At 43.4% G+C, this 144,179-nt stretch overlaps 1 protein-coding gene across 3 annotated transcripts; it reads right to left on the bottom strand.

Moving 5' to 3' along the window:
* Nucleotides 1-33,557: 33,557 nt before the first annotated feature.
* On the bottom strand, nt 33,558-110,349 carry FGFR3 (fibroblast growth factor receptor 3). 3 transcript variants are annotated; one of them, XM_048849108.2, is made up of 18 exons: nt 110,231-110,349; nt 108,843-109,094; nt 80,159-80,422; nt 72,489-72,542; nt 63,292-63,461; nt 58,182-58,305; nt 57,545-57,735; nt 51,142-51,286; nt 48,031-48,212; nt 46,882-47,027; nt 46,654-46,775; nt 44,913-45,023; nt 43,562-43,752; nt 41,923-42,045; nt 40,683-40,753; nt 39,087-39,224; nt 36,951-37,056; nt 33,558-36,654 (listed from the first exon to the last, which is right to left on the bottom strand). In XM_048849108.2, the coding sequence occupies exons 2-18, from the start codon at nt 109,021-109,023 to the stop codon at nt 36,490-36,492; spliced, it is 2,484 nt and encodes an 827-aa protein (XP_048705065.1). In that variant the 5' UTR covers nt 109,024-109,094; nt 110,231-110,349; the 3' UTR covers nt 33,558-36,489. The 3 variants fall into 3 exon arrangements, with proteins under 3 accessions (XP_048705065.1, XP_048705064.1, XP_074984209.1); XM_048849107.2 differs by having other exon boundaries at nt 46,882-47,030; XM_075128108.1 differs by having other exon boundaries at nt 46,882-47,026; nt 48,024-48,212.
* Between the last annotated feature and the right edge of the window lie 33,830 nt (nt 110,350-144,179).

Consider the following 144,179-nt stretch of genomic DNA (forward strand, 5'->3'; position numbering starts at 1 on the left):
ATCTATAGAATCCTAATCAGCGTGATGAATTTCACCCCGAAGTGAACTGGCAGCCAGAGCAGCACGTGGTGCATAGGTGCAGTATGCTTTCGGGAGCTTTCCTGGTTCAGAAAGTGGGCACATGCACTTTACAGAGGCTGAAGTTTTGGAGTAGTTCTCACGGGGCTGCTTGCAGGAGGATGGGAACCAGGGTTGGGCCCCAATAAAGAGCCCAGTCCTGTTTTCAAGGTCCTAGGACTGGGTGGCAGTTGTGCCCAGCGGCCTCAATAACATTTCCTTTTCCATTCATTTCAACTGAGTCCTGCCTCCTGTCTCCCAGGAGAGACTACTCCAGAGTCACCCGTGGCGATGACAGCAGACACACAAGAACACAGTTTAACAGACCCCTGGAGGAGTTTACAGGGCTGACAGTTAGAAAAATCAAATCGTTCATGTAAACAGAGCCAATTGGATCATGAAAACGGAGCCCTGCATTAGTCTCTGTGTATGAGATCATCTGTTACTTTGAGCTTCAGAACCTTTGTGTGTAGCAGCTTGTGCCAGTCAGGGTAATGGAGTGAACAGTGGTCTGTCAGAGGATCCTACATCACTAGCAGATGCTTGCCTGGATTTTTCACTGCCTTCCACAATCAGTTATAGCTGGGCAGGGTGAGTGTAAAAACGCTGGCCAATCAGAATCTTCTGCTCACACCAATGATGGTGGTCTACGCTCACTCTGCATTGGTGCACAAGGACAAGGCCACGGGGAATCAGGGTTAGGGAAGCTGTCAGAAATGAGATGTGTCTGATGTAGAAAAAAAGCTAATGACTTGCACTCTGCTTATTTGATTTCTATTGTTGTGTGGGTTTTCCTGCAAGACATATTTCCTGCTATAAACATACTGCAGCTTGTTTTATTTCTAATCATCTTTTGGTTGCAGTCTGTTTTATGTAAACAATTTGCCAAGCCTCTTTGGGATATTGAGTTATTATGCTAACTTCCTAATTACTTCGCTTTTTTTGGCTCTCTTCTTGCATGGCAAGAAAGATTTAGTGGCCAGGAGATACTAACTCACTTGCTACACTCTCCAAGTTTCTGGGCTTTGGTTAATCATTCCCACAATGTATATTTTATTGCTAAAGGCTGTTGACATTGGATGCTTTCTCCAGCTTTATGTGATTGTAAATAGTACATTTAATGATGCGATAATGAACAAGAAAAGTGGAAGACCCGTTTCTGTGATGGAAATTACTTTTCAGCTTTGGAACCAGATCTAAAGCCTGTTGAAATCAATGGGTGTCTTTCGACTGACTCAGGGTTTTGGATCAGGCCTTGAAGCTTATGTCATGTCAGAAGGACGGGGACTCAGGGCTGCATGTTTGGTTCCCATCACGGTCACTGACTTGTTTTATGACCTTGACCTCTCTGTGCTTCAGGTTTTACCAGTCTGTGAAATCAATAAAACAATACCTGACAGGCAATGGGGAAATTCCGTAGTTGTACAAAAAAGGATGCAGAATGTTATTGCTGATCACACTAGATTTAACACTGTAACTTTCCCCTTGTGCCAGTATCATAATTCTTCTGCCTGGTTCTGTTCTGCAGTTCTGCGGACCTTCACTTTTAATATCCGCTCTGGGTGTATTCATCAGAGTACACAAAGTGTCTGTGAAATGCTGGTTCAGAAAGCCTGTCTCACCCTGAGTAATGTTACTGCAGTTCATTATTTGTGTTCTTTCCACTAGCAAAAAGTGGGGCTCCATTGTTCTAGTCACTGTGCAGACAGCATCTTTTCCTGGACAGTTTGCAGTCTAAATAGACAGACAATGTGTGCAAAGAGAAACAGAGAGGTGATGTGACTTGCCCAAGGTGTCTGAGCAGGTCAGTGGCAGAGGCAGGAACAGAACCCAGGTATCCTGAGTCTCAATCCAGCGCCCAATCTACTGGGCCGTGGTGTGTAATTACAACAACACAGAGTAATACTTGTTAACCCCTTGGACTATTCTGCTAATGGTTTGGTAGGACATCAGAATCCTCCTTTGTCCATGATACAGTGGCTCCTAGACATCCCTCCCCTCCTTTCCCATCATCTTCACAGGCTATCTTGTTACTGTACAAGAGACATTGTACTGTAGTTTGCAGTAAATGGAGCATTTTGGGAAGAGACTGGGATGGCTGTCCTATTCTGGGACGGGTCTGTTGTGACGTGGAGTACTTGGGGTCCTGTGTTATGAAGCCTAGTGGGAGAGAAGAAAGCGGTCTCTCTCCTCCTGCTCCCTCAGATTAATCTAACCCAGCACACCTGTTCTGTGGGGTGAACAGCAGGGGAACCGGGCTTCTCTCTGTGCTCAGACAGAGCTGGATGTTTCTCACTGTGCAGACAAAACCATTCACTTGGCTGAGACAGAGGGGGGCAGGGTTGTATCAGGAGAGGCCAGAGGCACCATCCTCTATGGCTGAGTTTCAGCTGGGATTGCTTATGAAGATGCTGGAGGCAGTAGGTGCTGCAGCCTGTGAACAGTGAGAGACCCATGCTGGCTGTTGTTTAATGCCATTAGGGGACGGAAAGGTTTGGGTCCGTTATTGGAAGAGGGCAGTCTGCTCAAAGTTGCTTTTGGGGCTGGACCCCCATCAGGACCCCAAATCAGTGAGCTATGGAAGTGGCCTCAATCCATTGGTTTTATGCTGAGAGCAGCTCAGTTGGACCAAGTGAGCTGTAGCTCACGAAAGCTTATGCTCAAATAAATTGGTTAGTCTCTAAGGTGGCACAAGTCCTCCTTTTCTTTTTGCAAATACAGACTAACTCAGCTGTTACTCTGAAAATCAGTTGGACCAGAGAGTCTGGGTCCTTGCCTCTAGTGTGTGTAACATTTCACACTGACTGAGATCTTTGTGTTAACAGGGTACTAAATAAGTGCTGAAAATCTGTCCTGTTGTCATCACAAAGTACTGTGTTCAAAGTACTGTGGCTGTTCGAACGGGGATGCATTATTAAAACACCAAAACTTGATGGACTTTGCAGTAAAAAATGTTTAATTTTTTTTGGCTGGGGTCTATTTTTAATAATCACTATTATATATCTCTCCACTGGCGGGCTTGGTGTTTTAGACGTGTAAGAAGTCAAAGCCTCCTTGGCCTTAGGAGTTTATCATCTAAGGCCTTGATCCTAAAAAATCCTACAAAGGTGCTTAATGTTGTGCAGGTGAGTGTCCCATCAGCCTCAGAGTAAAGCACAGGCATAAACAGCTTGCAGGACTGGGGGCTAAGGTAACACAGGGTGAAATTCAATATGCAGAGAGCAGCATAACACTCTAGTCTGGGCTTACATAGGACCTGGTTCTGGCCTTCTGCACAGGGTGGGATTTCTCAAAGGGGCTGTTCCTGTACCATTCAGGTGAATGGGAGTTTGTTCTATTGATGTGAATGGGATCAGGATTGAACTCACAGAGAATAACTGTCACCAGGCTACAGTAGCATGTGTGTGTAGGGAGAACGGGGAGGAAAGACTGTTCTTTGGACAGCATGCTCTTTACTTGAGGACAGATCAGATCAGTTGTTTGTTTTTTTCATAAGTTTCTTGTTAATCTTTTCCTAGCTGCTCAGGTACCGCCATGGGAGCAGGTAGAAGCAGTGCTAGGAAGCTGTGGGGCAGAGCGTCAAAATGGAATGTTTTGCATACACTGAAATTCCTCCAGAAAACTCACTTTTCAACAGCATTGTCTACAAAACAGGAGTGTCTACACTTTAAATAACCCTCCCTACCAATAACTAAGCCACAAGGATGCACATGTGTCTGGACTGTGTAGCGGTGGGACTGTATGTCCGTAATCCATAGTGTAGCCTCTCTACTTCCTGGTGCGTGTGATATCCTTGCTTACCATTTCCATGGCAAGCTCTTTAGGGCAGAGACCAGTCTTCTATGCATTTTCTCTGCAGGCCGTAGCACAAATTGTGGGTCTGATCCTGAAAGGTACTGAGCCCACTGAAGTTGATCCGACTAAACTCGGTTTTTGCTTTGTATTTTATACGAAGGTGCTTACATTGCTTGTGAATATTCGTTATTTCCTAGGCCTGAAGTGAGGCATAGGCCCTGTCAGCCCTCTGCATTGGGGTGAATTTCACTCATTATGCATCGTCTGGGAGGACGGGTTGGATGCATAAACAAAAGCTGAGATATGAATTGCCAAGGGCAAAGGATCATTATGTTGTGCAACAAAAGCAGATGCTATGACAAAAATAACACAAAGGGGCCCACAAAAGGCAGAAAATCCCATCTTCCTGCCATCTCTTTGGTCTTTTCCTCCAGTGGAGGGAGTACAAGGGCAATAGATAGCCTCTGGGAAGGAGATACAACAAAGAGCAAATCAGCATAATCTCGGCCCTTGGCTACCTTTAGAACCCTGACTTGCCCTTCCTTGAATGCCATCCTGTTGTGCTGAGACACAATGGAGGAGAACCCCACAGTGACACTGAATGAGTTACAACGCCAACATCTGTGTGACCGTTCCTTTAAAGGGCAATGGAGGAAAGGCAATACCTTACTGATAGACTAACTTGGAAGATCAATCAGCCATGGTAGGGCCAGGACAATCAGGGAGCAGTTGCTTCTTTAATACTGGCACTCCCTCCCTACACGTAGGATCATAGGGTCAAGCCCTGCAGTCCTTACTCTGGCAACACTCCCATGGAAGTTAATAGATGTTTTCCACCCCCAATTTCCTGTGCAGTCCTGTTGTATATCCACCTGCTAGTGAAGGATTCTTCTAGGCACTACCTGCTTTGTTGAGTTCAGTTTTTAAATGGCCCATACAACGGGTGATATGATGCTATTTGAGCTGGGATCTCAATGCTCTTGGCTTTGATTAATTCTTTTCCCCAGCTGTTGTTGACTCCCCATCTCCCTGAAAGGGCACTGCAGCCCAGTCTGATTTACGGGAAAGGCATTCATCAGTAATGGATTTCTAAGACAGAGAATGCCCCATATTTAAATGGATATTCTTTAAGATCAAGTTGAATACAACTGGCTGAAGACCAGTAGAATGTATTTCTGTTTCCTTCAGGTTATTCACTCTAGGATTGGCTGTGACGGAATGGCATTGAATGGATGTTTCTCTTTAAGTGTGTGCAAAAGTAATTTCATTGTCCCAGACGTATAGATGAATAGATTTTAAGGCCAGAAGGGACCATTATGATCATCTAGTCTGACCTCCTGTATAACACAGGCCAGAGAATTTCACCCAGTAATTCCTCCTTCAAGGCCATGCTTCTAGGTTGAGCTAGAACATTTATTTCTATATTTATTCGTTTACAAAGACATCAGATCTGGAACTAGGACTGATACGTTTTTCTTTCATAGACAAATGTTGATGCATTATCAAAGATACCAAAAAGAATAATTTTTGCAATGTTATTTGCATTTCTGTAGCACCATCTTTCCAATGATCTTTAAGCACTTTGAGATGCTGATTATCAAAGATTGAAGAAGCCCAGGTCATGTGCACAGTCGCATAATCAGCTGTATGTTTAGAAATTCTCTGTTGTATTATGTATCATACTCATGGGACAACTTCCCATCTGACTGGGAATGCTGCTACTTGCAACTTTCAATCTTTTGTTTCCGCTAAGGCTAACATTCCTTTTACTATTATAACCTGCATGAACTTGTTGGTTGGTTGATTGAAGTGAGTTTCCTTTATGAATTTAAACATCAGTATTTACTGATGTACAAAGTTATTCCTGGCAAAGCTTCTCTCCGGCCAACATGCTATCACAAGCTAATTATTATAATTTGACCTAAAAATGTTACATGTTCTGGAGGCTCTCTCTGAGATCGGAGGGAAATGCTTTGAGTTTTTAATCCCTCAGAATACCATCCCAAACCAGTGAAAAGCTGATGCACTGATCTGCCTTTGCTTTCTGGGACTAGAATAAAACTGCTGATCCATGACACCCTCAATTTGTCTGGAAAAACACTGCATTTTTTATTTACTTGTTATACAGCTCTTTTCACCAATTTGATCTCTCTCTAAACCTTTGTATCCTCTTGTGAGAGAGCTACACAGGATCTAAAATTAAAAGTCTGAAAAGTCATTCATGTATAGAATCATAGACAGTAGTCCAGAACGGACCATTAGATCATTTGGTCTGACCTCCTGTGTATCACAGGCCATCAGACTTCACCAAGTTACCCCCTGTATTCAGCACAACAACTTGTTTGACTAAAGCACATCTGCCAGAAAGGCAGTCTTCATGTGAACACATCAAGAGATGGAGAATTCACCACTTCCCTTGGTAAAAAAGTTGTCCCCTTGTTTGGAGAATCATAGAAGTTAGAGATGGGAAAACATCTAGCTTGTCCTGTCAAAGCAGGATTGCTCCTGATTATGTATTTTTGAATACTTCATCTGTTTTGTATTAAATATTCTGAGAGAGATGGCATCCATTGTTTCCTTTGAGAAATTATTCCAGTATAATGAAACTGACTGACTGGAGATTTGAATTTATTCAGTCTAAATTTACCTTTCCTTTATTTCATCCCATTAGTCCTAGAATAGTTATAACTCTTATGGTTTATTTATTTGTATTGTGTTAATGCCTAGGGGCTCCAGCCAGGGATCAGGGCCTCATTGTGCCCTGATCAGACACAGAACAAAAGAGACAACTGCTTCCCCAAACAGCTTACAATCTAAATAACCCCCATCCCAGTCCGGACCTTGTTCAGCCCGAAAAGATCCCTTTGCCTCATTGTGGGCTACACCCTCCATATCCCTGCATATGATGCAATTGGAGGGGACTCAATAATACACAGCACTGTTCCCGAGAACAGCTGATTCATTCAGTGCTGCCAGTCCTGCAGGCACAGGGGGCTCCCTCTGCACCAGGGACAGGTTGCCTGGCAGTAGACTGTTAATATCTCATCTTCCAATATGGCGTACAAGCTGCTTCCTGCTGATACAGATGACTTGAGTCTGTGAACACAGTCCCACCTGGCCCCCTTCTAAACCTTTCCCCTCGTGTGGCATGATAGAACTGTAGCTTTACGTTAGGAAAATGTTACAGGAGTGATCTGTAATATAGAGATGTCTATATATACATATATATGTAAAAAGTTACGAGAAAAGTACGCGTAGATGGTACCATTATTTCCTGCGGGTTTTGTAGGCTATGCCTCTTGGGCATGGTAAATGGCTTTTTGTGTGCAGCTCATAACAGGGAAGATGGCCACTCTTTGAATCTTGGAGCTTGTCGACCCATTGGAATGGTTTGCACCTGCAAGCCTGATCACTGATTGTTATAAATCCCATTGCGATAAAGTTCTTCTGGACTCCAGCTTACAAAGCATGTTGCATACTATTCTGGTATTCATAGTGTGTTGCACCATAGCCTTGATCACCTCATTTGGAATAAAGAGAGATCTACATGTAAAAATACAACTGTAAGTGACTGAATTAGACAGCGGATTGAGCTTTAGATTTATTTATTTTTGTAAATGTGCATGTCAGGATTTACGTCTTCAGAATAGGAGTTGTCAGGGGGCTGTCTCACTCTTACCAAGGCGTGTAAAGCTCAGCAGGCGAAATGTACATCATCTGCCTGAGTGAGCAGGCTTTCTAGAGAAGCAGTGTGGTCTAGTGGCTAGAGCACAGTACTGGGACCCAGGAGACCTGGCTTCTATTCCTGCCTTTTTGCTGATCTATTTGGTGACCTTGAGCAAAACAGTTCTCTTTCTCTGCCTTTTCTATTCAGATTGTAAACTCATTGGGGCAGGCACTGTCTCTTACTTTGGCTGTGTACAGCACCTAGCACAATGGGGTCCTGGTCTTGGTTCAGGCTATTAGGTACTGCGGCAATATACACATTAGTAATTTATGTATGTCAAATGTATGGCTGTAAAGGAGTGAGATTCACCTGTGGCCATTGTGTAGAGTTGTTGCACAGCTCCCCAGGATTGCGGGCACCCTGCCCTCCCCTGTTTTTAGAAACACCGACTCTGTGTAATCACATAGTGAGCAGCCCTCTCCCCACCCATGGTGCCCTGTGCAATGGCCTGCCTGGAGCCCATTCTCCTGGCTTGCAAGAGGGGTGTGATGCCACTCCAGTGTGGACACTCAGCCTGAAAATGATGCCCCCAACCTCTGTGCCCAAGCTTCCCCATCTGTCAGATGGCACTAACAATACTTCACAGCTGCACATATGATAGCAGAGTGGCGACATGGAGGATGCAAAGCCCAAGGAGGCTTATTTCAGTAGGGTTTATAAAGTGCTTTTAGTTTAGGTGTTCTAGAATGGCTGCAAAGAGCTATTGTTCTGTCTCTCTGCATGTGTGTGTGTTTAATATAAATCATAAATAAAATACATTAAACACACATTGACTATTACTCCTAAAATATTCTTCAAATGTGGTATTTATTCAATATTTCAGTGTGTTTTAGCTATAGGGGAAATTTGAAGAGTCTGTGTTGTTTCACAATTAAGATCATTGAGGGGGGAGGGGTAAAAGGTGTGACAGAGTTACATTTCTAAAAGGACCCATTTAACAATTAATTTTAGCTCATAAACGAATTGACAGAATTATCAGGAAATTACCAGGTAAAGTCATTCTAGACTCATGGTGTAAACGCTGTAATTTTGGAGAGGCGATGCTGTGTCTTTCGTACATTACAAAGAGGTTGAATCTCTGCTTTTAAATGGAGCATTCAGCTCAGCCTCAAGTGTGGAGCCATGGCTGGTGCCTCTGTAATATACTAACACTAAAATAATAATGACACAATAATTATATCACCATTATTCTGTGTTGTTGAATTTTGTGCCCTGGAATATCTGGGGAGAATAGAACAAGTCTCAACTGGAATAGAGCGACTGGGAAATGATTTCTTCTTTCAACAGACAGGAAAAATACCAGTGTACATTCAGAGTTGATAATAAGTCATATTAATAGTCTAATTTTGGGGCAGAACAATTACATCTGTCTTGGAGTATATTTAATAGAACAGCATCCCAAACGTATAGCTACGCTCGGGTACAAAGTGTGGTTAGGAGAACTGAGATATCCAGGGAATTATATTGCAATGCTTGAGAGTCCTTCAATGCTGATGCTCAGTAACCTATGTAGCACGTGTGTAGTCTCTAGTGCAACTGGCTAGGGTGAAAACTACAGCCTGGGTAACTGAGTAATTTTCTGCCTCTCAGTCTTTCCAGCAGATGGTAGCATCCTTGCAACTGTTACTCTCTCTCTAGGGAGTATCAACAAATTGAGGTGTAGGAGTGGCATTCACTTTATCTGTTAAATCAGTACGTGGTGCAGGGAGACGGCTGGCCTGAATATAGAGGCTTCATCCTTGGCCATTACAGCTTGTATTTGTGACCCCCATTCCAGACCTGAGTTTAACTGTGGTGTCACGTGGACTCATTGGGGTATAAAGGGAGACCTGTGGCTGTGAAATGGGATAGGCATGTGCTCCAGTACTCCTCATTTAAATTCTCTCTGCTTCTATTAGATATCACCATATTTCAAGTTCCTCCATGACTGTTTATGGTACCAAATTGTGGATGGGGATCCAGTTTCAAATGCTGCCACTGGCGATATCTCTGTAATGTGGGGGTTTGGATTTGGATCTGGCCTCATATCCTGCAGCTCAGACCAATATGTAACACTGAACAGAGGCACCCAGAATGTCAGGCAAATGCCCCCATGTAGAGACCAGAGTCACTGGTCCATAACTCCACATTTAAATCCGAACTTGTGAACACAAATGTTCATTTTTTTTCACCCTTTCCTGATTTTTATAGTGTCTCTCCAGGGCAGTATCAGCTGCTGCTTGGGCAAGTGCCAAGCGAATGGGGCTATGCAACCACCTTGCATGGAGGAGCACAAGCCATGCAAACAGAGCTTGACGCTATAATCGTGATGTTGATAAAGCAGCATGTGGGCTTTGTCTCTTGGTGTGACTGCTGGATAAGAAATGCCGGCTAAGACCTCTCATGCTGGAGGTAGGCAGGTATGGGATTTACTCAGCCTGTTAGTTCCTTTGGAACAATTCAAGGGCTGACCCCTTTTCATTCTACACAAGGCTTCTCTCTTGAAAAGGTCCCACTGTTGCTGAACCTGGTTTCATTCTTGCAGGGGCAGCAATGCTAGGGTAAAAAGGGCTCCCATTGGGCCGCCACCGCTGTCTTAAACACGACTTCATCAGACTTAGCTCAGAGCAAGGGAAAAGTGCTGGCAGCCGCCAGCTCTTGTCTAAATTCGATAGATTCAGAATGCTCCCACTGGTGCTCCTGCTAATGGAGCGTCTTCCTTCTGTCTCCTGTGGTACAGCAATGTGCTGCTGGCCTATCCCAGCAGCAAGTTACTGTCTTCCTCCCGCACTGGTTCAGGTACTCTGCTCTTCCAGGACCTGACTAAAACACACTTGAACTGATACATTTGAAAACCAGAGGCGTCACCTCTGCCAGAGAACACCTGTTGAAACACAACTCGCCCTGTCTACACGGGGGTTTAAAACATGCCAACTACATGTTTTAGCTGACACCCTTTATCCTAGTCTAGGCAGGCCCCAAGAGAGTGGAGGGGTGGAGCCAATGTCCTGTCCACAACCTCACCTGCCCAATTCATCAGCTTAGACATTTCTGCACCGGTCCCCTGAGCTCCTTCCCTGAACTGACTGGTACGGCCATTACCATCTCTGCCCAATCGCTTCTCAAGACCAATTGCTTCCTAGGATCTGATTCTGCCAGCATTACGCTGAGTAGTATCATACTCTGCAAGTAGCCCCATTGAAATCTGGGCCCCCACACAGTCAGTGGGTATGTTGCTATTGATTTACATGGGATTGGAATGCCACTCACTGCGGCTGCTCAGGGAGTGAGGTGGATAAAGGTGGCATAATCAAGCCTTTCATGATGGCTTGGGTCTGTGGGGGCAGGTAGAGTTATATCCATTTATAATCGTAAGCTGAGGTTCTGGCCCTTTGTTTCTAATGAGGCACTGTGAGTGGGTCACACATAAGAACATAAGAATGGCTCTACTGAGTTAGACCAAAGGTCCATCTAGCCCAGTATCCTGTCTTCCAACAGTGGCCAGTGCCAGGTGCCCCAGAGGGAATGAACAGAATAGGTAATGATAAAGTGATCCATCCACTGTCGCTCATTCCCAGTTTCTGGCAAACAGGCTAAGGACACCATTCCTGCCCACCCTGGCTAATAGCCATTGATGGACCTATCCTCCATGAATTTATCTAGTTCTTTTTTGAACCCCGTTATGGTCTTGGCACTCACAACATCCTCTGGCAAGGAGTTCCACAGGTTGACTGTGTGTTGTGTGAAGAAATACTTCCTTTCATGTGTTTTAACCTTTAAACACAAATTGTAATTGCCTTATAATTTTCATAGCACTGAGCTGGCTTGATGGTTTAATGTGATTGTGATCAAAGCCTGGAATGAAAGAGAATGGATGTCTTTTCCCAAGTAAACTTGGGTTCCAGTTCTTTGTTTTTTTGCTTTTAAACAAATGCATCTGCCATTATTTACACCTCCTCTCTAGGCAGCTATTATTTAACGTGAAAAATAGAAGTAACCGTGGAGCTTGGAAGCAAAAGACGCTATGTTTGTTTTCCGATGTACACAGGGATTCCTGTTTTGCAGCTACAACGAGCATATTTCATAGCGTTGCAGACAGTTTCTGCCAATTAACATGAATTATGGCTCCAAAAGTATTCACTTACCATAAACCTGCAGTACATTAACTCCTGAGTCCCAGCCTTTGCCAGTGGCAAATTCATTACAATGCAAATAGAAACAATTTTAAAACTTGTTACTGGGAATGTGCTACTCCTGCTGGATTGGCATTTATTTAACAGAAGATATGTTCTCTCTCTGGGTAGGCCGCCAAAACAAAACGTGTGACTAGGGATTAACTCTCTCCTTGCCCTTTGGCCTGGTGAAAAGTATGGGTGGGGAGTTCTGGAGAAAGAAAAATTCTGTAAGGTTCTGTTCATGGAGTTTCAGAGTCAGGACAGGGTTGAGTCCCCTTCCAATGGAACAAACAAAGGGCTCAACAACCTTCCTAGGTGCATGGGGGCCTGGCCCATCTGTGCTGAAGCCCTGTGCACCAAATCTGTTCTAGGATGCTGGTACCTGCTCCCACATAAAGATTGAAGCTAGATCCCCATTATTAGCCTGACTTTCAACAGTACCTCCCCACAACTTCTTCAAAATACCACTGATTTTGCTGGAATTTTGCAGGCCACCTCTGATCCCAGGGTAGAGCGTTTTTGTGGAATTTGGTAAAGAACCAGAGCTGGATTGTCTGTCACATCTGCTTTGTGCCAATGTGGAAATACAAAGCACATGGGCAAATCTGCTTTAACTGCGCAGCGAAGGATTCTGCTTTTTTAGGGGAATTGTCCAGCAGTCCTCGGCTGCTTAGTATGCAATCCCCACTCTGGGTACTTGGAATAAGGGGCATGGCTGGGAGAGGTGGCTTGCAATGAGTGCCCCTTCCCTGGCTGTTCCCCAGCTGTCAGAATGGGTCCTGTTCGGTTGTTGGCAGCCGATGTAAGATAGAGCAGCCTTTGGGGGACTGGGATGGTGACTGCTGGCCCCTTGAGCTGGGAACTGCAGAGTTGGTTTTGTTCCCCTGGACTTGTGCTGTGTGCAGCTTAGCAGGTCCATCGTATCTGGGCCAAAAAGTTTTAAAATTTATGTTTTATTGGTGCTACACAACCCAGGAACTTTGCTACATATTTTTGACCACAGCTAGTGGCACCTTATCTGTTAGCCAATTATTGACATACATACAGCTATAGAGCACTCCTGTCACAGTTGGAGGGTTACAGGAGTTTGGGAGGGCATGGAGAGGAGCCAACGTCCCAGAAGGGTCATGTTTACGAGGCTGTCAGCTACTGCTGTGATGGGGCAAGATCAGTGCCTAGACAGACCGATGGATCGCATGGCTCAAAACCCTTGCATAGTGGGCCTCAAAGGGCAGCTGTTGCTATTCCAGCCTATGGGCTGGAACCAACACATGCATCCCCAGCAATATGCCAAAATTGCCTACAATAGCTAATTAGATATGCTGGGTCAAGTTCAGCCCTGGTGTGCACAGAGCTCTCACTGACATGACTGGCAGTTGTGCGTGGTGTTAGGAGGATTGTCTCCCCTGGAGTCCATTCATAATGCCCTCCGTGAACAGGACTCCCATTGACTTCAGTTGGGGTGAATGCTGACCTTCCTTTAGCACAGCTGTTCTGGTAACATACCAGGAGCCTCAGACAGGTTAGACTTACTCCGTATCCACTGAAGCCACTAGGGCTTGGCAGTACTGGGAACATGCATCATGTTGGAAAACACATTACCTAACACAGCTTAGCTGGCATGTTGTTGTTAAACCCTGTGCTGAGTGCAGATGGGGTTGGTAGTGTTCTAACACCATGTTAAACACTGCTTTGTGTCCTTAGTGTAGACAAAGATGGTCATGTTTTAAAAGGTGTTAGCTGGTTTGTGGCTAACTCTATTCTTGCCACACTAAGGGCAAAGCGGTGTTTAATATTTTCTAACAAGATGCACTTTCCCCATGTAGACAAAAAGAGCTCTTCTCCCACCCAGTCCCCCTACTCAGTATCTGGAGGGGTGGTTGTAGCTAGTCCTCATGTGGTCCTTTGGGTTAGACATTTTCTGCTTATCTCTGTCTATGGAGAGTTCCATCCCAAGTATTTATATCAATAACCCATAGCATGTATTCATTAGCACCTTTGCCATAACCTTGTTGTTAAGTTGTGTTACAGTGAGGACACTCAGAAAAGCCAGGAAATTCAGAGAGAAAACTGACAATCCAGCCACATCTCATGTTGCTGGATTCAGGGGTGTTATGTAACACCTATGCTGTAATACATGCCTGTGCACAAGGTGATGGCTGAATGAGTGTCAGATGAATGTGTGAATTCCCGGCTTTCACTGGCCTGAGTTACCACAATATTAACTTATACAGCACTTGAGGTGAACCATATCTAGGTCCTCTACCACAATGTGCAAAGTAGAGCATCGTGAGTCAGATGAGATAAAGACCCTGCTATGGGCCTGGTTCTGAGGCTTATCTTGCCAAACTCTTTGCCCTGCTGTAGCAAATATGACTAGGTACCAGACTTGTAGGCTGGCCGCCTGCCTACATTTCCTGTATAGTTAACAGTAACAATTAGGAGTTTGTGGTCCAAATTTGCTGCTGAAATTAAAGGGGTACCATTCGGTTGATCTGAGTGGAGATACAACTGTGCACTCGAGAGGTCAATTTAACCATGAGCCTTCAAAGTACTGTAAACACATGAATTAATTGCCGTAAACCCCGTTTGAGGTGCATAAACATTTAATTTGGCAGACAAAGAATTAAACAGTTTGCTGAGCTGGGATTAGAATTTAGGAGTACCTGGTTTAACCAACTCGACGACAGTTCTGCTCAAGGTCTCTTCCTGCCCACTCTCCCATAAGATCAGCTAGTTTGCAGCCTCCTGCTTTGTCTGCTGCTAGTAATCTTGGTGAAATAGCCCAGCTGATAAGAGAAGACACTTGAGAAACATGAGAAGAAGGTGGGTGATTTAACAGGGTTTTGGTAAAGGCTCCATAGGAGCAACCATGGACTTTTTCGAGAGAGGGCCTGGAACTCTACTGGTGCAGAACATGCCGTATGTAGCTCAGCTGCTGGTGGTCACCTCGAGCATTTTCAGAGCTGAATGTGATGCAGTGATGAGTGAAGCCACCCAATGAGAGCTGAGTTACCAACAGCCCCTGTGCTTGGAGTAAGAATTGTTAGGAGACTGGAGGCAAACTTAGAATAAAAGCAACCGGCTCAATTATGAGATTAAGTCAACTAGAATTAATTGAAACCACATAAGCAAACTGAAGAGGTGTATCATTGTGGATCTAACTGGTTTTACAGAAACTCTGTCCACCAAACCTCCCTGGCATTGTATATGGTAACAAGCATTACATGAGCAGCTGTTATGCAAGAGTTAGCTGTTGAGAGCTGGCTTTTACAAATTAACCCTTTCACCTACCATCAGGGGAGTCAGTATTGTAACTTCGCAAAGGAACAATTAAGGTGTGTGGAGGGCGATTGGTTGATGTAAGGTATAATACAGAGAGGCAGTATGATCTAGTGGTAGGGCACGGGCTGGGCACTCAGGAGGCCTGCATGCAGCAGGGTGTAGGTAGGTGGCTTGGCTGTACTGTTCCCAGCTCTGCCATGTGACCTTGGGCAAGTCACTTTATCTCTCTCTATCTCTGTTCTTCCTCCCACCCTATGACTGTCTTGTGCGCTTTGATTGTAAACATTTGGGGGGCAGGGACTGTCTGCTATGTTTTTGTGCAGTGCCTAGCACAATGGGGCCTCAAGGCCCTACTGGGATATGATAATGGCAATAATAATATTACCCAAGTTGGAAGGTCTTCTGAACTAGCCTAGAAAAAGCAGGGTTTGGATTCTGATGAGAAAGTACACACCCAAAAGTTAAATTAAAAGTGAAGGGAGAAGCAGAACTGAAGAACAGCACTATGCAGACTCTGAAATAGCCATGAAAGGGGCAAGTTATGGTAATAAATCCAGTATGATTAGCAATGTGATGTTATGCAAGTGAATACATAATACTTTTATGGTTCAAGGGCAAGTATGCAACACAAGTATTACTGAAACACCATCTCACCCTGAGGATTTTATCTGCATATTATCAACACAGACCTAAAAAGTCGGCTTCAAGCAATACCTCCTACTCTAAGCAATAACACCAAAGTTAACACAAATGCTGTAGCCAGAATTGAGCCATCACCTAGATGTGCAGAATTTATACATGTTATTATCTATGAACTCAACTACTTTTTCTTATTTATTTATTTTTTTGTGTGTTTTTAAGTGTACGTGAAAAGCAGGATTGCCATCTCTCACAATTTTATTGTGAGTCTTATGATGATGGAGGTTTTTCTTAAAGTCTCAGCTAGAGGAATCATGGTATTATGCGATAATTTCAACAAGGCAAGTTTCTAGTCCTTATGGCTTCAGAAAAAAGCTGAGAAGGTGACCCCAGTGTACCCTGAAGGCTCAATCACCAGAAAGCAAATAAACGAAGCCCAAATGATTAAATCCCATGATTATATGGGCCTGACATGAGAGTGCTTGGGGTTGGCAATACTGGGATGCCAAGCATGAAAAGCTAGAGCCTGGATTTCTCTATGCACCACGTTGCACAAGATTCTCCAGGCTGCCCCACCAATGTGGTTCAACCTAGAGCAGGAGGGACAGTTCAGTTTTTCAGCCTCCATGCATATCCCGTCCTTGGTGCCTCTGGTACATATGGCAACAAGGGGGTCAATGAATGGCAGTTGTGTTGGTCACTCTCAGCAGGAACTGGACTGACACCACCAACTCCATTTCACAGAGGCCTACACAGAACCATTGAGTGGAAACCACACTTGCTTTTTTCTTTTCTTTTTTTTTTAACCTGGCTTAGATTCAAATCAGTGACCTAGACATGAAAATTTCCATGACTTGCAGCCATCCAGTCTCCCTCAATGACAACAAACCTTGATGACCAGTGCCTTGCAAATAATGTAGGTAGATTAGAAATGAATTTCTGATGAATAACATACAGAGAATGAGAGGGCTTTTATCCCTAGTCTATTTCTATTGCAGACAGGTTCCCCATTGTATGGCAGGGTGTACATTGCCCAGCAAGAATAATGTATACAGAAAACATTTCCCTCCCATTTGAATATTCTGTTTAGCATGCAAAGTATATATTGCTGTTGGCAAAATGTAACTAGACCTATAGAAAAATTCCTGGAGAATGTGCAGGGTGTATCGGTGTAGCAGGAGGGAGCAGCTGTTCCCACAGAACAACAGGGGTTTTATGGTGAGTGAGTGCAGGTAAAGCCCTGGCTGCAGGGCAACTGGATGTGTTAGACACGCTTCCATAGTCAGAGTCACTGATGCAACAGTATTACTTTAGGAAAAATAAATGCTGGGATGTGGCGGGGGGTCTGTGTGAGGCTGTGTGTATGGATTCCATGCTGTGGAAACCAGTCAGGATTGTTTTTCCTGAGAGCATCCCTAAGGGCTGACTGGAATAAACTATGTACTGTGCATAAGCTTCCTCAAGCCATGTGTTCAATTCCCAGCAGGTTTGACTCAGTGTTTTGGCTTTCTGAGGTAAATACTAAATATCAAGAAGTTTTCTGTTGGGCCAGGGTGGGTCTTTCGGAAGAACCCCTTAAAAAACAGAAAAATTTTCAGACTTCGGTGTCTTATGTCTACAAGTCCTGGGGCAGCGTGCCTCTCAGCCCGGGTTGACAGGCTTGGTCTCATGCTAGCACTCTACAAATAGCTGTGTAGACAGCACTTTGAAGTTGCGGCTGGGACTGGAGCTTGGGCTCTGAAGCTTACCACCCTGCCCCAGGCTGCAGCTTGAGCGGCAATGTCTCCACAGCTAATTTTAGCACAATAGTGTGAGCCCAAGTCTGCCAACCTTGGTTGATTGTCACCGCCTGTGTAGACACACCCTTTAAGGGTACGTCTACGTTCGAGCTGGGGCCTGATTCCCAGCACAAGGAGATGGGCCCGCGCTAGCTGTGATGGAGCTAGTGTGTTAAAAATAGTGGGTACCCGCAGAGGTGAGAGGGGTAGAAAGGGCTAGCTGCCCCGAGTTTATACCTACTGCCTCAGATGGGTATGTATTCGAGGTGGCTAGCTCTTCCAGCAGCTCTCACCATGGCAGCTACACTCTAAGGCCTGGTCTACTCCAGGAAATTGGTATAACTGTCACTCAGGGATGTGAAAAATCCACACCCCTGAGTGCCCCACTTAAACCAACCTAACCCCTGGTGTAGACAGTACTAGGGCCACAGGAGAATTCTCCCATCGCCCTAGCTACTGCATCTCGGGGAAGTGGATTACCCACTCTGACAGGAGAACCTCTGCCTTCAGCATAGGTGGCATCTTCACTGAAGGACTACAGCTGTGTTGCTGTAGGGTTTTAAGTGTAGCCAAGCCTTAATTTTAGCACCCTAGCTTGATCAGAGCTAGTTCAGGTATGTCCCACAAGCTGTTCGGAACTTAGAGATAGTTGTGAACTTTTGAAAGACCCACCATAATGTTTTGTTCAGAGAACATTTCAGAGCTGTGAACAACCTCCATTCCCAAGCTGTTCGTAATGCTGAGGTTCTGCTGTACTGATTTCCAGTCTAAGTTCTATCCTGCTCATGCTTGAATTCCACAAAGAAGTCTGATTAGAGTGTAGCCAGACCAAAGTGAGATGTTCCCCCTTATCTGAGGCTTGTCTCCCCTGAGGACAGAATTGAGTGTTAGGTTTTAGTGGCTGCAGTTAGCACTTGTTTGAACTGATAGCTAAAGCTATATTCTAAGCCGAACAAGGTACTCAGTCCTTCAGGAAAGAAAACTAAATACAGGTCAGATCAGCATGGCTTTGTGTCACTCAGAATTGCTTTGCAAGGCTTGAAATGGATGTGGAAATGGGAAGGTCTATCTTTTTGTAGACAGCAGATCTAATTTCTCAAAGGAAAACTATTTTGCTATACTGATAATGGATCTGGTTCTTGCCCTACCTATTTCCATAACTTAATTCTGAAAAATAAAATGGGATCTTTAAAAATTAATTAGGAGCTAAAAGCATAACAGGTCTTCTCTTAAAGTTACAATGAATGTAATAAGAAAAGAAGTACTTGTGGCACCTTAGAGACTAACCAATTTATTTGAGCATAAGCTTTCATGAGCTACAGCTCACTTCATCGGATGCATAAAAGTGGAAAATGCAGTGAGGATGTTTTTATACACACAAATCATGAAAAAATGGGTGTTTATCACTTCAAAAGGTTTTCTCTCTCCTCACCGCACTCTCCTGCTGGTAGCTTATTGTGGGCACAGTACTCACCAGCAACTACATACCACACAACAGAACCACTAACCCAGGAACCTATCCTTGCAACAAAGCCCGTTGCCAACTGTGCCCATATATCTATTCAGGGGACACCATCACAGGCTGGGAGTGGCTAAGTCATTATGCAAGGTAACCTATTTCCCCTTGTTTTTTCCTACCCCCTTTCCCTCCCCCCCCTGTTTCTCAGACGTTCTTGTTAAACCCTGGATTTGTGCTGGAAATGGCCCACCTTGATTATCATACACATTGTAAGGAGAGTGATCACTTTAGATAAGCTATTACCAGCAGGAGAGTGGGGTGGGGGGAGAGAAAACCTTTTGAAGTGATAAACACCCAGTTTTTCATGATCTGTGTGTATAAAAACATCCTCACTGCATTTTCCACTTTTATGCATCCGATGAACTGAGCTGTAGCTCACGAAAGCTTATGCTCAAATAAATTGGTTAGTCTCTAAGGTGCCACAAGTACTCCTGTTCTTTTTGCGAATACAGACTAACATGGCTGCTACTCTGAAACCAATGAATGTAATGCTTAGGAAAGGTGCCACCAACTAGCATCCTGCATTGGTGGGTGGAGCCCACGAGGAAAATAAAAAGTCCATCTCTTCAGGTGAGGTGAGGGGCCACAGTTCTTATCAGTCAATTATGGGGGGACAAAGAATGCAAAAATCAGAGATGGGTGCAGGTCATGGGGTCAAAACCAGAAGGGGGCCACCTCACAGAGAACCCTGGACAAGGCCCATTGCTCTGAGGACTCTAAGGAGCCAGTGGACTATCATGCAGGAGCTCTGCCTGGAAGCGTGCATGGACAGGAGAGCAGAAATAGGCCCCATGGTCACAGAGAACCCCTTCCCCACCGCTGTCCAGTGTGGGTGGGCAGTATAGACTCAAGTCTCTGGGGGAAAATCCTGGCCCTACTGAAGTCAATGGCAAAGCTCCCATTGATTCCAACGGGCCAGAATTTCGACCTTGATTCTCCTGTTAGGGTGACCAGATGTCCTGATTTTATAGGGACAGTCCCGATTTTTGGGTCTTTTTCTTATATAGGCTTCTACTACTCCACACCCCCTGTCCCGATTTTTCACATTTGCTGTCTGGTCACCCCATCTCCTGTAAACAGGCAAAGTGCAGGCATTGCTCCAGCATGGTTCTCAACCCTGTTTTGGAGGGACTGTCTGTAGAAAGCCATTCATACTCCACGTCCACTCAGGTGGGAGGTGCAGAGAACTTCCAACCGGCCCTGAGTTCAGTGGGACTAAGGACATTCAGCCACTTTACAGGTTTGCTCAGCACCAGGGGCAACACTCAACATCTTAATTCTGGCACCATTTTAGGCAGTCTCCGGTGGTGATTTCTTTTCTGGTGCACCGTTGTTTGGGCATTAGGACCTGGACTGAAGCCACTAGATTCACTGCCCATAGGCCACTGAAGAGCCATCTGATGAAATATACTTGTGTGTGTTTCTGCATATAGACAGGCAGGTGCTCTTCTCCCCAGCATAGTGGGCACAGCTACCGTTAAGGCTGAGTTTCAACTTCCATGTTGATGGCCCTGCCTGAAATAAATCCTGTCTGATGTACAGTCTTGCACAAAGGTGCAATTTCCCACAACGTGCCGTGTCCTGTGTGTGCCCCTTAGTTCCTTGGCCAAGCACAGCCCACCTGTATCCAGGAATCACGGCTGATGTGTTACTCTGTGGGCAGCGTAAGAATGCTAATATTCGGAGCAACTGATGTCCTTGTTTTTATAGGTGATAGTTAAGAGGTTTGTTATAGTTTTTCTGGCTTTGGCATAGTGCCTATTGCATTAATTCCTAAAGATGTACAGAGAGATCATACTTTAAGGCATAAGCACAGGAGACAGAGCTAAAGCTGATCATTCAACCTCAGCTGTGCATTTCTTGATGATAGATTTCTCAACCTTAATGTTGCATAAACAATATGTGTTTTTGTGTATTATGCACACAAGTACACATGCCCAGTGGTCATTATTCTGTTGTCTCTTCTGCATTGACAAACATTCCTTAACTTCACTGGATATTTTTGCTTGAAAATGGCAGGCTTGGACCCAGTATAACTGATCAGTTTTTTACTTGGAGATCAGGTGAGGTCGCAGAGGACTGGAGAAGGGCAAACATTGCCTATCTTTAAAAAGAGGAACAAAGAAGACCCAGGGAATTATAGATCTGTTGGCCCTTTGGTACAGGAAAGATACTTGGAACAAATTATTAAACAATCAATTTGTAAGCAGATAATAGGATAATAAGGAATAGCCAGCATAGATTTGTCAAGAACAAACCATGCCAAACCAATCTGATTTCCTTCTTTGATAGGGTTACTTCCCAAGCCGATAGGTTTGAAGCTGTAGATATGCTATATCTAGATTTTTAGTAGGGCTTTTGACAGTCACCCATGACACTGTAATAAGCAAACTAGGGAAATGTGGTCTAGATGAAATTACTATCTGGTGGGTACACAATTGGTTGAAAGACCTACGCAAAGAGTAATTATCAATGGGCTGCTGTCAAACTGGGAGGGCATATCTAGTCTAGTGGCCCGACATGGGTCAGTCCTGGGTCTAGTCAAGGTACTAGTCAATATTTTTCTTTATGACTTGGATAATGGAGTGGAGAGTGTGCTTATAAAATTTGCAGTAGCACTGCTGAAAAAAATCTGGGGGTCGTAATGGATCAAAAATTAAATATGAATCAACAATTTTATGCAGTTGCAAAAGACTAATATTTTGGGTTGTATTAACAGGAGTGCTATCTGTAAGACATGGGCAGTAATTGTCCTTCTCTACTGGGCACTGGTGAGGCCTCAGCTGGACTATTGTGTCCAATTCTGGGTGCCACACTTTAGGAAAAGATGGACAAATTGGAGAGAGTCCAGAGGAGAGCAGTAAACATGATAAAAGCTTTGGAAAACCTGACCTATGAGGAAATGTTAAAAAACTCAGCATATTTAGTCTTGAGAAAAGAAGACAGAGGAGGGATCTGATAAGTCTTCAGATATGTTAAGAGCTGTTATAAAGAGAGGGGTGGTCTATTGTTCTCCATGTCCACTGAAGGTAGGACAAGAAGTAATGGACTTAATCTGCAGCAAGGGAGACTTATGTTAGATATTAGGAAAAGCTTTCTTACTATAAGGACAGTTAAACTGTTAAGCAGGCTTCCAAGGAAAGTTATGAAACACCCATCATTAGAGGTTTTTAAGAACAGGTTAGACAAACACCTGTAAGGTGTTTACTCAGTGCAGAAAGCTGGACTTGATGATTTCTCGAGGTCCCTTCCAGTCCTACATTTCCATGATTCTATGATTGCCAAGCTAGTCTTTAGTAATAAGGATTTATCTCCTTTATATTTTTCCTCTTCCTTTCTTTACTTTTTCTTCTTTCTTCCTTTTGACTTTCCCACCAGTCTTGTATCTAAAACTCATTTATCAGACAAGTCTTTCCATGTCAACATAGCACTAATGTTGTAACGTATACTGTACTTACCTTTCTGCTTACTGCATATCCAGTAACAGTATTGTTTTTGCAAGCTTCATTACGGAAAATGTAATAAAATTTTACTCAGACAAAGAGAAATCTGATAGTGTGGCATTGCTTGAAAATTCACTTCAGTATCTGAAGGTTGCAGTATTCTTTACACCCCACTGATATTTTATTCTTCAATAAATTAGAACAAACTCCAATCTTAGCAAAAACCAAAACACAGCACCACGTAAAAAATATGGTGCAAATGTCCTGACTTCTAGACCCCCGCAAAAATATTTCAGACTTACCAGCTACACCTCATCACGTGCTAATTGGTGGGCATAAACAGAGGTACAGAAATCATGTTTTTATTCGTCTGAAGCTTCTCCTAGTTTGAGAGTTCCTATACATGCTGGTGAATGCCAGTAGAACTGGTAGAAACCTTTAAAATGCACCCACTGTCCTTGTATTTCTCCTGACTACATAAGAGCACAAAAACGTGTGCCCATTTGTTTTGGCTTTAACTATAATAGTTGATTTCAAGTAGACTTGCATATTATAGCATAGAGAGAGTAAACAAGCAAGAGACCAGGTATCCATGTGCTGCAGTGGGTGGAGTGCACGTGTTTTTCATCCTGGTGACGGACACAAATTGAAGAAGTAGTCTTATCCTAGAATCCTAGCATGTATAGGGGCCACAGAAAATCCTTAAGCTCGGATCCTGGTCAACCCCACTGACAAGCTCTGCTGGCACAAGATGGCCTGATGCACAGCCATCCAGGGATCAGGGGAGTACAAAGGTAGTTTATTTGCATCTCTCTTCTGAGTTGCAGTATATGCTTCTTGGTCACAGCCAAGGATCTCAGTCTGAATCTTGATCTTTAGTATTTATCTTGTTGTGCTTCTTGTATTTATCCACATAGTCGTAGTTATCTACCAGTCATTGTATTGCTTGGTTGCCAAATACAGGAGCTTTAAACGTCAGCGTTGTCCAGGTAAGAATCTTCTCTGTTCTGTGTTCTTTTGGGTTGTATTCCATGGGCTGCCTTTTTTTTTTCTGGGAGATTTTTGGGGGAGAAGAAAGCTTGCTCAGCGGTGTCACTACTTCTGTGGAGGTGAGGATGTATCCTGTGTTGTGCTCTAAATCTATCTAGTCAAGGGAGCTACCCTGATCACTTGTTGTAGGGAGTTCCACAGCAGAGCATCCTTCCCCAAGAATGCCTTCTCCCGCACTGATCCTTGGGCTCATCAGCTGTACCCTACCATCTTCTTGAAGTAGTGTGGTAAGAGATGGAGCCTTCGGTACCTAGACCAAAACCCAATCTGTTGGGGTGTTTGTTCTCTCATCCGCTCCCCAGGAGGAGGAGCGTGTGGAGTAGGGCGTTTTGTTTGGGGAGGTGTTTTAAAATCTATATAAATGTAAAACAACATGAATAAGCTAGAGAAGGTAGAATCAAAGGAATGTGCCTTGCATTTGGAGCCGAAGGTGGTGAGGTTTGTGATGGTCCTCAGGTCCTGTGAGACGTCATTCTGTAGTGTCAGGCCAGCCCCTGAGAAAGTTCCGTCTCCTGCACAGACGAGCTCTACCCTTATTGTAGAAAGTTCCCTTGTGCAAGAGGAGCAAAGTTTTCCACCACAGTCTTCATCTCAGAGCTTTAGTCCATCTTTTAGATACCCTGCGCCCAGGCCACGGAGCACCTTGAAGTTAACGACAGAGACCTTGAATTTGTTCGATATTCAGTGGAAAGCCAGTGTAGGGCGCAGAAGACAGGGTGGATGTGCTTGTGTTGCTGAGATGTGCTGCAGTGTTCTGTACTAGTTGGAATTTCTTAAGCGTTGAATCTTCTTGCCCACGTGTATCACGTTGTTGTAGTCCAGCTGAGAGGTGATGAAGGCACATATAACTGAGGCTATGTCATCATTTGCCAGAATGAGATGGAGTCTCCTAGCCAATGGGGATTCTAGAAAGTGTTACTTGCAGATGCTGCTACATCTGAGCTCAGTGTCAGCAAGGAATCCCTGAGCTATGGACTGAACTGACCACTTGTGGGTGTGCCTTGAACCAAAGAAGACGACACAGTGGTTGCAAATTCTTCAAAATGTTTTCCTCTGTTCACCAGCATAACCTCTGTCTTGCTTGGATTCAGCTTCAGCCAGATGTTCTTCATCCATGAGCTGATCTTGTCCAAGCACATTTTGGTGTTAATGGTGTGTTTCTATATGGCGAAGGATAAGCAGAGCTGTGTGTCACCTGCATATTACTGGCACTTGAGTTCTTGTTATCTGACCAGTTCAATAAGTCATTGCAAATAGATATTGAATAGGACTGGTGAGATACTTGATCCTTGCCGGACTCAACAAGTGAGGGGTCTGGCGGTGGAGGTGCAGTTTACCATCACTGCTCCAGTGGGTGCAACCAGGAAAGACTTAAACTAGTCTAGTGCATTACCCTGGATCCCAAACTCCCTTTCTCAGGTGGAAAAGGCGGATATTATGGTTGTCAGTGTCACATGCTATAGCTCTAAAGGGGGGTAAGAATGGATGTCTGCTCTCTATCCACTGTCAGCAGGAGATCATCCATCAGTGCCACTAAAGTTTCTCTGTCCCACGCATGGGCCTAACTCTAGGATATTGACATCATCCAGATGAGCATCTAGTTGGCCTTTGGTTAACATCTCTATGAACTTGCTCAGTAAGGGGAGGTTTGACACTGAGCAATAGTTGGCTAGAACCAGTGTATCCAGGGTGTGTTTCTTCAGTGTTGATCAATTTGTTGTGTGTGTAACCCTTCTGCCAGGTGGTGCCGGCAGCAACCAGGCCGAGTTCAATATCTATGGGTTCCTTTTCAACAATACGACACAGAACCAGCTCAGCGCTCCGCCCAATAGCCTGGGAACATTACACGGCACCCCTGGGTGCCTCTGAGAGGCAATGCTTCTCCATTCGCAAGCACAGAGTCTGAGTGTAGAAAAGAAACTTTTAATGAAAGGAGGAAAGTCAGCTGACATTAATTAGGGAAAATGCCACAAGCAGGATTCATAATCATAAAACTGTGAGCAGGACACCCACCCCAGCATGCGTGGGGTAGTATCTTCTGCCTCATGTTCTTGAGTTCTACAACTAACAGTTCCTTTACTGTGCCCCTCTCTGTTCCCTCACCATACCCCACTCACAGTGGATGTCCTGGGTCCGTGAGGAGCATCTGTGTGAGTTCACCTCCCACCTCAGGAAGAAGGCACTTTGCTTGCTCTGCCATCTGAACACTTGCTCTGGCCGGCCGCCCTGCCAGCTGCAGCTCCTTGCCGCCTGGCCGCCCCACCAGCTGTGGTTCCTCTCCACTGGCCACCCCGCCAGCCACTTGTTCCACTCACCTGTCACCTTCTGCCACCTGCCTCTCTGATTTGACCTCTGCAGGTCAGTCTCTTGAGGTTGCACCCAGCTCTTAATGATTTCCAGCTCTGAGGCTGGGGAGCGACACTGTCCCAATGCAAGTGATTGTCAGCTCTTTAGAGAACTTAAAGTAACAAGGCTTCTCATAGAACCTATTTAGCTCTATCTTTGAAGAGGGGGGAGGAACAGGTTAAACCAGACCAGGGACTCTTAGGGAGCACCCACTCCTCCTGGCTGGGATACTTGTCCCTACCTCTCTCACTCTCAAAGGAGTCTGGCATTTGAGCCCCAAGCTTAGCGAGTCCCTTTCAACTGAGCAATCCGGACAAGCTCAGCACAGTTCTGCTCCCCTTTAGTCATGCAATAAAGATAACAACATCGACAACAACATTTCACTACCCCTGCATTCAGTACTAAAATGATTTGTAACCCAACACCAGGCAAAGTTGATCACTTGAAGCTACACAGCTCCTGTCTGCTGGATATCTACGCAGAGTAGGTGTTTTCATGTAAATACAGTTTGCTCCTGAAGTCTCTCCCCCTTCCCAGCTAGCTGTCAGGGGAGAGTTCATTCAGACCCTGCTTATATCTGTTTATAGAGGGGCTGATGGTCTGATGAGACTGCATAACTGATCACCATATTTGGGATTGGGAAGGAATTTTCCCCTGGATCAGATTGGCAGAGACTCTGGGAGTTTTTCACCTTTCTCTACAGCATGGGGCATGGGTCACTTGCAGGTTTTGGACTGTCTGTAACTTGAAGTCTTTAAAGCATGATTTCAGGACTTCAGTAACTCAGCCAGAGGTTAGGGGTCTATTACAGGCGTGGATTGGTGATGTTCTGTAGCCTGCAATGTGCAGGTCAGACTAGATCAGTGGCTCTCAACCTTTCCAAACTACTGTACCCCTTTCAGGAGTCTGATTTGTCTCGTGTACCCCAAGTTTTACCTCATTTAAAAACTATGTGCTTACAAAATGAGACATAAAAAAGTGCCGCAGCACGCTATTACTAAAAAAAAACTTGCTTACTCATTTTTACCATATAATTATAAAATAAATCAACTGGAATATAAATATACTTAAATTTCAGTATATTGTATAAACAAGTCATTGTCTGTTTGAAATTTTAGTTTGTGCTGACTTCGGTATGCAGCCTGTTGATGTACCCCCTGGAAGACCTCTGAGTCTCCCAGGGATACATGTACCCCTGGTTGAGAACCACTGGACTAGATGATTATGATGGCCCCCTCAAGGTCTATGAGGCTATGAAGAAGGAAGGGAAGAGGCTTTCCCTGAATAAGGTGTTGGCTATTTTCAGTCATGACTCTCTTTCACAAGCCAGAGGGCTCATGGGTTGGATTCACAGTTCATGGGTCGAGACTCCTTTTGGGTGTCAACAACTTACATAAGAATGGTCATACTGGGTCAAACCAAAGGTCCATCTAGCCCAGTATCCTGTCGTCCGACAGTGGCCAATGCCAGGTGCTTCAGAGGGAATGAACAGAACAGGTAATCATCAAGTGATCCATCCTGTCACCCAGTCCCAGCTTCTGGCAAACAGAGGCTAGGGACACCATCCCTGCCCATCCTGACTAATAGTCATTGATGGACCTAACCTCCATGAATTTATCTAGTTCTTTTTTGAGCCCTGTTATAGATTTGGCCTTCATAACATCCTCTGGCAAAGAGTTCCACAGGTTGACTGTGCATTGTATGAAGAAATACTTCCTTTTGTTCTGTTTTAAACCTGCTGCTTATTAATACATGTAGTATTTTTCTGATTTCTATGCGTGCCTCTGTTTCTCTCTGTACTTTGCATTGCTACCCAATGTGTGCAAAAGGATTAAAAAGCTGCTCTTGAGGTTCAGCAGGCGGCATGTGGTATTGTCAAGTAGTTGGTGGAATGAATGGACTGGAAAAAGGATTGGCTGAAACCCCGGTGTATCAATGGAGGATCCACCAAGACAATTTGAGCCACAAAGACCAAACAACTGCCAAGTATCTATGGGAATCGAATGTTTTCTCAGCAGTGGTTGATTGGGATGGGGGAGGGAGGTATTAATAGCTGGCTGGTGGAACAAACTCAGCAGCTCTCTCCTGGAACTAAGGAAAAAGGGACAGGAGACAGGGATAGCCGTGATGTCTTTGATGACAGCATGGCTCAAGGGAGCCCTGGCCTGGAACTGCCCAAGCTGAACTGTCTTAATTTTTGCCTGTCTTAGGTTAGCAAAGGACTTTCAGAATCTGTATGCCAGGCCTTCTTTTGGAAAGGCTGCCTGGAGTTACTGAGCTCATTGTGTCCTAAAGGGGTGTAGTACAAACCACCCCCTGGACTATATCTTGCCTGGTTCTTCTGCAAGTGATGGTCCCTATTGTATGCCACCAAGGGTTATGACTATGTGCCTTGAGCCCAGAGCTAGAGCTTTATGGAAGTAGTACCATTCAGTGGTCCGTGCATGTGCCCCTGTATTGCATCATGGTTTTGCCCAAGGAGATAAAAGAGCGGGGCAGACCAACCTCGTCTCCAGTTTCTTTTCACTGCCTCACGGTCCAAATTGCTATTGGGTGTTCTGATGCCAGTTGTGTTATCTGTTCTGTCTTAGACCTGGTCTACACTATGGGAGCTAAGTCGACCTAAGTGAATAACGTAGCTGGAGTCGACGTAGCTTAGGTGCTGGTACTTTCCCGTCGACTTCCCTTACGCTTCTCACTCCAGTGAAGTACCGGAGTCGATGGGAGAGCGATCTGTGATCTTCACTAGACCCGCTAAAACGACCCCCAATGTATCAATCGCCACAACGCTGAGCCCCAGTAAGGGTAGACATACCCTTAGATTGTACGTTCATGGGTGCAGAGAGTGACACTCTAGCTGACATGCCGCATACATCGTATGCCATGGAATTTCCGAACCTATGATGATTATCGACCCCTTTTTATAGTCAGGGAAACTGAGTCAAAGGCATGGTCACAGCAAGTATCAGTGGGCGAATGCACTTCAGTGGTGATAAGACACAGCAGAGAACGCCCTCTGAGGAGAACCTTTCTTGGTGACGCCCTGCTGCCAACAAACTCTCCCCAGCACTGCTTGGCCTTCTTAGGGGAACTTGATTCCCAGCATGTCTTTTGGGAGCTGGCACTGCTAGAGCCCTAAAATAGGGTTTTTTACAGCTGGCTACTGCAGCTTTCTGCCTTCCCACTGATTAAAACCGGGCACGGCGCTTCCCATTTTCCCTTTGGTCATGGTGCAGCGCTAGCATCTTCTCACGTGGCACCAGGGCTGAGTCAAAAGGTCTTGCCTCCTTCTCCTGTGCTCATGATGCTGGGGCCATGCCTCCCTCTTCCACTTACAGGAGTCATGTACGGAGCAAGGCCAGCCTACACCACCATGCCCACATGTGGTTTAGTATAAGTATTCTACGGGACCATTCAAGGTGATGTGCCCAGTGATGAGCTGCCAGAATCTTAACTGGTTCCCTCCTCACCCCACAAGGGGGTCATTGCCCACCCCTGCCCCCTGGGACGCCTGCCCCCTCCAACCCCGTGCGTTCCTTGATGCCCCCCCCCGGGACCCCTGCCTCATCCACCCCCCTCCCCTATCCCCTGACTGCCCCCAGAACCGGGCAGGAGGGTCTCGTGGGCCACCGTAGTGGGTGCCCACCCCACCCCTAAGAGCCAGAGGGACCTGCTGGGGGTGAGGGGTGAGGTGGGGAGTCCTGGTTGTGCTTACCTGGGGCAGGGTAACATAGATGGGAGGGGGGGTTGCAGCCACTCCCCCCACTGATCACATCAAAAGTGGTGCCTTAGGCGCCAACTCCATAGGTGCTCCAGCCCTGGAGCACCCACAGGGAAAATTTGGTGGGTGCAGAGCACCTACCGGCAGCTCCCCACCCAGCCCCAGCTCACCTCACCTCCGCCTCCTCCCCTGAACGCACCAACCTTCTTCTGCTTCTCCGTGCCCCCCACCCCGGCTTCCCGTGAATCAGCTGTTTGCACGGGAAGCCAGGGAGGGTTGAGAAGCAGGCGGCGACTTCATGCTCAGGCCAAGGGTGGCGGAGGTGAGCTGGGGCGGGGAATGGTTCCCCTGCACGTCCCCCAGGTTACCTGCTGTGGTACGGGCGGCCCTCCTCACGGCCCCCCACCCCAGCTCACCTCCGCTCCGCCTCAGCTGCCCTACAAAACCCAACCCCACAAAGTTAATACTGCTGCTAATGAAAGGTAAATAAAGGAAGAATGACATCATGAGACCCAAGACGGCAGAGGGCTGACTCTCCATGAGTTTTTCCCATGCTTTCTGTCAGTGCCTACAGGAATTTTTGTGTCAGGAAAGGTAAGCTTACTGCCAATCCTCTTGCAAAGGGTATTTATTTTACAGACAGTAGTTACCCAAGGAATGCTCACTACCAGACCAGCTTTTGTAGGTAGTTGGGTTATATACACTTGCAACCATTCCTTCTTGCTTCATTTTGGTGAGCAGAGGGGAGAAATCAAGGGAACTTATTTCTGCTGGTGTGAGGTTGACAGCCTGTATCTTGCAGTCATCTCTCAAGCACAGGTGGCAACACTGAGTCTTGCATAGCGAAGGAAGGTGGGTTAACCCTCACCTGAGGGGAGCATCTTGGACAGACTATTTTACACTTCATGCAACAGATTCAAGTCTTGGCTACCACACAGTAGATGTATAGGGTAGACAAACCCCTGGTGTAAAACCAACATAAAAAGAAGATCCGGAACCACCTCGGTTTCATCTCAGCCTCGCTGCAATGGCTGCTCACCCTTGAGTGCCAGTCACCATCATGTAGCACTGGTGTAGCCATGTTGCTCCTAGGTTATCAGAGAGACAAAGCGGGTGAGGTAATATCTTTTATTGGGCCAATTTCTGTTGGTGAGAGTGACAAACTTCAGAGCTTACACCAAGCTCTTCTGGTCTGAGAAACTAAGGGCTTGTCTACATGGGCACTTTACAGCCCTGCAACTTTCTCTCAGGAGTGTGGAAAAACACCCCCCTGAGAGCTGCAAAGTGGCAGCGTAGACAGCGCACCAGTGTTGGGAGCTGTGCTGGTAGCTATTCCCCTCACGGAGGTGGGTTTTTTATGCCACGGTAGCACTCTAACCCTGCCCTAACTCAGAGTATCACTGCTAAATACAAGATTTGAACAGATTCTTTAGTGTGTAAGTAGTTAACACATATTTCAAGGGACCATTCAAGGGGAAGTGGCCTGTGAACACCCCTCCAGCCAGAGGGAGGAGAGGAAAGTGAAGGCAGCAATGGCTGTGATCACAGTTCTTTGTGATATAGACTGCCTCCGGGAGATGGATTCAGAACCCCCCCACCATTTCAAAACTGGCCACCAGGCAGTCAGCACATGATAATAGCTTCTAGGCACTAGTAACCTGGGTAGGATTCAAAGCAGCAGCAATCACTAGGGCAAAGACATAACATGCCAGGGAGCTCATGCCATCTCCATGCTGGCAGATATTCCAGGCAAAATTTGACAGAGAAAGAAACAAGGATTTTGCAGAAATCTGCAGCGATTCAGGGATGGACTTCTAGATGATATCAAGGATTCTTTTCAATCCTAACATCTAAGGCTAAAGGTGTAGCCTAGAATAGCACGTTAGCACAACATGTCCTGACAGCAATATCTGAAATGTTTCAGGACACCCAGTTAGAGACTCAAGGCTAATTAACACACAAGGCTACACATTCATCAAGCATGTATAGTCTTGGTACCCTTTAGGCAAAAGTAGAAACACCTGTAGGTTTGAGCTCTCTTTGCTACAGCTCCAATAAGCAGAGAAAAGGAAGCCCTGACAGTCTTCATGTTCAGCTGAAGACATTTACTAATTCACTCACCACAGACAAATATGCTCAGCCAATGACTTGAGTTCAAAACAAAAAGCTTTGATCATATGTGACTGTGGCTATGCCTGAGAATACACCCTCCTACTGGACAGGAAGCAGGAATATAAAAATTAAGGGTCAATTCTAATACCCTTAGTTGTAATGCCTAACTCATCCCACTGGAGTCAGCGGGGACTGTCAGTTAAGGCTTTGTTTACACTACCACTTATGTCCCTCAGGGGTGTTTTTTCACACCCCCGCCTGACAAGTTTCACTGACAGAAGTGGCGGTGTGGGTAGCTCTATAGTGTCTCCCACCGACACAGCTACCGCTGCTTGTTGGGGGTGGTTTAATTATGCTGGCCGGAGAGAGCTCTCTCCCATCAGCACAGAGTGGCTATGCAGGAGACCGTACAGCTGTGTCGCTGTCAGGTCTAGAACGTAGACATAGCCCACGGCACTACTCCACGTAATTAAAATCTGCCCCCAAAGCATGAAAAATAAGCCACTCTGCTATCCAGTTTGCTTTCAAAACATGTCATAGAGTGCCCAAAGTGGGTGTTCCTTAAAATGCAAAGGAAATTCTAAAAACCAAGAAATCACATTTCCTTTCCCCCCCTTGTATTTGCAGCTAACACCTGTCATGTTCATCACCATTTCTGCAGAGACTTACGGATGGGATGAACTTGACACAGTGTGGCCTTGTGTTCACTGGCTGGGCTCCCCGCCGCAGTATTTCCACTGACCGGCTAAAGTGCTAAAACTACAGCTGCCTTGTCTACACTGGGAATGTAACGTATGTTAAAGATACACCTTTTCCTTCATGTAGACATGGCCTGTAACTGAAGTTAAATACGGACACAAGTCTTTGAAGGACTGGAGCTCAGTAGGTCTGGCTAGTTGCACAGCTGAAACCTAGGTGCTCGAGAGCGGTGATATTACAGCTAAAGGCCTGCTCAAGCTTCTGATACATAGGTCAGTTGTTTTAAATCCCACCAGGGGCAACTTAATGCAAAAACCTAACCCACGCCTCAACACAAAGCAAAACATTGGGCCCCCTCTGGCTCCCAGCCCTTCACTGGCAGCAGGACTGGCTGTAACAGGGCCCCATCCTGCAAGGTACTGAGGCCCTGATCTTTAAAGGCACCCTAACTCCCACTGAAATCAGTGGCAGTTAGGCATCAAATGCCTTTGAAGACCTTGTCTGATTGCCCTCACCTCTCACTCAATGGGTGCCGAGGCCACTCAGGACCTTGCAAGAATACTTGATTTTTTTCGTGATACTAAATGCACCAACCCTGTCGTCCACATTAAAGCCAACTGCCATTACAATCAATGCAATTTTTGCCTGGGTAAGGAAAACAGGATTGGGCCCATGACAACAATGACAAATCCAAATAGTCTCCACTGACCAGACTGATGTTTTTACTCACAGTGAAGAGTATTTTACACCACTGGAGCCTCACTGACCCAGGGGAGTAAATATTACTCATCTAGGGGAAATCCTGGCCCTACTGAAATTAATGGCAAGACTCTTATTGACTTCAGTAAAGCTAGGATTTCACCAACTGAGTAAGGCTTTATCTCCATGCAAAAGATGAACTGCCTTCACACGTGCCCTCCTACACTGTGGATGAAGTTACATTGCTGTAAAGGTGCTTATACCAGTACAGGAAGCGAATAAACTTTTTAGTAGTATAGGGCACCTGTACGCTGTATGTAGACTAGGGCTTGTAGTGGAATAACTGATATTGGTAAAAATTACTCCCCTAACCACAATAGTTAGAGCTGCACAAAATCTGGGTGGAGACTAGGCCTATAAATAAATATCACAAGGCAGCACCATACAATCTCTCTCTACCATGACAATCACTAAAGACACACTTGAAAACAGGATTTATTGCTGAACAGGCCCATTAAAACTGGAAAAACAAATTCAACAACTCATTTATTTGTATTTTTGGGTAAAAACGTTTTTTTCATGTTAACAAAAGCAGAATAGGTTTATTTAGTGTTCATTTCACACCTTTGACAGTTGCAGCTGTCAGGAAAAGAAATACAGTATTAAAATAAACTGAATAAAGTTGCTCACCAACAAAAAAAAATTTCACACTATGCAAATCTGTGGATTGTAACATCAACAGTATAAAATGTAACAAAATCGGAATTTTAAATTTTTTTTAAAAAGCTTTAAAAGATAACAGTCCAGGCTATAAAACTATATAAGCATTGTATAAGAAATGTTAAAGTCAACAAGTCTACAAATACATCTTGTAAAAACCTCAATAAATTATATATATATTTATAATATCTAATAACATCTGAAATCATGCACAAATGTGTACATTTTTAATGGGAAACCTAATGCTTTAGGTACTTGGAATGTACAATTAGCAGACATTTGTAAGAAAATACCAAAATTTCTTTTTAATTTAAAAAAAAAAAAGAAAAACAAATCTATAGAAATCTACTTTCTCAAGAACTTCCACTGACATAACTTCAAACTATAAATTACTACTTTTATGAGAAGAGCTTTGTGGTGCTAAAAAAAATAATACCAATGTGAGATGCTGTTGGCCTGTTATTTTGAATCATTGATATGTTGTATGCACAGGGGAAAAAAATAAACCAAACCACCATGTAATTATGATATTTGACTCTTTGTGTTAGTAAAAGAGTTAAAATCTTCTCATAAAAATACTTCCCCATGCCTTCCTGGTCCATACTAAAGTTCCCCTGTTTATTTAGTGTGCTTTTAAACAGTGATTTGGCACATAAATAGCATACAAATTTAAGTTCAGCAAATTAGGCATTATTGGCATTTTTAGCATGCATGAGACTTAAAACGATATACAATCATTGTACTTCCCATATAAAGAATGTGGCTCCTCTTGCTGTTTTGCCAGTGTGTTATTTCTTAAATCCAAAAATGCAATGATACCAGCAAGGAGAGAAAAAAAATAAATAAATGTGCATCATTCAAAGTCAACATTTAGCTTTGCTGCATACTTGTTTTTAAGACCAACCACAAAGAATACCTTCATTCAAAAATAGAAAAATAAACACCCACAACCCCTTAATGCACAGCGGTTAAACTGATGGAAGAATTCTTGGCCTTAGTTTTTCAAATATGTAAAAATCATCTCTCTGTTATTTGTTTGGATTTAACCACTGACTATGTATTGCAAAATAAACTTACCTTTGCTCACTGCAATCCAGGATAAACTAATTTTTTTTAAATGAATATATATTTATAACATTAAATGTAATTTGTTAAAGGACTGTACATCTATACATTCTCTCAATATTTCCCAAAACACAAAAGAAAAACTTGATTAATATATTTTTCTCCATATTTAATAAGTTAAAGAACTTAAACGCAGTAAATTTTAAAGTTTACAGTAATGCTATGCTATTTCAATCAATGAACAGATATGTTAATGTCTATAAATAAATTTACAAATATACATGTTAAGATACAATTTTTAAAACAAAACTGTGAAGATATAAAAACAAAATCTTTTGCCCAGATCAGTATATCCTAGATTGCAATGCTCTTATTTTGAGAGATTTCCCTCTCAGTACTGCTTTACTTTGCATTAGTATTATACATTCTTTTATATATATATACACACACACACACATACAGTATATATTTATAGATATGTACACAATTCTCTGGAATAAACCTTTTTGATATAAGTTAAAGGCTCTTGCCTACAGGTACCCGTAATTTCTCTCTCCAAGTCACTGCGGATGGAATGGAGACAACTTGCTGGCTTTAAAGGGGAGAAGTACTGAAACAGCTGCTTCTCTTGGGCATTAAAGGCAAAACCCAAAAACTCAAATCTCCATCGGAAGAGCGTGAATTTTACATTCTTAGAGCCTGATCCTGCAGCATGCAGCACACTGGCAAAATACTGCATTCACATCAAGAGCCCCATTGTCATCATGGGGGGCTTTATGATGCCCATGTGTAAGAAGTTGCAAGATCAGAGACTAATTCTGCTTGTGATTTAATTATTTAGCAATTCCCTGGAGACATGTGGTACCTTTATACCTGCCACTTTGATGCTTTCCTCCCTATGAACCCAAAAATGAACATGTTACAGTGACCTTCATGCATTTGCCCTTCCGTTTGGAATGTTCCGACTCTTCTGTATATACACCAGTCACCCGCAACCCTAGTGCAAGAGTGGGTTATGATCTGTTACAGTCAAACTGCTGTTTGCTACCAAACCATTAACTCCTTTGAGATTTTGACTATGTCAAAAAAAAGGAATTGGGGGGGAGGGGGTGAGGGGAATTCTAAGTAGCTGGGTAATGATCAAGCGACTATAAAAAACCCAACCAACAAAAATACAGCTATTTATATAAATATATTAATCCCTGCAGGCAATGTGGCTTTTCAGCTTCACCAAAAAGGTTCATGTACAGATTGCATAAGCAAAGAATTTCTAGATTCTTTACACTTTTCCCCAGAAAAAGAAAGATTTTTTTTCCTCTTCTTTGTATTGCAGGCACAGAATGGCAACTCTGGCACTCGATAATACATTACCGGAGGTCCAGAGATCAGCACCCCTAGATTTAACTTTTTTTTTTTTTTTTGAAATATATATATATATAATAATCATCTTGGCAAGAGATTAGTTCCTTCAGGCCAAACAGTGCTTTTTGACTTCTTATACAGCAAAATGGGAAAAAAAATAACCCCAAACCCCCACAACCCTTCTACGGCTCAACAACAAAAAACTTCTTGAATTACCAAGCAGTTTCATTCAAAGATCCTTCACTACGGTTTGTCCTCGGCCTCCCCCAAGCCTACATTCGTGAGTTTTTTTTCCATGGTCCGTCTGTGTTTCTCGAGTCATGTCCTGATGACACCATTGCACTGCTGGTGTTTGGGAAGACATGGCTCATCTGGCAGAAGGTCGTGGGCAAACACGGAATCGTCTCCTGAAGAGCAGGTGCTGTGTGTGTCCTGGCAGGCGGGGGAATACTGCTCGAATGGCACGGAGAGGTCAAGGTACTCCTGCAAGGAGAAAAGTCACAAGGTTATGTGGTCGAGGGTTGGGGAGAAGAGATAGCTAATGATGCTGCAGTTACCACAAGCATTAGGATTAGATCTGGAAATGCCAGAGCCGGGTTTTGAACACCCCTGAAGCTTGAGCGTTTTGGGCTCTGGGATTTTGGCTTAGTCCATCATAAAGATAGGGACCAGGTCTGAATTTCAAACCACCTCCAGAGCTCAAGGGAGATCAACTGCAGGGTTCTGGTTCAGGCCCATCTCTGTTCAGGACTGATCTTTAACCAGAGAGAAACACTTACATCAGTTGATGTTACAGTAAGGACCCTATCCAAGTCTTCCACTAGCTGCTTAAAGGTTGGCCGTTGCGATGGGACTGCATGCCAGCACTCCCTCATGATCATGTACCTGAGGAGAACAAAGAGCAAGAGGTCTTCCCTGTGATTGGGTAGGGGTGTGGGGGGAGAGATAAGAGTATGTCTGCAGATACACATGGCCCAGAACAGCCAGGCTTCGGCCCAAGCAACTGCTGGGGCAGAGCCAGCCCCCACTCCTTTGCATTGCCCTAAGCAAAGTGAGACATGCATCTCCTTCTGTGCCTGCACCCACTGCCCAGCCCAGACATGGCCACCAGTCAGTGAATTGCTGCAGGGCATAACACAACCCAGCTGGTATGCCTGCAGCAGAAGTAAAGAAAGGGGATTCCCTAGGGAAACCTCTCCAGCCTGCAGTGCCGGAGCCCAAGAGGGGCAGGTAATGGAAACTGGGTGTAGAGAAGGAGGGATAGCCCAGGCTACGGAGTACCGAGAAAGGCAGCTGGGTCTATCAGCAGCTTTACTACTGTAGCTGTCTTATCACACGGTCCTTGGCAACAGGCATCAGGAGCAGAGGCCTAAGGCTGCCAGTGGCTCGGAGCTCTACGTAGCCCCAGCATTCATGGTCTTGGCAGCAGGACTGGAGGCCCCAAAAGGAGAACGAGGAGGAGGAAATTCACACTGATTTCTTTGACATGCACGCACACCCCTTTACAAAACGTGGGCAACCTACAAATCACAAAGCTGGCCATAAATGATCACATTTGAAGAGGAAGCCATTGGATTATCCAAACAGAAACCCCTAATGTCCTAGTCAGAAATCTGGTTTGCATGGTAAACAATGATAAGGAGCTTTGCTGGGAGCAAGAGGACACTCAACAGGCCCTATTGGTCTTGAGTGCCCTCTCCCCTGTTCAGTAACCAATGATGTTTACAGGAGAAGGATTCCTCCCACAGAGATGCAGCACTTATGAAACATAAGCACATACTAATTTCATACAGATTAGTCTGCTTTTAAATCCAACATACGGCAGGGAAAGCTATGCCTACAGCAGGTCCGGTTTGTCCACAGTGTGGAGTAGGCAAAGCTAACTGGACCAGGGAAGAGTTAAAAGACAACAGCAGGGAATGGCGAGACAACAGGCTTAAAATGGAGTATTGCTAACACGACACTCACTGCATAGTGATTTGTCCTGCCTCAGTCCCAGCGTACTGACTGGAGTTAGACACAGGCAATTAAATGTTACTTAATTCACATTTGTTTAGGGCATTACTGAAGCTGAAACAATAAGGAAGGAAACTAAACATAATGATGCCATTTTCTGAGGCTCAGAACCCGCCTCCTAGCAATGGTCTCAGGACCACAGAAATCGTTTCTCATCTGCACAGTGACCAATGTGCTGGGACCAGACAGAAGAGCTTATGTCGCTATTACTACTTGTCACTGTCATCTGGGTGGGCCAAACCCTCTCCTGACTTACACCTCACTTAACTCTACCAAAAGACAGAATTTGGCCCTCTTTATATAGGCAACTGTATATTGAATGGAAAGAGGCTCTGAAGAGCAATCTCTCAAAGTTCCTTATTACAGGGGTCACATGAAATATAAACCCTTGTTTCTGGGGTAGTGCCGCAATCAGACAAATACATCAGGCAGGAAAAGCCGTATTCAAAGGGTAAGTCACCAGACGCGGTACTAGCCCATTGGGGGCTCTAAGCAGGACTATCCTCCCCCCAACACATATTGCTCAGGGCCCTAAGCAATCGCTTAGTCTGCTTATGCTTGAGTTTCACTAGGCAAATCCACAGACCTGAGCTGGCCATGGGTTGACATGAATCGACCAAGCATAGCAAGTGTAGCTGCATATTTTGTCTGTCAGTGACATAATGAGCCTAAAGGCATCAGGCACGGTAAGTCTATCTGGAGCCAGCTGGACAATCGCACAGCAGGGCCAGCTCAATAGTAGCAAGTGGGGGTCAGACAAAGGAATGGGCAGCGATATTTATACACACACTGGAAAGGGGACTGGAAAAACTGAATTAAGAAGGAAAATAAACTCCTGCATCAGTCAAGGTTTCTAGAAATGAAGCCGTAAGGCTACTCCTTCCCATGTTCTCACTTACAGGTCATGAGTGCAGTTTGCTGGCTTGTCCATCCGATGGCCTTCTTTTAAGAGTTTGAAGAGTTCCTCGACTGGAATTCCCGGATAGGGAGACCCACCCAAAGTAAAGATCTCCCAAAGCAGCACTCCAAAAGACCAGCTGGGAGCCAAAGAAAGGTGTTTAAAATTCAATGAGGTTTTTTAGTTTGTTTGTTTTTTGCTTTCTTTCGGTGCAGCCATGCATAGCTAACACAGCCATCAATAGCATGACTAATTGCCTAGGCCATTTTTACTAGTTACTTGGAGATCTCTGCTGATCCAACTCAATAGCAAAGAAATCCCAGGCACCATGTCTGAAACTGAAATGAGCATTTAATCAGATAGGTGACAGCCCATTTATTACCCCTGGCTCTTTGTTAGGTCTTCCACCAGCTCCACTGAATGGAACAAATCAAATTATTCATGCACAGCTTCACTGAATTGCAGGCTAGGAATCACAGGCCACTGTGCAAGCTGATATCAAAACTTGCTTGTTACAACCCTTATTTCACTGGCCAGACTGGAAGAAACACTGCCTACAAAAAATCAGCAGAAGGTCTAAAGTTACATGCCCTAGCACAGCAGCTGTGCCACATTTAAATGCCCTCTTTTAAAAAAAGAAAATTAAGGAGGCAAAAGAGATTTTGAAAAAGAGAGATTAGCGCTCTCTCTAATGTAGGTAAACGGACGTGTCCATTGCTGCATTACCTACGTGCTGAAACTATGATTTCAGATCACTGAAGCTACAGCAGGTGAAATTGACAGACAGAGAGAATACAAATTTGTCTGCAGCTAAGCAGAGAAACAGCCGTATTTGGCAGTTCCACAGATTTTCTGCTAAACTGGTGCAAGGAGCCCACTATTGAAAAATAAAATAGCCATCATGCTTAGCTGGGCAATTTCAGCTTTCATATAAATTAAAGTGGATAGCCCTGAGTTCAGCCATGACCCGAAACAGTTTAACAGCCTGTTCTGTTCTTCATTCCAGTTATGCTGTTTTCTTACAGTGTACAGCCTTTAAAACTAGCTAGGTTAAAGTAAACATGGTTTTGTACAATAAATTAGTTGACCCCAAAATAGCAAAATTGATCAGATAATGTATTTAATGAATTATTGTCTGACCAGCTCCAGTAACTCTGAGCAAGTCATATAGGGCCTGAGCCTCCTACTGTAGCTAAGTGTGAGCGTCCAGATCGAAGTCAATGGTAATTCTGCTTGAGCAAAGACTGCAAGATCAAGTCTTTCTGCGATTCAGTCTGCCCATCTACAAAGGGAGTATGAAACACTTGCCTATGTTTATATAGGTACTAAGAGGCTTAGCTCAAGAGCTTGGAGATCTTTGGATGAAAGCTGCTAGCTGAGGGCAGAGCAATGTCGCACATACAGAACTGTATTTCAGAGTCAATTACAAAGCTTATGGTCGAGCAAAGAGCTTTGTTTTTTTGCAATCAGTCTTCACCAGCACTGAGCCCAGAGTTCAGAGTCCCATTTGTGCTTAGCAGCACATTTGTCTTTCTGATCCTCCGGTATTTTGTTTTGCTTTTATTTCAATTTTTTTTTTAATGTGGGTAATGCTTACACATCACTCTGGTGAGTGTAGACCCGGTCAAACAATGCTTCTGGAGCCATCCATTTCACAGGCAGCCGACCCTGTAATTAAGAAGACAAAGGGAATGTTCCATCAGCATATTCACTCAGCCACAACGGCACCATCTGAATCTTCCATTCTAATCCAGTTTGAAACGTTTTCATTAGCAACCACATCTGCTTCCCTGATCACTGTGCAGGCTGTAGTGGCCACATGTAAACAGATTATAACATTTGATCTCCGGTCTTCACTGACTATGTGTGTTATAAACACCCTCCCTCTTGCATGCTGCATTTCACTGCCAAGGCAGGTTTAATGTATTGAGGCATCTAAATCTCTGTATGAAAAACAGCATCCATCGTGTACAAAGGCAGCTGTGGGGCTGGACCTTTTCAAAATAGAGTGGGACCAACACACATGGGCCTCGCTGGCTTGAAGAGACCATTTCACTCAATGGAAAAATGCTGCTTAGTCTGAACTATAGGGGGAAATGCACAGAGTGGATTCACCCAATGGCTTCACTATGGTCCCGCTGAAATCAAATAGGGTGTTTCTGTCATTTCAACAGGACTATCCCTCTCACCCTGCCAGGGGCCCAAAGGCGGAATGCAATGTGTGACAGAGACCCAAAACGAGGGTTATATGAAAATGATTCCCAAGGAAACTTAAAATGCTGCAAGATTAATTCCTGTAGTGTAAATAACTCCTTCTAGAGCCTCAGCCTTAAGATTCTTTGTATCTGATGCAAATACTTTTCAGCTATAAGAGCGAGGGATGTGTGTGAAATGCAGCTAACTTTAGTACTAGAATGACTTATGTCCCTTGAAGTGAGAGGTACTGGAAAGCTATGAATATGAGCAGTGAATAGGAACAACCAAGGTGGCTTGTTTTCTCCTTCAGTATAAAGTGAGTTTCACTTTGTCAAAGCTCATGATGCGTAATGGATCCCATCACTACTAGAAATAACTGTAATAAAATGCCACGAAGGCACCAAATCCTGCAACTGACAGTGCATGGGTGGACTGCAGTGTCTAGGCAGCACTACACTGATCTCAACGGGGCTCCTTGTGGGTGCAGGGGGCCTGCCTGTCTGCTACCAATTGCTGGATCAGGGCCAAACTGTTTTTCTCAATGCAGTAATTTGTTTAAAAAGAAGGTGTGGACCATGAGCATGTGCTGCTGACTCCACCACCACTGGGAACTCCCATGCACTTGGCAGCTGTATACTCACATTGGTTGTTTTCTTGTAATAGTCGATGTTGTGAACATCTCTGGCTAGGCCAAAATCGGCTATTTTCATCACATTGTCTTCAGTGACTAACACGTTCCTGGCTGCCAAGTCTCGATGAATGCACTGCGAAAGGTGAGCACAGAGATACATATGGGCTCGTTAAGCTGCTTACGATTCGTGGTTTATGAAGTGCCGTTTCATTTACTTGAAAGCCAATAAAGCTGCACCATTTAATTCTTCGCCCTTTAGGTCATCGCTGCCACATGCGGTCTCAGACAAACTGCTTCTTAGCAACATCTAACACACACACTCGCCTCCAGTGGCAAGACGGCTTCTTCATCTGCTCTCTCAGGACGGGACACTCGGACTGGAGACCGGCCCCTTCTCCTACACGGGAGAGCAGAGAGATCCCAGGGCTGTACACCAAGCTGCCACCACCAGGGAGCAGAGTGTGGGCTTATGGTTTACTTACAGTAAGGCAACGGGAATCAAGACACTAAGATTTGATTCCCTGCTGTACGACTGACTCACTGTGTATAAACTAATGGCCCAGTTTCCCCATCTGTAAAATGAGCCTGATTGTCCAACTGCTTACATCAGTGTAAATCAGGAGTAACTCCAGTGACGCAAGTGTGAGAATAGTGTCAGGTCCAATGTTTGTAAAGCTCTTTTGGAGCCCATGGATAGCTCTAAGTGTCAGCTCTTGTTATGAATGGGCCAAATCCTTCGCTGGGCAACTCCAAGGGAGTCTATGATCACCTGGTAACTTAACAGAGATACTGCTCTTCTAACAAACGAACGTTTGGCACAGGCTGTGTCTCTGCCTCGGCCTTGATGCTCTGCACTTTCAGCATTACTGAAAAGGGGCCACAGAGGCTCCTGATTCTATTGTCTGAGATGAGATTACCTCTCAAAGTGACTTTCAATTTTGCTGTCATGCTGACGCCACCAAGATGCAGTGTACAGCTCAGCATGGCTCTAAATCTGACCGTGGATAGTGCCTGAGACTGACTGAGGATTGGACATCTGAAAGTCAATTACCTCTGTATTTAGATGTTTCTGTTGTGTGACCTTTGTATCTGCTCACTGAAAACACGCAACTGAGGTCTGCCTTTCATACGGACTCTGCAGTGTCCACGTATTGCCACAGTGTTCATACACTTACTGGTGGATTGTTGATTACAGCAAAGTGGCACCCAGCTAAGTCGCTCACAAATGGGACGGGGGGTGGGGGGGGAGATAGCTCAGTGGTTTGAGCATTGGCCTGCTAAACCCAGTGTTGTGAGTTCAATCCTTGAGGGGGCCATTTAGGGATCTGGGGCAAAAATTGGGGATTGGTCCCGCAGGATTGGTCCCTTTGAGCAGGGGGCTGGACTAGATGACCTCCTGAGGTCCCTTCCAGCCCTGATATCCTATAATTCTATGATGTGATAATACACAAATGGACTTCTAGGTCCCTAAACAGAGCTGCTTTGCAAGTAGCAATGCATTTCTTACTGAAAAAATAACTCCTGTACTTGTAGACTCTTAAAGGCAGAACCCAGTCATTTACTTGCCAGAAATGCACTTTGCACACCTATGGCACGACATGTATATTTACGTATCTTATAAACAACAGACTCCAAGTCTCTCAACTCACTTTCTGAGATGCCAAATACTCCATGCCACGGGCCACCTGGTAGGCGCACGAGACTAAATCTTTAAATGTTAACTGCTCTTCTGGCAGCTTGCAGGTGTCGAATGAATAGTCCATGCCGGGTGGCCGACGAGCCCTGAGATATTCCCGCAAGTTCCCTTTTGACGCATATTCTACCAGAACGTAAAGTGGGCCTGCCAACAAAGAACAGTCACAAGCTGGCTGTTATAATTACAAAGCGCCTTGCAAAACGGAGTGAGTGTCACTAGCCTCATTTTACTGAAAGGGAATGAGGTGGTCAGGTGACGTTACACAAAGTCACATGACAAATCAGCAGCAAATGTAGCATTGAACAGGAAGGATGGGCCAGTGGTTAGAACACTAGCCTAGTAAATGCACATTCAAGCCCCAGCTCTGCCACAAAGTTCCTGTGTGACCCTGGGAGAGTCACTTTGTCTCTGTGCCTCAGTTCCCCATCTGTGAACTTCCCTACCACACAGGTTCTGGGGATAAATGAATTAAAGACTATGAGGTGCTCGGATACTATAGTATTGAGGGCCACCAAAGTACTTCAGAAAGTTAGACAGGAATAGCACTCAGGTCTCTTGACTTCCAGTCAGGTTCCCTAGCCAAGTGGCCTCTGACAAACATCTCTTCAGAGCCGTTCACAAACATTAACTCACCCGCCTAACTGCCCTGTGGGTGAGCATTATCCTTTCTGTTTGATGGCTGGGGAGGCTTAGACATAGATGGTATTATGTGACTTGCCTAAACCCACAGAGTTGGGACTCAAAGCCAGAGCTCTAATCACGAGTCTTGCCCAGCATATTTTGGGCATTCAGTGAGTAAATAATAATAAATGACAGTCAAACCACCAAATCTCTCCGCTTCCAGCTCCATTTTTTTCCCCCCCCCCCCAAAAAAAGGAGAAGGACACTAAGGAAAAGCATTTGAAAAACAAAATAAGAACCAGTATTGATAACAAGTAGAGACCTTCCTAACACCATATATTTGCTCCAATATCAAAAAGCCACCCAACTTCTCACTGAGCAAAGCACAGTTAGTTATGTCTGTGCACACAATTAATCTTGTGGCCAATTCAGATGCATGAGGAAAGGGTAAAATCCTCCTGGCCTCGACACAACCTAAATAAGAGGCTCCAGGAGCACAATATTACATTGCAGGGGGGAATCCCCGATGCTTGCTGGGCCAGGAACCTGCAGTAGAGGTATGGAAGAGCAACTGTGTGCACACAAGGCTGAGCTAGTACGATGTGCACCACAGAGCAGAATGGGACTGTTTACCACTGAAATCATGAAGTACGAGGTAGCATAGAGCTTTCTCCGAAACATACCATCCTGTGTGCAGGCGCCTAGGAGGTTAATGATATTTTTGTGTTTCCCAATCATTTTCATCATTTCCATTTCGGACACCAGGTCAGAAAGGTCCTTGTCAGTAGCGTCATCTGGAGAAGACGGGGTGGGGGCGGAGAAAGAAACGGTTAGGAAGGGAATAGGCATTTCTTACAGTCTAGAAAGTAAAAGAATAACTAGAGTGCATTAGTACTATACAATATGTTATACACTCAGTGAATGGAGGCTGGCCATCTGACCAGCTGAGCATTTATGAAAGCTGGTCAGGAAATGAAATTTTTATCCTGTGGGAAATGTTAATCATAGAATCACAGAACTGGAAGGGACCTCGAGAGGTCATCTAGTCCAGTCCCCTGCACTCAGGGCAGGACTAAGTATTATCTAGACCATCCCTGACAGGTGTTTGTCCTACTCTTAAAAATCCCCAACGATGGAGATTCCACCACCTCCCTAGGCAATTTATTCCAGTGTCCCAAATCGGCGTGAAAACTTGAAACATCAAAACTTGTTGCCAAACAAAAAGTTCTGAAAAATGTTGATAGGGAAATAAAACATTGTGTGTTTTGTTTGGATGTTTAGAAACTGAAAAAAAAATTGGGTTGTCGATTTCTGTTTTAGGATTTTTGGGGCTTCACCTCCACTCTATCCCTCCTTTTTACATACATACATACATACATACAAACTTTCCCCCATTTTTTTTCGTACTGGAAAGAATCAGGGGCAGGTAAAAGATGTGATAAAATGGGTGAAAAACAATTTTCATACCTTTTACTGTTTCCAACTTTCTCCAGTTAGAAAAACCAGTTACAAAGAATGGAAATATGGTAAAAGCCCCCCGAATAATTCAGTTTCCAAAATGAAACCAAAACACAAAACATCAAAATGTTTCAGTTTGGCAATATTGAAATGTTCCCCATCAAAAAAAGTTTCATCAAAATTGACTGACGAGGTTTTGTCAAACCCCACTTTCTCACGGAAAAATTTTTCATTAGAAAAACGTTTCAGCTGGTGCTAGTATTAACACGGTGCAGAACCTCAGCACTCCTTGCTTTAGCTTAGCCATGCCACTCCCCTCCAGATGTTTTCCACAGCATGGAAGGGAAAACTAGTCAAGTTACTGCAGATTCTGTGCTTTAGGCAGGGAAAAGAGGAGAATCTGGAGGAGCCCAACCAACCTCATTGTTTTGCCTCCTCTTAAACTGTTGAGATGTAACCTCAGGGAGCTTGGCCAGGGTTCAATTTGATATGAAGATCTACTGAAGTGCTTATATGGCCCTCATCCCCCAAGTAGATGAGCACTTTACAATCCTGAATGGATTTTATACTCAATATCCCTGGGAGATAGGGAAGCATTATCCCTATTTTAAAGGCAGGGTGCTCAGATAAAGGGTAGATAAAGTGACTTGTCCAACGTCATACAGGAAATTTGGGGCTAAGTTAGGAACTGAACCCAGGTCTCCTGTGGCCAAGCCCAATGCTGTATCCACTTAGCTATCCTTAACGTAACACTTATCACTTCCTGTGACCCACCCTAACATGAACCTGTGGAAACAAGCATCAGTTATGGAAGCCAAAGGGAGAATTTGGCCTTAGGTTTGCTCTTCTTATGTAGTCATATTTTTAAAATAAAAAACAAACCCCAAACCAAGATAAATGCCAAGGGCAAATGCCTCTCTAACAGCCCCACCTCCTGCCATTCCTTCATGGTGCTGTTCTCTGTACCTTTTAACATCTTGACAGCTACAGTGATGGCCTTGTTTGGTTTGTCCTTATCGATCCCAATCGCTTCTGCCATCACCACTTGACCAAAACAACCTTCACCCAGAGGTTTCCCCAGAGTCAGGCTGAAGTGACAGACACAAACAAATGAATTAATATGTGTGATTGTGCTGAGAAGTGGAATGAAGACAGAAGAGCGACACATATATTCAGCGTGCGGGTTTGACTCACCGAGATCTCGTTAATTCCCACTTGGGATCAGCAGGCAGTTCGAGCTCCGAGACATTCGCTAGCATTGGCCCATCGCTGGATGAGAGGCGGGTGATTCTGACCAGCGGGGTATTGGAATTCATGGAAGAGTTAGACTCCAATGACACCTGCTTGAATAGAGCAAATAAAATGTTATTGCCAACTGCCTCTGTGTCAGATACCTGCAGATGTGCCTGAAAAGGAACCAGCCAAGAAAATCAGTTTGAACTAATCTTTGTTTATTGAAGACTTACAATAAATTGTAACCTAGAAATTAAAAGGATCAGTCTCACATTATAGGAGTGTATATATCTAGACATGCAAAGCCAGAGCCTTAGCCGGTGTAAACCAGAGTGGCCTCACTGAACCCAGGACTCCATTGATTTACACCAGCTACATCAGTTTATACCAGCTGAAGTTCTGGCCCATATACATGGGGTGTGTTTGTATCCATGTAGTCAGTCCCAGCTTTCCATTCCCAGTCCTTAAAAGCCAACAGTTTGCAGCCAGAGAGGCTGAATCAGCAGGGTTTGCAGTCCTTTTTAATTCCTATGTTTACTGCTCTGCAGTGCCAGTCACTGATGCACGACTGGATGGGATTTTTATTGTACAGAGTGCCATCATTGTCCCTTGCAGAAAGAAGGCCCAATCCTGGACCCACAGAAATCAGTGGAAGTTTTGCTAGCGACTTCAGTGGGAACACGTCCAAGAATACACTTCTTCTCCCACTCCTCCCCTTCACGCTGGCTAGGGGAGCAGGATGGTAGATTATTCTCTGGAAGGTCAATTTTCCCCAGGATGATGTTACATGTGGCCAGCAGGGCTGGTTTAAAGGTCTGTTTACTAGGTAAGCACAGGTCTCTGTGGAATTGCTGGCCTCTGACAAACAATAATTGCAAACTACAAAGAGTTAACTGGCACACACTACGTTTTCACTGAAAAAAATAAACGAATAAGTGAAACAAACTGAGACACGGGGCCTGACCCTTATTCAGGCAAAGGCCCTGCTGACATTAACGGGATTTTTGCCTGAGTAAGAAACACAGGGTCAGGTTCCTAACATAGAAATGAAATGTAAAGGTAGGCTGGGGCTATAGGGGGGATAGGAATCTTGTATCTACTTTCTGTTACCTGTCTCTTGAGAGGAAATTTGGAGACTTTCTGTACAGTGGGGGTGTTCATGGCTTTTTTGTTGGGCATTTTCATCCTACAGATAATCACGACGACAACCACCAGGATGAAGAGAACAAAGCCAGTCCCATAGCTGAGAATGCCAGCATAAACGGAGCCAGAATCATCCATCTCCACTAGCTCTGTAGAGTAACAAGAGACAGAAGTGAGGAGCGAGGACAGGCGACAGCAGCCAACATGTACACATGCAGTGTGAGAAATTCAGGTAGGACCTGAGCAAAAGCTCACTGTCACCAATGGGAATCCTCCCGTTGACTCAGTGGGAGTTGGATCAGGCCTAGGTTGGACACATCTTTGTATATGCGTAACCCCATTGGGCTTGACCCAGGAGCCCCCCCCAAACCCAGAGCTCTGAATGCCTACAATGGGTGTTTTGCTTTTGCAAACAATGCAGGATTGGGCCCTTCCTCTATTTCACTCATCGGTTTTGAGCCCAATGCTGGCAACAGATGTGCCCCAGACAAGGGATTAATATGACAACTCAAGCTAAGATTTCAGTTTATCCCACCTGAATCACACCTGTCTCCAAAGTACAGTGAGGTTAAAAATGTGATACTTGGGTGAGGATAACTGGGAAACTTGGCTTAATTATACATTAATATATTATAATTCATAATGTACATATTTTGTTTGGACAAGTAAAAGGACAGATTATCCCAATTATTTTAGCAAAAATCCCACCTCAGGATTCCAGAAGGTCAGAACTTCCCGTAGGCCCATTGAACAGTCATGAGCCCAATCATTTTGATGGCTATAACATAATTAGCATTATGCACTCAGAGCTCAATTCTGCAACCCCTCCTCAAGCAAAGCACAAATCAAGACTGATTCCCCATCTGCTCCCTTCAGTCCAGGCACTTCTGAATTTACAAGGGGTCAAAGCAAAACCAAAATCATACTAACAGAAAGAGGATGCCCAATGGTTCTTTAATCAGCAGTGGAACGCCTTATAGTGAAATCACTATTTTCTTTCACACCATCACTTCACTCTGGGCTAAATGCTGAGCTGGGTGCACGTGACTTGAAAGCAGCCAGGCAGCTGTACTTGTGGGCGCAGTAGTGAAGAAAACTCATGGGGGAACTCTACTTCTTCATGGGCCAAGGGGATATGGAACCACTCAAGCTCCACCCCAAAGCCTATTGATTTCAATGGGAGTCTTTCCACTGACTTTATTGGACTTTGGATCAGGCTCTCAGTGGCTGTGTCCTTGAAGGAATGTGGCAATGCAAAAAACGGGGGTTCTACCCATAAACAGGGCATGGCTATCATCTACATATACACTGTGCAGCAAGCTACATGGCTGTGAGCCAGCTTACCAGATGAGCAGAGAACCTTTGTACAGGGGCTGACCCTGGCAGGAGCAGAGCTCTGCTAACCCCCAGTGAAGTCAGAAGCAGTTGAGGGACCCCACTGGATCAGGCCCTATACCCAAAGGGCCAGGAGTATAGATGCTATGAAATACTGTTGGGATGGTTCTGCTGCGTTTGATCACAGCCCCAAGGTTCATAGCTCTGAAGTCTCTGATCCCCTTTTCTCCCTTTGCTGAAAGTGGAAGGGTCACTGCTATGGTGACCAGATGTCCCGATTTTATAGCGACAGTCCCGATTTTGGGATCTCTATCTTAGATAGGCGCCTATTACTCCCCACCCCTTGTCCTGATTTTTCACACTTGCTGTCTGGTCACCCTAGTCACCGCAGACTGACTACAATCTGCATCTCTCTAATCGTTGGTGCAGTCTGGAGCCCACATTCCAGTTTGCTACACCTGGAACTTCCTTGCATCCGAGTTCGCTATAAAGTTCCACTTTAGCTGGGCTTTTTCCCTTTCTCTCTCTTTTTTAATGTTACGAGTTCATACATTTTAAAACCAATGCAACGATTTGATGATACGATCTAGGCAGATTCTTATAATAATATAAACCTCCGAACGTAAACCAATAGAAATGTTTTTTAATCAAGGGGATGGCAGAAGCGGAAACAGAATCAGACACCAGCCATTTCAGAGAGAAGAACCAGCAGATCCCACTTGCCTCAAGGCTCGTCTTTGAGGAGATACTCTGACCCCTAAAAATGGCAATTACCATGAAAAAAAAATCACCAATTCAGTTAACGTCAGGGTTTAGAAATGCCAAAGTTTCTGGTTCAGAAAAATGTTCTGGGGCACGTCCAACCAACAGTGGTGGTGGTAGGGAGGCTCAAAACTTGTTTTATAACCAGGGAATTTGAGAGAATAAAATTTGCTGCCCATTCAATGGACTATTAAAATGAGTATTACATAAAAAGAAAAGGCTGAATTTGGGTCTGCTTCTGCAGCTGTTCTGGGGCAGAACCCCCATCAGCTTCAGGGGGAATGCTGCCCGAGGAAGGACTGCACCTTCCCCAAGCAGCCCAGCCCACACACGAGGCGTTCATGCATTTTAACACAAGGCCAGCTTTCAGGGCGTGGGATAGTGCAGGCTCTCTCATCAGCAGTGCAGATCTCTCTAGTGCATGTTCTGAACTTGTCCTATGCCAATGTAACTCTTGCACATTGAATGAGCACAAGATGTGGTCATCTCAGCCTCCATTTTCAGAGCCTACATAGCTTCCATTCCCTTCAGTTGGTGCTCAGAGCATTAGTATCTCTGAAAAGCAGCCCAGCAGTGCCTGGGAGCCAGGACTCCTGGGTTCTGTACCTCCATCTCTACAAGTGACTCTCACGGTGATCTTCCATTTATAGATGAGCAGGCTGAGAAATTATCTTGAAGTATGAATAATACTCCATGCCTAAATCAAAGGGATCTTGAGATGTTCAGATCATTATCATCTGTAAAGTGCTTTGTGAGCCTCAGATAACACATGAAACATGTCAGTATTTAACATGCAACCACAGTTTGGATTAGAGATCTGCACAGCAAACTGGAGAGGAGAGTTCTTTCTGCAGAGAAGTCGACTAAAGATCAAAACTCACTGCTCCATGTAATGCAGAGTTTGCAGAAACTTGGCATTTCTAAATTGAACACTGAAGCATCACCAAGAGGAAAGAAAGGGGACAGCGCAGAAGGAAATACCTGGTAGAACCGTCAGCCAAGCAGAATGATGTGAAAACCCAATAGAATTCCCAGCGAGACAAGTATATTCCCCTGCATCCTCAAAAGTAACATTTCGCAAGTACAGAATTTCTAGCTCCTTATCCGTTGTGTTAACACCTGCCGTCTACAGAGGAAAAAAAATACACATATATAGAAAGAGGAAAAACAGAGGATAAGCCACATTCCCAGCAAGTTTGAGGACACCACACGGATTTACAGGCAAATTTCAAAAGCAGATGAAGATTTTTTTTGTTTGTTTTCAGTGGCCCGTCTTCCACATTTATTTATTCATTCCCGTTTGCAACCTGTAGTAAAAGCAAAAGGTTCCCTTCACCAGGCTCTTACTCTGTCCCACTAATGAAGCATGCAAGCAAAAGCATCAAAAGGAAAAACTGCCCCCACAATAGGACTGACTGTTGGTTAGCAGGGTGAGTGTGGGGGGGGAAAAAGCAGAGCTTGTAAGAAAAAGAGAAAGAAGAGATGTAGAGAGGAAAGAGTAAAGTGTTGACCAGATAAATGGTGACTTAATAAAGAAAAATATTCAATCAGGAGGACATTTTTAATGTCAATTTCAACACCAAAAGCTTATCTATTAATAATACAGCTCTTGATGTGAAAATGTAATTCTGGATCATAATTAGAAAGCGTCCTTTAGGGAACATTCCTACATTATCAGAGAGATAGACTGGCTGACTTGCCTCTCACTTTATAATTAGTTGAAAATTTTCAAGACTCAGGCAAAATTCTTCTGGAGTGTAAACCAACAGAGTTAAACCAGAGACTGACTGGACTCTGCTGTTCTCTACTTATGTGTTTGCCTGCATGATCTAATACCGATGTTAATTGTGAATAACTACTGGAAAGGAAAAAGTCTGGTTACTGACTATACTAATATGGGCAAAAATCTTCAAGTGAATTTGATTTCTTAGAGCTTCGAACATCAAAGGTCATTAGCATGCAATCATGTTATCAGCACTCAGCTGTTAGGAAGAGAAAGGAATACGAGCAGAAAAAGCTGACAGCAAAATTTGACAGTCATTTTATTGTGGGAATTTTTCCATTGCAATTGATGTACAGGCATTTAATTCTTTCAAAATAATTAGCAAGGAAATAAGGTAAAGCCATTCAGCATCAGTTGACAGGGTTTAATACAAAATGAATAGTCATTTTAATCACTAGCGTCTTAAAATGTTAAAGCTCATTCTTGCAGTTGCTAGGGCCTTGGGACAGAGTCTATAGTTTACCTGGTTTTGGTTTGCGAATGTGGAGCCAAAATGGTTTTTCGGCTATGCCTACGAAATTGTTGGCTCTACACAGATATTCTCCTTCATCTTGTTCTGTCACATTGAACAGATTTAGGTTAGCATCGGCTTCAGCGTTTTTACTGATCCAAGACTGCAGGAACAGACAGAAACCTGAACTTCAGTAAACCAAACAATACCTCCATCGAAGCTATGTTAGCTTAGGACTGATTGAGCATGACCATTTTATACTTTAATTTCTGCTCACTTTACTCACGTGAGGAGAACTACTGAAGACTTGAGTGAGCAAAGTGACCTGGATGTGGCCCACTAACAGCGCACAAGTTCACTCCTCTCCTTTTACTGGTGCTTCTCCAATTAAAAGGCAAACAATCTTTCTTTTAAAAAGATAATTACCCTGTCCTGCATCTAATGGCAGCCAGGAAGCCAAAGATTCTATGGTTTCTTAATAACGCTGTAGACTGAAGCAGCAGGAAAAGGGCTTACATGGAGATTTGTGTTTGCAACCCAACTCGGCAAATACTGTTTCAATTATCAGGATTCCAAAATAGAATCTGGAGACAAAATATAAGCAGTGGCAGTCTGAAGCCGACTGCTGACTTTGCCTTTCAGAAATTAGCTGTAACTTTTTCCACTTCACATAGGAGACTCTTCTTTACTAAATAAAGTAGTGCATATAAATCAATCCAACTTCAGACCATTAAACGGGGTTTTATTTCTTGTCTTCCAAGCTGCTGCAATGGCACATAGGTTTGTTTCTAAACACTTGCTTTTCTTTTGTCTGAAACTGTGCAACCCTGTTGGATGGTCTCAACACATGCCTGAAAGGCTAGAAAAATACCCCTTTCAATTCTGGAAGATAAAATGAAGTGATAGCGCTGTGTTATTCCCCTGCCTGACCCAGTCTACAGCCACAACGTTCGGGTCTGATTCCGCAGATCTGACTCGCAAAAAGGACTGCAGGATCAGCTCCATAATTAGGAACTTAAGCTCATTCCAGAGGAGCCTAGGGTTCAAATTCTGATGTGGACTTTGCAGTTTCAGGCCCCATCTCATTGCTGATATTCACACTTCGCAAAGTTTGTTTGAATCCATCTTTAAATTGACGAGCAAGCAAGTTTCCTTGCTGCTGCTTCATTATTTATAATTAAACTCTCTGTGTATTGATCGCGAGGGTACAGTTTATCCTGGGCTAACACCATCCCTTGCTGGAGACTGGAATGAGGAGTTTTCAGTCCCCCTGACTGGCACATGGATACCATTCCTCAGCGCATCCTGCTAATTCCTCCTGTGTTCTACAGAATTCTTTTTGTTCGCAGATTAGGCCCAGCTTTGTGGTAACTGATCCAGATGGCAGTTTGGTTTTGTTAAGCAATTTCAGAACGGATTAAAGTGTAGCATTAAATTTAATGATCAGGACAGACTGTGCTCCCCCAGAGCCACATGCAGAGGGAAATCCTGACATGCAGCTCTTCCTTCCCTCCTGCACGAAAGGGGCCTCAGTGTGCCATCCAACCCATATTCTGGACTCCGCAGAAGCCCCTCTGCTGGACTAGGGATTTGCCTGGAATCAGGAGACTGGGCAGCCTCATGGAAGTGCATCACATCCCTCCAACCTGGTGGAGATTGCGCTGGAGAGACTTATAGCCAGGATCCCTTTTAAGGCAACCATGGCCATGGGAGATCTTAGTAGCATGACTCCAGCAGAGCCGCACTGCTAGGGACTGAGATTGGAGCCACTGTCTCCTCCCACAGGAGCAGAACAAACCCTGCTCCGTAACAGAATGTGGGGGACGCTCCAAAGGGAAGGGGCAATTCAGCTCCAAGATATTAGCACTTTGCCTTATCTTTAGCATTTTAAAAATAACCCATACAAAGACGAGACTGACAAAACCAAACCAAAGCCCAGTATTTGAGCACAATGATGCGTCCTGAAATGGAAACACTCTGAACCCCGATGCCATAAACCAGCGTGAACACAACCAGATGCAGTCACGATTAATCAGAGGTAGCAAGGATAGGTGTGCTGCTTCCATTAAATAAAAATAAAATCAAACTTCTGTTTCCAAACGCCTGCCTGTGCTCACACCTTTAGAAGGCATAGCTCACTCTGTCCAAGGAGGAGAAGGCATTTGGCAGTTCTAATAATCTAACACCTCTGCTGCTCAGTGTTTAATTTTTAAACACTATTTATATGTATAATTCTTTGCCACAGCAGAGTAGGAGCCTGGGTTTGTGACACAATCTGCTGTTTGCACAACTTTGTGAACTTCCAGAGGTAGCAGCAGTTTGTTCTGTAAGGACCACATAGGGGACTATACCAAGTGGCACGTGACACAGCGCTTGGTACTTTGCTGTGAAATCACTGGGAAATTAATACATGCATATTTTAAGCAAATCTTTATGCACAGCCAGAAAAACAACAAGCTTTATCAACTCGTGGTGCCAAATACTGAAGAACAGTCTCCAACCGTTTCTTCCAATGTGTGAGTTCAATCTGGGTAATGATTTCCAGGGTCTCTGGCTTCCATTATCATGTAACTGGCTGAGTTACAGTACTGTACATACAGCCTGATCATTCTTTAACTTCACATGTAGGAAAAAAGTGTGCCTTGAAACTGACAATATGCTGGATCTGCTATGTAAAAGGGACATCATCGGGTTGACAATCAAGGGCCAAGTTCTATTCTCAGATACAACTGCAAATCTGGACTAACTCCAGTGAGTCCTATGAATTTTAAATGTACTTACATATAGCACCTCAGTAAACTGCGAAGAGTTTTAAAAGTAATACACTTTTTATGGTTTACACGGTTTTCTTTTTGCATTTGCTCAATCCAGGAAAATGGACCGGTTGGTTTTAGTTTTGTTTGCTGTCGCTGGGCCGTATTCTCTCAGAACACTGGAAGGCCCCATTCAAGAAATAACTTAAGCACATGCTCAAATTCATTCCTATTCAGCAGAGCACTTAGCACATGCTTAGCTTTAGGCTTCAATGGGACTTAAGTGCTTTGCCAACTAGGGATGCTTTCCTGAATCTGGGCTTGGATGAGGAGTAACTGCTTTAATGTCGCTAGTATGAGGAGTGAGAAGAGAATCAGGCTCATGGTCACATCCTTGTTCTCAGGCATGGCACCATGTGGTGTTATTTAGGGTGCAAACACTGTGGAATGGTTATATGTTAAAATTGGGGTGTATGTGTATGCACACATGTGTGTAAACATGGGGTTTTTCCTCCATTTTAGGTCAAATTTCACCTGACAGCATATCATTCATTACAACACAGTCCGCACAAGTGTCATGACTCTCACGCCCATTTCCTTACCCACGGTATTTATCCAGGCTAGTGTACATAATCAGGTAAGTTCTGACAGTTTCAGTTTGGGCTCAAACCATTGCATAGCTGTTCAAGACACTTTCCTATCCTTCTTCCAGAAAAAAATGGGAGGGGACATTACTTTAAATGACATACTTGTGATATTTTACTGTAAAAAGGGACTTTTACAGCCAAATGTTCTGGCTTTGTGTGCCACTTAAAGATAGCTTAAAAAGAAAAAAGGAAAAAAAAAAAAAAGATATCCTATCTGCCCAGATTACTCTCATTATCCCTTCCCCTATAAACACTGGAACAATTATATAAGGGAAACTTGGAACGCACAGATGATGTGATTTAAACAATACTTTCCCCCCTAGGACCTGTGGCGTTGAACTGTTGCTGCTGCTGGGGGGGGGCTTTGTTGTGTTTTAGAATTCCAGTTTCGAGTTTGTTTATTAATATCTAAATAAAGCTTACTGTCTCACCACGAATGAGAAAACCTAATCTTTGGATTGAACTCTCAATGTAAGCGCTGTACAGCTACAGGCAGAGATTGATTTTTGAGAAGAACAAGGGAAAGGAAAACCAACCCCTCTAACTTGTATCTTTCCTGGTTCTAAACATTTAGGGCAAAATTTTCAGATCCACTCAATAAACTAGGGAGCCTAAGATCATGTTCACAAGTGACACAGGAGTTTAGGAGCACAAGTCCCATTGAGTTTTAATGAAAGTTGGGTTCCTATCAGCCTACAAGTCACTTTTGAAAATGCTACCCTTAACGGCATTTATTTGCCCCCTCATCTATACACTTGTGGGTGGTTTAACAAATTGTCAAATAATGATGTCACCTGCACAGTGCTGTATTCACCCCAGTCCTCAGCTCTGAGCTCTGTGTCTCTCCTCTCCCACACACCACCAGCTATAAATTTCACCAATGAAGCACAGTAGCTAGTAATCATTGCAACTCTGACTGTGATAGGGCAGTCACAGTCAGAGGCAATACTTAGCTGTAATTAATCTAACATGACACTAGATATCATTGGTTGTCTCTCATCAACATAGGTACCAAAGCCTCATCTAGCTGAAAAAACATGATCCTAAAAAGGCAGAACATGGAGTTCCTGACAGAGCAAGGCTTGGAACACAACTGTTTTTTACTTCTCTTTTTCTCTCTCTCTCTCTTTTTTTTTTAAATGCACAGATTTAATTAAAAGTGAAACTGTCAAGGTATAAAACATGGGCCAAACTTTGATTTCTGCACAGAGGTCACTGAAGACTGGATTTGGCATCACATTTTTAAACACAAAAGGAAGATTCCTTACCTGTATTAGTAATACAGCAAATTAATAGAGCTGAACATAAAAACCATCTCATCTACTTCACCCATTATGGCTGAAATCTTGCCCCCGCTGAAGTCAATGGCAAAATCCCCACTGACTTCAATAGAGTCAGGATTTTACCCTATGGATGTACATTTTCAGAAGGTCTCCTTAATTTTATGCCTTCAAGCTTTGTGACTGGTTGTTTTGAACAGGCACCTCTATCCCTTGGCTAACTGGGGAGTCTTCACATTCACTGCCATGGAAGTACAGAGCACACCCCTATGGATTAACATGAGGATCCATAACTTTCTAGCAATACTGTATTAGCATGGGACAAAACAGGGATCCATTTCTGGAAGGTAACATTTCTGGAAATCCTTGAAATATCTAAGCAGTTCAGATGGCATCACTGAGATACCGAGACCAACACAGAGGAGGCGTTCATCCTCCCTTGTATGAGAAAGCAAACGGCGTCTACCAACCTTTAACACCGTGACATAGGGAGTTCCGTTGGATCCATATTTACTGCCGTTGACTTCCACGTGTTTCAGCCACTGGATGTGAGGCTGGGCATCACTGTACACCTTGCAGTGGAATTCGACATCGCTCCCTACCACCACAGTCTGGTTGGCAGGCAGTCCTGCCTGGAGGATAGGCCGGTGAGGTGACCTTTCTGAAATGAAAAAGGGGAACCTGTTTTTAACACCTCTCCCCACTGAACATGTCTGCGGCTTTCAGCACCACTACCAGTGTCTGCACAGGAGCTTGGACTAGGGCTCATGAAAGGCACTGGATGAGCAATCCCAGAGAACACAGCTCTTTGCTCACCCACAGAAAGGGGGTACGCCTGGGGAGCTGCAGCATAGGCTTCCCCGACACTGCCCCAGTCAACATGCCTCAGTCCTGAGCAGGAAGCATCACGTCCAGGACAGTGCATTCGCTCCTTGAACGTTCGCTGAGCATGAGTGCCAGCTGAGTTTGTGGTCATGGACCTGCATCAGTCACTTCAGGGGACAGGGTATATGATTAAGCCCAAAATCAACGTTGCACAGAAGCCATCAAGCAGCTGCTTGATGACGACTGCATATCAGAAGTTAAGAGGAAGTAGAGAAATCTTACCTAATACATCTAGCTGGTAAGTGTGCCTAATGCTGCCATATTTGTTCTCTACAACGCACGTGTAGTTCCCTCGGTCTGATGGAACCACGCTCTCCATCACTAGGCTCCACTGCTGATGCCGTAACTAGAGGGAGGAAAAAAACCCCAGCCAAGCATAAGACATCACCAGCTAATATTTCACTGGACCATTATAATCAACAAACAAATAGCAAAATACAATGGGCCTCATTCTTGTTTATTCCCACGCCTCTTTCACCCCCACTCTGCCAGCGTGACGGGGCTACAGCACGTCTGTAAATGTAAATTATGACCACCTTAAGGACAATTTACACTGCCTGCCTGGTGTAAAGTGGTCCTTATGTGAGAATCAAGCCCAGTGAATCAACTGAACAGTGGGCTGTATAACAGGCTCTGATTCTGCCTGGGGCTGTAAGTGTTCCCATAATACAAATAATGGGCTGTAAGCCCATTGGGGCATGGACTATCTTTTTGTTCTATGTTTGTACAGCACCCAGCACAACGAGGGCCGGGTCTTCAACTAGAGCTCATAGGCGCTAAGGTAAAACAAATAATTGCTAGCTGCACTTCTATCTTGTGCCTTTCATCAGAGGACCTCAAAGTGCTTCCAAGACATTAAATAAGTTAGCATCACATACTCCAGTCAACTGAGGGCCAGAGAAGTTAAATGGACTCCATTAGCTTAAAGAACTACACCTTTGGGGTTTTTTTTTGGCAAATCTTTAACCTACTTGTGTTACCAGTAACACCCACCCACTGATCAGTAGAACTGAAAGAGACCAGGGAGAAAAAAAAATTATATTTTTTACAGTTTGTTTACTCTGGGTATTAGGCAGCACTTTATGTACAACCAGCCTCACTATTTCCTTTATATCGTTATCTGTTTCCCTTTCTCATTGGGTATGTCTTCCGTTGGGTAACAAGTGAGAGACACACATTAAAAACCCATACGAAAACCATGAGTGTAAAGCCCAAAACTGTCAGGGTGACACTGGCTCAAGTGTAGGACATGAAACTATCTTTTTTTTAATTGATTGGATTTCAGACCAATGGTGTCCCCTTTAAGTGACTTGGCCAAGGTCCCAGGGGCCCATCAGTTGCAGGGTTGACAATGAATGCTGTCATCCTTGCATAACTCACTAGACAACTCTCAGTTAGTTAAGTGAGATCACATATGTGGGTAGCACTGAAAATCTTGAACTGATGTAGAAAGCAACTGTGAGTCGTCAAGACTCAAAGTGATTCACACACACACGAGCAGAGTCCGTTAACCTTCCCAAGCCTCTAGACATGAATTAGAAGCCACCTGCCCCCAAACAGCTATCAACAGTATTTTAACAACACGTTTTGGAGCAGAACCAACTGACATCAGTGATGCCAGTTCTGCACACAACAGAAGACCAAGGGCTGATGCAGAAAATTAGTGTAGTCAACTGTCAGCACTTTTAGCTACAGCAGGTGAATTCAAATGGAGCTGCTGTAATTGTCTTTCACTAGTTGTTTTCTGGATCACCATGCCTTGTTTTAAAGGGATCAGAGCACAATTAAACTGTCAAAAGCTGTACTGGGCATTGGGTGTAAGGTTTTAATGGAGGAAATCACGCTCTTGCCATAAAGCTATACTTTCCCCCAACCTTTTGTATCTCAGCATCTGCACAAGGAACAGTGTTGACTGGCCCACTTTCCTAACCTCGTTTCTAAAGTGTTGACATCAAAGCATGTCACTGCATTTAAATGTATATGTAACAAAGACAAAGGTTTTGACTGCAGAAAGGTTTTGGCTGCTAAGGATTATGGGTCCAGTTCTGCCCCCTGATATCCAATGGGCTCTTGCAGGACTACATTCGTGCATCTGAGGGCTTAATCTGGACCAAAATTTCACCGTGATTAGAGCATCTCTTTACTGGCCCATCTCTTCCTGATACTCTTCCTGGAGATTCCACTGGGCAGTCTGTCATGTAATTTACATGTGAAACTGTACCAGACTTTATGCCAGAACTTTGGAGGGGAGGAAGGGTTTTTTTCTCAGTCTAAACCTGTTAATGACCTATCTCTATAGTGGCTTGTATCATAGCCTTGCAGCGGCACACCCCTCTTTATCCTGCTCTCCTAGGCATTTGTAAAGCACCCATCATGTTAGTATCTAGGATCTGAACTCTGGTAAAGCTTGGCTCCTGATACGAAGCACGTGGCAAAGCTGTGTCATGAACCTAGATCCAAACACTCCAAACATCCAGCCATGTGTCTTGCCTATTCTAGACATAAGGTGTCCATCACCTCATTGTATGGGACTTGAGTTCTGGGGAAACGGGGTCTAAATACAGATTCAAACTGTGGCTCAGAGCTGTGTTCCGGTCTGGAAAGGTTTTTTAAAAACAACTAAGGAAAAGTTTTAGTCGAAAGCTGAGTCCAGACCCAAGGGATCACAAGAAGGATGTTCCCAATTTTGCACAGTCACTGTACTTGATAAACCATTAGAAACATGAAGTAACTCATTGCAGACTTTAATCAAATCAGTGAGATACTGGAAATCCCTCTGGTTTATTTGGTGTTGTCATTTTTGGCTCCTTGTGAGACAAACATTTGCAGACACACTTAAAAACTCAGCCCATGTTTGCTAGACTGGTATGCAAGCCGGTGCAATGGTCTGGGGAAGGGATAATCCTCAATCTCCCCCACACCAGCATGCCCCCACCCACCATTCCCTTCTAGGGTCATTTAACACACACAGGCTTATAATATTATAGATTCCAGCAAGGATTTAACTATTAATTCTCTTTGGGAAATTTCATGTGGTAAGTCATATGAATTTCACGCCTCTGCCATTTAAGGATGAACTGTATATAATTTATTTCATCCATGTTTGGAAGTCTTCTCTTCTCCCCCTTTTGAGTTTTGATGCACATTAGGTGGTATCTAAATGCCATTTAACAGAGGCAAAAATTAGATGTTCGGATGGGATATTAAAAAAAAAAAGTCCGAACTTGCATGTTGCAAGTTCCAGCTTTCTTCTGCTGGCCACAGATTTCCCAACAGCAGAGTTTAAACTATTCTGAACTCTGGAGAAAAAGAGAAAGAGGAAATGTTAGTTTGTGATTCTAGGCTTTGCAGGTTAATCCACAGCTGGTGTAAACTGTCCAAGCTCCACCAGCTGTGGATCTGGCCATTCACTTTTATTGGGCCTAAATCCTGGGATAGAAACTCAATTGTACCTGAAGAGTTTAATCTTCAATAAATGATACACTGAACTAATTTATTTTTTACTTTCTTTCTGGCGCAGAGCCTCACCTGATATAAATTGGCATATCTACAGCAGACGAGGGTATCTATCTAAGCTCTACGAGGGTAGGGGTCAAGAAAGAGAGAAACAGAGTGATGTCTCTGTATCTAGAGATGAAGAGAGATCTGTGTCTAGACAGACAGAGGGATTAAACCAATAGGGCTGTAGCAGGCCCCACAATGCCTCTGATAGCTTTTTAAACATTTCCTTATTGCTGGAAGGTGCCTCTAGAGAAAATAAAGTGCTATGATGCAAGAGATGGTACTGTGATGCAGAGGATGAAAATTCTCTATCTGAACTCAAGGGTAGATTCAACCCACAGAAAAGTGGGAAGTGGAATTACTTTTAACTTTAGGTTTAATTCTGCGAGCATAATTTAGTGCAGCTGTCATCGCACATTTTTGCATAAAGCAGTTAAAACTGCACACGCAAGCCTGAAAGCAGTTCATGATGATCTGCACAGCATGTAATTAGTACAAAATGTGTGCGCTGCACTGGGTGACTTGGAAATGTTATCGGTCATCCGATCAGCTGCAAAGAGGAGTTACCTCCTTGATTCTCAAAAGAACAGGAGTACTTGTGGCACAGATCTAGAACTGCCTCTGTGCCCTCAACCTTGTCAACAAACCACAATGTGCTGATTAGGAAGCTTCAAAGGTTTAAGTGAAAATCATATTCAGCTCTTCCAGGAGAGCAGCCTGAGCGAAGAAGGACGAAAACAGTCTGGAAAAAGGGAGATTTTTCTTTCTTGTGACTCTGCTGTGTTTATAACCCCACCAGCTATTCTGTTCCCCAAAATGGTAAATGGGAAGACATTTGGTATACTACTTGGGGGGGGGGGGGGGTTTGGAAATCAAGAGCAACTGATTTTCCTGCTACGTTACTACCTTATTTTGATGTACAATTGCAAGGTGACACGGAAAATGCTGGTCAGATAAGTCGCCTGGTTAGGCATTCATTTACTGGTTTTTGGTGTCTGTGGGCTCTGTTCATAGACACCATGGCCGCAATACCTTCGAAATCACACTGCCAACCTGTCCCTCTTTGGTATTACCCAAGGCAAAGGGGCTTCCATCATTTCACCACAGGTCAGTCATTTACATCACAAGAATGTTAATGACCACCAAACAGAACAGAGTCCTAGTATTTCTGCAGGGCTCGTGGTACATGTCTGAATGATGACAGAGAGAGGTATGCTTAAAAGCTTAGACCAGATTCTGATCTCTGTTACACAGGTGTAAGTCAGGAGTCACTTCACTGATTTCAGTGGTATCACTCTGGGTTTGCACTTTTGTAACTTGGATAAAAACCTCTTTGTACCTTGTTGATTCTAGCTCTTGCAGCTAGCACAGCAATACACCTGATCCATTTTTATTAGGTTACTTTTAAAAAGACTAGCAACACAAGCAAATGCTCAGAGTTGGCATTCCACCAAAATGGGCAGCAGCTAGTTTTAACAATTATTTGAACAATTAGTATGAATATCAAAAATATCCCCATTCTGGCACAGTCACTGTGGTTCATGATGATATACACCGATATCCTTCTCTCTCACTTACGATAAAGTTGCCAGGATTACGGGCAGTACTGAGGGAAACGCAATTTGTACGTATTTTAGAAAAAACATCTTGAGCAGAAAAATGTCACGAGCCCTAATGGTCATGGAAATATTTACTACGTAAAGCCAGCGATCTCACGCTCACTTGCCCTGTCAGGATTGCTCAGTGAACTCTGGCTCCGATTGATCCATCAATAATAGATCCAGAGACTAATGAACACAGCACGGTCAAGATTAGACCCACAATGCCTTACTTTGATGCCCCCAATTCGATGTTCTCCCTTGAATTCTTTGCCATTTTTCAGCCAGTATATAGATGGGGTGGGGTTGCCTGCTGCAGGGCAACGGAAGCGAACGGTATTTGCTGCTGGCACTGCGAGCAGCTTCTTCTCCATCCTTTCTGAACGGGTCCAATAAGGAGCACCTGAGAAGTGAAAGACACAAAACAAATAGACTTATTTCTGTAGAACGTAACATGAGGTGGAGCAGCTGCTTTCTAAGAAGCTTTAGCATATGTGGAGTGGTAACTAAATTGCTCCCTGCTGTAGTTACGATGAATTATACTGAAATACTTTCCAGTCAAATGATTCTCATACATTCGGACAGAGTGGTTGCATTTAAGACTTTGTTTACAGACAGGTTCTGCTCTTGGTAACACCAGCGTAAATCTGGAGTAACTCCACTGCAATCAACCAGTGGAGTTATTCCAGACTAGGATCAGAATCTGGCCCTCAGACTCTACAAATGCATCCATATAACTTCAACAGAATGGCAGCCAAGAACTGTGGGTGGCAGGAAGGTGTTGGAACTGTGAAAGCAGTGAGCCAAGGTAAAGTAATGTTAGCAGAAAGCACTGGAAGAGTCTGCCTCTAAGTGAAGGGGATTGTATCCCACCCCCCAACAAAAACAAAAGACAAAAACCAAACTCCAAACTGGTTTATCATGTTCACTTTCTTAAACTACAAGTGGTTTTAGTTTTAAGGATTCATATTACCGTTGAACAGGGATAAGTGCTAAATACTGCTGTTCACACAAGATACTTCTATAATCTGCCTAAGTAGACAGCAATGTTTCTTGGCATTGCTACAACCATTACATATATACATATTAAGACACTGGCAGAAAACTTATTACATTGTGTGTGTGTGTGTGTGTGTGTGTAGGGAGGGACGACCCACACACAAAAAGTCTCCCAAAGTGTGATTTCTGCTTAAGGAAACATTACACAGTATACATCTGATGAAGTGAGCTGTAGCTCACGAAAGCTCATGCTCAAATAAATTGGTTAGTCTCTAAGGTGCTACAAGTACTCCTTTTCTTTTTGCGAATACAGACTAACACGGCTGTTACTCTGAAACCTGTCATTACACAGCTGTATTTCTGGGTGTTTTTCATGTCACCCAGCGGGTTACGTTCTGCCCTTTAATGCATACGGCTCCCAGTGAAATAAGGGGGAGACACAGGCATGCAGAATCTGTCCCTAATGGCTTGCAGTGGTTGGGAAAAGAAGGCAAGGCTGGCAGCTAAGATGATACACTATCTAAGTCAAAAAGAAGTGTCCAGCAGCAGAATGCCAGCCCTGGAGATGCAGGGCATGTAAACCAGTTGTTGCAAAGAGCAAAACACCTCTCTGACACAGACAGGTACACCTGTGAGAATGGTGTTTGAGCACAGCAAGGCCTTTAAACTCCTCATGTGACCCTACAGGCAAGAGAACCTCCTTGCCTCCTTCCCTTGCTAACCTTCTCAAAAGCACCACAGTGGCTTAGGAGCCTACATTTCATATGCCAAATCACCTAGGTTCCATTGAAAATCAAGTGTTTTCACTATTCCAACATCTTTCTGCCACCCACAATGAATTTCAATGACACTGAAAGTCAACGGGATTTTTGAAAGTGTTACCCAGTCTCCTTCCCTCTCCTTTTTTGAGTCTTGTCTCCATTAAGACTTTTTTTGCCTCACATTTTCCTTATTGCCAACACAAGTGCCGACACCTGGGTGGGAGCATTAGCACAGACAAAGCACTGTCTGCAATTTAGACACAGACAAGCCTAGAAATGCTTTGAGCAGGGTTTGACAACATGGGAGTAACATGCCAATGGCTGCCTAGAGAACTGTCTACATTAGGGCTCCAACCACTGAGTTAAATTCTAGGCTCTGTCACAACTTCATTGTATATCTTGGGTAAACTACTTCATCGTTCTGTGCCTCAGTTTCCCATCTGTAAAATGTGGAGGGGAATATCACTGACATTTCAGAGGCACCCAGCCACTACAGGGCTGAGGACCATACATAGACCAATAGGAAACCTTAGCTGGCAAAAAAGACTAGCATGGACGTAGCTTCACTGTACCTCAGACATCCTCTTGTGGGAGACATTATCACAGTTCCAAACTGCCTCCCAGGCAATGTTTCATCTCCACTGACGGGTTACAGACAGCAGCACAATAAAGGAATGGCATCAATTCTCACCCAGCAGGAGGCTGCCAGGGTTACTCTCATTTATTTTTCTCAGCTATGATGTGTAATCAAGGCTTGCTGCGACAGGCCAGCCATGGGTCAATCGTAAATCGCAGCTACCGTCCAAAGGATTAGAAACTAGCTACTCTGTGTGCACGCGCGCGTCAGCTCTGAGAAATGCTGCCACTTAGGTTTCCATTTCCATTGAAGCCCCCAATAATTCTGGGCCTTTGCCCAGTTTTGTATCTTCTCATGGAACTAGATGTGCCCAGACTGTAATCTCTAGAACTTCATGCTTAGCTTAGTCCTCGAAAACTTGACTTAATGGGAGAGATCCTCAGCTGCTGTAAACTGTTACAGCTCCACTGAAGTCACTGACTATCTCTGTCTATACCTTCGTATCATATGCATGGATCCAAAGAGTAGTACATCCAAGAAGTGCCACTTGTGTTAGCCAGGTAAACTTCTGGTGCAACAATTACACTTTGCATTTCCTCGGAGGGGTCTCAACACATTTAACAAACATACCTGAATTAAACTGACTGGATGATTTTGAGACTAAAACTGTCCATGTCTAACATGGAAAGTCCTCCCCTCTTGCTGGTTCTTAATTCAGTATTTAATTTTAATTCCAGGAAAAAACTTTTAAATGCTGTAAAATCCCTTTGGGCCAACACCTAGCACTGAGAGTTATTTTTTCTTCTGTTAAGCTGACAGTTTACTCCTCCCCAAAACAGATTTCATGTTTCTACTTGTATCTAAAAAAATAAAAACAGGGCTGATCTTACATCATAGAGCCCAAGTCTATAACAGCACACCAACACTGGGGCCATGAAGTCATTTTTTCCTGATCTGGGTGCTGCAGCTTATCTAGTCTGAGTTACAAGAACTTGCTTGCAAATTCCTTGGGCGTTTGCATCACCTAACCTGCAAAGCTATGCCCCAAAGGATAAAGTAGGGGATGGGATTAATTAGTGAGCACTTTTCCTCCACGGCCATGTGCTGGGGGCATCACCCGACCTGCACCCCTATGCGCCACCCCAGAGGAAAGCTGCCGAAGACACTGTGCTAGCACGATGACCCCCAGATTTCAAGGAAGCACAGCAGGAATGGATATCCCACCCCTTCCTGCCCCCTTGGAGAGGAGCTATTCTCATCGGGCTCTTGCACTGAGTCCAGGACACAGGGGTGCAACCATGTGGGGAATGCTCTTTGCACCCTCTTCACCTTCATATGCACCCATGCAGAGCTGGGCACAATCAAGCTTGTAAAGTGAACTTCATCGATCCAAATGTGACAAGAATTTCATCCTTAATATTGATAACACATAGGCTGGGATTTTCAAAGGTACCTAAGGGAGTCGAGTGCCTGAATCCCACTGAGTCAAGAGTGCCTAACTCCCTTAGCCCCCAGCTGTGAAGTACTATAAATATGATTACAATCTGAAGTCCTTCCATTAAAATCACAGGGGTGGTTACTCTGAATTTACATCATTGTAACCAGGAGCAGATTTTGACAAAGTGACTGTCTCTGCTGAGATTAGATTTTCAATTGCTTAGTGCATAGCTCACTGAAGTGACATGCACCTCACTGACTAAGAGTCCTCACTATCTAATCTCCATTCCCTCCTACTTTCGCCAACTGGGCATAGCTTTCGAAGGCCAGAAGGGGCCATTGTGATCACCTACTCTGACTTCCTGTATAACACAGGCCACAGAACTTCCCCAAAATAATTCCTAGAGCAGATCTTTTAGACAGACATTGTAACTTGGTTTAAAAATGGTCAGGGATGGAGAATCCACCATGACCCTTGGTAAACTGTCCCAATGGATAGTTACTCTCACTGTTAAAAATGTGTGCCTTAAGCTAGCTGATGCCAGGGCCCAAGGAACTGGCAAGCAAGTTCTTGTAGCGTAGGCTTCATAAACTGGACCAGCCAGCATGCATTTTTAGCATCTGCAAACATTAGACACAAGTTCCATGTCCTGCCTTGCTGGAAAGCCATCAGGTTGTGAGAAAGGCGGTGGAAACTGTAGACTCAGGAGCGCACATCTCTCTAGTTGCGGAGAACAGTTGTATAGTTTGCACTGCTCTCAACTCTAATTCGTTTTAACGCTTCATCAACCAGACTGCAGACCACATGGACCCAAATACTTCAACAGCCTTTCAACAACTGTAATCCTGAAGACTAAGTATGGAGGGCCTGACTCTCTCCTCATACATGCTTGAACAGCTCTCGTTGATTCCCGTGGGAGCTGCTTGTGCATCTCAGAAGTCAGAATCTGACCCTAGCAGCAAAATCACCCCCATTTCACCTAGTTTTTAAACATTACTATGCTGAGTAGACAGCTTAAGGCCCTGACTCCACGGGGATCAGAACTGTGCCAGCTACAACTGGATTAAAGCATGTGTAGCAATAAGCAACAACAACAAAAGGAAATGTAGGAATTGTACAGTTAATATGTTCTTTGGAAATCACGGATGCAGTAAACTTGGGTGCACAGCAAATGAATATGAGAGAGGTTTCAAATGCCATATAATAACTGAGGTGTAATAAGACAGCCACAGTTCACAGGTGCTGGGAGCTTTGTTGCTTTGTGAGTCATGAAGCAACAGACATGTGTGGATGCTTCATGACGACTGCTCCTTGCCAATGTTATACTTCATATGTTCTAGACCCTCCCCATTTCTATCTTCCCAAATCTGTGGGGAGCAGAACAGGCCAAGGTTGAGATCTAAACTTCCCAAGCAAAAGGAACTTCACTCAGATAAAAATTCACTTAAAGACGCGTTTGAATTTAATGAGAGAAGTTCAGGTTGCATCAATCACTGGCAACAAATACTGCCACTGAAACCCAAGGACATTTTATTGCTGGACATTGTGGGGATCAGGATTGGGCCCTTAAAGCCTGCAAGGCAGAGGAAGCAGTGCAGTGGGCACCAGCAGGATCAGGCCCACAGCGATTAAACTAATTGCTCTATTCCATGACCTACCTCCTTCGCTGGAGTCCTATTCCACATGACTGCACATTCATAAAAGGACCTCTAAAATCTTGGGATCTCCTGTGCTGAAGAAGTCCCACCCCTGTGCAATTTGGACACAACTAGCGTCAGGCTTGGCCTGAGAATAAATATCCATGGCCAGTCTCCCATTTAAGGTGTGTTCATTCTTGCTATCCAGGGAAGCTGACAGAATACCAGCGCTTTTAGTTTAACTTGCACGTAGATCGTTTTTTATTTGTATGGGAGAAAATGCTGCTAAGTCTTCTCTGAAATGCAAATCACAAACCCCTGTGAGTGCCTTGAGCACAAAACACTGAGGGCGAAAAAGTGAAATTTTAAATAAATACCCTCTAAATTAACTATGGGCAGTAAATCTACATGCACTGTTGTGAAAAATGGAACAGCAAATATTATCTAGATCCTTTCCCACAAATCACATACTAAGCCTAATGATCTACTTTATTTGTTGAAGATTCTGGCCACCCATTCTATTTGAATGACTAATTAAAAAAAGAGGAGCGATACTTGGAATAATTAATGTAGCTGAGCGCTCATTTAACAATTAGGTACTGCCATGAAATTCTGCACTAGACAGAATCAAGTCTAATTGTGTAATTTCCCCATCTGATGCCTCTGAGTACACAGTCAGATTTAATTGGAGATTACACTGGTTCTTTGAAGGTGCTCCGGCTAGGCAGCAGGGACTCCGAATAAATAGATAAAATTGGAGGGGTAGGGGAGGTGGGTCTGAAAGAAGTTTTATTTTAGTTTTAGAATCAGCTGTGGATAATTTAGGTGCTGCAAGCACAGATCACAATTTGTAACTTGGCTGCAGCAAATCGGGTGTGATTTGAAGTTACAGAAGCTATTCCCAGATGTTTTTTGTTTTTTAAGGAGGGGTCACCTCCAATTTTACTATTAGGTTTCCATTTCCATTGAAGCCCTCAATAATTCTGGGCCTTTGCCCAGTTTTGTATCTTCTCATGGAACTAGATGTGCCCAGACTGTAATCTCTAGAACTTCATGCTTGGCTTAGTCCTCGAAAACTTGACTTAATGGGAGAGATCCTCAGCTGCTGTAAACTGTTACAGCTCCACTGAAGTCACTGACTATCTCTGTCTATACCTTTGTATCATATGCATGGATCCAAAGAGTAGTACATCCAAGAAGTGCCACTTGTATTAGCCAGGTAAACTTCTGAGGATTAAAAGAAGATGGAAGTAGCAGAGAACTCTATGCAGATGCATTGCCTCAACGTTCTACAGGGTTTCTGCATCATGTATCTGTCCCGCTTAGGAGAGTCTTTGCTTTGTTTCCCAGCTCCGATGCTACCAGCCCCAATCATTCAAAAAATCACAAGTCAGGCGCCAAAAGATCCTGAGATTGGCTTAAAACCCACAACGTTAGAAAAAGAATACACTTGGGGTCGGATGGGTCTTATACTTCCCTTCTGATCTTGGAAACCTTTGGGGGTTGCATTTTCAAGCTTTTCTCTGCAGCCACAAGAGCTAGAAACAATTTAAAAACCAAAACCAAAATGAAATAAGCTGAGAGTCTCACATTATCACATGACTCCAGGAACTGGAGCTCTAAGAAAAACTCCATGTATTGTGAGACTCCTGATAAAATCGTGGACTGAGAACGAAGGGTCACAATATTCTCTCTCCTGTGGGGAAAACCTGAGAGAGAGTGGGGAAGAAGCTCTGCCAGGTTCCCGTGGAGAACTCTTCTTGGGGCAGGTTTCTGTGGAAAGGCAAGGGGCTTGGGTCCTACATGGTATTGCTCCCTCGTGATCTGTGCAGATCTCTGTAAGAGGCACAGGGTCATTTGTGAGGAAGCACTGGGCCTCTGTACTGACCCCTGCTCGCGCTCTGGCTGCATGAGCCAATGAGGGTGGGGGGAGAAGGAACAACAGGCATCCCCCCAGATTGGCCCCTTTTCACACGTGCACATACAGAAGGTTTCCGCTAATAGTCAGCATGGTTTTCACTGGCATGTACCGACTGCTTTTTGCCAGTGGGAAGTGTGGGATCAGGGCTACACATAAGGCCGTGGGGTAAAGAACTCTGAATACATTGCCCTGCGAGTTAGGGGGAGACCTAGATGATCAAACACATCTTTTCCATCTTTGGCACTTACGATTACCATACCATAGATGGTCATGTGTCAAAGCGTCCCATACAGCAGCAAAGGGATTGACGACATGGTTCCCATTTATGCAATAAACTCAGGAACACTGGACAAAGATTAACTGGCGGGTCCGCCTACATCTGGTGGAAAAAGCACTTTCACACTGCCACAAGCCACATGATTTCACAGCTTTCTGTTTTCGCACACTAGCCTAATTGACCATTGTATAGCCAAAGAGAATCCAGCTCTTCATAGCGAGGCCTTGGTGTAAATCTAGTGGTTACCTTCTGCTCTAAAAAAAGAAGCCCTGAAAGTCAAGGAAACCCAGAATATAAGCTATAAATACATGTGGCAAAACACGTGTGGTTTTTCTTTTTAATTTAAGAAAAATGTGTCCTTTTGTAACACCACACAGCCTGTGTTTTGTGACACCCAGTGCTAAGAGATGAAGCAGTTTACCATAACCCATATTTTTAAAAAAATATCTATAAATAAACCAGCAAAGAACGATAAATTGTGTTAAATCAAGAGTTTCTCTAAGTCAGGGCCAAATCCTGAGTAGTGCTGACTACTTGCTTCACTTCCACTGGCTTCAAAGCATTAAAGGTGCTGAGTGTTTGTCAGGAGGTGCTGGTCAGTAGCAGGCCCTTAACGAGCAGGTATCAGAAAACCACTAACTGTTGCCGATGGCTCAGCTGGCACTGTAACTCCCAATTACTGTTCACCTCTTGCAAGACACCCTGGTACAAATTTATTACAGTGGCAGACCTGTTTTACAGAGTCCTAGAGATCTAATGCTGTGGGTAGGAGAAATGTTCCAGTCATGCTGAATTTCTGCCAAGGTACAGAGCTGATTTGGAGTTCAAATACTAGACATAGATTTATTAACACACACACACAGAGGCAATGTGCCTTGCAGAAATATAAAGTGAATAATAAAAGACAACACTAACGCCTCTGAAGCATGTAATGATCCAGATTAATGAGATTACACTCAAAGTACCACGCACAAGGGTTGACAGAGCCTCACTGAAAAAGGAAAACAATGTGAGGCTCAGATTTGGGACTGATTTCACTATGAGTATCAGAGGGTGTAGATCAAATGGAGTTGTACTTGCTTAGGGCATCAATGAATCTTGCCTAAGGCTGCTCCTTCCCTCAAAAAGCTAGCTAGTAAAGAAAGCATTAAACTGGCTAAAGAAAATACAGGCTCAGATACTCCACTGGTGTAGAATCAGTATAGCGACACTGAAATAAAAAACACAAGTAGAATGAGTTTGCCTGAATTTAAATATAAGGACAGTTTAATACCATAGTTCAAGAAGCTGAAGCAATAGGTCAAATCTACCTAGATTTTTAGAAGGTCATCACCACCCTGGTATTTGAGCATAAATATAAAGACCTTATAATAAATATCTGCCCTACCATCATTTATGAACTTCTAGAGCACACATCATTATGGTGGCTAGGTACCAAATCTAGGGGAATTCTTATTTCCAATGCTACAGGCTATCACCTTCAACTTTGAAGGAGGTAAGATACCTCCTTAGTGCACTTCAAACGGTAGGTAACACATTCCTGTTTTATGGACAGGGAAACTGAGGCAGAGAGATGTTCTGTCCCTTGTCCCAGGTCACCAAGTCAGTCCACAGCACAGATAGGACAAGAGCTCAGGTCTCCTGAGTGCATGATTGTGCCCTATCCACCAGGCTGCACAGTTCCCCATATACATTCTGAATAATAATAATATGCTGTATGCCCTATATTGTAATCAATGAAAACACCATCTTCTTGAGTGGAAATAGTATGAACGACATCTTTAAAGAAACAGACTATGCATTCAGGAACAAGCCATTACCTGTGTCTTCAGACTCATCATCATCATCTTCATCGTCACCTGATGATGGAGAATCTTGAAAGGGAAGAAAAAAAAGTCACTTCTTGTGCTGCTACTATTGGTGTTTCAGTATTTCATTTTCTTGATACCACTACGAGAAACGGTAGATTAAACTCCGTCATTAAAACGACCATGGAGCAGACTCTCAAGAGGCAGCTTCCGTATGGGAAACGTTGCACCTTCCCCCACCCTCCATAACTGCATTCTTGGGCACAACTGAGAGGATTTTTCACATTTGTCCAAAAGAGGATCGGTCACTTCTGGGGAATGGAGATTGATGGACAAATACCACATGCCAAAACGGAGGGCAGCTGCAGCCCTACTGAAAACTAGGCCCTGTATGTCTCAGAAACTCTAACTTCAAGGCCTTTCTGCGATTTTTTACTGTCTTCTGCAGAATCTAAGATTTCATCCAAGAGAATAATAAAGGAAGCTCTCCTCCTTTCCACTGCTATCAACTTGCCCATGCAGAACAGCTAATCAAACAGCAGAAGCAGCAGAAGTGTGAATTGTTTCCCTCAACCTTGTGTTAAAGATGATCAGCAAAAAAAACCAAAATAACCAACAAACAACCTCCTACCCCCAAGACTTGTGATTTTTTTCTTCTTCTTTATGGTGGCTAAAGATTGCCGGAAAGTATTTTCCCCAAGAAGGATCCTGTCTGGTTATTTCAAATCTTAGATATTCAGGTCCAGATGCTCAAAAGTATTTAGGGGCCTAACTCATGGGTGCCAGGTGCCTCAATATTTTTGAGGAGCTGGACCTCAGCTCCTGTCTAGGCTGAAAGACTCTGAATCCCTGATCTTGCAAAGACTTACCAGTGTGCATAACATTACACACTCTGAGTAGTCCCATTGACTCCACATTGCTATGGGATCACATATGGTGCATTACATTAAGCATGTGTGTTAAGTCTTTGAAGGCCTATGATGACTAGTGAACTACTGCAATGGTGAAATCACAAGAGCGATTCAATTAGAATTTTATTTCCTTTTCATTTCATCCTCCTCACCCTTATTTTTCTGACACAGACTCTTCTCACCTGTTCCCCAGACCAGGTCTTTCCACTAACACTCTTGGGAACTAAGTACTACAAAGGGGAAGATACTTGGGATAGGAGGACAGGGAAACCCACCATTTGCCACTCGGTCACAACTGCAGCATGGTGCCTTCATTACAATCAGGAGACATGGGGCAGGTCTACACTACAAATTTATATATCAGCGCCGCTACAGCACGTTTGGTGAAGGCGCTTCAAGTTGACGGGAGCTCTCCTGTGGGCTTAATAAATCCACCTCCGTGACAGCTGGCAGGAGAAAGTCTCCTGCCGACACAGCACTGTCTACATGGGGGGTTAAGGGCAGCAAAACCGCGTCGCTCGGATGTGGATTTTTCATGCTGAAGTAAGTACGCAGTGCAGACCCAGCCTAGGAAAGCAGGTACTTTATGTAAGTGCAGCTCTGCCTGCCAGTGGAGTTGTTAGTGTTTTCAGCTCTGGAGACTCAGCGCACAGATTTGCAATGGCCATGTCATGATGCTCCTCTAGGCATGAGCAGCTGAACTGCAGTACCGGGTGGGGGCCGTGGGTACAGGTGCTCTGCATCTCTTGCCTGTTTTGTGCTGCTCTGTAGAAACACAGTGAGGGAGGATTCGAGGGGAAGCTGGGGTCACGGCCAGGGCGTCCAGTCTATATGGATGTTCTGGACAAAACCCGCCCAGAGGAATCACGTGATAATCTTCTGCAGCTACTACAGCTCGGCAGATTTCTGATGGAAAAACTCCTTGGTTCCAAACAGTCCATGTCACGCAAAGCAGCTGCTCCCTTGCTCTGCCTCCAGGAGCCACAAAGCCCTGACCATGCAGAAGGGCTTTGAAGTGTCTGGGTGTCAGGTGGAATCAGAGACAATGTGTAACTCTTGGGGTGGGGGGCTAGAGACAGCATGGGACTGGGTGGGCTCTGCCCTGCTACATCAGCATTTCAGGGAGCAGGGCCAAATGGAAGGCAGAAATCGGAGGGAGGGGGAGAGCATGTGAGGTCACGCGCCGCCTCTGGGTGGCATCATGTAATAGAGCCACTGCTCCCACTGCACCTTGCGAGTGTGAGGCCCAACGATGCACTTTATCTCCTCATACAGTTGACTAACACTGAGACTGTCAGACCAGATCCAACCAATTGTCCACTACTCCAATACCCCACATCCAGTAATGGTCAGCATCAAGTATTTCAGATGTAAAAAAACCCCATAACAATGGACTAAGGCTACCTAAAGGGGAAGCTTCTTTGACAAAAACAGAATTTCCTTTTGCCAGCTTTAAATCTGAGCTCTTTTCATTTCATTAGGTCTCAAAGGGAAAATGGGAGAATCTAGTTTGTTGTCTCTAGACTATTCATTAAATTAATACCCCACTGTTATGTCACCTCTTGTTAGCTCCTCTCTAAGTTACACAACCCCAATCTTTCAAAATCTCTCCTCATATCCAAGTCGCTCCATGCTTCTAGGCACTTTCACTACTACCCTTCTCTGGATCTCTTCTTTTTTGGTTATATCCTTTCTGCAATGGGATATATTCTTTTTGAGACCAAAAATGCATATGCCAGGTGAGAGCATATTACCAATATGTAATAGCTTTATATTATTTTCTATATTCACCCCTACCATTTCACATCACCTAACACCATGTTTGCATTTATTGAGCTGCCTACAAAATGTTGTTAGTTCTTTTTTTCTGAGTGGCTACTGTTAGTTTAGAAACCACCAACCAATAAAATAATACCCTGAAGCCTGTTTGTAAGATTGAGCATTATTCATTGCTTCTTACTTTAAATAATCTCCAGTAAATATAAAAAAGGCATAATATTATGCAGCTGTTTTTACATTTTGATATAGCAGTAAAAGAAATTGGCAGTAGATTTTTAGGCAGTAGGAAATTCTATGAACGTTCAACATGTGGCCAGAAACGTAATGCATCCAATTTAGCCAAAGTTGGGCAGAATAGCCTTTGTTCCAAGATGAGTTCTTGCAATTTTTGTATCGTCTTCTACCCAGCTGACTGATAAATACAGTGAAAAAGCTAACAAACATATTACTGTTCTACAGAATCTGGAGAAACCTGCAGAAATATTCACTGTATAGAAACACAGGAGTTACCATATTGCATTAGATTATCGGGACATCATACCTAGCATCCTGTGTTTGGCCCAGATTCATTTAAGCATGTGCACAACTTTCGGCATGTGTCTAAGCCCCACTAAAATCCCATGGGACTTGGTGAAAGTTTTCCATGTGCTTAAGTGCTTTGCTGAACTGGGTCCTTTGACAATATCTGCTACAGATCCTGATAAAGACAAGAACATGACCAAACGTGCACTGCTGTACAAGGGAGAGGAAGGGGTAAAATCCTTCCTCACCCTGCATCTTGAAAGCATGAGGTTTGGTAATCCTTATTTTGGCATGCATGATTATAATGATATTTATATGCTTTAAAATATACTAGTCTTAACTGTGTGGGAGGGGGTGGGGGGGTGGGAAAGCACATTCTTCACTAAATACTATACTTTGACAAGAAATCAAACAGATTTCATGGATGGTGTTTTCCTTTCCTATCAGGGTAAGTGTTATCACTGACAGAAAGAAACGGTCTGTCTCATCTTACTCACAATGCTGAGTCTGTTCAGAAAGACTAGAATCAAGGTTTTAAAAATGGGTGTCTAAAGTTAGGAGACTAAGTTCATATTCAGGTGCCTAAAGAAGCGGATTGACTTCAGAAGTGCTGAGAGTTCCAGATTGGAACTGAATTCAATGGGACCTGCTGGGCACACACTACTTTTGAAAAATCAAGTCACTTGTGTCAGTGCCTAAATAGGATCACAGGACCTTGGCATTAAGCACCCATTTTTGAAAATCTTGGCCTGGAGTTTTCAAAAGCTGCATTTGGGCACTGTGAGAAAAGAGCAAGTACTAGTAACCTGAGATCCTGTCCTGCCATGACTCCACTCACCCATCAGCTCCATGGGCAATTCTGTTCATGGGAGGCTTGCAGAACTCGAGCGTCAATAATTGGCATGCAGGATCAATTTTTTTTTTTTTTTAAAGACAGATGTAAGCATTAATGTTTGCAGGTGGGAAATGGTGGTAAGTCACTTCTTAACTAGTGAAGTCCTGAATCCCACCCGCACCCAGGGTCCTGTGTTTTAAAGACAAAGCTTAAAAGGTTCTAAGTCTATTCATACACAAATCTATTCTTTGATTAACCTTTACTGTACAAGGCAATAATTTTGAACCTGATCTCCAAACCACCTTAATGAAAAAGTGGATTTGTTTTACTCCTTGTGATAGAGGGTGTACACCTCACACAGGCCCCGAAAGGGTTAATATGGACCTGACAGGTCTACTATGGTACCTGGCTGCACCTTGAGGGAAAATCAGGCTTAACTGATCATGAAGCCCAGCTGAGCAGGAGCAAGCTGGTTAGTACAAAGCCAGGAAGCTAAGAGCAGAAGAGAGCGCACAGTCACTCTCTTTAGGAACAGCGGAAGAAACCTGGACGGATGGAGGGAAGAATAAACCCTGGGATCCTAACCCTGAAAGAAGGGTCAACCCAGGGAAGTTGTGGGGAAGAAAGGCTGAGAGAGGCTGGGTAGGAAGAGACCCAGGAAAACACCAGCAAGGGAACTATGTAAACCATGGCTGACAGTTATAGGGTCCCTGGGCTGGAACCTAGTGTAGAGGGGAGTGCCTGGCCACCATTGGCAAAGCAGCATGAGCACAGTCAGGGGCCAGGACCTGACATCAGGTGTAGGAACTGTTTGTTGAACTTAGTTACCCCGGAAGGGATGGACATTAACATAGTAATCTGGTCCTCCTGAGTAAATCTAATGAGGGTCTGGAAGCATCACTAAGAAGGAAGCTCTCTCTCAGAGACACTAGGTACCTGTACCATTTATTAAACGGAAATTTTAAACACGCATGTCTATAAGTTTAAAGGACCTACTTTTGCTCAGTTACAGAGTAAACTCCAGTTTGTTACTACCAATACCAGGGTAACTGAGTAATTATGCCACATAATCTTAGCGAACAAATATTTAGATATCTAAGGAATTCTAACTAACCCTGGTGTTACTTTTAAAATGCAGGAATGTAAACCCCACTCTCAGATTACAGTCTCACTCTTGGAGTTGAACGCTAAGCAATCAGTAGTAATTATGAAGAAATATAAGCGAATATAACAGGAGCCACTAGTGCCACCCAATGCAAAGGCTTCAAAGTTTAAAACAAACATGGCTGACAGCTAAAACTGAAACTCCCAGCAGCACTTTGGTTGTAATGACACTGAGCTAACAGAATCAAAGATGCATAATGTTGGCAGAATGGTGGTTCAGGTTACTCACTTGCTCTCAAGCGGTTATTAGCTATTATTAGCCAAGAAGAAAAACACAGGGGCTTAAACTTTTAAAAGCACAAGATTATCAGTCTTTCCACTATTAAAAACAATTTCTCACTTTACCACTTTTTGGTCTGACAGCTGTTTCACTTGAGCGTATAGCCAGCTGCCCTTTCCTGCCTCCGTTGCCCCTTGAACTCAAAGGCATTTTAATGACACTTTAGAAATGTTTGTATCTTTTTTTTTTTTTTTTAACAACCTGAAGTTCCCTATTCCCAATAATCGCACCTAGTTAAAGAAAATCTTTCATGAGCCAAATACTTCTTTAACCATTTAATTGATATGACCCTGAAATGTTCACAGTGATCTCCAATAATGTTCAATTACAATCAGATGTTTGTCAAGATTAAGATTTTTCCTTAAACAATTTGGATTTCATTATTTGTACAATGTTCCAGCTATGGTGAGAGACCCCCTGTGATCAGAAGTGGGTGCCTCCATTTTTGAGTGTCCAATTTGAGACACCCAGGCCAATATCTTCAAAAGGTATTTTTGGCACCTAAATACCTTGGAGGATCTGGGCCCAGGGCCTAGTTTACTGAAATGCTTAGCACTCAACTCCAAAGGAAGTAAACGGAGATAGGTTCAAAGTGCCCATAGGTGACTCAAAATCCGTAGATACTTTGAAAACCAGGCCTTAATCCAGGGGTTCTCAAACTGGGGGTCATGACCCCTCATAGGGTTGTAAGGTTATTACATGGAGGGTCGCAAGATGTTACCTCCACCCCCAGACGTTGCTTTGCCTCCAGCATTTATAATGGTGTTAAATATAAAAAATGTGTTTTTAATTTATAAAATTAAAATTTTATAGTGAGTGGGTCACACTCAGAGGCTTGCTGTATGAATAGAGGTCACCAATACCAAAGTTTGAGAACCAATGCCTTAATCTATTTAATCAGGATTATTATCAACTAATGACTGATGTTTATCCAACCACCTGTCCAGCAGTTTTCAATAATGATGGGTGTTCTTAGCTAATTATCTACTAATTACTTGTCAGAAACAGAGACATTCTGGCACCTTAGAGTTCAGTAATCTATGTTTGGAGCAGTTTATGGTTGTCCAGCCCTAATTATCTTAATTATGCTAAAAAGGTTAGGCAAATGACAGGAGCTGTTTCATTGACACATATTTGTTTGAAAGTTTAGATATGTTCCGTTTAATGCCACTGAAAACCAGGAGCCCGTTTCCACTAGAATGAGAAGGGGAACATTGCACATATTTGGGGCACATACTCTGGATGTCAACACACAGACTCCACATGAAGCTGTCAAGTGGAAACCAACTGGTGTGAGGAAATGAGGGTGCCCAAGAGAAATGTTATGAAGAACCCTTAGCGGGAAGGGCAAAACAGTCCATCACAACACCACAAAGCAGATGGAAGTAGCAGCTAATGACAGAGGGATGAATAGGGCCAAGGGAGTAAGATGTACATTTTTAACAGTGAGAGTAATTAAGTGCTGGAACAATTTACAGGGGGTTGCAGTGGATTCTCCATCACTGGCAAGTTCTAAAATCAAGATTGGATGTTTTTCTAAAAGGTCTGCTCTTGGAATTATTTTGGGGAAGTTCTATGACCTGTACTATACAGGAGGTAAGATTAGATTATTTCAATGTCCCTTCTGACTTTAGAATCTGTGAAAGTCCGTGTTTCCACCCTCTGTGCCAACACTAGTGCAAAGATGTAGTATGCAATAATAAATTTAATGCCCTAAGATTCCCAAATAGATTGTGTACAAAAATGATATTTCTAAAATGGATCCGCAAAATTATGTCATGTGGTTAGGGAGGAAGTACTGTCTATCAGCTAGAACTGGGGATTAGTAGTCGGGACTCCTGAGTTCTATTTCTCAGTGAGCCTCAGTTTACCCATCCATAAAATACCTCAAAGGGATGTGTATCATTTATGGTACTTTACCAAGTACTGTGAATTAAACATCTATAAGCATTCAGGGGGATTTTGGTTTCAATCTGTATAACAGCATTTTCAAAGCTCCCATGATATGAATCTCTAGACTAACATGCATTACGGAAAAGTGGTTTCTACTTCTGTCTACTTTGACTTTGCTAGAAATTGAGAGTTCATGTAGAAGCCCGCAGAATACAGAGAATGAATGGCAGCTATGTTGGCCATCTGTAGAAACAAGAATAAAAAACAAAACAAAAAAAATTTGCATTACAGCACTCACCTGTTACTCTGACTGTAAAGTTACCCAGAACCTCACTGGAATGCCGTGGCTTGCAACTGTACAGCCCAGAGTCCTCATATGACACATTAATTATCTTCAACAGTTTTTGTCCAATATGCGTTCTGTTGGTAGGTGCAATCCCAATGCCATCTTTGAACCAGAAAACTGACATGGAAGAGCCCTGGGTGTTACAGGAAAGTTCAATGGTATCTCCACTTCCAAACACCAATTCCTCCAGAAAGGCAGTCTCGCTCCCCAGATATTCTGTGACGGAGAAGAAAAATAAATAACTAAATAACGCAGGGATCAAACAGTGATCAAAGAGCCTGGCTTGACTGATGACAACAGCCATGGCACTTGTATCCTTGCTAATCTCATGCACCTAGAAGCCAAGAGATGAAACCTGCGGAAATACCATCAATTGGTGACAATCAATGGTTTACCTTAGTCAGATAACAGCATTCAGCACCATACAGGTGCTGTTTAGATCGAGTACAGGCAGTCCTTGGACTTACGACACAATTGGTTCCTGAAAATCGAGCCATAAGTCGAAAATGTCATAACTCGAATTTCCCATAGGAACCATGTTGGATCGAGCATCGTAAAGTCAAAACCAACGTCGTAAAGTCAAAACACTATGACGATTTATAAACGTCCTAAGTGCCTTTTGTCGTAACTCGAACGTCATAAAGCCGAGGGCTGCTGGTACTTTAACAGCAGCTCACTTAGAGGTACTGATGGCACTAAATCCTGCTTGCTTTACTCACTGTGAGTAGGGTCAAGGAAGTGAATGAAATTCAAGCAAAGCTGCAGTACGAAAACAGTAGGTGCTGTCAGTAAAATAAATGATTTTGGAATTAGTGCCACCAGGTTTACAACTTGTTCCCTAGAGCCTCACATTACAACATGCCACGGGTCAACAGTACTGAAGCAGGACTAGGCAGGATTGGGCCTTTTGTTTTTGGGTTTTTTTTTTTTTTTTTGCAGTTGTGTCAGCATTACCCCTACAAAGCCCTCTCTCTTTTTGAGGTTTGCAATTGAGCTACAGACATTTTCTGTAAGCTGAAGCTCACTACATTAGGCATCAGGCCTGGGGCCGTTTCTCTTTCTTCAATTAAACAAAATGTTATTTTGGCCAATTTTATTTTTTTATTTTATTTTATTTTAAAGAAAAGACAAATAGTTCATGAGGGAGGATGATTTTGGCTCCCTTATTTGTGTATTTTATGGCAAATGGATAACCCAAGGTTAATATCTAGGGTGAAATCCTGGCCTTTGAGAAGTCAATGTCAAAGCTCCCACAGACTGCAAGGGGGCAAGACTTCATCCCTTAGGCTAATGTATTATCTTTCACTTCAAAACACTTTATAAACCACTATGCTTAACTGGGAAGGGGAAACATGGGGGTCATCTCTACAATAAGTTATCTAAGTTCTGCTCCTGCTGCTGCTGTTCTCCTCTGCCCAGAGCTTCCCATTCCTGCGGCTTGTCAGAATTAAACCCTGCCCTGCCCTCCTCCTGATCCCCCAGCAAGCAGGAAGGCAAAAAGAAAGAAAAAAAAATCACTAGAATCGCAGTCATGCACACACAGCGCCATTGTACAGCCTGGTTTCTGGCAGGGCCAGAGAGGCTGTCTCCACTCCTTCTTGAGGCAGGAAAAAGCTAGAAAAATGGCCAAAATGTGGGATAGCCTACAAAATGCAGTGGAGTCATAACCGCATATGATGCTGCATGCTGGGTGGGCTGGGGCAAACAAATAAGTCCCTGACTTGAAGGGCTCATGGTCCAGAGTCCAAATCCTAGTCCCCTGAGAGTCGCTGCACAGATTTCAATGGGGATACTCACGTGACTGAGGATTTGGCCCTTCCCGTGGTCATACTTTACAATGTAGAACACACACAGACTTGCATATGGTTAGTACCACTGGAATGTTTCATGGAACTCATGGACCTTAATGGAGACTTTGTTTCAGAAATATGAGGTGGTGTGATGGTGCCCACAGAATGGGTGAAGACGACTCCAGGAGAGAAGGCTGGGCAGAGCACAAGGGGCGGGAAGAGTTTTAAAAGTTAACTGACCCATTCAGTAGCTCTGAAACAGCCACTGCATTCAAAATGGAGCAGAATTTTATCTATCCAGCCAGCCAGGAGCTGCACAGACAAAACAACCCTAAGGCTGGACACAAAGCTCCAGGCATCTATATTCAATCATGATGTTCCAAAACACAAGAGCTCGTAGCAACATGCTGCAGCACATTGGGCACTTACTGTAGTAGAAATCTGTCGTGTTTAGTTTTATATGAGATGGTGACAAAAGAAAAGAAGTTTAAAGCCTTGATGTTTCTCATAGGTAAGCTGTTTGTTTAACTTCCATCAATTTTAACAACAGTTATACATACACATTGAGACTGCAATTCCAGGGTCTGATTTTGCACTGGCATTGATTTTACTCTGGTGTAACTATTTACTTCAACAGAGTTACTCCCAGTTTACACCAATTAATGAGAATAATCAGTAAACTGCCACTCAACCTCAAGGTGAAACCCTGGTCCTGCTGATGTCAATTGCAACACTTCCACTGACTTCAATGGAATCAGGATTTCACCCTCCATCATTCGAAGATGGGTCCAAACCTATGATTCAAATACACCTTAAATTTAGCTCAGCTTCAGATCCTTGTCCAGATCGGAGGAAGTTCAGGTCTGGATTTGTAACTGGACATCAGTGGATCAGATCCTCAGCTAGTGTGCTCAATGTAGCGAAACCAGTTGACACTAGCTGAAGTTCTGGGCCTCTATCTTTAGGTTGTCCTGTGGCAATTAAGCGTTAGGATTAAAGCTGGTCAAAAAATTTGCCTCCCCTGGATATTTTTCATTTTCAGTGGAAATTTGAATATCAAAATATTTCAGCCATAAACTTGAATACTTAAATTTGTAAGTGCTGCTCAGTTGTTTTATGGAAGTTGTAGGTCAGCTGCCTCACATTCCCATTCTTCTCTATAGGCTTCATGCTCAGACGACATACCCATGATGCACAATGGCCTCCGCTCTTGGAGCGGGAGATGGTGCATCATGTGAGCCCCTGGCCATGGGCCCTCATGGGAGAGGTCATCTGGCCGGGAGCCTGGCCCACAGAGGAAAATGTGAACATGAAGCAGCTGAACTCGAATCCCCAAAAGGCACTGCAGCAACGTTCACACGCTGAAATATTTCAGTTTTCAAGTGTTCATTTTTTTGATGAAAAAAAACTAAGTTTCTGGAGAAGGCACATACTTTGCATGAAAAATTCCATTTTGTCAAAAACCCAGTTTCCCACTGAACAACAGTTTTGAGGAAAACTCCTCATGGACATCAGACCTGCGAGACCCCTGGGCAGAACACAGCTGAGGAGAGGAAACACCACTATGGTGTTTTCCATTTTAACTATGAATTTCCTTGGTTTTGCTGGTTTGCACCACAACCCGAGTATTACTTCAATAGTGCTAACTTCTGGCCTGCAATGTAAGGACCCCATATATAGCTTCACACTTGCAAGCCTGAGTACTGTTCTTTGTCTATTGACCTTGATGGAAGTTCTTGCTAATTTAATCCATTAGAAAACAAACTCCATGCAGCTGCACAATTCATCCATATAAAATACTCGGTTTTACCCAAGTTGTTTGCCAAGTGATCAAGACTTGTATATTTTGGCGTTTATATCATAAATTCACCAAACAGGAACAAGCCCAGACTAAATGCAAACTGCACTGAATGGAACAGCCATTTAAAAATAAGCTTCCCTTTTAAAGTGATAATGAAACTGTTTCATGACAAAGCGACAAACTATTTTTACAAAAGCCATTTTGGGGTTACTGTAATAAAGGACACATTTACTCTAGGCTCTGGACTGGCAACAGCTGGGGTCTGAGGTCTCTGCTGTGGCCACAGCACCGTCATCTGTCATTTCTGACTGCTTTGTTTTGATGAGGGTTGTTAGGAAGGTACCTTGCCCTTCCCCCCTATAGTGCTGCCCGACTGGTTCTCAACTGAGTTACTTAGCTGTATCTATCTATCTATATATATACATTTTAATCCGCATAGAGAATGGAAAATAGACAGGTCTGTTTTTCTAGGCTTCTTTTCTAGTTTGTTCATAGTCTCTGTCAATCTCACTTGGGTGAAAATTCCTTCCCAACCCCAAATATGGTCATCAGTTACACCCTGAGCATGTGGGCAACACCACCAACCAGACACTTGGCAAAGAATTCTTTGTAGTAACTCAGGCCTCCCTATCTAGTGTCCATCATTAGAGATATTTACTACTGGCGGTCACAAATAGGCTACATGTCATTGTAGGCAGTTTCTCTGGTCTTCTCTCCTGTGATATGCCTAGCACAACTTTGGGAACTGTCAAAATAATCATTAGTTTCATATCTGGGCTCTCTAGTCTTGCAACATCTGTTACTATTGTTATTTATTTGTACTATGGTAGAGCCTAGAGGTTCCAATAGTGACTGCAGCCTGACATAGTAAGAGGGACAACCCCTGCCACAAAGAGCTTACAATTGAAACAAGAAAAGACAAGCGTGGGAGACTGGAAGCATTTCACAGACGAGACACTGAGGCACAGCTAGGTTTAGCGTGCGGGTGCTGGGAGGTGTTGGTGGACGATGATATACAGGAGGTCAGACTGAATAGATGATCTGGTGGTCTCGTCTGGCCTTAAACTACAACTCTCAGCGTGACTTGCCCAAGGTCAAAGGGGAAGTTTATGGGCAAAGCCAGAAAATGAATTCAGATCCCCTTAGTCCCAGTCCAGTGCTTTAACCACAAGACCACCCTCACTCCAAAGAGAATAGCATTTTCAATTACCTTTCTTTCAAAAACTTTCATGAACTATTTCTATTATAATTAGGTCATAAAACTCCTCCCCACCCCCAAAAGAAAAAAAACTTAATTTGGGACCTAAATGACCTAACAGTGTCTCTTCAAAATCCACAGACAGTTACAAACAAATACTTTCAGAGGTATAAATTATCACAAGGGTTATGGGAGCTTATTATGTCACTTACCAACTGTGCTAGAATTAATGAGTATGAAGCTTTAATAGGTTCTTATAAAGGAGGAGGTAATTTAGGTTTTGGACTCCCATGATATGACTAAAATTCAACCATTTATTAGTTTATCCAAAGCACTAATGAGCAGAGAATTACCAAGAGGGCCTTCTAACGAAGATCAGCTCTTGTAGTAATGCATGTCACTGCTAGAAAGACCTTGTAGCAAACTTGTTGGAGAAAAGATACCATTTTCAGACTGGTGATAATTAAAAAAAGATTTGCTACAAGAGCTAATAAAGAAATGTCTTCTACAATAAAAAGCAACTGGCTCAGCTCTTTCAAATGACTGTGTGCGCGTTCATTTATATGATACTTCATATCTCCCTGTTTGCTTGGCTCATCCATAGCAATAATTCCCTTTCGGTGTGGTTTTTAGTTCCAGTGTTTAAGTGTGCTAGTATTTCCATCAGATGTCTACTCCTCTTAGGCATCAAAACTCATTTTGGGATGAACCTGAAACCAATTTTTTTTTAAACTCCTGCAGCTGTTTTTAAACTGCAGCAGTACAGTTAGAGTTGTGTCTCTCTCACTCTCTACGTCTCCCTCTATCATGCAGCTAACCCTCTGAACCCCACAATGATGTTTTACAGGGTCATTTTACAGTTCCTCTGTAACAAGGGACTAAATGATTCTGCTATTTTACTTTTAAATGGAGGATATTTTATTCTTTGAAAACTGGGCAGGTAACATGCAAGATTTTAATAAGCACCGTGGTAATTACACTGTATCGATCCCTTGCTTCATTTTAATTCTACAGACAAACGCCATACTACATAATTCAGCAACTATATTTTATCATGTAAAATCTGTTGTGACAACAGATTAAGTAGGAACATGGGAGTAAAATACAGTGTCAGACCATCTGCCTACTGAGAGTGGCGTCCTGTTTCCAGAGGATTACACTCATATAGTACTTGGCCAACAGTGTGAAGCCAGAAGTAAGGAAATGCGTTTGTATATACTTAGATGGCCCATATCTTCACAGAATCTCATCACCCCAAAACTAGCAATGAATTTAACCTCACCACACCCCCGTGAGGTAAGGAAGCATTATCCCTATTTTACAGGCAGAGAAACTAAGGCACAGAGAGATTAAATAATTTCCCCAGGGTCGTACAGGAAGCCTAAGGCAGAGATGGGATTAGAAGACAGACCCCTTGCATCTCAGCCCAGTTCCTTACCCACCAGACCATCCTTCCTTTGTTGGGTAATCAGTTTATTCCATCAGACTTGAGATTTGACTTCCCTTCTCTTAGGTGACTTCCATACAAGGGTTAATAGGGGGTCATAATTATCTGCCCACAGCACTCACTGACTCAATATAGAACTTCTATGTGGCAAAATATCCAGGTACCATAGGACACACTTTTAGCCTTCACATCAAACATCTTTGCTTCCCTCATTAAACATCTACTTGTGAATCAGGCTGGAGGCAATTTCTGTTCTAGAAGACACAGGCATGGTGAGTTCTACCATTCCCTGTGTTTTTCTCGTTATACTGACTGAAAGCTATTCTTGTCTTAGGGGGAAAGCTACATAGATTGAAATTAATTTATTCCTGCTGAAACTCCACTGAAGTCAATGAGTCACATTATGAAATTATCGGCCCTCTTATCATTTGCACCTCCTTTCTAGTTAAGGTGGACGTATTTCATATTGCACATGAAGCCTCACACAAAAAGATAGTCACTCCACAATCTTATCAAAGTGTTTGATTAATTCGGTATTGTGAAGAACACACTTTGTTACCTGCAGGGGAGCTAACCTGCTCCACCCACCTTTCACCTAGAATACAACCCATGCAAGGTATGCTTGCCTGTGGAAGTTAATTTATGATCACTCCATGGGAAATTGAGCTTAAAATTTTACAGATGACTCTGTGGAGCAATGAGAACACAGCTCTGAGGCCCACTCAACCCTCTGAGTCACAGCAGACTTTGCCTGGGGGTGACAGAGCTGATATAGCCAGCTCCTCTGCCTTCCCCAGCATATAGGGCCTGTAAGGGTGGTTCCAGGAAGGGGACATGGCCAGAGCACCACCATGTTCTAGCCATCCCCAGCTGGCAGTTGGTCCCGTGAGGCCCATAACCCTACCAAAAAAATTTAGAGCAGCTCTGGCCAGCTCCAGGATCAGGAAGTCTCAAATAGCTCTTACTCTCTCCTCACGCACCTAAGGGCAGAAGCTAATAGACACAACTGAGCACTGAGTCCATTGGTCCAGATTCCAGTTCCAATCTCCCGGCAGAGGAAGTCAGGAGTAACTCCATGAAGTCAAGGAAGTTACAGTATCGTAAAAATCAGAGTCAGAGAGAACAGAACTCAGCAAACTCTTGTGCTACCTGATTGTGCTCCTGCTATTCTTCCTTCCTCCTCCTATTATAAACCCCCTCTCTACCTGCATACGTTAAGCTCTAGCCACACTCCCCAATACAAGGGCATCCAAGGTTCTCAATCATCACAGATGCATAGCGACATGAACACTGCATTGCCATGTTAGCGTGGAAATACTGAATGATTATGTTTCTAAGTGGGTGAGTAAAGTGTGTTAGGTATGTCACAGAACATGGAGAAGAAACAGATCCTGAACCAAGCAGCTCCCAATCTACATCCAGACATCACATTAAAATTGGTAACACAGAAACAGAGGGGAGGTGGAAGGGAGAGCAACGGGTTACAATTAAGATTGTGGGAATGCTTGTTTATAAAGCACATTTTGTCAGTAAAGATAAGGTCAAGGGAATGACCCTTGCAGTGAGTGGGGGAGTTGATCCAGGGCAGCAAACATCAAATGTTGATGAAATGTCACCAAACACTGTCAGGCTATCATGATGAAATTATTCTGCAGTGCTCTCCAACTTTACATAACACAAAATTCCATTCCCCCCGCCCCCGCCCCTTTTTGGCTGCTGTGATCCCAACAACTCCAGTCCTTTTGCAATGCTCCCCGCACTTGAGGGCAATGTGGCTCAGCTAGACATTGCCCTGAGATATTTATACTGATTTGCAGAGATCACATTACATAGATTTGGTATTATAATGCCAATGAAGCAGTAGTGTCTTGTTGAAGATGCCATTACAGACTTAATATAATGGTTACATAAATGTGCCAACATGTGTTAGGAATCAAATGAGCAGCGTTGTCAGGCAAAACCAATTTTGTTGCTTTCTGTGTAAGATCTTTGACAAAAGGGGGGAAAAAGTCAATGAACAGTTCTCACCCTTCATGGATCATTTTTCCACAGTATCAGGCTGTAACCAGTGATGGCGCAAAAAACCAGTGTCTTTCCTTTCAGATAACAATGCCATCTGGGATGTTTCACTAGGTAGGTGTCTGCATTAACTTCTTTGGAAGAAACAAAGATCAGTAATTGTTCAGGAGTTCAGAGACTACTAGGGCAAAAAAAATATCTGCTTCTTTAATAACAAAAGGGTGCCATCTCTCAGTACTATTCTGCAATCTATTTTAAACCTTTAAAAACAAGACTCAGATCAGATGAAAGATGACAAATTCTTCAAAGGACAAAAGGCCAAAATTCACAAAATTGGTTGCCTAAGTTATGCACCTAAATCCACGTATGTGGTCTGATTTTCACAGGCAACAAGAATAGGGATTGGGGTTGCCCAACATTCCTGAAAATCACAGACATCTACAATAGAACACTGAAGCGGCCTGATTCACAGAAGCAATGAGCACCCAGCTGCCTGACTGAAGTCAACGGGAACTCCTGGGTGCTCCACATTGTTGAAAAATCAGGTCATCTGTATAGGTGCCTAAACAGCAATCTAGAGGCCTGACTTTAAGGTCACATGTTTAAAAACTTTATTTCCTAGTCTTCTGAAGAAGCAATTTCATCTTTCAGCAGTAGTTTGTGGTTTTTTGTTTTTAAAAAGCTTTAAATGGATTTCAAAATAATAATGAGAACCACTGCAGTATAAAACAGTTTATCACTATGGGAGCCTCCATACTCTGGAACTGTTATTGGCCTACGTTTCTTCCTAAGAAGATAATGTTCTTTTACTAAAAAAAAGCAAATAGATTAACTGCCATCATATGACCACAACCGTAGGTAGAAAAATGTTAGTCCTCTTAGTAAAGACTTAATTAAAAAAAACAAACAACATTAAATGTAATTAAAAATGATAAGCAGATTTTGTTTTGTTTGTATATTGTTTTCTTTATAAACTCGGATTGATGGGAAAAATCATTAGCGTTTGGATTGGATACAGTCATACTGACTTTGAAGGGCTTCTAGGATGGAAAAGCAGATGTTACAAATCTGCCTCATCTATTGAGCCACTGTTGACTCTCTGTTGTGCAAATCCTAATTTACATCTGCATGAAAGGTTTCAGAGATTAAGTGGCATTCAAGGAGTAATATTAACTTTTCTCCTTCCCTCCAATCCTCCTTTGAATGGATTTACTACTAGCAATTAGCTTTCTGTTTCATCAACCAAGTAGAAAACAGGATTCATCAGGATTCTACAGTATTTTGTTTTTAATGGAGTGTTTTCTTAAATCACCTAATTGATATACCGAGTCAGAAGAAGAAATTAAGTAACACATATAAAATAGTTACAGACATACTCAGCTCAGATTTACTTTCCTTTCTCATAAGGTAGTAAATCAAACATGTCTCATTATACTAAACTAGATACATCTAACAAATTAGGAATATTTAAAATCTACCCTTAGACACAGGACTTCGATGGCTACTGCGTGTCCAGAATTGAGGGCAGGATTTGGGATCTGTGTTTTTCTCTTAAAAGCAGTGGGGCACAGTGACTGGCGACGTCTTCTTAAAATCTGGTGCACTATATAGCTCAAACGTGTTTGCATTTGTTTCACAATGTGGGGATCCTCAAACAGAACTTAAATGAAAAAGGCAATGACCAACTTTGATTTTATCCCAATAATGATTGAGAAGCATTTTCTAAAAAGAGATCTGAAGTATCCTCGACTTATTAATCAACAGTCCTAAAGGGTCATACTGTAAACGAGAAGAGTATGGCAGAGACACTTGCACGTTTGCATAGCAAACGCACAGGATGTTGTGAGGTGCCCACATTTTACCTGAATTGGGACTGCAGACATAGTTGCTCAAAACAGCCATGGAAACTACAAGCCCCAGAATGCAATGCACCGCCTCGATCCAAGAAGACGACTGTTGGACCAAGATGGAGCACTACATACTGGGACCTGTAGCTCTCATGGATTGAAACTCCCTATTAAAGATGAGGGAATAGAGACCTACATTTTAGAACTCTTTGGGCCATGTTTGACTTGCAGGCTATGTTTTAGGCTGCATTTTAATACATTCCAAAGTTGGCTAACAGCTGGTGGCAACACATGTGTAGCACATTCTGGAGCTCTCCTCAAGATCTGAGCCGTTTACGGGGGGAAGCTAGACTGGCAAAGTGACAAGGAGGAACAAGACTGAATATCCTGCTGCACCTGAGAGAACTACTGACAGGCAGGCTGAATTGTATAAATACAAGAAAAAGCAGCAACCAGCCTCCTGCCCTCACAATGTTTCAAGCATAAGGGGAAAGGAGGCTGCCCCTAACACAACGTTGCATGTATTGTTAGTATTTTGATTTGCTCTCCTTATACCCAAGGATCTCAGAAGGCCTTGCAACAATTGCTAGATTCAGCTTCTCAATATCCCTACAAAGTAGGTAAATATTAAACATACAACACAGATAGGGAAATTAGGGCACACGGTGGTTAAGGACTGGATCATGTTCCCACTGGAGTTAATGGATGTCTTGTCACTGATCTTTATGGGAGCAGGACACATACTTGTCACACCTCTGCAACAGGCTTCCTTCGTGACCTTTGACAAAACCTCAGCATCCCAACATCCAAACCTTGACCATAACCACAACATCCTTACTCCCTTTGCCGGACCAGCCCACACAGCTGGGCTGTTGCGAAGAGTACTGGCTAGGCTCTTGGGAAGCTTGCAACAAGATTCAGTCAATTAAGCAAACAAGTAGTACAAGAGCCGTAGGAGAAGGAGGGAAATGCAAGGTTTTTTTTAACCTTGCTATAAAATCTTTCAAACATGTACATCATCATTATAAAGGCAAATATTGCAAAGATTTAAAGGCTTTTTGGGGTATTTTTTATTGCTTTCCCTCCCTTAATTCCTCCACCTCCTTCCAAAACGGTTAATCTCTGAGACTTACCTACCTCAGAGAGGTGTTTTGACAATTAGTTAAATGTCTACACGTGAGTGCTCTGGATGTGTCATGAGACAAACATTTAAACAGTGCAAAGTTCAGCAGGCCTGAATGGAGAAGTTTAGATTTAAGTTTTGTTTCTGAGGCAGTTACTGAAACAGCAAAGATTCATAGTTTCTTTTTCACTCCCAGCCAGGACCAGCCTGGGCATTTATTAGTGATGCTTTATGAAGTCTGCTTCGAGATCACATGGCATCAGAAAAATCTGCCATAAAGCCCCAACCTTTCCCCTTCAATTCACAGCTATGCAGATACCAAATCCCAGTTCCTCTGAGTTTCCTTGCACTTTTAATGTGCGCTCCTCTAATCTTCATTTAATACAGGCAGCTGGCTGTAAATACCCCAGAACAATGAGTTTAATCCTAAGCATCCTGAAAGCCCCCTGCACCAAAAACGAAGCGAAATAAAAAGAACAGCCTCCTCACAACAAGATGGAGAAATCCAAACTATCCAGTGGGCCAAAGGAGGAGAAAGACACAATGAGCTAAATTTTGCCTGGCTTGCTAATTAAAAACGGAAGCGACTACACTCTGGAGCCAATGTTTGGAGGTGGGGGAGTTTTCATTCTATTCAAAAATGGGCTTCCAACTGGGACCATATTCACCCAGCATTAATTGTCATTCCAACTACGAGTGTCCTAGTTTCAAAATGAAAACTACTCTCCAGTGCAGCTAGTGAAAGCTAACACCAGTTTCAGTGCATTAAACAAAATGTATTGATTGAATTTTCCCACCCACTAAAACTTTAATAAGCATTAAACCTCAAAACTCCTGGCCCTGTTTCCTCACTCTACCTTCTCCTCCATATAAAGAGGGAAACTCCTCTACCTGGAGACTATGGTTTAGTGTTTGTAATTATGAAACTATCAATTGCCTTTAGTTCAGCAATTTTAAAAAATACCCTTTAAAAAACTCTCAACACATATTAGGAGATGGTAAAGGTTTCTGGCGCTTATTTTTATGTATACTAGGAGTAAAGCAAAACCAAACAAAAAAATTGTCTTCCTGTAATGATATAAAATGGGCCCCTTCCATAGTTCCTTATTCTTAAGGATGAGCTCAGAGCAAGTGTCTTCACGGCTTAGACTCCTCTCTACTAGTTATATTTAATAGGGTAAAAAAATAAAATAAAATACATAATTTTGGTGTATTTTCATTGTATACTTAACAAAACTGAAGGCCAAACTTTGCAAGTTTAGGGGTCTAAGGCTAGGCATCTAAATCCCAATCTAAAATTAGTAGCCTGATTTTATAAAGGTGCTGAATCCATTGAATTCAATGGAAGTTGTGTTTGCTCGACAGCTTTCAAAACCACACCAGTTATTTCAGTGCTAAGGGTGGATTTAGATGCCAGGCTTCCCAGTTTGAAAAGCTTGTCTGTAGTCTCCAATTTCCCCTTCTGTGGGGTTTTACTGAGTTTTATCCATTTTAACCTAAGACAGAAATCGTGGAGATGGGTTTTAAAAGCAGAGGCTGCAACATTCCATCTACTGCAAAACTTCGCTCTCATCCTTCAGCTTTAAAAAATGATGCTTTCTGACACTATATAAAAAGTGGGTGTTCAGAAGTTCTCTTATTTCTCTCTCTCTCTCAAAAAAAAATCAATAAAGGGAGCAGACAGCTCCAAATTCAGTGTTCTGTTAAATTGGCCTCTACATTTTTTTCAGCTTGTTTGATCTTTTCTTTTACAAGAATTTCTATTTTCACCTTGCTGCACTCAAATGCCATGGTAATGTCTGTTCCATGTCTTTAGTAGGAAATACAGTCAGTTCTTTATTTTTCTTAAGTCCACGAAGTTATACAAAACAGACGTGGAAAACAAACCCTAAATTATCAGAACTTGGTGGCTTAAAAACTACATACACGCACACAAATCCGATCAAATGTAACATTTGATCATTTCCAGCAACAGGGCATCAAGTTCAACAGAATTGATCTTTTAATGGTCTTGTGTAACCGTATCTATTACAATGGGTTTCTAACAGCACGTAATAAATTAAGAAAGAGTTCAAGGACGTCATGCGTGTCTCTGTTCCCACCCCTCAAAAAAACAAATTTTAACATTACCAAATCATCCTCTTTCAGAAATCAGTCCAAAATTCTGAAACAGATTCAGCTACAGAAATGCCAGATTCAATTTAACACTTCTGTTCCAAACTCCCTTAATAATTCTGTAAGGAAATGCACTTTCCAAGACTGGTCTTTTCTTGTGTCCTGGAATAAAATAGAAGTCTGTTTTGTTTCTGTAATCTACAGACATTTGTACACTGTTTTATATAACTTCTGAATATATTTACTAACTTCCTTAGGTAAAGATCCCTCGCCACTTTCAGTCGCCTGCTTACCCTCTGTGATCTCCGGATTTTGACAACTTTCTCTTTCCTTCCCACTCTGAAGTTTTTCAAACCTTTCTCTATACCACCAAACCTCCCTTCCCACTCCCCCAAAATTGCTAGTTTTGAAAACACTCCTGTGTGACAGCTGAGAATGAACTCTCAGAGAACCTCTTTCCCCTCACCATTCAATTAGGAATGGACAAATTATTTGTATTAGGGCAGCACATAAACACTCCAACAAGAGATCAAGGCCTCATTGTACATACACACAGTAAGTGGCAGTCCTTGCCCTCCCAAAACTTACAATCTTATAGAGAAGACAAAGGGTGGGAGAAGGAAGTATCGTTGTCCCCATTTTAATGATAGGCCACTGAGGCACAGAGAGATTAAGTAATTTGCCCAACATCACAGGGAGTGTTTGGTAGAGCTGGATCTTCAGAGTCCCAAGGCAGTTCTTTAACCACAAAGGCCATTCTTGCCCTCTGACAACTGAATATAGACTATAACTATCTTTTGTTGATTGGGCCAAATCCCATGGCCCTTACCGAAGAAAAACCGTCTCTGACTTCAAGGTGATTTATCAGACTAAAAAAGACCAAAACAAAAACCAGCAGGCTTTGTCTGATGGATTGGTATACTGCATGTTTAGATATCACTACCAACTCCAAAGGCTTTCCACCAGATATTCACATATACCACCACTTATTGCTCACCCACGCTACAAATATAACTGAGAACACAGTTTCAGCATAGTCAGCACGTGTAGAGTGGAAGTGATTTAACTAAGCTAAAGCATTAGACGGTGAAAGACGGACCCAACTACCAGGACATAGTTAGGTCCCAGCCATGCTACAACTCTGGGGCCTGATCCTGCACTTCTGAAATCAACTGCAGCTTTACCATTGACCTCAGTAAGTACAGGATCAAAACCTGTAATTGTGTTATAGCTAGGTCAGGGGACAACTGCGTTGTCACCATGTTCCCTGACAATTATATTTGTACCATACATGGGGACTTAGATGCAATCACTTGTGGGGTGGAATCCAACCTGCATACAACAGAACAGTAGCAAGAATGGACATTTTGTCCACGACAAAGAAATTGATTCTTTTCATATTTGCTTTCCTACTTGAACAACAGAAATACACTGAGGATTATTTCTGGGTTTACAATGGCCTAAAAGAACATGCTGGGTTGTGATTTGGTCATATCTCTAAGCTGAGACATGTTGAGTCTTCTCATAACTTGGCTGGGAAAACCTACGGTACTGTATGGAATTGCATTAGTGGTTCAACGGATGGCCTTACAAATCCTTTCTGAACCAATGGTGCGTTTGCATGCTGCTGGAGACACTGTCTTTCCAATGAGATATAAAACTACAGTCCTGACCACCTGTGGTCTTGAACATGTGGAACTGCGCTTTGGCAGAGCTGTGCGTTAGCCTCAGCTGCCAAACTCTAGTCTGGTTAATGAAATTCTGCCTACCTAGTTTTGTCCAATTTCATATGGATACAGTATTCTTCTTCACTTTCTGTCCTTAACTATTGTGTGGTATTGCTCTGCATCGTTAAACGGCTGATACTTTTTCACCCCAAAGGTAGCTGCACTCAAGCAGTAGGTTGGCAAATTAATTCCTGTAAAGAGTGTAGGGAGTTGTTTAATTCTACAGTAGGATTCTCCCCCTCCCCCAAGGAACAGTAAATTAAATATTTACACATTTTTGAGAATACCTAAAAAAAAAAAGTTTCAGGCATTTTTGCCAGGACTAACACATTCCATCTTCTGTATTATCCTACTCTAAATGCCTCCTTGTAAGGAGGATTTGTGTTTCAGTCACACTGAAGTACTGGATCACATGGTATTATTTCAGATAGATAGTTCAATGTATTTTCTGGTATTATGGTACAGCCAGAAGCCTCAACCCAGATCAGAGCCCACTGTGCTAGGCACTCTACAAACGCATAGTTCGAAACAGTCCCTGCCCCAGCTGCTTTCAGTCCAAACAAAGATAACAAAAGGTAACCAAAAAGATGCATTATCTCCATTGTACAGATGGGGAACCGAGCCGTAGAGAGATCAAGTGACTTGCCTAAGGTCACACATGCAAACTGTGACACAGATGGGAACACAACCCAGGTCTCCCCTAAGCCCCGCTTCAGTGGCCTTAATCACAAAGGCCCAGATCCACAAAGGTATTTGAAATCAATGGAAAATTGCAGCCTAATTACCTTATGGATATGGACCTAAATATCCCTTCTCCAGAACACCAAACTACTGTATCAACCCCAATCCCTTTAGTCAGGCACTGACGCCAACCTCAACAAGCTGTCTGTTCATATACAACTATCTACTCTGTAGTTTTCCACCCACGCATCCTTGCCTGAGTTGATCAAGTAGCCCATGACCTTCTCTTTCAAATTCCTTCTTAAGACCCACATCTACCACCATAACTATAAATAAAAGTGAGTCAAAGACTAATTTATTTCTTCACTAAATAATACACATGTTGAAGTCATAGTACAAATCAATAAACACATCCAGGGACTTAGTTTCATTTTTGTCTTGAGTTGTGTGTGCATGTGGTTTAGCGGGGGGAAGATTTCAAAACACTTTTGGGGACAGAGGTTTTATGGCTGGGTTTCTTTTGGCTTCAGATCCAAATAATGGTGTTATTTAATTGAATCAGTAGCCAAAAGAAACGGCACTACAATCCTCCCCCCATCTTTGGTCTTTCTGGAGTCCCTATCTCCTTCTGCTGCCCCATCCACTTGACATGCCCGCCCTCCATCTGATAATGATTGCAGCAGCAATGGGGGAAGAAAGAGGCAGCCCTATAGTGAGTGCTCCCCTCCCTGAAATGCATTTGGCCAGTGAATGGCTAAAGAGCTGAACAGAGGCAGAGTTGAGGCCCCTGCTCAGCATGGTCATTCCGCTCTTCCCCACCCAATAGAGCTTGTGAGCATCAGCTGCTAGATTCTGAAACTGCTGTCTTCCCAATGAGCTGCCTCTGAGCAACAACTGACTGAAGAGGGGCAAGCTCAGCTGAGACTGTAGCTGATTCACTTCGAAGAAGAGAAAATTGTAAAGGGATTTTATGAAGTACCTGCAAATGTAAACCCTGGTCAAGATATTCAAATCTAGAGGTCTCAGTGTGAGCTGGTGGACAGAGAACCAGATCAAGACTCAGAAGATCTGGGATCTACTCCTGACTCTGGCTTGCTGGGTGACCATGGGCACCTCCCTTCTCTGTGCCTCAGTTTCTGTAGCATGGTGATGATACTGACCTCCTTTGTAAAGTGCCTGGAGATCTACTGATGAAAAGTCTCAAATATTATTAATATTATTAAATATAGGCCTCTAACTCCAAGCTAAGCGGATCTGTGGATGCCAAGAAACTTTGAAAAAAAATCCAGACACTTAATTTGGTGCTTAATTATAGATTTCAAGTGCCTAAAGTAAGGCACTTAATGAAAATTTTGACATTGATGTTTTAGGACTGACCTGGAACGACCACTTCACATTCAGCCATGATTCACCGGTTTCTCAGGACAAGCTGAAGGTGCCACAAGTACTCCTGTTCTTTTTGCGGACACAAACTAACATGGCTGCTACTCTGAAACCAGATATTTGTAGCAATTTTGTTTTGAAGGTTGGGGGGGGCGGGGGAGAGAGGTTGGACAACATTTTGCTAATTTTTACAAAACTTTTTTGCAATCACAGCAAATTTGCTCTTTTCCCTCTCTCACCTCTGGATTCTACCTCTGCAAAAGGGAACTAATGACATACATGCTGTGACGCCCAAGTGTATCTGTAGTGTGAAGTGCTATTAGGCCTGTTAGTGGGAGTTCTGGGCTTCCATCCCTGTGGCTCATTTCTCTAGGCCTCTAGGGAACCATCTCCACCACATTTTGCAAGAAACAGGCTCTCTGAGTTTTCAGTAAAAACACCTTTCATGAAAATCTGCTGTCTGGGCAGAAGGCAGGGGGGGTGGGGTGGGGGGGAAGAGGAAGAACTATGTGCTCATGCATAACAAACTGGCAAAAAATATTGCATTCACTTTGTACAGTAAGTGTTCTCCCAGCTCAATAGCAAGTTCTTTTTTATTTTTAACACAGCATTTATCAGCTAATTTATGCACCTTGAGCTATCGACTCCTCCCAATTACTCATTAATCCCCAGCCTCAGTGTATTAACATTACTATTTCAGTTGGGGAACTTTTCTTTAAAACTTTATTTTTCTTTCATGAAGTGCTAAAGGACAGTTGTTTACTGTCAAAAAGCATGTGTATTCCAAGGCAGAGAGAAATACGGTTTTTACCGGTTCTAAAGCAGAAACACCAGCTGCCAAAGGAAGATTAAAATATTTTCTTCTACCCCCCCCACCACAAAAGGCTTTATTCTTACAGACACAAATCACACAGATAGAAAGTGGATAGCGCTATGCCTAATTCCAGTTATTATTTTAATTAGAGCCTAGGGTAATAAAGGATTTGTCTTTAGGTACACATGCGACTTATTTCTATTGGCTTTGTCCTTCCCCTTCATATTCTAGATTTAATCTCACGAGGTAAATTGCTCTGACCCAATGTGCTGATTCCTTATGGATTCAAGTACTGGTTAGTAACACCACATTTGCAATAGTAATCTGTTTATAAAATCAGATTACCAACTACTTCAGGACTACTGCAATCTCCAAAAAATGGTTAAAATCCATGTTGGGAGAGGATTTCTAAGTCTCAGACTCCAAACTTAAAAAACCCAAAACAACACACCACAAAAAAAACCCAACAACAAAAAAAACAACTTTTCAGAAAACTCTCTTTGATACCCCATCAGCCTGTTTGTCTTCTAAACTCCGAGGAACTCTCCTTAGAGGGTACGCAATGTACCAGGCCTTCTCCATTGTACCACAGTTTATTCTAGCAGGAGGCACAGAGTGCCACCACATTTGCTGATCTTCTGTTCCTATGCAAATTGCTACAGTATTTTTCACACTCCAAGTTCTGGAGAGGCTGGCCTCCTGCCTTCCAGTACGTGGACTGCCAGAGAGCAGTCTGAGCCCCACCTCAATTACAGACCCCTGTGGTGGATTATTAACACTTTCCCTGTTGTTTTGTGCTAACTTCAAATCACAGCAGAGGGTACTAATGCCATGCGACATTGATATGATGGAAACACACTGACATGAGAATCTTGCTAATATGACACTGACTGACATTCCTCTGATCCTGTCTCTCTCTCTCAGACTTCAAACCAAGAGTTACTGTAGGTCAAAACAATATTTGTGGCTTTGTCAGAATACTTTGCTTCAGCAGATTCAAACTGCAAGTAGTTATGGGGGCTGTGTCAAATCTAGATAAGAATTATAAAAATAAACAAACAAATACAGCCACAGGCAAATCACAAGAATTCTTTCCCAATATTAAGGCACATTTCTGGAGAAACTGGAGTTTATGGAAGACCAAGGATCAATACTAAACTCTAAAAGCAGACAGAAAAAAAAAAGGCACAAAAAACAAAACGCACGCACAACACACAGCTGGCTAGTATTATAAACTAATTTTTTTCTGCTTGGTACAATGTTTGGATCGTTAGAATCCTTTCCAAACAATCCCTGCTTATGCTAAATAGCTGCTCATACTATAATCTGTTAAAAGCTTGAGCCTGTTTTCTTTGAAAGTCAATGGGCATTTTCAGATGCAGAATTCAATGGGCACAGAATCAGGCCCATGTTTGTGTTTTACCAGGCAGGACCTACAAGCTGGCAATACAGAAAGCTTCAAAAACACCCCATGGAACAAGCTGACAAAACTTGCCTCTGACAGAGCTGTAGAGGCTCCACAACCAAATGTCAAGAGTATTGTAAAAAAACACTATAGAGCTCCTCAGTACATAGTCAGCCAAATCCCGAGATCCTTACTTTGGGACCAGCCTTGTCCCGTAGTTCTGCACAGCGAGAGGGCCCTCTACATGCTGCAATCGCCCTTCCGCATGAAAAAGTGTGTGTGTGTGTGGGGGGGGGGGGGGTGTTGGCAACCTCCACAGCAGCACTTCCTCCTTTCCCCAGCTGACTGCATGCAGGTCCAACACTCATGCGAAGAAGTGAGTGGTCCAGAAGGGATGCACATTATCCCTCCAGCACCCATGTGGACCTCAGAGCAGAAATGTAACATATCCTTAGGCTGCATTACTCTACCGTGCTCTGGTCCATCCTCCCACAGTTAGAATCCCCCCTGTAAAAGCACTCTCGGGAGCAGCTGCTGGCTGGGGAAGCCTGGGGCTGGAGGGGGGCAAATGGAGATCCTGCTCCTTAACCAAACTCAGGTGGGGCTGAGTGCGGGGAGCTGTGTGTGTGTGGACGTTTTCTTCTCCTCAGGCTGCTCCTGTGAGTTTTCAGGTCCTCAGGTCGAACTTGGTTCCTGCTCAGGAAATTCCGCCCTGACCTCAATGAGGGAGTTTACTTGAATGGGGAAAAATCGAATGAACTGAGGGTCTTAGCCCAATAACACCACCTAGCATTTTCACAGCTCCCTGACTGCATGTTGGCTCAACTCAAAACTCTTAGGGCTGGTCTACACTGAAGAGTTCCTGTAGGGGTGTGAAAAATCCACTGACCTAATTCCTGGTGTAGACAGTGCTAGGCTGACAGAAGAATTCTTCTGGTCCACCTAGACACCCCTCCCATCACTATAGTGAGTGTCTACACCAGTGTTTTAAGTGTAGACATAGCCTGAAACTCTAGACATTTATCATCATTTGCTCTACTACAACAGGATATTGGACCAAACTCCCTGGCTTAACAGCTGGGCTACTCACACAGAAGTTGTACTAATTTCAGTAAATCACTGTGCTCAAATTGTGTATAGACTGGTCCCTAGTCTTAGATCATGAATGCACATTACTAAGCGTTCAGCTTTTGGCCAGAAGTGTAACATATGTTGAAACTCATTATCAAGCAACAAGAGTTTGAAATCTATTCTTCTGACCCCAAATTCCCATGTATCACTGCACAATACATCATGAAAAGCCACAATTTGCTTATCCTCCTAAGAGTCTCAAATTTGAGTTGCTGAAATTGCCGTCACACCTGGTTGCCTTTGGTGAAAGAAAGAGAAAATAAAGACAAGCTGCCATATGTCAACCTGAGGTTTTAAGATCAGTAATGTGTTCACTGGTGTAAACTACACTATGCTATATTTCATGGTGTTTTGTTTTTTTTTAGTGAGGATTACCTTACAACACCCACATGAACTATACTTTGTGAAACTTTACATTGAGTTAAAGGTATAGATCCTGGAACACAGATCTGCTCCAAATGGAATCAATTGGAAAGTTCCCATTGCCTTGGTGACCATGACTGAGACGCTTCTTTAAACTAATACTTGAAAAAACCCTCTACAATGCAGGTCCAAGATTTAATGCAACATCTAAATAATTACGGTCTTCAACAAATTCTATAGCTTTCCCTCGGTTTTATTTTTTGAAACAAAACCAAACAAAAAAATCAAATCTCATACTAGCTGCTGGGCCGTAGCAAATACCCTAACTTTCATACTAATCCAGTTCTTCTGAAACTAAACCAGTGTTTCCAGTGGAGAAGTGTTTCCTATTTTAAAATGTTTTGATTTTTGAAGTTGAAGCTTTGATATATTATGCAACTTGAGTCTCACAGCAAATACAACACCTGGCTAGTCTCAGTACTCCTCAGTGTTATAATACTCCTTCAGATAGTCTATCAGAAGGACAGGGCAGGTTTACAACTGATTACCTTTCACATTTTAACTACCAAGTTTACCCAAGGTTTTACTGTGGTCTTATCTCAGAATTCTTGTTTGTTTTTGATATTACAGAAACTTCCTGGTTATTCAAGCCAAGTTTGTGTTCTTTAGATGGCAGCACAGAATGAATATCACATTCTCAGCAACAATGAAGCCCCTTCTTCACAAACACACAGCACAGCACCTTCAAACAGTGTCCACAGCATTTGCTAACTATAAGCTGAAAGTGCATCAGAAAGAGGGGAACAGTGAAGATAGTTATAACTCAGACAAAATTATACACCGGGTTTTTATAAGGGCTCCAGATGTACAACCAACAGACAGGAGTGAAAATTAAAGTGATAAGCATACATAGCACTCAAGGTACAGCTTGCACAAGGAACAGAGCTCAGATATGCATGAGGAAAAGTGCACATTCAAAGTGCAAAAGATTATCTAAGGCTCTTTTTGCAGTGTAGAGGCTTGCAGTCTCTAAGATACTTTACATGTCTGCAGCATAGATATCCCTTGTATAATGAAAAAAGAAAAGGAGGACTTGTGCCACCTTAGAGACTAACCAATTTATTTGAGCATAAGCTTTCGTGAGCTACAGCTCACTTCATCGGATGCAACCTGAAAGCTCATGCTCAAATAAATTGGTTAGTCTCTAAGGTGCCACATGTACTCCTTTTCTTTTTGCGAATACAGACTAACACGGCTGCTATTCTGAAACTTGTATAATGATTCTATCTTAAGAGTTTTCAGTTGGGGTGCTGGATATTCACACTTGGGCTTGGGTGCCCATTTACACACACACTGTGAATGGATTTGGTGAATTGCAGTCTAATAAGCTGCAGAAAGGGAGTATGTCGAATTTTTATGAAGTTGCCTTCCTCTTTGGCATTCAGCCTGGTGCATGGAGGAGACTAAGGTTTATAAACTAAACAGTATAAAAAGAAATGTAAAAGGGGAAGCTGAGAAAGTGCCATCTGACACAGCTACCGAGCAGCTTTAAGGGTCTAGATTTATTTGTGGGTTGTTGTTTTGTTTTGGATTTGAGAGAGAGAGAGAAGACAACAGAGCATTGTGGAAAGCTATACAAACACATTCACACAACACTGACAAAGGATCAGTTACAAGCACTTGCCAGTGGAAAAACTGTTATGGGTACTTAATGGAGTCAGGAAACAGGGAATACTACAGATCAATACAGTTTAAATAAGCTGCCTGGCTATCAGATTCAGCCTAGCTGAGAGAAAGTAGTCACGTTGCCAGACATTGGTAATTTTTATCCCATTTTATGGTAGTAATTTTTTTCCAGGATTAGAATATTCTACACTTTATAGTACTGGTTACCGAATCAGCAGAGGATCAATGTAATTATACTGTGTAAAACAATAAGCATGCTGGACCCTGATCCTACAAAAACTTGACTGCAGTGGGCACTAGTCACATGCAAAAATTAAAGCACCTGCATAAATCTTTGAAAGATTTATACCCACAATCAGGTCGCTTTGCCTGGGTACTTGCCTGCCTCCTCAAGATATCCAGAGTCTGATTCCCATCTCAAACTGTTTTCACTTTGGTATAATTTGAGTAAAATCAGTGGAATCACACTTAACTCTACCTGGTCAAAAAAATTTGGGAAAAATCTATCCTGGATTTTGGATTTGATATTCCAACTAAATTTGTCAAAAATTCTGAATTTGGTACATGACTGCCAGCTCTACCCTGGCTTATGCCAGTAACACCTCAGAGCAAAAGCATGTTTGTATCCCTAGGGCACTCTCATCATGTATATTAAAGGTATCAACACCTAAGCTACAAAATCAAGGATAGATAGCTTTGTTCCCCATTTCAAGAAGTCTTTGGGGGGTTTGATAAGATCTATACAACATTCAATACTGTAAATTAAAATGATTGTCACAGAAAGGTATTTTAGCGGGTCCTGCCTTTACCTTATCCCAAAATATTGTTCAGTTAATGTCTTCAATTCTAAACTGTTTCCTGGTTAGCAGTATGTACCTTTACGAGTGGTTCAGTAAACTTTTAAAGGAGTTCATAATAGTGAAATCTTCGTAACTGTTAGAAACAGAGAACTGGGGCACTTTCATTTATTTTTAGGTTCTGTATCTGAAGTAGCAGATACATGCATTGAAGTTCTGTGAAGGGGAAAAAAAATGTATTTTCTAATACCACATTTTACGCCAAAGTTCTACTCATTCATTGGATAGAGAAAGAAGAGTTTAGTGTTACAGTGTGTACTGAGACTAAACTCCCATTCATTTAAATGGAAGTTTCATCCTAGAATGGACTGCAGGACTGGACCCCAAAGAGAAAGAGTGCAGATTTGGAAATTTCCTCTTCAGGAAATTACTTAAACACAAGTTTAAGTGCCACTGACTTCAACGGTACTTAAGCACATGCTTAACTTTAAGTGCATGCTTAAGCACCCTTCCTGAATATGGATGCTTTCCTGAATCGGGGTGAAATTTTGAGAGATGGACCCATGGAAGTTATTCTAACGGTCAAGCAGGCTCATTTTAATTGCATCAGCTAATTTGCAGATTGACACTTCTCTTCACAATTTTTAGATTTACACTTATCCCAGCTTGTTAGCATCCTCATTTACTATTTGTTAATGAAGGCTTCAAAAAAAACAAAAACAAAACAAAACAAAAAAATCAAACCAACCAACCACAGGCTTAATCCAGGCTCCTGCTAAATCTAGACAGACACAGAAACGCCGACGTGTACAAGTCCAGCATCAAGTCTGTTAACACTCTGCACTCAACAGATTTGCCAACTCACTCTCTGCTCTTTAAAGGATATGGTGCAAAACTCTCATCATCTGTTACTAATACCCTGTTAATTTATGATTCAGTGAAATATGCTAATCTTAACATATACTTTTCATTTTTTTAAAATTGTTACTACTGAAAAGGACTAAATGAATCTATTAAGCTGAAGAAGTATGATTAGATATACTCTTCAAAACAGCACATTATAAAGAATTTTAGGTCTGAATTACAAAGTAGAGAATGACACTAATTTGTATGTGACACAGTTTTATAGTTCCTTTAAAAATACCTTTAAGAGCTGACCATCACTATAGACATTATACGTGTCCATTAAAACTCACAATAATGCAGTTAAATTTCATGGTGGACTCTGGAACACAGTCACAATAAAACAAAATGACCATCAACTTAGATAATTATGTCCTAGACTATGTATCCTCAGCTAGTTTGAAGCTGGGAAGGAGAAAGGAAAACAAACTTGTTATTAGCTGTTTGAAGACAATAACAAACCAAGTATGCCATCAGTATTTCAAACTGGAGAAGTTGCAGGAGACCATGAATATTCAAATATCAATGGTAAGTTCAAACCAAAATGGCACTTTTTTGGGGACTTGGAAAAGTGACTATTTGGAGCAGTACAGGAACTTTCACCAACTGTTGGCAAGGACTTGATCAAATGCAACAACTGCACTGCACTAAACTTCAGTTCCACTGACCGATTTGATGCCTTTTTTCCTCTCTCTCACACACATGCAAACTTCTTTCTTGATGTAAGATTTCTAGCTCAAAGTGCTATTCAGATGAATAGAGATCTAATATGTAGAGAAATTTCCCTTTCTAATATGATGTGCGTGTGTCATATCTCTCTCTCTCTCTCTCTCACACAAGGCTGATATGAAAGATAAGCTCAACTGAGGCAGGACAGCCTGCAGAAGTATTTAAAGTGAAATGTTGTTATTTCTATCAATCCGTTCCCTAACAACGCAACTAGCATTACTTGACATTCACAGATCGTACGAAGTAATATCTTTATCCTAATACTAATGCAAATTGGAAGGGCTTTTTTTATATTGATGTCTATTCTGTGGCTGCTGAATAGAGTGACCGCATGTTCAAGGCAGCAAAGGAGTTCACTGACCTCCCTAATCATCTCTGTCATAGCCAGTGAATGACAAACACATTCAATTCTGCCTTGCCTCTCTACTTTCATTCATAAAAAAAAAAATTGACATTGTTCTTCCTGCAGCAGCCCGAGAAAGGGAGAGAAGAGAAACTCAGCCTAGATGAGGCCCCTAGTGTTTTCAGTTTGGATTCTATTCAGCAACAACCCCGCCATCTGCCTTCTTCCTGCAACAGCAGAACACCTCCCTGTGGAGATGTTAAAACTTGCACCCCCTCCACCTCCACTAATAGCTAGTATTCATATTAGCAAACATACACATACCTCTAGAATGCCTCCCTTCAATGTGTGTTTTATGTAGCTGAGCATAGGCACAAAGCAGTAGCTGTTACAGCCTTCACAGCCCCGTGTGGAGAATTAGATCACTAGGGAAAAATCCTTCCAAGCCCCTTTATGGAAAATAAGGCTTTAGACTGTAAATGCGAAAGCTAGTGAACAACAACCTTCAGTAATGAGCCAATACCCATGACCCATTTGACTAGGAGAAAGAATTTGCTTTTTGCCATTCAATTTAAAGATTGAAAAGTAAAACGTGTTTTTACTTGGCTCCAACTGTTTATATTCTTTATACAGTTTCTTTTGCAGAATCTTTTTCCAAAATAAGGGTGCCCTGTACATTCAAAATAGGTCCCTTACCCTTGAGTGACCAGCCAATTAATCATCATTACAAGCCACCCAAAAATTCTCACTCCATATTTCAGATCTGTCAGAAGCTTCTGTCTCATTTTAGTGGCTTTGTACATGTACCTGTTTTCCCCAAAATCAGCTCTGTTGCTGTTACATTTTGCACATCAACATGATGTCAAAAACACCGCTATTTTCAACAACTGTAACCAACAGAGAAATATTTTAAAATATGCTCTACCTTAGAAGCACTCAGCTGGGGCCTAATCCGGCCCCATCTGAAGTTGTATAGCTGTTTCAGTATTGATTTCAGCAGGGTCATTACTTTTAAAAGCTAATATGGTAAAAATAGACTTGAACGTAGAATTTTCACCACCAACTTTGGAAATTCCACAGCGTAACTTAGCTCTTCAACACATCAGCGTAGGACCATTTTCTTTAACCACTTACAGTCTAGCAACACGCTGGAAGCCATTGATTGTGCATCATTTGATATATTTCAAATGCCATCCTTTTAACTTAAAATGCAAGCCAGGTTGCTTTAAAGAACAGAACATTACCATGGTAAAATAGTGCCATGGGCTGCAAACTGAGATCTCAGTTCGTGGGTATAAACCCATAGGTACTCCAATGGAGGCAATGGGGGCACTCCCAATTTATCCTGGTGTTACTGAGAACAGAATTTGGCTCAAACAGGCCAAAAAATAAAACAAAAAGACTAAAACAGGAAAAAATCTGGACTACTAAACTGAGTGAACTCCTGAAAAGCTCACTAGCACAGGCTGCTCTTGTTTCCTCTTAAAACACCATATTCAGCTGCTTTGACAAAGTAGCTGAGATGTTGCCCCATAAATCAATTATTTTGGCTGTGAAAAATGAGCCAAATGAGTTACACTAAGAATCTAGTGTTTTATTAGTACTTTCTTGAAAACAAAACCAACCCCCAGTGCGATTTATAGCTTTAACCAAAAGGGGTATGGAAGTAAAGCCCCCACCTCCCAGCCTCCACGAAGCACATTTATTCCCCTGTCACTTTTTTGGCGAACATGCTTCAAACCCTTTCCTGAACAATGGAAACTTTCTGTTTGGTACATGGAACCTTTAAAAAAAGAGAGAGACGACCTTCCATTAAAGGCCTCTGAAAAATAAACAGACTCAGGTAGCAGCTGAGGCATATCGGAGAGACACCAATTTTAAACATTCCGTATATTTTTAAAACAGCTTTTGTCCTGTATGTTAACTTTGCTCACTGATTACGTTAATGTTTCACTTGAAAAGGATAGTTACTGGATTCCCATAAACACTTTCTTTCTCCCTCTCAATATGTTCACAATTCAGCACACATTATTTCATTACTTAAATTAAAAAAAAAAAAAAAGAACCACGATTCTGGTTTTATCCCTGCAGAGTGTACTTACACACACACACGAATATTTAAAGAGACATTTTAAATTAATACAGAATAAGAGGTATGGTGTCCATGTAACTATCTTTGCTTTTCCAAGCTCTGATTAGTAATTTTGACATGAACCAAATCTGTAACAGCGGTACATGTCATGACTCCAGCCAGCAAGCAAAACAAGCCCGCTCGCTAAATGAGACCACTTTTAATAACTGTTTTTGCTCACTATTTTCCTAGTCTCTGTAAGCAAAAATCCAACTACAAAGCAAACACTACAAAGTGCATGGGACACATTTCACAAGTCGAATAGATCATGAGGGCATGTTTGAACAGTGGATTTGTACAGTATTTCTAACTGAAGTTTAAATCCTGACCTTGGACTCCAATATTTAAAACATCATGGTAGTCACTCTATGTGAGTTTAAAAGGTGCTTATATTTCTTGCTAACCAGAATTTTAGTGGGCAAGGCTCTTTATAAATAAAGATTATCATTATTTATACAGTCTAGCCCTCTCCATCACTCTGCTGAGGATGGACATATATTCACTTTATCTGTGGGCCACCTCTGTCACAGTGCTCTTAAGCAGCTACCAAAAAAAAACCTGACTGTCAACTGAAAGTCAAATTCAATGTTACTGGAAACCCTGTGAACAATTAAAAATCACCTTTTAGGACAGGGGGTTTGTTGGCTGGTATAGGTGGAACTTACTGCAGTTTTAGTATATCTTAATTTTTACCCCTTGAAGAGCCTCAGTTATCAATTAATGTAGTAACACCAGTTCTCATTGGTGTGCCCATGCGGATGAAGGTGGCCGGAAAAACAAAACACCAAAATCTTTTCTGATGAAGTGAGCTGTAGCTCACGAAAGCTTATGCTCAAATAAATTGGTTAGTCTCTAGGGTGCCACAAGTCCTCCTGTTCTTTTTACTTTGGAACTGTGTTGCCAAAACAATGCACCTGCAAAGCTGTGCAGCTCAGATGCATGCAACAGGGCTGTTCCTCCTGCTGCTTTAACGTTTACATTTAGTTTGCCTGGGAGAACACCAGGATTGCAATTGCACAAGGAGATGGAAATCTTGTGCATTTATCATGACTGCTGGTGAAGTAAGCTGGCAAAGCAACAAGGATTCCTTGGAGATTTGTCCCCATTCCCCCTCCCCTGGAAGACTGCAAGAGCAAACCCAACCGCTGGATGGGACCGGTACCAACATTCACAGCACCCAGCATCCTGTACAGCTGCCCTTACCTGTTGGTTTCCGAGTGATCCTGTCTTCTAGGTCTGAGATGGGCAGCCTGGCTTCTGGGAGGCTGCTGACAGTCACCACCAGGTAAAAGCAAAAGAAGGCACCCCACGCAGCAATCATTCCTCTGGCAACGCTCGGAGAAAGCAGAGTAGTATGAAAACTGCCCCAGCCAGCCTCAGACATCCTCCGGCCGCATGCTGTCCCTTCCCCGGGGTCCCGGCTGCGATGGGGATCACTGCTGCCCAGCCAATGCCCTGCCACGAGAGTGAGAGACGCGCGCAGACCGGTGAGTCCCAGGGAGCAGCACCGCAGAATTAAAGCAACAGACTCTCTCTTTCACGTGAAAGCGCTGCGATCTGCAGCCGCGTCTTCTTTTAAGCGCAGAAGTTGCAGGACTGGTATTAAAAACACCACCCGATGAACAGCTTTCCGGGGTACACGAGTTTGCAAGCCACGCAAAAGCTCCTTCCCTGAGCTGCTTTACCACGTACTAACGGGGCAATCGCCTGAAACACCGCCGCCACAGTTCCTCGGCGTTGTGTACCCAAGATGCAAGCCACTTAACGACACCAGCTCGTCTGCTTTTTAGCGGTGTGTAAAAACTACCTTAGACTTTTGAGAGTCAACGCTGCAATCTGTCCTTTTCTTTTAAAGGAAAATCTGCTTCTCTACTTTTTTTTTTTTAACGCACAGAAGTTGCACTCGGTTGTCTTTCTTTCCCTGTTTACCAGCTTTCCATTTTTGCGGCCCAATAAAGCAAAGGTAAATGTAACCCAATCAAGCTGCGCTCTGCCTTGTTCTTAAAATGTGCAAATGAAACCTCCATCCCCATCCCGCTCCCCTCCCGTTTCGGAAGGTCTCGAGAGAGGCTACACTGTAACGAGCTGGCTGGGGCTGCATCTCTCGCCGCACAACCAGGAGCGGCGAGGCGACAGAGAGGCGCTGCGAGCTCTCGCACGTCCCTGGGAAACTTTTCTTTTTCATTCCCTTTGAAAAACAAGCCCGCAAGTCCCAGGCAAGAGCCAGCAACCCCCTGCCAGGCGCAGCGATGCGCTCCCTCGATCTCTGCAAAGCAGCCCCGGGGGCTTCGCCTGGGGATCCCCGGGGCTGATGGGCTGCAGCCCCTCGCCAGCTAGTGCAAGGAGCTGGGGGGTCCCTGCCAGCACCCCCCCTTACCGGCTGCAATGCAGGCCCCCCAAAGGGAGAACGAGCCGGCCCCGGGAGGGGGCCGCCAAGAGCCCCCGAGGGAGCGGAGCTGCCCCCCGACGCGGCGCCCGGCGGCGGCTGCCCTGCCCAGCCCGCTGCCTCTCCAGCGCCCGCTGCCAGCGGGCAGGGACGGTGCCCCGCGCTCCCGCTGCAGCCCGAGCCCGGCTGTTCGCGGGTCACCTACCTGCCCGAGTCCCGCGGCAGCCCCCGGCGCTCCCTGCCCCGGCACCGCCTGCTCATGGAGCCGCCGCTGCCGCCTCTTCCCTCCCGCAGCCCCAGCGCGTCTGAGCCGGCCGCCCGGCCGCTCGCAGGGGAGCAGCCGCCGCGCTGACCCCGCCTCCCCCCGCCTGGCTGCCAGGCCGGGGGTGGGGCGGCTCCTCCCCACGCCCCGGCCCCCGAGCAGGGGGCGGCTCCTCCCCTCCGCGCCAGCCCGTCGGGCCCCGGGCCCGCAGCCCGGCCCGGCCCGGCCCGGCTCCCTCCGGCCGGGCAGGGCACGTGGGGCCGCAGCCGTCAGAGCCCGGCCAGTGAGTCAGCGGCGGTGCCCTGAAAGAGGGGTTCGCGGCAAGAGCATTGCGTCAGTTGTAATGCAAGAGGTGCTGGGGAGCAAGCCACTTTTTTCATTCGTAACTGAGGCAGCAAGCCCGGAGGTGCCGGGGCTATGAACTGCCAAGCCCGGAGGTGCCCGGGCTAGGAACTGCCACGCCTGGCCCGGGCACAAATTAAGCGCTGGGCAAGACGCTGACTTCAGAGCCCTCCCAGCTTGGGGAGAGTTTGGGTCTGCCCCTCTGCCCCCCCAACTCCAGTCCCGGAGCATGTGCTGGACCAGAACCCAGATCCCAACGGCCCTGAACGAGTTGGTTTGGAAACACGGAGCAGAGAGCTAGACTGTTAAGCTCCCTCTCAGAGACAGCAAGCAGAGTGCCACATCTCTGGGGACCCCTGAAACTGGAATGGACATAGCCCTGCACAATATGCTATGAGGAACAGTCCTGCACCGCCAGGGGTGATGGACTAGAGCCGTGGCTCTCACCCTTTCCAGACTACTGTACCCCTTTCAGGAGTCTGATTGGTCTTGTGTACCCCCAAGCTACACCTCACTTAAATACTACTGTATGTGCTTACAAAATCAGACATAACAATACAAAAGTGTCAGCTGTACACTATTACTGAAAAATTGTTTACTTCCTCATTTTTACCATTTAATTATAAATCAATTGGAATATATTGTACTTACAATTCAGAGTACAGAATATAGAGCAGTATAAACTAGTCATTGTCTGTATGAAATTTTAGTTTGCACTGACTCCTCTAGTGCTTTTTATGTAGCATGTTGTTAAACTAGGCAAATATCTACATGAGTTGATGTACCCCCTGGAAGTCCTCTGCATACCTCCAGAGGTACACGTACCCCTCGTTGAGCACCACTGGACTAGAGGAGTTTTTCCTTGCTGATTCCTGTTATTCTTACTATTTTGCTTACATCGTATGATTTGATGGAGTTATAGCAATCCAAGCTGGAAAAGGCCTTTGAGGTCATCTTCTGCTGAGTGGGGCGGAGGAGGGTTGGGAAGGGGAAGAGAAATGTTTGGGTCTGAGTGATTCCTGCTGTTGTCTCATTAGTTATATATATTTATAAAATGACAGAAACATCCTTTCAAAGGCTGTTATAGTCTCAGTATGCACACAGAGGGTGTTATGAGAGTTCATTATTTAATATTTATATGGTGCTTTCCAACAGTAAAGGCTACATAAGTGCTATTTTTCATTGTTTATGCTTAATTATTATTATTTAACAGGGACAGTCTATTCTTTTATCCCACACTTTTTTTTCCATGTTATTATCTTCACTAGAGAAATATTTGTAGATCATATCACTTGTCCCACAACTTCCTAAACTGTGGGTGGGCATCAGCTACACTGATTTATTAATTATTAGTATCTTTTTAATAGGAGGAGAACAAAAAGAGACAAAAGCATTTTGCTAGGTTGCTTCTGAGCATTGTAACATTAGAAGCACAGCCTCCAGAAAGCCATAGTTTTCAAAGACTCCACCCTCTCCTAAAATAAAGTCAGATTCTTCTCAGCATAATCAGCTCCTCCAGAATGAAGCCAGGCTCTTCAGCAGACCATCCTCTTCACCACGTGTGAGAGATTAAAATTAGTTTAAAATCTTACAAATATACCATAATCATCTCAGGCGCTGTAATATACCACAATTGACTCACTGTCATGCATCATTTATAGCTAAGAGGTGATTCAAATTGTTTTGTGCTGGGAATAAGTCATAGTTTTGTCTTAATCCTCTTGACATAGTAAATCCCTGAGATAGGGAGATGAAGATATTATCCACATCAGCTGAGAAAGCTCTTGGGGGATCCAATAAAGCAAGCGGGTGTAATAGTTAACCTCTTAAAGCAAATAGATACAGGGCATTGTCAAAATTGTAAAAATCTAAGGCAAATGTTTTGGCACTTGGCAGCTTTGAGATTTCCTTGTAGTAAACCAAATTAAAGATGATGATCCACGTTTAGATCTCTTTGCCAGTCTGGAGTCAGTCACTCTTGACTTCAGCAGAATTACTCTGAGATTGCACCATTGTAACTGAGATCAGATTCTGTCAAGATACCTTTATCAGTCACAGAGATATTGATGTCTCAATACTGTCGTACCATGTCAGGAAAAATTGATATGGGTCTAGGGTAAGGAAACCCCAGATCTCAGCAGCCCTCTCATGTGAGAACATGAATTTTAACTGAAAACAATGGTGGGGTGGGACTCAGACACTTTAATAAAATAGGGTTATTGTACAGGCACAAAGATCATTTGCTAGTGTGTCAAGTTGCAAGATGGTGTCGCTCACAAATGCTAAGTTCTTGGTGCCAGAAAATCAATAAATAGTACAATAATTACAATGACAATAATAAATTAACATAGCACAGAAAGGGGCACATTGTGATCTCCTGGTCATTTTGAAGATGTCTAGGCCCTTGTCTTTTTGAAGACATTGAGTCAAATTCTGATCTCATTTACATGTATCATTAGTGTACAGAATTTGGCGCTGCACAGAGAGCAGTAACACAATTAATTATCCCTCATAGTACTTCAGTAATTATTATGGTCCATGGTACATGAGGACACTGAGGCAGAGAGGTTAAGTAAATTTCCTAAATCCACATAAGGCAGCTAGAGATAGCACAAAGAATTCCTTGCTCCTAGGTCTGTGCACAGCACACTATATCCTGCTGCCACATCAGATGAAGCTAAATTCTACCGTGACCTTGAATCATTGAAATGTTGGATCAAGATAAACCCTGAAAGGGGTTATTGACAGAGTCTTGGAGCAAGAGTTGTGTTTAGAAAATATAACATCTGATCCCAACATAGTGAATTGGGAGATTGCCTCTTATGCTAGCTGAGATATGTAAAGATCTGAACATGCAATCATATAAACTCAACACATTAATGGTTTTGAACTGTTTTTCATATGGAGGAAAACTAAACACTTTGGGAGCTCTTTGCAACAGAAAATCAAAGTGGTATTGAGATAGTCCTCTAAGAAGACTTTCACAGTTTGTAGTTTTCCCCAGAGCAGGATATTTTTAGGTTTCCCTTTTATCAAAGCTTGCCCCCAGTACATTCAACTGAAATGGTGGAACACAGATCCACTTAAGCACAGATTTTTGGGAACTGCCTCACTGCATTCTGTGGTGACAACTGTAACAGCTTCCTAGATGAAGTGTATGCAGCTAAAAACTAAGATTCTAACTTGTATCTTGGTCAAATTCTTACTAAAAAGTCAATTTATATGCACATGTAAACACTATACAACACTCTGAATTTATTTTGAAGTCATTATGCCAAAAGACACATAGTATCTATCCCCAGACAGATATACTGAGTGTACCTTTCATCTTAATTTATTGCTACATTTAACAAAGAAAAATATACTGGATTTTTTCCTTTATCAGACTGTAGGAATCACTAACATTATTAAGCATTTGTTAAGTTTTTACTCTTTATAGAAAGTGCATTCACAGACTGTACATTAGTATTCTAAGTGCCCTTTAATATCCGCAGTTGTCTGTGATGAAAATCAAGTCACTTTAAGATGCTCTAGCTAGAGCAAGGGCTGCATTTGTTCTTGTGAATACGTGACATAAGTATGTTGCCAGTGTTCTCAGCAACAGATCCTATTAATGTTTTGTTCTAACACCATATTAATATGCCTGGACCCTGTCCTGGAAGAAACTGTCAATGCCTCCTATTGAGGGCAATCTGTTGACAGCTCTGAAACAAGTTATAGTCAGGCAGCCACTAGAGAAATCAAATCTAAGGACGAGCATCTTGGCCAACTACCTCTCATTCGCCAACTACCCCTTATCAAGAAAACTCATTTAGAAGATGCTGATTGGCTAGCTTCCCAACCATTTAATGTCCTAAAGCTCTTTGTATCCCATTTGATCAGGGTTCAGAAGGCAAGGGATGAACGCTGGCTGTCCTTACTGAAAGAAGACACTTCTCAATTTTTCAGCAGCCATTAACGCAGTCAATCACAAAGTGAGCTGTAGCTCATGAAAGCTTATGCTCAAATAAATTGGTTAGTCTCTAAGGTGCCACAAGTACTCCTTTTCTTTTTGCGAATACAGACTAACACGGCTGTTACTCTGAAACCAATCACAAAGTGTTGCTGGCACTTGTTACAGTGGATAGAATAGCCTTCAAGTGGTTCTGCTCATTCCTTTCTCAGCCTATGGTGGTGGGTAATTTCTCCTTATTCCTGACCACTCTCAGCAATCCTCAATCCTGTCACCTCTTTTGTTCAACATCTATGTGAAGTTGCTAGATAAGATTGTGAGATGATAAGGGTTGCAGCAGTGTCATAACTACACCAACGTCACTCTGCTGTGCATCTCCTTGTTGTCTCATGGCAACCCAATGTCTGGTGAAAACTAGGATCTATTTGGAAAGATATCTGACTGCAATTCAACTCAGGCAAGGTGGAGGTGATACTGATTGGCAGTTGGAAGGGCTTTGAGGACTTGGTGAAATCTACAACTGTTCCCTCAGTTGAGAGCGTCTGTCGAATTGTCATCAAATAGACTGGTTTCAGAGTAACAGCCGTGTTAGTCTGTATTCGCAAAAAGAAAAGGAGGACTTGTGGCACCTTAGAGACTAACAAATTTATTTGAGTATGAGCTTTCGTGAGCTACAGCTCACTTCAGATGCATTCAGCGAAAGCTCACGAAAGCTTATGCTCAAATAAATTGGTTAGTCTCTAAGGTGCCACAAGTACTCCTTTTCTTTTCACTGTCTCTGAATCACTGCAAGACCTGTCCTTTGAACCTGATGCTCCCAGGATGATGCTCATAGCAGGCAGAGGCAGGACTTTCTCAGTCACGGGCCCACAGATCTGGAATTACTCTCTGCAGAAATATGCTTAAGTATGAATCTGGTCACATAAAGAGAAAGATGCAAGATGGCTGTCTGCTCAGGTCTTTTTAATCAATTAAACTATTAATTCCTGGGTTCCTAGTTGAATAGTCAGATGAAAAGCTGTGGACAGCAGAGGAGTATGGTGATTTGTTCTTCTTACCTGGAATGTTAATGGACCTAATTTAAGCCTTGTAAAATGTGTCCAGGTAGCACAGTGGTTGGTATCTCATCATATAATATCTATCATATAATAGCCCATTCAGTGGATCATCACATTTTCATATTTAGTCTCCTTAGTATACAGAAAACAAGTGTGAATCAATATGGAATCAAAACATTGAAACAGGTTAAATATTAATGAACATTTTAAAGTATTGAAGCAAGTGCTTCAGAATTATACAGAGGCACAGCTGCATAAACCTCAGAATCACATCAGATTATGTACATACAATGAATTTGGCCAAAATAAATCTTGTCATAACCGGAAGGCTTGGATGCACTCAATACCATACCTACATAATACAGTAACAAGTTATTTCTCTAGACTGATAAAAAGTCATTACCTAAATATCAGACTGGGCTAAAATACTGGTTCAAAAATCAGATCTTCATCAGCCTGCTTGAGAAGAGGTCAAGGTTTCCTAACTTTTAGAATTGAAGCGTTGGAGAGAATTAGCATAATAGAAATGCATACTGAAGTAAGTTTGCCACAGATCATGTCAGCATCCATTTGTATCAATAACGGATGTGAAAATGGCTAAACCATTTTTATTGAACTCGTCAGTTTGAGAGATTGAGATTCCAAACAGCTTTACTGAATTTCAAGCTGATACTCATTGTTGCTAAGAGTAAGAGTCCAAATGATTGTCAGAGTAAACATCATATAAGGCTAAACTACCATGCTAAGATTTCCTCTGGGCTTGCAAATGAAAAACATGGAACTTTGAAAGGTTGTGAGAATGCAACTTTGTCTTATAAAAGTTATTTCACACAGCCCAAACTGTGTAATAAATAAGGGCAGATGAACAGAGGGAAAGTCAGAAGCCTAAATCAGGGAGAAGAGCTATTTTTTGAGTAGGGCTCTCAATTAATCGCAGTTAACTCATGTGATTACCTCAAAAAATTAGTCACGATTAAAAAAATTAATCATGATTAATCACAGTTTTAATCACACTGTTAATAAAATACCAACTCAAATGTATTAAATACTTCGGATGTTTTTCTACATTTTCAAATATATTAATTTCAATTACAACACAGAATGCAGAGTACAGTGCTCACTTTATATTATTCTTTTAATTACACATATTTGCACTGTAAAAATGATAAACAAAAGAAATAGTATTTTTCAGTTTGCCTCATATAAGTACTGTAGTGCAATCTCTATTGTGAGAATGCACAAATATAGGTTTCAGAGTAGCAGCCGTGTTAGTCTGTATTCTCAAAAAGAAAAGGAGTACTTGTGGCACCTCAGAGACTAACCAATTTATTTGAGCATGAGCTTTCATGAGCAACAGCTCACTTCATCGGATGAAGCTCACGAAAGCTCACAAAAGCTTATGCTCAAATAAATGTGTTAGTCTCTAAGGTGCCACAAGTACTCCTTTTCTACTTACAAAAGTAGCTGTTTTGTTACATAACTGCACTCAAAAACAAAACAATGTAAAACTTTAGAACCTACAAATCCATGCAGTCCTACTTCCTGTTCAGCCAATAACTAAGACAAACGAGTTTGCCTGCATTTATGGGAGATAATGCTGCCCGCTTCTTATTTACAATGACACTTGAAAGTGAGAACAGGCATTCACATGGCAAGGTATTTACCAGATATGCTAAACATTCATATGCCCCTTCATGCTTCAATCACCATTCCAGAGGACATGCTTCCATGCTGATGATGCTTGTTAAAAAAATAACACATTAATTAAATTTGTGACTCAACTCCTTGGGGGAGAATTGTATGTCTCCTGCTCTGTTTTACCTGCATTCTGCCATATAGTTAATGTTATAGCAGTCTCAGATGATGACCCAGCACATGTTCATTTTCAGAACACTTTCACTGCAGATTTGACAAAACACAAAGAAGGTACCAATGTGAGCTTTCTAAAGTTAGCTACAGCACTCAACCCAAGATTTAAGAATCTGAAGTGCCTTCCAAAATCTAAGAGGGATGAGGTATAGAGTAGAGCACTGCTTCGGATCATTATTGAGCAGAACCCATCATCAGAATGGATGCATGTCCTCTGGAATGGTGGCTGAAGCATGAAGGGACATATGAATCTTTAGCGCATCTGGCACTTAAAAATCTTGCGACTTCGACTACAACAGTGCCATGCAAATGTCTGGTCTCACTTTCAGCTAACATTGTAAACAAGAAACGGGCAGCATTATCTCCTGCAAATGTAAACAAACTTGTTTGCCTGAGAAATTGGCTGAACAAGAAGTAGGACTGAGTGGACTTGTAGGCTCTAAAGTTTACACTGTTTTATTTTTGAATGCAGTTATTTTTGGTACATAATTCTACATTTGTAAGTTCAACTTCCATGATAAAGAGATTGCATTCAGCACTTGTATTAGGTGAATTGAAAAATACTATTTCTTTTGTTTTTTACAGTGCAAATATTTGTAATCAAAAATAAATATAAACTGAGCACTGTACACTTCGTATTCTGTGTTGTAATTGCAATTAATATATTTGAAAATGTAGAAAAGCTCCAAAAACCTTTAAATAAATGGTATTCTATTGTTGTTGTTTAACAGCGCGATTAATCGCAATTAATTTTTTTTAATTACTTGACAGCCCTAGTTTTAAGATGAGCTTTGTAAAAGGATAAGGCTTTGATGAGTTGGCGAGCTACAGGAAGGCTCTTCTGCAGCAGCTGCAGAGGAGGCGGCTCTTGCAGCAGTGAGACAGTATGAAAGGGCAGAGAGGAGGGGAGTGCTGGATGACTGGAGGAAATAGGGAGAAGAAGAGAAAGACACAAGGCTGGAGAGAACCTCTGGAGGGTTTGAAAAACAAAGATTTGGAACTGGATACTGAAGTAATCCTACTTCAACATATCTCCCGGGGACGCTGGCCATGTCACCTCCTCCACTGCCATGGGCTGGCTCTGGGCCCCTAGAGCGTGTGACTGTAGGATACCTTCCTCCCCCAGCATAGATCCTACCAGCTTCTGCTACCAGAGGCCTGGGAGTGAATCAAGCCCTTAGAAGAAAATTATCTTCTGTTTCTAGGCTTGGGGAATAAGAACGTAAAGATACTTCTGCCAGACAGACCTATCAAATATACACCATGCACAGTGTATATTCATTTCAAATGAGCCTTGATCACCACATTTCCCTTTGATAGCCATAGAGACAGAATTACTTCGGGGGGGCAGGGGATATTTTTTTGAAATGGCAGACTACTTGTGTACTCCTATCCCTATGAGACTAATGCAGCATTGTAGCAGGATCTGCTAAACTTTCCTAAACCAAGGTCAATGTTGTCCATTTACTGGGAGCCCAGTGGCCACACTTAAGCAATTCCACTGGTCAGGAGTGACTCCATATTTGCACTGTTGCCTGGGGTAGAGGAGATCTAAACCACACTTCAGGAGATTGCCACTGCCCTGCTCTTGAGCATGGTGGTGCAGTCCCAGATGCAAGAATACAAAGCTCCACCTTATTTTCATTAATTATTAATAAGGAGGTAGAGCCCTAAATGTCCAAAGCATTTTTTGTGCCCTGAAGAACATGCAGTCTGAAAAGCTAGACAAAGGAAGGGGAAGAGGATGCAACACGCCAGCAAAGTGATTGGGCAGGTTAAAGGTCCACAGCTTATTAGTTGGATGTTTGTTGCTCTAAGATAAACTCATTAAATTTCCTCCAGCAACTGAGCCCCTCTCCCTTTCCTCTCAAACTCTTTTCCTCCCCAACAATCTCTAGCTCCAGATCCACCGTCACCTGCCTCCCAGAATTGGACCCCTTTTTTGTACAGTAAGTGAGCAGGAAGAAAGCAAACAGACCACTCATCCACCTCACTTCTTGTAGGTGACGCAGAAGAAGTGGGTCTTCAGGCGGGATTTAAAGGAGGAGAGGGTAGCGGCTTTGTGGACCAGCTCAAGTATTGATTCAAGCAGCCTTCTGGTGTGTTGGAGATGTGGACCTCGCTCCGATGAGGTTTGAGGCCATGCACAGACTCTGTCGACACAGTTTGCCCAGCCCCTTATTGAAATCTTCATCAGTAAGTCATCCTCAGCATCCCACACATGCTCCTCGCTTGTATAAAAGTGGGTGGGGCCTAAGCATTTTCTGTCCTAATCCACAGAACTGGCAGAGGTGCAGAACTGGCAGTGGCAGGATTATCCATATCGTCAGCGGTAGGCTGGAGAGCTATGGAGATCCAGGCTCCCATCTCCAAAGATCCTGCCCAGCTGGATAGAGGGACTCCCCATTCACACTCCCCTCCAGCCCCAACCTTACCCAGCCAGCACCGAAGGGGCAGCGGCTGTGCTGCCATTAGTGCTGACTGACACCCATTTGGTGACTGTGTCTGGCAATCACAGCACAGACAGTAAAACGAACAGGAGGACGTGTGGCACCTTAGAGACTCACCCATTTATCTGAGCATGAGCTTTCGTGATTGCATCCGACGAAGTGAGCTGTAGCTCACGAAAGCTCATGCTCAAATAAATGGGTGAGTCTCTAAGGTGCCACAAGTCCTCCTGTTCGTTTTGCGGATACAGACTAACAGGGCTGCTACTCTGAAGCACAGACAGTGTCAGTCAGTGCAGCCTTAATTTACCTGCAGCTCCTCTGCCATCCTGCTGCTTAGTGCAGCTGCTCATTGGCTCCCCCTCCTACCTTTCACCCTGTTTACTGTATCCACATGCTCCTTGGGCATTCAGATATTTTGCTAAGAAAGGGAAGATGGCTATGTAAATTACAAGGGAAACACTCTGCTTAACTGGTTTCTCCCTTGGAATCACCTTACTGTGGATTTTCAGGGGAACTTCTCCTCTCCACAGTGTGGGTTGATTGGGAGGGGGAGGAATATTAGTTATTATTAAAGTTCGTACACTGGCCATTTAATTAAAACAATAATTATCAATAATTAATAACCATTTGAGGTCTTTAATCTATTAGGGACTGAAGAATTTTACTCAAGATGATGATGTTATTTCTACTGCTTCCAGCAGAGCTTTTCTCCTCAGTGGCACTTTTTCTTACTTTATGATAGGACTTGAACACTGGGACAAATCAATCATTCTTAAAGCCACTTTAATACTGACAGTGTATTCCCACAAGACAGAGCCAATACAGTACAGTGTCTGACTCCATCCCAGCCTCATCTAGTGGCTGATTTGTATGTGTATCTCCTTGGCAATTCTTGTGGCAGGTTAATTTTGACTAGAAGCACAGTATAAACCCTGCTTGGAGTATACTACTGTGACAAGAGGGTGTGTGGATTCTACCATGAATACTGGGCACATGTTAGTATATTAAATATACAAGCCATTTTTAAAATCAAATGATCATGAAGAGAGTTTTTTTGGCTCTGCAGCATGAAACAATAAGAGTGGACTTTACAGATCCCATGTTCATGTCTAGCAATTTTGCAATTATCAAGCACTTCTCAGATGATGGTCTCTGTCAGATAAGTATTATCCCCACTTTACATGTGGTTAGTCTGAGGCACACAGAGGTTAACTGGCTCTCAGTCCTCTGCTCTCATCATGACATCAAATACAGCACTGTCATAACCAGGGTATATTAAGTCTTCATTGCTCCTGAACATCAGCAGAAGTGGCTTCTATGTGATTCTGTCGATGCAGCGTATTGTATATCCAGATCAAATGAAACAAAAAAAGCAATCTGTGGTCCTGGAGGTTTGGCTTGGTGCAGCACTGAAAGGCCTCTACGTAGTAATTGTGGCATAAATTATTTCATTCATCACTTAGAGAAAAAATATTTGTGGTGCTGAAAGCAGTAGTTACATAGAAATTGGACAGGAGGCAGGTAAGGAGTTACACAGAGCCAGTTAATCAACAAGGGAAAAGTTAGAATGTTAGTAGAATTAACAATGATACAAGAGTCGTGTTTTGACAGGTATTTCCGTGCATTCCAAGACACATTTAGATACTCTAACATGTTTCCTATGGATGTAATTTATGGCTCAAGTTATAGCACAGTATGCAACGAGTAAACAGACTTGCAAGTGGCTGTGAAATGAAAGATGACAGTGGGAAAGGGCAGTTGTCCATGTAGCTCTGATGTGTTCAGAACCACAACCTTTTCGAAAAATGGACAGTTTTTGTTCTTAAAACAGGCAAAATGCCTAGAAAACTTCTCGTAACAGATGGATTCTAGGGGTACGTCTACACTGCAATTAGACACCCATGGCTGGCCTGTGCCAGCTGACTCTGACTCGGGCTCCCAGAGCACAGGCTAAGGGGTGTTTAATTGTAGTGTAGATATGTTCAGGTTCAGGCTGCAGCCTGAGCTCTGGGATCCTCCCACTTTGCAGGGTCCTAGAGCCTGGGCTCCAGCCCAAGCCTTAATGTCTACACTGCCATTAAACAGCTCCTTAAACCGAGCCCCACAAGCCTGAGTCAGCTGGCATGGGCCAGCCTCGGGGGTTTAATTGCATTGTAGACATACCCTAAGACTGGGAGTATTCCCAAGGAAAGGGATTCCCTCTTGTTGATTATCCTTTCAGAATGAGAAATGTGACATGATCCAGCTCTCAGGATCCAAAGCTTTGGGGTTGCTGCTCTTCACAGATAAGAGTTTGCTTTGTCTCCGAGGATGACGGTGAAGGACAGAGGGACCTGGTTAAGATCACACAGCCCACAGGAAAGTGTGGAGTTAACAGGGTTGTTGGCATTTCCAGAGGCTGAAGGCTGGGATAAAATTATTGTTCAGGCAGTTAGCAGAGAGTCTGTGCAGGCCTCTGGAGGGAGAGACTCTACACAGAAGCCATTTCTTGAACTGTGCCAAGGGTGAGCTCTATTAGACTCTGAGGGAAGGAAGCCCCATTGTTAAGTCATTTACAATCGGCCTGGGAAAAGCACTGGGAAATATAGATTGTTGGGAATCAACCCTGCATTCGCTAGATGAGCTAACATTCCTTTCCACCTCTTTTTTTTTTTTTTTTATTTCAGGCCAATACACTGGGTAAATCTGGTAAAGACCTTCTGAAAATGTCAGCCACAACTAGTACTAACCTTGGAAATCTTAAAGGTGCCTTAAATGCTGGCCATGGGCAGATGTAACTTTCACTTGGGTGGATCACTGCTCTGTGAATTAGGAGACTTCAATTCTGTTCCCTGATTTGCCACTAACTGTAAACCTGGACAATTCACTTTCCCTCTTTGTGCCTCTCTGATTCTTTGTCTGTTTTTAGACTGTAAGTTTTTCTAGGCAACAAATGGCTCTTGCTACATGTTTGTACAGGACCTAGCACAATGGGGCCCTGAACTTAGTTGGGTACTCTAGGTTCTACATATACAAATAACGTTATGAAAGAGGTGTTAATGGTCCGCTTCACAGGCTTCACTAAAGTGGGTGCGTGAAGCTACCTTGTATAGGAAAAACAGCTGCAGATAAAGGACGGTGCTGATGTCTGGATCCACCTGGCAAGACCAGCCAGCTGAGAGGGGAATGTGGAGCTAACAGGATTTCTTGCATTTCAAACCCAGAGGCTGAAGGTTGGGACAAAATTATTGTGTCAGCAGTTAGCAGAGAGGATTCTCCTTTTTGCTGTGAGTCTGTATGGGTCTCTGGAGAGAAAGAAGCAAGAGAGACGTCAGCAGTAGCTGGTCTGAGGCTTCTGTACAAAGAGAGCTGTGGCATGTGTGTTGTTTTGTTCCTACCACTGTGGAGGGAAATAGGACACATTACACGAAGAACATACCCTGGCTCCATGTCACCAATTTCTCATCCAAATGGAGACCACATTGCAAGGTCCTAAATTTTGGCTACTGCTTGGCCAAAAAGGGCAACAACAATCATTTACCTTTCAAATTCTTTGCTCCTTATCGTCTTCTTTTTTTTCCCTTGTTTTCTTCCTGCTCCCTGGTCGATCTGTCCTCAAATCAATGTGGAGTTAGAAGCATGTAAGTCATTTCAGAATATCAGCATTACCGTACTGCACATCTCTACATCTATCTATGCAGGAAGAAGGATTTTCTTCTTCTTGAGAAATTGCTACCTAGTTTGTTTGCAACATCTGTGTGAGATAGTCTGTTCAATGAGGCATTCTGACAGACAACCAGTAAAGCTTGAGAAATTGTCGATACTTGTTGAGAATGTGAGTGTCATTCCGTTTGCAGCCTGGCCCTCACTGTAGCCACACACATAAATGGTAAATATATGCTTCTTCCTGTGAATGGACAGGAAAAACCTGAAAAATCAAGCAGCCTTTCACATCATGAATGTTTATTTTATGTTTGATGATGTTGGAAAACTTTAAAAGATCCATGAACCAAATTGAACTGGGTCAGTGAAATTTTTATGGAGAAATATATTCTTCAAAAGCCAGAACAGAATCATACTGGGGGAAAAAACAAAAACAAAAAAGGCTTGGAACTTTCACTGTTAATATGGCAAAGATGCTGTATGCATCATTTGAGATGAAAAATATTATAAAGTATTATTATTGTGTACATAATCATTTGGATTGATTCTAGTTCTTTTATTCCATAGTTATCTCCCTACCTGTCTCAAAAATGTCCCAGGCTCTCTCTGTATGTACTGTATATTTAGAATGTGACCCACACACTCTTCTGGATCTGTCTGATACTAGACAAGAGGCACTAACTACCAACTAAAAAACCAGGCCATAAAATGTCACATAATCTGGAAAAAATAATTTGATTCCAGGAGGTGTTATCTACCCTGTTTTATGCATCTTTTATTTAACCGCACCTGCAATAGGGGGTGTAAAGTTGTAAGGTGGTAATATTGAAGTGTCCCAAGACCACCTTTGAATAAGGGGATCTGGGTTAAGAAAGCCAAGAAAACCTGCCTGAGATTTTCAGAGTAGGTAGGTGGCTTCTAAAAGATAGTTATTGCCTTGCTGAAATCATTTGGTGTTATTTTGAGTGTGTTTTCTGTGTTCTGTATTATAACTTCAGTTCCCCAGGAGGCCAAAATCCTAAGAGCAAGGTTCTGTCAAGTCCAAGTCTACAGTATAAACGGGACCTCTGTCCCATCTAAACTTATCTTTGGAAGAAAGGAAGGGTACAAAGACAGTGGGGGTGGGGTGGGCAGAGGGAGACAGTAGAGAGGAAACTAACCCATACTTACATTTTCTTTACAGGAAATCATTTCCACCCATCACTACAATTCAGCCACCTCTGTGATGCATGGAATGTGTCAACTGTTTAACAGGGCACAGAAGATTTTAAGAGGAAGATGAGTACTGTTTCCAGAGTCATTACAACATGATGACAAAACAACGCAAATGAGACAGTGTCCTAATGCAATGTCTTCATCCTCCAATATGGAAAACATATGTACCTTGTCCAGAAATCTGGCAAACCATATAGCTAATACACATATAGAAAGTTGGATCTCTTTATACATTGTGAACATGGATCATTCTCATGCACCATAAAAGCAGTGACTGTGGGTCAAATTCTATCAATTTATACCTCCCTCATATAACTTCATTGGAGTTGCACAGGATTTCTAAGTAAGGGGAGGATTTGGCCTACTGGTTTTCAGTTAATGTTGTATTCTAGTGAGACATTCTTTAGAATTTGTCAGCATTGCAAATTCTCTTTTCACAATCAGCCTGCTTCCAGTAAAACTGATAATGGCATTTTAAATGACCTTCATTTATCACCAGTACTTCAACTGCATAAAGAACAGGGCCAGATTCTCAGCTGGTGTGTTTCAGTATAGCTTCATTGACCTCAGTGGAGCTACACTGACTTCCCCCAGCTGAGGATCTGTTCTATGGAATTTAAACTGGCAACATTTTGATAATGCTTCTCTCAAAGACAGAACTTGCAAAGTACAAAATGCACATGTATAGAGAAAACACCGCATACTTGGGGCATGCTATCTCTTTCATAAAGCAAAGGCCTGAGATTCCAGGCTCAGTATTTTTCTGCAGGTGATACCTTTACAGATAACAGACATCTGCATATCTGACAGTTTTTCTAATCGCACAGGTACTCCCTGAGGCAGTCAGTCAGGCTACACCAATACAGTATTTGTAATTCACATAAGATCAAGAATGAGAGAGTAAAGGCACAGTGATCACCCTTAAAAGCACCCCAGCTTTAGGGAATATCATGCATACAATGGATATATGTTTTAACTACTGAAGGCTCCAGTCCTACCCTGAACTCATGGGCAGACCCCTGAACCCTTTCGAGAGCCCCACTGAAGTCCAGGGCGGGGCCTAAGGCACTTGGCAAGCTGGAAAGAGTGGCCACTGCATTCCATTCATTTCTCACAGCCTAGACTTCAACTTTCTGAATAGTTAGGAAATTAGCATCTAGTGAAGACACTTTCAAACTGCCCTTTTTAAAAAAGTAGATTGAACATCAGTCATTTAGTTCTGAATTTTTTGAGATACGGCGCTACGTTCAAGAATAAGAAATTCAAATAGGTGGGTCTCTTTAAAACAAGTTGAAAAATGACATATTCTTTCATTTAATCCTTTGGAGAGTCCAGTTACCTATTTGCAGGACTTTAGCAATCTGAATCTTTCCTGTGCCCCTGGACCTCACTTAGGGCACAAACAATGCTCTGCCATACCTGTCTATGCTGGACTGTGCTTTGCACATCCTTTATGTTAAGTCCCATAAGTTTCCCCCCTCTTAAGTAATGTTTGATGGAAGGATTCTGTCTGTCACATGTTCTTTCAGCTGCCCAATGGCACTCCTGTGTTGGCAGATGCTCTCGCTTCATTCTTAACACATGTCCCTGATAGTCCCATTTTCTTTTCTGGATAACATTGGAAATGAAGAGCTGCTGAACGCTCTGATGGGTCTCACCATTTGTTATAAATTTATTTCCATTTAATACAGAGTATTTTCTGGAGGCATTTACTTTCGGAGGCATTTAGATGTCTGTCTCTACCTGTGGTAGATTTTCAGCTTGACACCATTGTCTATGTTAAATCATTTGTTTAAGTCTGCATTTCATTTAACTGCTCAAGCTGTACCTTTATATAAAGGCTTTCTGATGTTAATTATTCTTGTTGGCCTACCGTAATACTTCAAGATGTTGCAGAGTGAATCGCTACTTCAACAATAGCTGTGGTAAATAAAGTATATTTAACAAGTCCTTTTAAGCCAGTAGTCCCCAAGCTGAGTGGGGTGGTGGCTCCGGGGCTGGGGGCGCCGACAGGGGTAATAGGGCCAAGGGAGCAGAGCCGCGGCTGGTGGCTGAGGCTGGGGGTGGAGCTGGGGCCGGGAGTGGAGCTGCAGGTGGCAGCCGGGGCCTCGGCAGAATGGGGCTGGGTGGTACTCACTCTCTGTCCCCCGCGGGAGCTGGCCCGGGCCCCACCACACCCCTATGAACGTTCCTCCGCACCCCCATAGGGGAGCACGCCCCACAGTTTGGGGACCACTGTTTTAAGCCAAAGTGACCTAAGCAGTTACACCCAAGTAAGTACTGAGGGCCCAGTTGTGTCACCTTAACTTTCAATGAATAGCGCTTTCTTCCGCAAAAAGCTCTGTGGACTTTAATGGGAACAATTCCAGAGTAAGGTGCTAATCAACATGAGCAAGTCTATCAGACTCTGGCCCCAAGACATTGCTTTTTTCAATTTCACTGGTGCAAAAGTGTCAATCTTTTTTATCAAGAAGGTTGGATGTCAGGTGGTAAGGCTCACCCTCACAGCTATGGAAGGCCTCACTTGTATAATTAAGACAGCTGAAGAATAATTTCATTCATAGTTCAATATGTTTTCTTGGTTGGTGGTCCTTTACTGAGGGAGTGCAGAGTTTTCGTCAGCGGCTGACATGCTGTGCCAGTGTTGGGCACCACAACAAAGAAATTCATCTTTAGAGCTGCCAGAATTTCCAACATTTCTTTATTTTTTTATTTCTCAGGGGACCCCCAAGCCTCCAGCTTTGTAAATTGTCCATCTAATATGGGTGGCCAGAATGCAATCCGTGGGCTAAAGGTGACCCATAGTGTGGGCCACAGCTGTCTTCTGTTTCAATACAGAAGCACAGGCCATGGAAATTATAAGTCCCAGCATGCACTGCCCAATCTGATCCAAGTGGAAGATGGCTCTTGAGGCCAAGCAGCATCCAAGGACCCCAGCTCCTCATGGAAGATTGGGCCATCTGCCACTGACTCTATTTTATGGAGGTTAGATAAAGCCTCTGGGTTCCCAGAAAGTTACCAGTGTGGCACATGATACTGAACTCTGTACCTTACCTAATGTTTACTAGTATATTGGGCTTTGAGCTTCTTGGAAACCCAAGTCCTGACCCCATTTGAAAGACAGCTACCATCTTGTTGAAAATTGTATTACAGTTTACATACACTGCCGCTCTGCAATAAGGCCACGTGTGCTAAATCAGTGGTTCTCAAACTTTTGTACTGGTAACCCCTTTCACACAGCAAGCCTCTGAGTGCAACCCTCCTTATAAATTAAATACATTTTTTTACATATTTAACACCATTATAAATACCAGAAGCAAAGCGGGGTTTGGGGTGGAGGCTGACGGCTCATGACCCCCCCCCCCATGTAATAACCTCATGACCCCCTGCGGGGGTCACATCCCCCAGTTTGAGAACCCCTGTGCTAAACCATGTCTGTTTAAACCGCATGTGAAACTATGCCTATAGAAGCATACAAAAGAGCATCCTAATACGGCTGTAGCCTGGTTTTCATGAGAGACACCAGGATGCATCTCTCTGAGTAAAACTGTTTAATAGTTGTTCTTTTCTAAAATACAGCAAGATACATTTGCTAGGAGGGAAAGAAAACCAACTAATGCGTCTCTCCCAAGGAATGGACAGCTATGCTAATTACTATTACTATGACTAGTATAAATTCTACTCTGGAAGAAAATATAGGTTGAAAATTACAATTTCACCTTACAAAATGATGAAGGGAATGCCACAGAGTGGGGAAGTCTCTTGATAACTTCTGGGAATGTCTCAGGTTAAAACACTTCTGGCTTTAGGTCAGAAAGTTGATTTCAAGGAGACACACCCTCCCTCCACCCCATAAAAATCTCTGTTTATATGGTGTTAGGAAAAATGTCCTAATTTACTCAAGTTAAACAAAGGCAGCTACCTAGTGAGAATTGCTGCAGCCAATAAACCATTATTTCAGTCCTATGCTTGCAACGAACTACCCAGCATAAAAATGTGGTTCACAGGAATAAGAGTATTGAGAAAAGGGGAACGATTTACTCGTTGAATGAGGTGAACAACTAAACTGTATGAGGAAAGATGGAGCAAAGGAGATGAACAGACGAAGAATAAATGGTTATCGCTCTGGTGACAGTAGGTGGACCCCACACAACCACAGCTCTGTGCGCTTTTATCTTGGGTAGCTGGCGCCTTCCGTCTTACTGCTCAGGTGGGAAAATGACGTGCGCTGCCTGCACTTCTCTTTACTGATAGTTTAAAAAACAATCGTGAAATAAAACTGCTAGCACAGACTGAGCTAGCTGAACTGCCCTGCTGGCAGTGCATACTGTCACTGAACCCAAACTGGGTCACATTAGGGAAGACACTGAAAGCTGCTGGGAAATGGTGATGCCTTAACTGAATAGCCGGAGGAGCATGATTTGGGGTAGGCTGGAGGAGTTTCAGAATAAGCTCTAAGAAGGAAACCTGCTACTACAGTGAGAGTATGGGCTGGTACACATTGTTTAGGATTAGATCAAATCAGGGCAGTTTCCCTCCACATGGTAACGAGGGACTGTCACGATAAGCATATTAGATAAAGTCACTTTTTCTTTGAGCACTCTCTCAGGTGACTCCTGCAAATTGTCCTTACATGCTGGGCATCCAGATACTTAGGGTGGCATCACCTCCGCAGTATTTGAACACCTCACCAACATTGATGGATTCATGGATAAGCGTCATCCCCATTTTTCAGAAGCACAGAGAGATTTAAATGCCTTGCCCAAGGTTATACAGGAAGTCTGTAGCAGAGCAAGGAATAAAACTGAGATCTCCCAGTGCCTTAATCACATGGCCACCTCCCTGTCAAATGCTTACTCAGACATTCTTACCATATCTCTTTCTTTCACATGATTCTGTATGAAGGTGATAAGCATGCATATGCACAATCCTTGTTGTTCTGCATTCAAAATACCCATGGAAATCTGCTATAGGGCAACCTGCTGTTTGAGCAGAGAACTGTTCTTATCCTTCCGCTGAGTTAAAATGGAAGAGAAAAGGAGATGCTCCCTCTCTGGGGGGTTGGAAGGAGCCCAAGAACTTTTTGTCACTGCATCATTGAGAAGGACGGTATGTATCTTGGAGGACTAGGGACTCTGTGCCCCCTAGCTCTACTCTAAAAGGAAGCCCACTCACTCTGTGCCTGACTTCAGCGCTGGCTCTTGACAAGAGAGGCTCTGGGTGTCCTGTGCAAAATGGAGGTGGTCTGGTAATACAATAGGTGGAACAGGATGGTTTGCTGGTTTATTCTTCTGTTTCTATAATGTATTTTTACTGTTTTACTGGGTTTTTCTTGGGCATTTCACTCACTGGGAAAATCTCTCTCTGTGAGCAAAGCTGTCTGACTCTAGCACAGAATTACCATCTCTGGAGACTTCTTCATAAGCCAAGAAATGAGGAGCCCTTCACAGAGTCAATGGACATTTCTTAAGCATGGATTGATGGCAGCAGTCTTAGTCCCCTGTGCGCCGTGCCCCCCCACCCCCATTTATGTAATTTATAGTGAAGACTTGAGTTATGTTCTTTTCTTCATTTTAGCATAATGATACTTGCTGGAGTCATCCTGATTGAGGTTAGACTCATCTGGTATAAAAGAGGGTCGTGCCGAAAAGGCCACCCTCAGACTCTGCACAAGAATGCTGTCGCTCAGTTTATGAATTCAAGATGTCAGAAGTTTTACATCCAGAGATCTATTTTCTTTTTTGCTACAGTTTCCATTCAGAAACAGGCTGTGCCTTTGTAATGAGCCACAGCTGAGAAGGTCTTATAGATTTGCATATGGAGGCCAAACACGTATCCAAGAGTCACCCAGGTATTGCAAGGAAACAAAGCCGTGGATTCTAGTCCAGTGCCCTTGGACTTCCATGAAGGTTTATTCTCTTGTCCTGTGTCTTCTATGTGGCTTGACAGGCTTGTTTTCTGCCATCTGTTTAATTCTTGGGCACACACAAGAAGGGGAAATAATTAAACATGGCCATGAGGATTCCCTTTCCTGTGGCGGTGCTGTTTGTGTGTGGGCTAGTGGCTGGAGCTGCACTGCACTTTTTAGAGCATGGTCTCCTACTGCTGAGCCTTGCCTTGTCCACCATGCCAGTAATCAAAGGACTAAATCCCCCCGCCAACCTCCCCTCTGCCGAAGCAGCTCGAGGCAGCATTGTTCACCCTAAGGTGTCTATGCAAAGGGCACAAGTGCACCAGTTAGGCCCTTCAGGGCAGGCTGTAAAGGCCGGCTATAAACAACCTATCGCTACAGCCCTCATCAGGCTCCCAGCAGATAACTGAGATACAAGAAACATTTTGTCTCCATGCTCCCCTAGAGATTCCCAGTCCAACCTCAGCGGGCCTCTCCCTCCTGTATTACTGTGAGTACTGTGCTGTTCTCTCCTTCCTATTTACCCACTCAGCATTTTGGGGCCCACACAAGTTCAGCTGGGAAAGGAGGTTTCTTATTAGCTTAAAGTACGTAGTGCAGTAATGGATGGTGCTCCAGTAAGAAGGATGATGCTCTCCATGAGATCATTAGTTAGTTGGTATCACTGAACGATTCCTTAGGCATAGTCATTCCCTTGGCTGTAGTTATTTTGGTTTGGATATATTTGCCTGTCACATTTTGCTGGCTGTTTGCAAAAATCTGGGTCATCTGTGTACACAAGCAGAGCCATCCATTTCCCCTCTTTCAGCAGAAGCTAAAGGACTCCTCCTTTATTTGCAGCCAGACAGCAACCCAGCACAACATACATTTCTTCAACGCAAACAACAAAACCTGATCTGGGGAGGACATATTTGCAGCTCAGCATTAGCTGTAGTAGCAAGGAGCGTGTTTCTGGCAGAGACAGGAAAAGTCAGGTACAAAACTGATATGGGCATGGACACATTTCTCTCTCACTCACAGACTGGAATGAACTGGTGTGAGCTTATCCACTGACAGGACATTATTCCTCCTTTCTTTTAAAAGAAATGAATCTTATGCTCATAAACAGTACCTGACGCGCGCCACCTTGGAAACTGATGTGCATAAAACAGGCAAACAGCAGCGCAAACTTCCTCACATGTCACTGTGCCTCAACCCCAGCAGGAGGGACTAATCTTGAGGGGATGTACCTTGCTGGCCAAGTGTCTGCAGCCATGTCTCCCTCTAGTGGCAGACACAGCTGGGCCTTTCCTCATGTCGTGGGGCTTCTGCTGCAGGTCCTTGCTGATGCCTTGTGATAAGTTTGTTAGAGCAAGCAGGCTAGTTTCCATGACCATTGAGTCCTTTGCCTCTCTATTCTGAGCCTGACAACAAAAGGTGCTAGTTTTGGTGGTTTGTATGATGTGGACAACTTACGAAAATACATCAGACAGAGACCAATTCCTTTCTTATTGGCTATAAAAGATGATAGCCCATTAAGCTGATAACACAGCCATGACTGACCTCCATTCAGACCCACACTGCATTACGTACATTGCATCAGGTGCCTTACCTACAGGAGACACAGTCGTTCTCTTTAATCTATAAAATCTCTCTCTTCAGTTTCTCTGCATTTGTTTATTGAATCTGCTGAGAGATCCTTGAGGCCAGCTGCTCGGCTGTGCTTGTGATATGTCTGGTGCAGTTGGGGATGGATGAGATGCACAAGTGGCTTTATACCGCTTTTATATCCTCTGATCCTGGGCTTGGTTGGGACTGGTTTGTCCCCTGGCACAACATGGAGCAGTCTCAGAATGATTCTAAGTTGCTCCCTGCTGCAACACCTCCCACAGTCACACGCTCTTTCCCTCAGCCACCTCCCCCAAATGGCCTCAATGCCGGGAGACAGGCTGGAGTGGGGGTGGGGGGGGGGGGAAGGCAACACAGAGCAACTACACTGGGTCAGCACCACCAAGGTACCCTCTTTATGCCAAAGGAATCCCAGGTACCCAGTTACACCAACTTCTTGTCTTCTTTGTGTACTGGATCCAGAACCTGGGAGTCCATGAATAGGGGATGCACCACCCACCTTCCCTCTGTGCAGGCCCCAGCCCTAAAGCAGGGATGAGTCTGCCCCTGGCTCTCTCCACAGGTTCTGTGAAGCACCCAGTGCACATCTGGGTGCTACAACATCACAAAGAACAATGAATGTTCTAGACAGAAGCATTAAAACGTTGTTTAAACAGTGCATGTTGTCCTGGCATTAGCACGGACCACAGAACTGCAGGACTGGAAGGGACCTCAAGAGGTCATCTAGTCCACTCTCCTGCACTCATGGAGGACTAAATATTATTTAGACCATCCCTGACAGGTGTTTGTCTAACCTGCTCTCAAAAATCTCCAATGATGGAGATTCCACAACCTCTCTGGGCAATTTATTCCAGTGCTTCACCACTCTGACAGTTAGGAAGTTTTCCCCTAATGTACAACCTAAACTGCCCTTGCTGCAGTTTAAGCCCATTGCTTCTTGTCTTATCCTCGGCGGTTAAGGAGAATAATTTTTCTCCCTCCTCCTTGTAACAACCCTTTATATACTTGAAAACGGTTACCATGTCCCCTCTCAGTCTTCTCTTCTCTAGACTAAACAAACCCAGTTTTTTCAATCTTCCCTCAAAGGTCATGTTTTCTAAACCTTTCCTTATTTTTGTTGCTCTTCTCTGGACTTTCTCCAATTTGTCCACATCTGTCCTGATATGTGGTGCCCAGAACTGGACACAATACTCCAGCTGAGCCCTAATCAGCATGGAGTACAGCAGAAGAATTACTTGCTGTGTCTTGCTCACAGCACTCCTGGTGATACATCCCAGAATAACGTTTGCTTTTTTTACAACAGCGTTACACGGTTCAGAGCATGTTAGTGGTGGTTGTTCCACAAGTAGGGCAGGGCAGCTGCCTTAGAAACGAGCGATCCAAGAAAGGTTAAAAATTGCTTAAGGCAACATTGTATCAAGTACTGGAGACTTCAATGGGTTCAACCCTGCAAGGTGCTGAGCACCCTCAGCCCCACTGACCTCCATGGGAGCTGAGGACACCCAGCATCTCACAGGTGAGATCAGCAGCCTGCAGAACCCAGCACAGCAGGTGTGCACAACAATATCTTAACTAAAGCTGGTTTAAAATGACTCGCGGAGACGTGGCTCATTGTGGGGGCCAAAGTCACTGCCTCTCCAAACAGAGATCGCCCCATGGGCACAGCTGCCCCAACTCCTTGGGCCCAGTTCTCCTCTTATGGCCACCTGGTCTGCACCGGTGCAACTCCGCTGACCTTTGTGTGGCCACCCCACTGTTAATGAGAGGAGAATCCATCTCCCCCGAAAGGAATGAACACAAGGCTCTAGAGTCTAGATGAATTAAGGTAACTATTTCAGGGATACCTTTTGCTGCCATGTTCCCCTCTGACAGATGTCTCATCTTGCTCTCCCTGCTTTACTTCTTCTTTTCTACTGTCCCCCACTCTCTTTTTACCCAAAATATTAACAGAAAAAAATAAAACAAAAAATATGAATTTTCTTTTGAACAAAGCAACAAAATGATTCAACCCAATGGCTCCTTGAAGTACTATGAAGGCCCTTTCCCTCTGGCATGCTAGTAATGTATTTTCTACTGTGATTATAAATGGAAAGTTTATACACACTGTAAGGGTATGTCTACATGGGCACTTTGTCGGCAAAACTTTTGTCGTTCAGGGGTGTTAACCCCCCCGCCCTGAACGACAAATGTTTTGCCGACGAAAAGCGCCAGCGTGAACAACGCTTTGTCAGCGGGAGCGCTCTCCTGCCGACAAACCCGCTGCTGCTCATGAGGTGGGGCTGGAAGTTTTTTGTCGGCAGGAGAGCTCTCTCCTGCCGACAAACAGCAACTACACTGCGCGGCTTTTAGCGGCATGGCTATAGCGGCACAGCTATGTCGCTAAAAGCTGCACAGTGTAGCCATAGCCTAAGTGTACCTTTTTTTTTTTTTTTTTTGTATTGAACATTTCAGTAGATTGCTACACTATATGGAATGTGTAGATATGGCCGGAGGGCCAGTTAACCCTTTTATTGCTGGCATTACACATTCCTACTATGCAGCTGCAACATCCCCTTGACAATCCGTGGAATATTAGGCGGTATGGTAACTGAAGAATTCAGCGGTAGTCAAACAGTTTAAGATTACCTCAGGCAAAGTTCAGAGCCACACCTTACTTGCTGCCGAGTTTTTACTGTTCGTCTCTAAAGTCATGTACACCTCATGCACTTAAAAAAATATATATATAGGGCCTGTCTTAAGTACTTATATGACTTCTATTACCACAGCATCTGAACACCTCAGAATCTTTAATGAATTTGTCCTCAAAACACTCCTGTGAGGCAGGGAAATCCGATTCACCCCATTTTACAGATGGGGGACTGAAACATAGAAAGTTGCTGAAGGTCACTCAGGAGGTTTATAACAGGGACCAGAACTTGGGTTTCCCAAGTCCTAGGCCACTGCTCAACTGCTCTTTATCTATCTTGCCTCTTTAATTCTGCCTTGCCTGAAGTCTTGAGTAGTCACACACACCTGTTTCAAGTGGGGGTATATTACTAGCACTGACATAAGTGAGTAGCAAATTCTGTTTTGGTAGCATTTTACACCCACTTTGCACCAGTTTAAATAACTGCACAAGGCGCAGGGCAATGGAGAAACAGGCCTTTAATAGGTGAGAGATTATATTACGTATTTTACAAAGCAAGCCCTTCATTTTGGTGCTGATTCCCATTAAAATCAGTCATTCTTGTTTGCTGGAAGTTAGGAATATTTCTCCTATTGGTGGATTAAGCTATAAAACTGAAAGGAAACTTTTTTTACAGCTAATACTTTTTTAAACTGCTTCTACCAGACTTCTACTGATTCCCTAGCCCCTTGCTATAGTTACTAGATCATACTTTCCCCTCTGTATCAGTTCTGTAATGAAAGGCCAGCATTAGCCTCTCTTACGTCCACAATACTTTATTCTTATTGCCAATCAGAAAAATGGTGTTTTATCAAAAAAAACAACCAAACAAGAACCCTTCTTGTTTTTCTACGGCCTGGCAATCTAGGAGAATAGATATTCTGTGGCTATAGTAACCGGACAAGAACTCAGAAGATTGGAGTTCAATTCCTGGCTTTCCATGGATTTCCAGTGTAACCGTGGCCAAGGTACTTAGGCTATGAAGTGAGCTGTAGCTCACGAAAGCTCATGCTCAAATAAATTGGTTAGTCTCTAAGGTGCCACAAGTACTCCTTTTCTTTTTGCGAATACAGACTAACACGGCTGTTACTCTGAAAAGAGTTAATGTAGGTGATCCACACCATGGTTAGCCTAGCACAGATCTGAGTAGCCATCCTATAAAGCCATATCTGAGCTGCTTTTCCTCATTAGTGCTGCTCTCCCCCATAGACTTCAGGGGGCATATCTCATGGGTCTTTGTGCTGCAGTAAGCTGAACCACTCTATGAATCTTTCCCAGTGAACTGTAGGAGAATTTGTCTTGGGAGACAGGCCAGTCCTTGCCTACAGACAGCCCCGCAACCTGAAGCAAATACTCACCAACAACCACATACCACACAACAGAACCACTAACCCAGGAACTTATCCTTGCAACAAAGCCCGTTGCCAACTGTGCCCACATATCTATTCAGGGGACACCATCACAGGGCCTAATAACATCAGCCACACTATCAGAGGCTCGTTCACCTGCACATCCACCAATGTGATATATGCCATCATGTGCCAGCAATGCCCCTCTGCCATTTACATTGGTCAAACAGGACAGTCTCTACGTAAAAGAATAAATGGACACAAATCAGATGTCAAGAATTATAACATTCATAAACCAGTCGGAGAACACTTCAATCTCTCTGGTCACGCAATCACAGACATGAAGGTCGCTATCTTACAACAAAAAAACTTCAAATCCAGACTCCAGCGAGAAACTGCTGAATTGGAATTCATTTGCAAATTGGATACTATTAATTTAGGCTTAAATAGAGACTGGGAGTGGCTAAGTCATTATGCAAGGTAGCCTATTTCCCCTTGTTTTTTCCTACTGCCCCCCCCCCACCCCCAGACGTTCTGGTTAAACTTGGATTTAAACTTGGAGAGTGGTCACTTTGGATGAGCTATTACCAGCAGGATAGTGAGTTTGTGTGTGTGTTTTTTGGAGGGGGGTGAGGGGGTGAGAGAACCTGGATTTGTGCTGGAAATGGCCCACCTTGATTATCATGCACATTGTGTAGAGAGTTGTCACTTTGGATGGGCTATTACCAGCAGGAGAGTGAGTTTGTGTGGGGGGGGGTGGAGGGTGAGAAAACCTGGATTTGTGCTGGAAATGGCCCAACTTGATGATCACTTTAGATAAGCTATTACCAGCAGGACAGTGGGGTGGGAGGAGGTATTGTTTTATGATCTCTGTATGTATATAAAGTCTGTTGCAGTTTCCACGGTATGCATCCGATGAAGTGAGCGGTAGCTCACGAAAGCTCATGCTCAAATAAATTGGTTAGTCTCTAAGGTGCCACAAGTACTCCTTTTCTTTCTGTCCTTCTGGGCACACGGGGAGGAATTGTTGGAAGGCACTGGAGGACCATGAGCACTTGAGTGGTTAGTCCATCCTATACCCCCAGCTAGCTCAGATTTAAAGCAATGCTAAACTTGGCCAAGAGAGTTTGGGGTGTGGCTAAGAGGAGAAATAGAGGCAACACCGGGGACAGAGCCTGAATTAACTTTGCAGTGAAGACATGTCTCACTGTGTTTCAGTTCCCCATGTGTAAAATGGCTATGATAGTTCCTTTCACTCACCCATTGTCTGTCAAGCTGTAAGATCTTCAGGGCCCAGAGCTCTGTATGTGTTTGGATAGTGCCTAGCAGCTGGGGCTGTGATATAGACAATATGAAAAGGCTGCCTAGGTGTTTCTGCTTATTCCAAGTTTGGTAATTTATCCTACTGAAAATGTAGATTTGATAAACACGAATCATGGCCTGATTGAAGCTGGATGGCCCAGGGTATGTGCAATGGGCTATACAGACTGCTCAATTCCTGCTTTCATTTAGCACCAGGTCAGTAGTGACCAAAAGTCACTGCTGTCTGGCAGTGCTTTGGAGGGCAGTGAGATATGATTTGGTGGTGTCACATCAGTTCCTTCCCAACAAGCAGCTCACAGCATAACTAGCATTAATAATCAGCTTTGTTGGTGTAGCCTCAGCTTACCAGCTAAGGACAGAACAGTCATGGAGACACATTTCCTTCTCAACCCTAGAGGTGGTCCATTTAGAATAGGGAGGGGGCATGTTTAAGACAGGGAACAAAAGATAGGAATAAATGGTAAATTTTCAGAATGGAGAGGGGTAACCAGTGGTGTTCCCCAAGGGTCAGTCCTAGGACCAGTCCTATTCAGCCTATTCATAAATGATCTGGAGAAAGGAGTAAACAGCGAGGTGGCAAAGTTTGCAGACGATACTAAACTGCTCAGGATAGTTAAGACCAAAGCAGACTGTGAAGATCTTCAAAAAGATCTCACAAAACTAAGTGATTGGGCAACAAAATGGTAAATGAAATTTAATATGGATAAATGTAAAGTAATGCACATTGGAAAAAATAACCTCAACTATAAATACAATATGATGTGGTCTAATTTAGCTACAACTAATCAGGAGAAAGATCTTGGAGTCATCGTGGATAGTTCTCTAAAGACGTCCACACAGTGTGCAGCAGCGGCAGTCAAAAAAAGCAAACAGGATGTTAGGAATCATTAAAAAAGGGATTGAGAATAAAACGGAGAATATCTTATTGCCCTTATATAAATCCATGGTACACCCACATCTTGAATATTGCGTACAGATGTGGTCCCTTCATCTCAAAAAAGCTCTACTGGCATTAGAAAAGGTTTCAGAAAAGGGCAACTAAAATGATTAGGGGTTTGGAACGGGTCCCATATTAGGGGAGAGTAAAGACACTAGGACTTTTCAGCTTGGAAAAGAGGAGACTAAGGGGGGATATGACACAGGTATATAAAATCATGAGTGGTGTGGAGAAAGTGAATAAGGAAAAGTTATTTACTTGTTCCCATAATATAAGAACTAGGGGCCACCAAATGAAATGAATGGATAGCAGGTTTAAAACAAATAAAAGGAACTTCTTCTTCACTCAGCAGACAGTCAACCTGTGAAGGCTAGGACTATAACAGGGTTTAAAAGAGAACTGGATGAATTCATGGAGGTTAAGTCCATTAATGGCTATTAGCCAGGATGGATAAGGAATGGTGTCCCTAGCCTCTGTTTGTCAGAGGGTGGTGATGGATGGCAGGAGAGGGATCACAAGATCATTACCTGTTAGGTTCACTCTCTCTGGGGCACCTGGCATTGGCCACTGTTGGTAGACAGGATACTGGGCTAGATGGACCTTTGGTCTGACCCAGTATGGCCAGTCTTATGTTCTTATGTTCATGGGGCTATTATTTAATTTAATTTATTTATTTATTGTATTGTAGTAGCACCTAGGAGCCCCAGTGATGGACCAGGACCCCGTTGTGACAGGAGCTGTACAAACATGGAACAAATGATGGTGCCTGACCCAAAGACTTTACGGTCTCTGTAAGCTGGTGGGGTGTAGAAGGATAGTTGCTCAAATACCTCATAGATATCACGGGTGCAATATAAAAAAATGAATTATTTTAAATTCCAAAAACACACAAAAAATGTCCCCCCCAAATTGTGATTTTCCCCTCCCTCCACCGCTGTTTTTCTACTAGCTCTAATAAAACCCAAGCTAGAGAGACAGACTCTTACAAAAGCACTGCCTGGCTCCACCTGGATGAAAAGACGACTCCAGTCTCCCACTCTGTCAATCCAGTGCCTTTCATAAGCCTTCACTTTAGAATATATTTTATACCAAATCCATAGATTGATATGACTCCTTTAGGCTTGTGATACTGAGATGTCTTTGAAAGCTTTCACTTTTATGTCCGGTTCAACGGCTCTTCCCCTGGTCTCAGCTGTGGATCACTAACCTTTCAGTCTTGCTTTCACCATGTATCTCAGAACTCACAACAGCTTAGTTTGTGTTTCAAGACGATGCTTATTTACTGGCACCAGGCTCAATAATTGCCAGGGTTGGAAAGTTATTTACAGAGTTTCTATTTCCTAATAGCCTCATAACGTAGCCCACTGTTGACAGTTTGTTTGAAAAGTCACTTTTCATACATAAACATGCGCCAGTCAGTTATTATTTGCTTTTCTAATGCCGGTTATCAATAGAATTTGAATGCTCTCCTTCATTATAAAATGTTGTTCTGGGATATTTGTGTGTCTGCAAATGATAAATATTGAAATTTCTGCTTTTTATTTTTGTGAAAGGGCAATTCATTTATTCAAGCACTCAACTTTTGACCCAATCTGTGGAGTAGTCACTACTGCTGGCTGAATTATTCATTTTGAATAAATTATCCCATGAATTTCTTCCTTTTTCCCCCTGTTTGTGAAGCATACACTGACTGATCCTGGTTTCCGAGAACAGAATTGTTATTCGCAAGAATCCACTGAATAGTTTAATAGCCAACATTTGCAAAAGCAGCCCTGATTCTGAGTGCTTCAATTGCTCAGTGCCTATGTGTCTCAAACTGGCATCAGGGTTGGGCGGTAGGCAGTGGCGGATTAATGATTTTGCCGCCCCTAGGCCCTGAAATAATTGCCGCCCCCAGCAGCTCCCAGCCCCACCCCACAGCTCACCTCCGCTCTGCCTCCGCCTCCTCCCCTGAGCGCACTGCTGGGTCCTGCTTCTCCCCGCTCCCTGCCAGTGTTTGTACGCAAAACAGCTTCGCGAATGAGGGGGGAAGAGGGGAGACTGCGGTGCGCTCAGGAGAGGAGGCGGGGCCGGGGCGGGGATTTGGGGAAGGGTACCAATAGGGGCAGGGAGGGGGTGGGGAAGGGGGGCGAGAAAGGGGTGGAGTTGGGGTGGGGCCGGGGGCGGAGGTTGCAAACCAGCACGGTGGGAAGCAGCCTCTAGCTGCTATTATAAATTTGCCACCCCTGCAAATTTGCTGCCCTAGTTCTAGTCAGCCTAGGCGTTAATACGCCGCTGGCAGTAGGGTCATGTAACCTACGTCAGTGGGGTAGTCCTTCTCTGCAGGGTAGTGAGGCCTAGCAGCCAGAGTCAATAGCAATACCCTGGGTTTACAGGGCAGCAAGGCCTAGCAGCCAGAGTCAACAGAGTTGCCCTATGGGTCAGAGCTGTAATGGCCTAGTGGCTGGAGTCAATAGAATTGCCCTTTGGGCAGGGCTGTATGGCCTAGTGGCCAGAGTTAATAGGGTTGTCCTCTGGGGTGAGGCTGTATGGCCTACGGGCCAGTTGGACCATGTGGGCCGCCACCCGGGAGGGATGGGTGACAGCCAGGGTGGGTCCCAGCCCTGTCAGTGGGGAGTGTGTCTGCTACTGGGTCAGTGGGGATCCATTCACAACACGCTGACCATCATCGGGACAATGGCTAGTCCCCCACGGTATTCCTACTGTGATACTTGCGGTAGCAGTCTGAGTGTTTTCGGGGTCTCTGTGTTCCTCGGCTGGTGTGACCCCTTGTCGCTCAGACCTCCCTGGGGCGTCCACAGGTAGCTGGACATCTGCTTGGATCTCGGCGCCTCTGGCTTCCCTGGTCTGCGGATCCAGTGGATCCTGGCAGGAGCTGGCAAGGAGCATCCTTCCTCTCCATCAGTCAGCCCAGACTAAGATGGGCTGCTCCCTCTTATACTGGTGCTACACCTGGAGCATGCCCAGTTGGGACATGGGGGTGTGGCTTCTTCTTCCCACAGTGAGGAGTCAACCCTTCCCCGTCCAGTGTGGGTGGAGTTCACCCCGTCACAAGGGTCAAAGGTCAAATCTCAGACTTTAGGTTACTGAAAATGATCTTCTCAGTCACATATAGCAAAATTATCAGATCCCCACAGTCAGAGGAGATAATTCCCCCTGTAATATACAGTGCCTCATTCTGATCCTGCAGTGATTTCAAAGGGATCTACTGAATACAGTTCATTGCAGGAGCAGGGCCATGTGAGTGATGGTGTAGACAGCCTAGAGATTCTTTTATGCTCCCCCCACCACCCCTGCTGCTGGAATAGCAGGGAAAAGTGACCAGGATGCCTTGGCATTATGCCAGTCCTCAGTGGCAGATTTGTCTCTTGGGGCCATTTACAGCTCTAACTTGGTGCAGGGGGATCAGGTTCAGAGTCGTGTAAATGTGAGCTTTAAGCCACTTTTGCACACACCCTAACCTGTGCAGATGAGCCTCTCCTCCAAGATCTGGCTCTTTGACTATAATTTAGGTATGAGGAAAAACTCTTAAGCACAGCAAAACTTTTAAGCAAGGCCCCAGGGAATGTTTTTCATCACTCCCAGTGAAACTTTAGGACTTTCATCTTTAAATGGTTACAGAGCTGGAGATGAAAGACTCCTGACTGGAAGCGCTTGAAGCTTATTTAAAAAAAAACAAAAAACTTTCCCTTCACTGCATGTTCTGCTCAGAATCCCTGCTGTAAAACACCACTCCCCTCTTTCTGAAAGACAACAAGTGTTTTCTTTTTCTTTTCACTTTTAATATTATTGCCATGACTATGCCCAAGGGATGGATATTTATGTATCTGAGGGTCAACTATTATGACAGCTTTGGATATCAACATTCTTGGAATACCTTGGGCAATTTGCTTTCAAAGTAATTCCACTAGGTTTTCTATGAAATGAGCTTCCCTTGATAGTTTAACTCTTTGATTCTCAATGAGGGACTTAAGAGTTTTTTTCTCTCTTGTTTATTTTTTTTTGAATTTTTTGCAACTGTTCTGCTTTGTTTCCAAAAGGGAAATTATGGATGCTCTAAGGAGGGATTCAAAATAGAAATGCAAGTGACTATGAATCCCAAATTGCAGACAAATGAACTGGAAGCTGCTGTGTAAGATAGGAGCCAAGAGGGGTGAATACTTTAGGTGACCCAACAAGTGTTTCTGAGGAAAAAGAGCATATATGTGTGTGTGTCTGCTTGACAGTCTCGCTCCTTGGAATGGTCCCTCAGAGATAGCAGGGTGAGAAAGTACTGAGAAAATTATGTTGCTGTTCTTTGTGATATTGTCCTGCAGCCAAAATAGAGGGATTTGATTCTCCACTGCCTTGTGGAGCCATTAACACTTGGATAAAGTGAGTGTAAATCAGACTTCCACATTCACATTGATAGTATCGATTTACACCCACTTTGCACTCCATTTGTGCCATGTAAATGGCTACACAAGGCAGTGTTAGTGTTGTGTTAATGCCAGAGGTAGATCAAGTAATTGTGCAATTAGTAATAACAACCTAGCATTTTTTTGTACTTGTTAATTATCGCCACAGAGCAGGCAGGTCTCAAAAGTTGTGACATAGGTATTCTAGCCTCAGGATCACTGATCATTCAGGTTTCAGTTTTCTCCTGCGGATAATAGCTCACCTTAATTGATCACTCTCGTTATAGTGTGTATGGGAACACCCATTTTTTCATGTTCTCTGTGTCTATATATATCTTCCTACTGTATTTTCCACTGCATGCATCCGATGAAGTGGGTTTTAGCCCACGAAAGCTCATGCTCAAATAAAAAAGGAGTACTAGTGGCACCTTAGAGACTAACCAATTTATCTGAGCATAAGCTTTCGTGAGCTACCGCTCACTTCATCGGATGCATTCTTAGTCTCTAAGGTGCCACTAGTACTCCTTTTCTTTTTGCGAATACAGACTAACACGGCTGCTACTCTGAAACCTATGCTCAAATAAATTTGTTTTAGTCTCTAAGGTGCCACAAGTACTCCTTGTTCTTTTTACTGATCATACAGTGACATTTGTTCTGATGATGGAGCAATGCTTCTACCTTCAACTGCAACGGCGAAATAGATATGTTATTCAGCATGGTGCTGAGCATTAAACTTCTTAATAAAACAGTTTTATTTCTCACTGTCCATTGCAACTGTTAGACTAAAGCAAGACAGTTCCATACAGTGGGTTGGTGTAAATTAGGATAAAAGGCGTATTTTTAAAACATTTGAGCTAATACAGTTTAAAACCCTAGCATAGAACAATACAAGCTGTATTTTAGCATCTGTTAGCTAGTTGGAATGAACCCGCTATTCCACCTGGGGTCCACTTGGACTAGCAGACATATGTGAAAATACATCTTGCTCTGTCTACACTAGGGTTTTTAGCTGTGTTAGTTAACAGATTTAAATAGAAATACGTTTTAGACAAGCTTAGACAGACCCTGAGTCTCCTCTGGACGAACTGGCTCCTGGTTTCTAAGCCTGAAGATCATCCAAGATACAGTGAAGTAGAGGGACTCTTACAAGGAGGGCCTGTACCTACTCCCTGTT

Source organism: Caretta caretta, chromosome 4 (genome assembly GCF_965140235.1).
Source record: "Caretta caretta isolate rCarCar2 chromosome 4, rCarCar1.hap1, whole genome shotgun sequence".
Taxonomy (NCBI): domain Eukaryota; kingdom Metazoa; phylum Chordata; order Testudines; family Cheloniidae; genus Caretta; species Caretta caretta.

Excerpts from the sequence above, each read along its gene's own strand:
- FGFR3 (XM_075128108.1), bottom strand. The coding sequence starts at position 109,023 with ATGTCTGAGGCTGGCTGGGGCAGTTTTCATACTACTCTGCTTTCTCCG. Across the intron at positions 58,306-63,291 it reads ATCGAATTGGGGGCATCAAA|TTACGGCATCAGCAGTGGAG; the intron begins GTAAGGCATTGT and ends TCCTCCCTCTAG. Across the intron at positions 45,024-46,653 it reads AGCTGTCAAGATGTTAAAAG|ATGACGCTACTGACAAGGAC; the intron begins GTACAGAGAACA and ends CGTCTTCTCCAG.